General features: G+C 45.5%; 1 protein-coding gene and 1 non-coding gene across 5 annotated transcripts; both read right to left on the reverse strand.

The window, feature by feature from the left end:
• Nucleotides 1–13,647: 13,647 nt before the first annotated feature.
• Nucleotides 13,648–109,716, reverse strand: CRTC3 (CREB regulated transcription coactivator 3). 4 transcript variants are annotated; one of them, XR_009492112.1, is made up of 16 exons: nt 109,419–109,700; nt 100,054–100,152; nt 55,819–55,938; nt 46,262–46,323; nt 44,675–44,737; nt 42,499–42,599; nt 37,541–37,576; nt 35,644–35,729; nt 33,429–33,478; nt 28,376–28,593; nt 24,651–24,949; nt 19,656–19,856; nt 19,495–19,575; nt 18,291–18,358; nt 17,582–17,684; nt 17,039–17,126 (listed from the first exon to the last, which is right to left on the reverse strand). XR_009492112.1 is itself a non-coding variant. In XM_024982322.1 (15 exons), the coding sequence occupies exons 1-15, from the start codon at nt 109,548–109,550 to the stop codon at nt 16,921–16,923; spliced, it is 1,860 nt and encodes a 619-aa protein (XP_024838090.1). In that variant the 5' UTR covers nt 109,551–109,716; the 3' UTR covers nt 13,648–16,920. The 4 variants fall into 4 exon arrangements, 2 of the variants coding, with proteins under 2 accessions (XP_024838090.1, XP_024838091.1); XR_009492111.1 differs by having other exon boundaries at nt 17,042–17,129; XM_024982322.1 differs by lacking the exon at nt 18,291–18,358 and having other exon boundaries at nt 13,648–17,129; nt 109,419–109,716.
• TRNAW-CCA (transfer RNA tryptophan (anticodon CCA)) lies at nt 18,946–19,017 on the reverse strand. Its single transcript has one exon. It is a non-coding gene; the product is annotated as a tRNA-Trp (tRNA).
• Nucleotides 109,717–121,896: the final 12,180 nt, after the last annotated feature.

Genomic DNA, 121,896 nt, shown 5'->3' on the forward strand with positions numbered 1-121,896 from the left:
AACCTGAAATTGGAACAGGCAAAGGAGGAGGCTGTTAGCCATGGCCACTGAGGCTTGAAAGTCATACATTGCCACTTCCACAGTTCCCTACTAGTCACACCAGTCAGCCCTGTTCACTGTAGGAAGGGACTTCATGGACACAATTTACTAACTTAATATTTATGGGTACCTATGATGTGCTGGCTTCCAGATATTCAAGGTGACTTTAGAAAAGACAGAGGAACCAGAGATTAAATTGCCACATCTGCTGGATCATCGAAAAAACAAGAGAGTTCCAGAAAAACATCTATTTCTGCTTTATTGACTATGCCAAAGCCTTTGACTGTGTGGATCACAATAAACTGTGGAAAATTCTGTAAAAGATGGGAATACCAGACCACCTGACCTGCCTCTTGAGAGACCTATATGCAGGTCAGGAAGCAACAGTTAGAACTGGACATGGATCAACAGACTGGTTCCAAATAGGAAAAGGAGTACGTCAAGGCCAAATATTGTCACTCTGCTTATTTAACTTATATGCAGAGTACATCATGAGAAACTCTGGGCTGGAAGAAGCACAAGCTGGAATCAAGATTGCTTGGAGAAATATCAATCACCTCAGATATGCAGATGACACCACCCTTATGGCAGAAAGTGAAGAGGAACTCAAAAGCCTCTTGGTGAAAGTGAAAGAGGAGAGTGAAAAAGTTGGCTTAAAGCTCAACATTCAGAAAACGAAGATCATGGCATCTGGTCCCATCACTTCATGGGAAATAGATGGGGAAACAGTGGAAACAGTGTCAGACTTTATTTTTGGGGGCTCCAAAATCACTGCAGATGATGACTGCAGCCATGAAATTAAAAGACGTTTACTCCTTGGAAGGAAAGTTATGACCAACCTAGATAATATATTCAAAAGCAGAGACATTACTTTGCCAACAAAGGTCTGTCTAGTCAAGGCTATGGTTTTTCCAGTGGTCATGTATGGATGTGAGAGTTGGACTGTGAAGAAAGCTGAGCGCCGAAGAATTGATGCTTTTGAACTGTGGTGTTGGAGAAGAGTCTTGAGAGTCCCTTGGACTGCAAGGAGGTCCAACCTGTCCATCCTAAAGTAGATCAGTCCTGGGTGTTCATTGGAAGGACTGATGCTAAAGCTGAAACTCCAATACTTTGGCCACCTCATGTGAAGAGTTGACTCATTGGAAAAGACCCTGAGGCTGGGAGGGATTGGGGGCAGGAGGAGAAGGGGACGACAGAGGATGAGATGGCTGGATGGCATCACCAACTCTATGGACATGAGTTTGAGTAGACTCTGGGAGTTGGTGATGGACAGGGAGGCCTGGCATGCTGCAATTCATGGGGTCACAAAGAGTCAGACACAACTGAGTGACTGAACTGAACTGAACTGATGATGTGCTGGATACTGCTGTATAAGGATACAGAGATGAACAAGGCCCCAGCTCTTACAACTCTTACTAGAGGGCTGCTGTAAGCAAATAAGAAATAGGTACGTGAGTAAGATGGTCAGAAAATGGCAGAAAGTCCCACATTTTAGAGTGAAGTCATGAATTTTCTTTGCAAGTAACTATTTTCTTTTTGCGACCCAGCTCTCTCTTGGGTTCTCATTTGTAACATTACTTATGGAAGGAGGGTTGATGAGGATGTTAAGTAAGTAAGGGGTAGATGGTGCAAGATACACACCATCTTCACTTTGACATCCCTACACCATGGAACACCCTTCCTACATTTTGAGAATTCCCCACCCAGCGAACACATACCTCCCCACAGTAGAAGCCAGGTGGCTTCCCAGCCTCACGTGGAGAAGGAGCAGAGCACGTGACTTAAGACGTTACCAATCAGATGCAGTCACATGAGGCTACGTGTCATTGACAAGCAGGCGCCAAGCGAGGATGACAGTGGATCCGTCTGGCTTCTGGAGGCAGCGGCAGCAGGCACCCCAGTGGCGGCGTCCATCGTCAAGTGCAGCCCCAGAGCAGACAACCGTGTCAGTGCGATGGGGGCTGTCCACACAGATGGCCTCCATGCCTGGTTCTCTGCTTTCCTGGAGATTCTAGGAGGTACCCAATATCCTTAAACAAATTCCTTTCCTGCTGAAACCAGCTAGAGAAGGATCTGCTGCCTGTAAACAAGAACTCTAGTTGGTACATGAAGGGAGAAGAGTGGTGATCCCATAAACAAGATAATTGCAGGTGGAGATCAGTGCTAGGAAGACGTAACACCTGGGGATGTGAATTCGCATCCCCTAAGGAAATGTAGCAGTACGTTGGCAGAGACTGCAGGTGTACATACATCATACCACCAGACTGTAAAATGCAAATCACGGATCATCATTGAGGTAGTACCCACACATTTGTAGCAGTGAACAACCCCCCAAAACAAGGTGATGTGAAAGAGAGTGATAGGCTAGGGCAGGGGCTATTTTTGATAAGGTGGTCAGGGAAGCTTGTCTGAGGGGATGATGTTTGAGCTGAGAAACCTGAAAGATGAGAAGGAACCAGTCACCCAAAGATCTGGGTTAGGAGACTTCTAGGCAGAGGGAGCAGGAAACAGAAAGGATGAACTTGGGAAGTTGGGGGATAGATGGAAGCTTGGTGTGTTTAGTGGGTACAGAAGGACATGAGATTGGACAGTAGGTAGAGGCCAGTTCACACCAGGCTTCGTAAGGTCATGGCCAAGAATTTGCTTTTGATTCTAAGAGTGGTGGGAAGTCATTAGAGGGTTTTGTTTTATTGTGTTTTTAATCTTTTTTTGAATTTTATTTATTTGTTTATTGTTTGGCTGGGCCGGGCCTTAGTTGCGGCACCCAGGATTTTCGATCTTTGTTGAGGCATGTGGGGTCTTTACTTGCTGTATGTGAACTTTTAGTTGCGGTACTCGGGACCTCTTATTAAAGATTTGTGGCGTGTACAGTCTATTCCCTGACCAGGGATGGATCTGGGTCCCCCTGCATTGGAAGCACGGAGTCTTAGCCACTGGACTACCGGGGAAGTCCCTAGAGGATTTTAAACAGGGAGTGATATGGCACTGTGGTAGCCAGTGTCCAAAAGATCCCCATTGAGTCTCCCTCCTGGCATTTACATGCTTGTGTAGTTCCTCCCACACAAAATAAGTCCGATGAGTGTAACCACTAGGATACTGCAGAAATGAGCATGTGACTTCCAAGGCTAGGTCATAACAGACAGATATTATGACTTTGCCTTGCTCCCTTGAGTCACTCCCTCTGGGAAATCTAGCCGCCACGTTGTGATGATACTCAAGCAGCCCTGTGGAGGGACCCACACATGAGGCACTGAGGCCTCCCGCCCACAGCCTTGTGAGAGAGACGTCTTGGAAGAAGATCCTCCAGCCCTGGCCACGCCTTCAAAGGACTACAGCGCCAACCAACATCTTGACTATAACTTCATGAAACTCCCTGAGTCAGAGCCACACAGCTCAGCAGCTCAGAATTCTTGACCCATGAGTGTGTGTGATCATAAAAGTCTGTTGCTCTAGACCACTGAGTTTGGGGGTAACTTGCTACCTCTGTCCACTGGTTCAGCTGGTGTCTGTTCTGCCTGGCAGATGGCCATGCTCTAGTAGTAGTTATGTATCTTGACAATCAGCCCTGAATAGGAGTAATGACAAAGACAGCAGGTAGAGTCATGGGTGAGATGAGACCAAATGGCAGAGGCAGAGAGAGAAGTGGCACCTGGGGGCAGGCTGGGTCACTAGTGTTTGGAGGAGGACAAAGATCTCAGCCCAGATATGGGCGCAGGGAACTGGCCAGCTTACTCCATGCAGTTATGACCACATACTCACCGGGCATCCAGCCAGGTAAAGGAGGTGCTGTGTGAAGGGACTCCTCTTCATCTCTTCCCATCAGGAGGGGCTAGATTATATGGATTCAGATTCTGAGCTATGCTTTTCCTTATTTGTTCTGGCTGTGCCAGAGCGGTTTTGGGTGTTGATTTCAAGGTTGTTTAAATTTAGGGGTGGGAGATGCTGGAGTTTCAGCTCACTCTAAGTAATTTCCTTTTTTTAATTATTATTTATTTTTGACTGCAGTAGGTCTGCGTGGCTGTGCTCGAGCTTTCTCTAGTTGCATCAAGCAGGGGCTCCTCTCTAGTTGCAGTGCTTGGGCTTCTCACTGTGGTGGCTTCTCTTATGGAGCACGGGCTCTAGAGTGAGGCCTTCAGTAGTTGTGGCTCATGGGCTTAGTTGCTCTGTGGCATGTGGAATCTTCCCTGACCAGAGATCAAACCCATATCTTCTGCATTGGCAGGCAGATTCTCAACCACTGGGCCACGAGTGAAGTCCTAAATAACTTCTTGAAAATCAGACATTTGGCATTAATTTAAAAAATCCTAAATAGAAGTTCAAACAATACAAAAATACAGGTGAACTCCCCTTACTCTTCCCACATTCTGATTATTTAGATTATCTTTAGGTTATCTTCAGTTTTTCTCTAAAACAAAGAGTTTTATCACGTGTGTACTTCACATACCCACCTACCATTGAGCAAGTATTTCTAAAGGATAGGTTCCTAGAAGTAGACATTTTTCATGCTGATGCTTTCTCTCCATGGTCCTTCAAAAGACTGTACAGCACATAAAGCCCACTGTGTCCAGGAGCAAGCCTTTCTTCTTGCCAATGCTAGATATTATCACTTTTAAAATTTGCATTTCTCTGATCCTTAGTGAGCATAAATGTCATTTCTCAACAAGTGGCCACTTGCGTTTCTTTTGTGAATTGCCTATTCTTGTCTTTTGACCATTTATATGTTGGAAAATAAAACTTTACCCTGTGATATGAAGAGACTGCATATTTTAGGTTATTGTGTATATCGCCCCTAATGGCTGTCACCTATCTTTTGTCTTTGGTATATTCATCTTGCTTAGGAAAGTTTTCCCCACTCTAGAAATATAAAAACTTTTTTATCATATTTTCTTACAGTGCCTTCATAATTCTGCCTAGTGGTTGATGTCAAACTGTCCTCCAGAAAGGTGGTACCAATTTACATCCCATCAGCTCTATGTGAGAGCCCTATTTCCCCACACCCTCCCCAGCCCTGAGCTGTCAAGAGTGAGCATCAAGAGTGAACAATTTATATCTCCTTGTTTTAACATGTTTCTCTCATTATGCATGAGATCGAGAGTCTTTTCATGTGTGTATGAGCTATTTGTATTTCTTTCTCTGTGAATTGCCTGGTGGTGTCTTCACCCTGGGGTTTCTGTTGGCTGTCAGTCTTTATCTTACTGATAAAGGGCTCATTGTTTCTGAAGGAAATGAGCCCTGAGTCCAGCCCTTGTGGTACATAAGCCTCCCGGTTTGTCCTTATCTCTCTGCTGTCTGCTAGCATCATCCGGGGCCAGCTGCTTGGTGCAGTGGGGAGCAGCAAGACCTAACCACACCCACTGGTCACCTTGTCAGCTGCCTGGATCTCCTGCTCCTTGTGCCCACCTACCCTGCTCTTGCCTCACCCCAAAGGCCAGCCCTTCCTTTCACAGCATCCTCTTCTGAACACTTACGGCTAGACTTTCACCTTCAACTCAATCCCATCTCTTTGCCTTTCACTCTTCGGCATCCTTTACTCCTCATCATTTTTTTCTTCTTGTTATTTTATTTATTTATTTATTTTTTGGCTGTGCTGAGCAACATGTGGGATCTTAGCCCCTCCACCAGGGATCAAACCCGTGCCCCTTGCATTGGAAGCATGGAGTCTTAACCACTGGACTGCCAGGCAGGTCCCTCCTCACAATTTCTGATAAAAAGGATATCCCTTTGTAGCTTCTAGCCCTGTGATAGATTTTTTTTTAATGTATACATTTTTTTCCCACTTAGGGAAACACGTTAGGTTGCAACACGTGTTCAAGCTGCCGTATTGATTCAATCTCTTCACCATTAATTCTCACCTAATCACATAACTTTCTCTGGATTTCAATTTTATTTTCTCCAAGATTTCAAGGCAAGATTCATTTGGTAAAATGACTATTTTACCACAGGTATTTTAACAAACCTGCATTGGTGAGCCACACTCATTCACACAAACTAGATGACCACGGAGACATTTTTGAATTGGAAAAAAAAAAAAAGACTTCTAGCCATCTGTAGGTGCATTAATAGTATTCCTGGATGGTTCAGAGGCGTCTCATGGGCTTCCCTGAGCCTGGACTCACCAGGCCTTCTGTGAAACCTCCAGGAGGGACTTCCCTGCTGATCCAGTGATTGAGACTCGGCACTTCCACTGCAGGGACATGGGTTCAACCCCTAGTCAGGGAACCAAGATCCCTCATGCCTCCAGGCAAGGCCAAAACAAACAAACCCCTCGAAAACCTCTGGATGCCCTCTCCTTTCCATGTGTTCTTTTCCATTTTGCTCCATCCTTTCCCTTCTCCTTCTTTGCTCCTTTCAAAGTCCAATTCTCTCCCTATTGTCTCCATGCCTTTTCCAGTGTGTTCCAAAGAACGTCAGCCACACAAGATGGTCCCGAAGAAAAGGACTCAGGGATCAAACAAGTCTGAGCAATGCCAACCACCAGGTCAACCTCTTGGAAGTGGGTTGGCCCTTGAGAGCCCCTGAGACTGCCCTTGGTGAAGATGTCTTTCCACCATGTTCAGGCAGCCAACAGCCCAGGCCAGAGGAGCATTGCTCTGTGCATCTCCCCCAACCCTGCCACTTTTTAAAAAAATGTTAATTTATCTATTTGACTGCACCGGGTCTTAGTTGAGGCATGCAGGATCTTTAGTTGCAGCATGTGGGATCTAGTTCCCTGACCGGGGATGGAACCTGTGCCCCCAGCATTGAGAGCACAGAGTCTTAGCCACTGGACCACTAGGGAAGCCCCACCTGTGCATCCCTTTGTCAACATTCTGTGGGACTAGGGTTTGCCAGACTTTGCTGTGGGGAGCACTAGTTCTCAGGCCCCCTGGGTGAGGGCTGTCTGCAGCAGCTAGAGCTGTGTGCTGGTGTAACCGTGGACGCTCCCCAGAGCTGGCCCACAGAATTCTTTCTTCTGAAAGAACCTGGAGCCAGGAATGACACATTTCACCAGCTCCCACTGCTACCCGTGAATCTGAAAGAGAAGGCAGAGTCAGCAACAGGAGCCCAGATGGTAGACCAGCCCCCGGGTCTGGGGAAGACACAGCGTTACAAGATCCCAGGCTTCTCTTTGGGGAGTTCAGCCTCACAAACTGTGAAATGAAGCAGTTCTCTGCTCCAGAGGACAAATGAGAAAGTCAGTGGGGCAGCACCCAGCCTGGGAGAACTGCTGAATGGCCAAGCTTCCCAATGGCAGAATAATGGCCGTGCAGGGGCCTGAGGAAACTTCTTTCCAAGGCGCTGCCATTAATGTGGCTCAGTGTAGGTAACTCCTTGCTTACTCACTCCTGCTTCACTCACTGCCCCACTCAGGCTTCAAAGTCCTGGGAGGGAGCATCCGATTGGCCAAGTGGATCGAGCCAACATGCCAGGGGACCCTGTGTGTGCAGGCCCAGCTTCTGGGAGGGGAGGGCCCAGCAGCCTCCAGTCTTCATGGCTCATCTTGCAACCAATAAAGCAGTCCCTGGTAGTGTGCTGGGGTTGTTGGAGTGAAACCAAAGCCCTGCAGAAATCAGTTAAGGAAGATCTGATACTTACAAGGCCAAGTTTTGAGCAGGTGAAGAAGAAGCATCATCTGAGTTTAGTCCAGGCGGCGCAGTGGTAAAGAATCCGCCTGCCTGCTGTACGACTCAGGGAGCTCAAACCAGCACTCTGTGACAACCTAGGGGGTGGGATGGGGTGGGAGGGGACACATGTATACCTATGGTTCAATCATGTTGATGTATGGCATAAACAAACACAATATTGTAAAGCAATTATCCTTCCATTAAAAATAAATTAAAAAAAAAAAAGAATCTGCCTGTCCATGCAGGAGACACAAGAGAAGTGAGTTTGATCCCTGGGTCAGGAAAATTCCCTGGAGGAGGGCATGGCAACCCACTCCAGTATTCTTGCCTGGGAAATCCCATGGACAGAGGAGCCTGGGGGGCTACATCCATGGGGTCGCAAGGAGTCAGACATGCTGAGTGAAAGAGCACCAGCACAAGAGGTTAGTCCTGAAAATCCTTTGGAATAAAGAAAAAGCTGGTGCAACCAGGAGATGTGAATTTGGCTGCTGTTGCCCTGGTCAGACTGGTCAATGTCAGTCACACCAGCTCCTTAGACAGGAGGGTGGCGGCTCCACAGGAGCCCTCTGTGCACGGAGAAAACTATTCAGTGCTCCTTTCAGAGTACTTGGTCTTCTCAACGAATCCTTTTGTTGTGTTTCTGAGGTCTAGCAATAAAGGACCCATTTAGTGAAAACAGTTAACAGTGAAAACAATATCGAAGATTTAGGAAGTGTGTACCAGGGGCTGGCACAATCTTTCCATCCCTGTTTTATAAATAAGGAAACTGAATGACACAGAGGCCACTTGCTTGCCCTGACTTCAGAGCCAGGAAGAGTGGAGGCAGATTTGAACCCAGGTCTCTACAACTCCAGAGCCCGCACCCTTGGCCCCCAAGCAGTACTGTGTCTAGATAGTCTTGTGTGTGTGTGTGTGTGTGTGTGTGTGCGCGCCATGCCACAGAGCATTCAGAATTTTAGTTCCTGGACCAGGGATCAAACCCTGGCTCCCTGCAGTGGAACCATGGAGCCCTAACCAATGGACTGCCAGGGAAGTCCCTAGGTCTTATTCCTATGCACAAGCTGACCATACATCCCTGTTTGCCAAGCCATAATATAGATTTCACAAAGGCTTCACAGAGGAGGTGTCATTTGACCTAGGTCTTAAAGGAGAAGTTGGATTTTTCCAGGTGAATATGGGACAGGGCACTGCTGTCAAAGGGATGAAATGTGTATGTATTGTGTGTGTGTGTGTGTGTGTGAAGGGGGTTGTTAAGGTAGTGGTGATAGCCTGGAAACAGAGGCCCCCTGAACCAGAAATCTGGCATGTTCTTTCTTCAAAAAATAAGGGACTTCCCCGGTAGTTCAGTGGTTAAAACTCCGTGCTCCCAAGGTAGAGGGCATAAGTTTGATCCCTGGGCCAGGAACTTAGATGCTACGTGCTGGATGATGTGGCAAAAAAATAAAAAAAAAGAATGAAACAATACCCTCTGGGATCCCTACCCCTGTCATTTCCTCTATTTCCAAATTCTAAGAATTCAACTTGTGTGCTCAGTCGTATCTAACTCTTTTGCAACCCCCATGGACGGTAGCCCTCCAGGCTCCTCTGTCCAGGGGATTTCCCAGACAAGTGTCAGTATTCTGGTTGCCATTTCCTTCTCCAGGGGATCTTCCCAACCCAGGGATCGAACCCGAGTTTCCTGCATCACCTGCAGGAGGATTCATTACCACTGAGCCACCTGGGGACTGTGTGCCACCAAATACAAGCTGAAGACTCAGTTTTCAGCCAGGAATCATACTGGAGAGTATTAGTGCTGGTCTCTACATTGGGGATTTATGTCAGTTTCACTGGGGATAATTCAGCCAGTTTTAGAGCCCACCCACCCCTTTTCAGAACTGAGGTCTCCAACCTTTGCTCCCAGCAGCCAGCCACCCCCTTGTCTGTGACCACTGCCCAAAGCCCTTCCTAAACAGATTTCTTAGGGACAAGTCAAGTCAGACATGAGGGGAATCAAAATAAAGAACTAACGGGATTTCCCTGGCAGTCCAGGGGTTAAGACTGGGCGTCCACTGCAGGGGGCGCAGGTTCAATAGCTGGTTGGGGAACTAAGATCCCACATGCTACATGGGGTAGCTAAAATAAATAAATGAAATAAAGAACTCAGGAGGGAGGGCTGGGAAACCCACTCTGAAAGGCCTGGCAGAGAGCAGGCGACCCAGGCACACACAGAATGGGGCCAAACAATGGTGGGAAGGATGGTTACAGGACAGGATGCGAGCAGCACAAACCTTGACAATGTAAAAATAAGAACTCACAACCTTTGGGAGGGGGAGGAGAGGGGAAGTGGGTGAGCTCATTTCCTCCCGGCTCCAGCGCTGTCAAGAGATGCCATCTACAGTTGGAACAAATTTAAAGGATGAATTCAGCTTCTGGGTATTTTCCTTCTCTTTTAATTATTTGCAGCTCGGCAATTTCTTTAGTTACATTTAGGCTTCTTCTTATTCTTCTTCTTTTTCCTTTCTGTGAAAGACTTCTTCCAAAAGAAGCATGTATTCTGTGAACACTTCTCGGTGGAAATTTCCAGGCACCTGTCTGGTCTTTTTCTCTGAATACGTGCGTAAGCAGATGTCTCCATCGACATTTCTGCGGGTGCTGCTTTCCGGATCACCTGAAAATTTTCTTTTTTGTGCTCTTCAGTGTTAACCTGAATTTCTTATAATGTGCGTGTACTATTATTATAAAAGCAAAGCCTTTGATTTTAAAAATTAAAAAACACTGCTGGAAAGAGAAAATCCGGCCCTCCCTTTGGGCTCGTGCTCCTTCCCCGCGCTCCAGGACCCTCCGCTCGGGGCTGGGTCCCCCGGGCCCCCGGGTGGGTGAGGGGCGCGGTTCAGGCCCTGGGGGTCCGACGGGGTCGGGCCCCTTGCCGGGCTCCGCCCGCACGTTTGAGCTTCGGGGGTCCGCGATGCGCCGGTGGGGAAGCCCGGCTGTGCGCAGGTCTGGGCTCCCGGTGTCGCCAGGTGACTCAGCGCCATCTGGGCCACCTTCCTCACCCATAAACCCAAGAAGCCACCCTTGACCTGCTTCGGGGACGTGTGACGTGCAGGGTCTGAGCGGTCACTAGAGAGACTTACACTCTGCCGTTGCAGGATTACCTGTTAACCACACTGCCGTCTACCCGTCTAAAGGTGAAATTGGAGGAGAGGGTCAGGGGGCGCTAGGGGCTGTTTCTGGGTCCTGACAGCTACTCTTGTGTCTCGGCTCCATCTAGTGTCCACAGGCGGACACAGTCCCATATATATAACTGGCTTTTCCATACTTGGAAATAGTAAAGTGCTCATTTGGCAAACAGGACCTAAATAGGACCAACTTAAGACCGTAAGATTTGGTGTTTGAAAGCAAGCACTATACAGATTCAGTACTTCTAAAGATTTGTGAATCCCTTTTTTTTTTTTTAAAGGACAGTGTATCCATGCAACAAATAATATAATAATTGATATTTATTGAGTGTTTATTTATTGATGGCATGATTTTAAGTGCTCTCATTATGAATTCATTACACAATGAACCCCTACAATGCTATAAAACTGGGGGGGGTACTTATTGTTTAAGAACCCTGGGGCACAAAAACATTAAAGTAAAATCTGTCCCTAATTTTTTTTTTTCTTTTTAAAAAAATCTCTTTATTTTGACCACATCATGTGGCAAGTGAGATCTTAGTTCGAACCCAGGCATCCTGCACTGGGAGTTCAGAGTCCTCACTACAGGACCACCTGGGAAGTCCCTACTCTGCTAATTTCTAAGGGGAGGTAGAGGCTGCTTCCTGGGCCAGAGATGAGGAGGGAGCCAGATGAGAAGATGGGTGTCAGGCTAAGGAGAGAGAGAATGGGGGCTGAGGCAGCCCTTTCGGACTCAGGCTGGATTTGAGGGGAGGAGGAGGGCTGTGTGGTAGATAAAGGCTGTGATCTGAGAGGGCGGGCAGAAGTCAGCAGTGCGAAAATATTTGAGCACCTCCTACATGCCAGGCACCAGCGATACAGAATTCAAGTGGAAGGCAAGGTCCCTGTCCTCACAGAGCTGAGTTGTATGGGGACGGCCAGTGTCAAGTGTGGTGAGGAATGCTCGCCAGTGTACACAGAGCTATGAAGGGCTGTGCGGCAGGCACATGGGGCGGAGCGCAGGTGAGCCTGAGCTAACAGGCAGGGGGATGGGAGGCTGGATGTCGGGGCCCATCAGCTTAGAGGTATGGCCTGGGGACAGTGGTTCTGAGAAAAGAGATGGTAGTGGAGGACGTGCCCTGAGAGAACAAGAGGATTTACTGGAGCCAGACAGAGGACCTAGGGGAGGGAACAGGAGCAGCCACAGGGCTCAAATGTCAGGGGAGGGCCACAGAGGAGAGGGACTGGACTGGCCAGAGGAGTTGAGACCAGAGCTGAGCATGAGCGACTCTTCCAGAGAGAGGTCGTGGTTGGAGGAGAAGTCAGAGTTGAGACCGTTGTTTCACTGTTGGCCTTTAGAAAGGAGGAGACTGTGGCGCAGATGGTAAGGAATCTGCCTGCAATGCAGGAGACCCAGGTTCAAGCCCTGGGTTGGGAAGATCCCCTGGAGAAGGGAATGGCAACCCACTCCGGCATTCTTGCCTGGAGAATCCCATGGATGGAGGAGACTGGCGGACTACAGTTCGTGGCGTTGTCGGACACAACTGAGGAGCTAAACACACACATAGACCCTCTTTGGACTGAGGGTGAAAAGCTGCTGGAGAGGATGAGGAGGAGGCCTGGGAGAACCAGGAATCCTTGGAGGAAGCACAGATAAATCACACGTGAAAAAGAGGGGAGGGAGGTACGGATGGGTAGATTTAGGCGTTTTCCATGAGAAAGGATGGCGTGGGGGCAGCTGGGTTGCTGAGGGAGCTGCCCTCTGAAGGAAACCTGGAGTTTCCGGCTGTGAGGAGAGAAGGGCCCTGATGAGAGGAGAGATCTGGAGGCAGAAGAGGGAGGGGGTTTAGGGGCAGTGTGCGGCTACTGAGAAACGCCAGGGTCAGAGCAGGAGGAGGGCTGCTGAGGGTGTCCTGAAGGCCTCTGAGTCGGCGGGCTCGGCCAGGGAATGAAGAGGGGACAGGCAGACTGAGAGGAAGGACATGGGATAGAAGTCCCAGTGGAGTCAGGTAACAGGGTGTGTGGGGACTGGAGTAGAAATGGTGGCTCAGGAAGTCAGGGTCAGAAGGGGGATTTCTGAGTAAGGTTTCAGAAGAGTCATCTTTCTGACGAGCCTTGGGTGCGGCTGAGGAAGTGGGTCTCTGGGGGCAGCTGAGGCTGTTTGATTGGAGAGGTCAACACTCTGAACCCTGCTGGGACAGGGGGAGAAGGGTGGAGGGTAGAAAGCAGAACCCAAGTCCTTGGTGAAATGGGTTGTTGTTGTTCAATCACTCAGTTGTGTCCGACTTTTCGCAACCCCATGGACTGCAGCACGCCAGCCTTTCCTGTCCTTCACCATCTCCCGGAGCTTGCTCAAACTCTTGTCCATCGAGCTGGTGATGCCATCCAACCATCTCATCCTCTGTTACCCCTTTCTCCCCTTCCCCTCAATCTTTCCCAACATCAGGATCTTTTCCAACGAGTCGGCTTTTCGCATCAGGTGGCCAAAGTATTGGAGTTTCAGCTTCAGCATCTGTCCTTCCAGTGAATATTCAGGGTTGATTTCCTTTAGGATTGAAAGAGCTAAAGACCAGTACCTGCAGCAGAGAGGCTGGGGGAGGCACATCAGTGGCTTGAACCTCAGAAGAGGGAGTGGAATGCTGAGCCCCTACAATGATGCCTCTGTCCTGGGTACACATGTGCCCCTACTTCGCTATTTCCTTCTGGACTTCTCTCAGGACTGGGCGCCACAGCACATATTAAGAGAAGTGGGCCAGTGCAGGCTCTGCTCAGCCATGGACCAGAAATCTCTGACTTCAGGCTGCACTGAGAAGGGCTCGCCACCGGTTTATCTCACCAGAAGCCAAGGAAGACACCAGACACACATACAACCTTATTGTGCTGCTTTTAATTACGAAAGATGTAAAACGATGCATTATAAAACTTGGAAGCTACTTTATACGAATTTCCAATCTTTAAATATTGTTTGACGAGGGGCATGTGGACTAGGATACTGATGGGAAGTCTGATTAGTTTTGCTGTGATGTTTCCATCACAAAGCAGTGGAAGAAACACGCTTGGGACCAGACCGTCCGTGCGTGAATCAGAAAAGACGACGAGGGTCAGAGTAGGAAGTGTCTTCAACTATGCAAATGGACTGGGATATACATTTCAGCTCAGGTAATATACAGTAGACTTAGGAGAAATGAGACAGGATAGTGGAGAATTCATGTTGATCGAGACATAACCAAGGTTCTCCTGACACCTTCTGTCCTAAAAACCACAACCGTATAGAAGGGGGAAAAAACAGAAACACAGATAGGTTTTTAGTTCTATGCTGTTTAACTGCTAGTAAATGAGAGTAGTACAACCATCGATTTCTTGTGAAAAACTAAATATTGAAAAATAGTTTACTCTGAAGTCTGCAGCCATTTCAGATGCTGAGGGCCAAAGGCAGCGGTGAGGAGGTCAGGGTGACCCCTGTCTGTGGGTGTCCTTGACACTGGGTAAGCAAGGCAGGTTGTATAATGTCCAAAACCTTTTCACAGGAAGAGAGGGGATGGACGGACCTAAGGACAAACTGGATTCAGTGCTAAACCTAACTGTCATCGTTACCCTCCCCCCAAACAAGTCACTTTTCCCAGGAGCCTTCCATTTCCACAAGTCCTTGGTGAATGCCCAGGGGGAGCACACTTGGTCCTGCAGGTCTCGGGGTCTCTGGCTGTATGGCTGGGCTGCTGTGCAGACAGAGAGAGTTGGGACCCTGACACCAGTGATCACCATGGGTAAGGCACTGTGTAGAGAGCAGACTATCCTAGAATCTCCATTAAAAAAACAAAACAAAACAAAAAAAAACCCTCTCATGACATCAGCACTCCCCCTTGTCTGAAAGGCTAGTTCAGATCTCAGGGGGTCTCCGACACACGAGAGGCAGGCAGCATCTGGCTCTTTCAGCACGCTGGGGCGCTGTGTACAATGAAAGGCCATTTTCTTTCACAAAAAGTCACTGCAATCTAGAAGTCTAACTGGGACTAAAGCTTTGAAGGGGAAGCCCATGGCCCCTTCCTGAGCCAGAGCTCAGGCAGGGAGGGCGCTGGTCTTTCTAATTCAAGAGCTGGGGTGTTCAGAGCAAATGTGATGCGGGAAGACCAAGACCTGGGTTCCACAGTGGACATGGATCAGTGCACCACTGGGGTTACTTGAAAGACTGGAGGGAGGGGAGCCCCCTGAAGACAGAAGGAAATAGGAGACGGTCTGGAGAGGTCAATAGCCCAGGACCCTGTGACAGACCCCTCCTGCCACCAGGGACATGTGTCAGGTTCAGACCCACATGGCGCCGCCTTGCTTCTTTAGGTGGACCCTTCAGCATCGTGCCTGGTGTCCCTTGGGAAGAAGCTGTCTGTCTGGCTCTAGCATCTTTATCCCTCCTTCAGTGTGTCTGTCCACTCTATGCTGTCTTCCCAGGCCCACGTGAGGCCCCTTTGCCCAGACTCCTCCCCTGATGGCTTTTAAGCCCACCCATTGGGGTTTCTGGTCAGGGGCTGGCATAGACTGAATCAGAGGAGGCAGGTGCTGGTGGAAATACAGTAATACCATTTTGTGCTAAAGTACTGATGCCTAATGATGGTTCCGTAAATTAGGCCTTTGTTTTACTATACACTATTTCTTCAGCCTCAGAGGGTGAATCTCTTAATGCAATTGAGAACAAAACATGGGTCTGAGAGGGAAGATGTTTGTGATGGCCGGGACCCCCGAGTCCCAATATGGGGGAGGCCCCAGCTTGCTGAGCCACCCTAGGTGCACTCACAGGACAGTGTCCACCCACGTCCGTAGCCTTGAGGAGGATAGGGCATGTGGCCAAAGCGTGGACTTGGTCACCTAGTGTTAAAAGCATCTTAAAGTGTATGCTTCACTTAACCACAGGCACAAGTGTTAGAAAAGCTGAAGCTCTGAGAAGCTTTGGTGAGGAAGAGGGTCAGTGAAAGATTAGACTGCCTCCTAGCGAGGCAGATTCATTCATTCGTGCATTCATCTGCTCATTCACGCGTGTGTGCATTCAACGCACGGGTCGGCGGCACCTGTTCAGTGCCAGGCACTTGTTGGGTGCTAGGGGTTTGGTGATGGGTAAGGCACAGTCTCTGCCCTCAAGGAGCTTACGGTCTAGTAGGGTGACAGGAACATCCCCTTTCCACAGAGAACCAGCTTCCCTCTGCTGCTGCACAATTGCTGGTCCAGACCCCCGGCTGCTCCTCCTGGCCAGTCTGTAGACAGGGAGGCCTAGATGGTTTGCAGCTTGTCTAGAGGACATCGTGTACCTGTAAGATACCTACACACAGCCCCCCTCTCTGTCTTCCGCAGCCACCGAGCAGAAGCCCCGTTCTCTTCAGGCTCATCCATTACCAGGGGATTTTGATTTTTTTTTCAGTGACAGAATAAAATAAAATAGTCTTCCTTTTCCTCTCATCCAAAGGAAAAGGGGTACTGCAGCAGCAGAGAAGAGATTACAAACCAGGAGAAAACCAATTAGAATTCAGTTTGCCCAACTCAAGTCTGTTCTTGGACGTGTGGCGAAAATCCTTCTTCGTGTTCCAATGGAGCCCTCTCAGGGAGTCCTGGCCCTTCGTGCTGCCCTGGACATCCCATGGCTGCCTGGGGTGCCGAGGTGAGACAGCGGAACCACGGCAGGCCTTGTGGGGCTTGGTACCGTCGCTGGAGGAGAGTCGGCTCCCAGAGGCCCGCAGCCCCTGACCGCCCCCCCACTCTGGGTCCTTTCTTCAGTGTTGACTGAGATCAGTGGTTCTGAGCATTATACATGGCTACTGAGGCCTCTCGGCACACATTTTCTTTTACTCATCGACCGGCTAGATGGTCAGTAAAAGATGTCACGGGTGTGGTGACGACTGAGTCATCAGAAGTGCTAAAGCAGCAGGCTTGCAGCGACAGGGCCTGTGCTGCGGGCCTGAGGGGTAGTGCCCAGCTCTGTGGTTGAGAGAAGGCCATGGTGACTGAGATGGGACCTCATCTGAGAGCTGGGAGCTGAGGAATTGGGTTCCTTCCAGGTCAGAAGCCCGAGATAACTAACGCCCAGGGGTGGAGCTGGTTCTATTCCGTTCTGTTTTAGCTGTTTCAGAAATAAGTCCTCCTGTCCCATTCTGATCACCTCACAGTCGGTCAGCTCGAAATGTCTCCTCTACAGAGGGGTCAAGCAGGCCCATGCTGGAATCGCTTAACATGTTGAGTCCATCCAGGCTCAGCGGTTCGATCTGGAGCTCTTCCTCCAGTGGGAACGGAGTGTCCACGCTTAGGCTGACCTCGGGCATGCCTCCCAGTGCACTGCTGAGGTCTTTGAACAGGCTGGTGCTCGAGTCTTCTGGAAAGAGCAGCGAGAGGGGAGAACAGTGCGGATTAGAAGGCGTGGGGGTCAGGTCGCTCAGGACACGACTGGTGACAACCCCCTGCCATCTCACCCACCAGGACAGTCATCACCCATGTCCTAACCACTCCCAGGCCCACAGTCCTTCTCTGGAATCTGTGTTCTTTGCATTCAGTTCCACACGTCCCAGTTCTGCAGGTTTCCTCCCTCTGAATAGTTGTCAGTCACTGGAAACTAAGCAGGTCGGAAGAAGGCTTGGGTCACCAGGCCCTTCCCCACTGCCTCGCAGTCTCTGGGGCTGGACTCCCACACCTCAACAAGGTAAAGCTGGGCTGCAGGGCTTTCATTTTTTGGCTTTACATAATGTCATGTTGTTTAGACTGTCTTACAGCAGTATCTGGAGAAACATAGCAACATGAAAGCAGCAGCTGGGAGGTGGCCGCACTCACCTGTCAGGACAGTGTTTGGGAAATTCCCGCAGTTGGAATACAGGTTTGGTCTCAAATGAAAGGAGTCCTGTGGTTCGCGGGGGCCTTGTTGCACCGGGGGCACCTGGAGGCACCAGAGGTCACTGTGTGAGGGACGGCCTCTGCTTCCCTGGGAAGGACCGTGCTGTGCGCCCCCAAGCAAAACCAGCCCTGGGAGCTGTCATACCCCTTCTCTGCTGTGACAGCCCACACAAAACATTATGCTTGGGTAGTGGAGGGCGGGGGGTGCTGCAGTGGAGGAGGGGCCCGAGGGCCACGCTGTGGGTGATGTGTCCCTGTGCGCACACTGCCTGGCGCTCTACGCCATCCTGGATAACGCCACTGGCTGTGGTTTCTGCGGGCCCACCGGTCACAGCCACCTCCCTCCTCAGCACACTGAGGCTTCTGGAAACTACCATTGGTGGGAACCCTTCAAAGGCTCTGTCTATAACCAAGGAAGCGATGGGCTCTTTTCCTCTTTGCTTTCTAAAGAAACGAGACAGTAGCCCCCTCTCAATCTGTCACTCAGAGGGAGGAATGCAAGCAAGCCTCTCTCTGCAAAAAGCCTTGATGAGGACGGGTCAGAACTGGGGCCTATTTTAGGTGCCGTTCCTGAAGTTAATTTTTAAATCATTAAAAAATCTTTCAAAAGTAGGAGTTTCCATCACTTTTCAGAAAGACACTGACTCACCTAGACTCACATGGCTTCTCTAGAAAATCAGGCGGCAGAGACTTTTGGTTCTCACCACTTCCCATGGCCTACACAGAAAACATCTGTCTTTATTTGTTTTACTGTTTTTGTTAAGTTCTGGAAAGTGCTCTTCCTTCTCTCCGTAATATATCCTGGAGCCCAAACCATAATTAATGAATACTATAAAATCTTAAAGGAAATCAACCCTGAATATTAACTGGAAGGACTGATGCTGAAGCTGAAGCTCCGATACTTTGGCCACCTCATGCGAAGAGCCAACTCATTGGAAAAGACCCTGATGCTGGGAGAGATTGAGGCAAAAGGAGAAGGGGGTGACAGAGGATGAGATGGTTGGATGGGATCACCTACTTGATGGACATGAGTTTGAGTAAACTCCAGGAGATAGTAAAGAATAGGGAAGGCTAGCATGCTGTAGTCCATGGGGTTGCAAAGAGTTGGACATGACCTAGTGATTAAACAACAAAATAAAATCTAGGGATATAAAAGATTGTCTGTGTTATTAAGTAAGTGAAGTTGCTCAGTCGTGTCCGACTCTTTATGACCCTGTGGACTGTAGCCTACCAGGCTTCTCTGTCCATGGGATTCTTCAGGCAAGAATATTGGAGTGGGTTACCCTTTCTTTCTCCAGGGGATCTTCCCGACCCAGGGATTGAACCTGGGTCTCCTGCATTGGAGGCAGACGCTTTAACCTCTGAGCCACCAGGGAAGATATTAGGGAGTCTATGTTATTAGGGAGAAACTAAAAAGCAAAAGAAAATGGCTCCATGAAAGAACCTTCAGGAAGGACCCCTGCCTGGCTAGGATGGGCTCCCAGGAGGCCACACACAGCAACTCGGGCTGAGGCAAAGCCTTTGCCTGCTCCTTGACGCCTCATCATGATAGACCCATGGATTGCTAGGTTCCTTCCAGCATGAGCGTGTCTACAATTCTCTGGCTAGAATATCATCACAAGTCTTCCACCACGTGTTCCAAAAGGCCCTCCGCTGACACCTGACAATGAACTAAGGCAGCCAGCACCAGCAGCTAGGGCTCAGGGCAATGCCAGCTCCCCAGCCACTGAGTGCATCGAGGTCGGAGAAGTGAGGTACCGACCGAGCCTGCTGGGTGTGGGTTTCCCGCGCGGAGCAGCCTGATGGTGACAGTTCCTGCTGTGGGGACGAGGCAGGCCCAGGCGATCACTCACCTGCTGGGTAAAGGCTGGACCTGGCCTCATGGACTGCTGGTCAAAGCTTACATCTGGGAAGAAGCTGGTCAAAGATGAGCCCTTCAGGGAACAAGGAAGGAACCATTTAGCTTGGAACCATTTAGCGTCCCCTCATGCCTGGGGCTCCGGGTGGGACTCACCTGGGCTGTGAGGAGCGGGAAGTCCGACTGGGATAGCGATGAGGCCGCCTGGGGCTGCTGGGCAGGCGGCTCCTGGGCATGGGGCTGCTGCAGCAGAGGCTGGGGCAGGTCGTGGGCTGCGGGGTAAGGGGGTGGGGGGGACACTTGGGCTTGAGCTTCTGTGGGCAGGAAGGAGAGCGGGCTTCGATCCGAGGACACCATCTGAAAAACAAAGCCACTAACTACTCAGCTTCTGAGTTGCTAGTGGTCAGTCTTCCGTGGATGCTGTCGTTGTTTAGTTGTTAAGTTGTGTCAGACTCTGTGACCCCCATGGACTGTAGCCCACCAGGCTTCTCTGTCTATGGGATTTCCCAGGAATGGGTTGCCATCTCCTTCTCCAGGGGATCTTCCTGAGCCAGGGATTGAACCTGAGTCTCCTGCTTGGCAGGCAGATTCTTTAACTGCTGAGCTACCAGGGAAACCCCCCTTTACAGTTAGGAAATGTCAAAGTGAGGAAAAATCCTGATATTCTCCTCGTCTGGCAGTCTACACTGTGCTCTGAGAAACCTACTTCTGTTCCTGCAAAGTATACTTCAAATGTCACTTCCCCACAAAGCATTTTCCATTCAGTGACAATTTCTATTGTCTTCAAAAACAAACAAAGCAAAATGCAGCCAATTTAACCAGTTTTGTCTCAGTTTTCTCAGTGAAAATCATGTTTGTTTGGCTTGTTTTTTTTTTAACAGCCATAACTTCTGGTTAAAAACAGAAGACTGAAAAAAAGCACTTAGCTCTGCTGTCTCCCCAAACCCCACTGAAGCCCTAAAACAACATTAAACAACAATAAACATTAATAAACAAAACGAAAACCATCGTAAATAATGCTAAAATGAAGATAAAAAACACGAGGATGAAGATAATGAAAAGGAAGAAAATGGCAACAAAGTTTGGAAAATGAAAAGCAGATGGACACGCAGTAGCTGGCTGAGTAGACCTGAGGGAACCAAATGCAGGGCTGGCAGCAGGGAGGCGGTCTGGTTCCATTGCAGAGTCCCCGCGGGTGGGGGTTGGGGGGAGGGGAGGACAGCAGCGGGAGAAGACGAAGCTAAATCTGGAGAGGCTGGCAGGCAGCAGTGGGCTCCAGAGCCCATGCCTGCAGGGAGGCTGAGGGCGGCACTCTGGAGGGAGTATGGCCCCAGGGTCTCTGGACTGGGTGCACCAGACCCTAGAAGGTGAGGCACTGCTGAGAATGCAGGGCTTCTGAGAAAGCCAAAAAAAAAAAAGCTCACTGTGGCCCCTTGAGCTTCCGCCTCTTTCCTAGCTCAGTTCCCACAGTGCTGGGTCTAGGCACAGGCCAGGCGCAAGATGGGGAGAGCATCCTTTGGGGATCTGACCAGCCTGGGAGACAATCCAACTTACAATACCAGAAGGTCCCTAGGGCAAGAGCTGCGCTGGATCTGTCTCCAGGGAAGACTGTACTCAACAGGCCCACCCACCTACACTGAGCTTCCAGGCAGTTTGTGTGCATGAGTCTGTGTCCTGTTGCTAAATATGAGCAGGATGCCAAGGGTCACCAGATCATGAGGAATGTGTCTGGATGCAAGTCAGAGACCCAAGCAGACAAACTGAGAAAACAAACCTGGGAAAATTTATGTAGGAAGAAGCTGTCATGAAAAAGAATTATCAATATAATAGAGTGATTAAAAAATCCTTATCTTTTAGAAATACATAGTTATTTATAATATGCACCCCTATACACATTTTTTAAGAGAGGGGATATGGATAAAACAAGATTATGAAAATGTCGAGGACTTCCCTGGTGGTCCAGTGGTTAAGGCACTCCCAATGCGGGGGGCCCGGGTTCCCGCAACGAAGGCCTGGCACAGCTAAAGACAGCTACTTCTTTAAAAAAAAATGTTGATGACTGTTGAGGCTGGATGATGGGCATAGGAGGATTCATTATATCATGTTCGCTGCTTCTATGCAATTTGGAAAATATCTATTCAAAGAAAATAAAAAGAAACTGGAATAAAAATTATCACTAAAAACCTCAGAGACATCAAAGATGTTATGGCATCCATGGAATAAATATGATGCTATGAAAAGAGGAACATTCAGAGAACAAGAACAAAACATGTCTTGAAAATTTAAAAGGATGAGAGCAGAAATGAAAACCTCAAGAGAAGGGTGGAAGATAATGTTAAGAAACTCTTCCAGAAAGCAGAGGAAAAAGACAGAGAGAGAAAAGAAAGAAAAAAAATAAGGATGCTAGAGGGAAAGTACAGGATGGCTAACATTCGTACATTCAAGAGAGAACAGAGAAAACTGAAGGGAAGAAACTGTCAAAGAAATAATTCAGGAAAATTTCTCAGAAACGAAAGAGGTGAGTTTCCAGACTGAAGAAACCAACCAGATAGACTCATATCAGGCCATGTTATTTTGAAGTTTTAGAACACTAAGGGGGGAAGAAACAAGATCCTGCAAACCTCGCAAGGAAAAAACGGAGATTTAATTCAAAGTATTAAGAATCAGAGGGGGTACCCTGGTGGCTTAGATGGTAAAGAACCCGCCTGCCAATTCAGGAGACATAAGAGATGTGGGTTCAATCCCTGGGTTGGGAAGATCCCCTGGAGGAGGGTATGGCAACCCACTCCAGTATTCTTGCCTGGAGAACCCCATGGACAGAGGAGCCTGGAAGGCTATACAGTCCATGGGGTCATAAAGAGTCGGACACGGCTAACACTTTCACTTCATTCACTTCAGGAATCAGAATGGCACTGGATTTCTCAGTAGCAACTCTAGAAACTAAAAGCTGACAGATTAATACCTTCAAAACTTCAAGAGAAAATTATTTCACATTTGAATTCTACACTTAGCCAATTATTAGTTAAAAGGTGGGGAGAATGAGGACACACTGAAGTCAAGCCACGCCGCATGTACTCTTTCTAGGAAAGCTACCGGAGGGCTCGTGTTTAATATATCAGAAGGAGATCTACCCGATGCTGACAGTTTGAGATTGAATACAAATACAGAGCAAGACATACAGAGAAAACCACAGTGAGGAAAACACAAGACATTTATTAACCCCCAGGAGAAAAAGATCCTCATTTTGTTGTTTCATACTAAGCTATAGGGTTCAACTCTGATTACATACAAGCATGGAAACACTAAACACTGAGTACTGTTCTATTCAAAACTAAGTGTAATAAACCACACTGTGGAGATGGGGAGAATGAGTAGGAAAAACACGTGGGAAGGGGGAAGGGAGGGGCCTGGGAGGGTTGAAAGAGAGCTTAAACCCTAGGCTTCCACAGGAGGCTGTCGTTAGAGAACACCTGCCACTAAAAACCTAGAACACACCCAGCATGAAATAACACTGTTACACCAGAGAGCAGCTAAAGTGGCCGGGAGGAGCCACCTCCAGGTGGTGAGAAATATGGCTGGCGGGGGCGGGGAAGACAACTGTTATTTCATAACAGGCCCTTTAGGACTATTTGACCTTTTAAATTATGTGCACAAATAACATTGATTTTTTTTAAATTTTTAAATATTTAGCAGACAAAAATGAAAATATGTGAAAAAGAGTGCTGTTTATCTCTACGGTCTCCTTAAAATGTAGCTAGATGGTGTTATTTTTTACATCCTGTAAAATAAGCTTGTGGTGGTGGTTTAGTCGCTAAGTCGTGTCCGACTCTTTGCGATCCCACGGACTGTAGCCCTTCAGTCTCCTCTGTGCATGGGATTCTCTAGGCAAGAACACTGTAGTGAGTTGCTATTCTTCTCCAGGGAATCTTCCCGACCCAGGGATCGAAGTGTTGTCTCCTGCACTGCAGGCAGATTTTTTACCACTGAACCACCAGAGAGGCCTCTGTAAAATAATCTTGCAAAATAAATTAAAGGCAATCCAATAACATGAAAGAACCATTAAAAAACAATTATGAAATACTCTTACCGTCTCCCGAAAGGGATTACTCATATAATAAAGATCCCATGGCTAATAATTGGTAAAGAGTGACTAATAACTGGATCTGCTAACCTCTGTTGTGTTCTGTCAACTTCTTCTTGCTAAATCACTACTCACTTATAGTGAAGTGGTGAGTAAGGGATGTTATAATATATCTAGGGAGTGACCAACAGGTTAAAAACATGTTCACTGATGACTGTGAAAAACCACCCTGAAAACTTAGAATAGAAACAAAGTCAACAAGTCAAAAAGATGATGTTTCCACCCTAAATTTCTGTAACAGGCTTGTGACTTCAAAGTGTGCCTCTTTCTAAACAGACTCATCTGGGCCCTTTTATAGACATATGATCCTATTGTACCTAAGTATTTAATCAACAAGAGAAGGACTGTTCTTAAATCTGTCGATGTAATTAGGGAAGAGGTCTAATTCAATCTGGAAGCTTCAGGAGGGTATTTCAATGTCTTCCTTGGCTTTCTCTGTGGCTTACAGTGCTCAGATAGTCAATTAATGATTTTCCACACCAAACTTAAAACCCCAACCTGGCTTCCCTTGTATTTCAGACATAACTGAGTTTCACCCTCCACACCTGACCCTTTCCTCCAATTCCAACTTCCTGAGAGTACCCCAAACTGTTCAGTGTCTGCTTAAGAGTAATCAACACATGAGCCTCCCTGGTGGCTCAGAGGTAAAGAATCCACCTGCCAATGCAGGAGATATGGGTTTGATCGGTTGGTCGGGAAGATCCTCTGGAGTAGGAAATGGCAACCCACTGCAGTATCTTTGCCTGGAGAATCCCACGGACAGAGGAGCCTTGGGGGCTACAGTCCATGGTATCACAGAAGAGTCGGACTCGACTAAGTGACTAAACAACGACAAATCGACACAATAGCTCTGCTCTTAGAAAACCATTAGTGCATTAGGAATGATTTGATTTCGCACAGAAGTGAGAACTGACTGCATCTGAGGCCTCGTGAACCGCACTTAGAGTGAGGACCTAGTCCAGTTCCCATCTGCTTCAGTCTGTTTCACTGTTAGTTCGCTTGCTTTTTACCTGTGAGGCAGGATACGGATGCAAGGGGCTGGTTGAAGAGAGCTGCCGGCTGAAACCTTGATGTGCTTCAGGGCCGGGGGACAGCGTGAGGGGGCTGACGGGTGGCTGCCTGCGCCGGGGTGGGCCGCTCAGGCTGGTGGTTGAAAGGGATGGGTTGCTGAGCGAGAAGAGGCGGAGTGAAGGGTGGAGGGCAGAGGCGCTGGCAGCGGAGGCCTCTGGGCGGCTGTTCAGGGAGGAGGAGAGAACTGTCTTGTTGAGCGTGGCCTGGATGGAGGGGTTGCTCCGAGAACTCTGGAGACCTGGAAGACAGATCGTTTGCAATGTACACCTCATAGTTACCGACCAAATCTTCTGTTTCCCAAACAGTAAAGAAAAAACTCAATTTCCTATTTGTACTTGATGATGATTTTGTGTGAGAAGGAGCTCCGGGCAACTCTCCTGCTGGAAAAGGTACCAAGGTTGTACAGCAGAAACAAACAGAATGCTGTAAAGCACTTATAGTCCGACTAAAAAAAAATATATATATATATAGGAACCTATGAACCAGGAAGTGGGCTCTGCACAGACACATTAATCTTGGATTGCCAAACTTCTGGAACTGTGAGAAATAAATGTTTGCTGTTTAAGCCAAAGGGAAAAAAAGTGGTATCAAGGGCAAGGAGAAGAGGCACTCAGACTAAGAGGGACGACGCCATTCTGATGCGAATGGTTTCGACAAGGACCTACTGTACAGCACGGGGAACTCTGCTCAGTGTTACGTGGTGGCCTTGATGGGAGGGGAGTTTGGGGGACAGTGGATACATGAATATGTATGGCTGAGTATCTTTGCTGTTCATCTGAAACTATCACACAACATTGTTAATCGGCTCTACCCCAGTACAAAATAAAAAGCTTCTTAAAAAAGGATGAGAACAGATTTTTCTCGAGAATTAGATCATGTAAACCACCCCGGGAGAGCAAGAACTGGTGCAGGCGGCAGCAGAGGCGAATGTTCAGTCCCTCCGCTCCAGTCCAAGAACAGATCCCAAGGCCGGACAATCCATTATGTTCAGGGCCCCCAGTGCCTTGTCCCTGGCAACCAGCCAGGACCCTCGGTTGCCTTTACTGGGTGTCATGGCTCTCCATGTGGGGGGCAGGCTGCCTCGGGGGGCTCTTTAAACACCCTGAGCCCAGCACCAAGTCACAGGAAGGGACCCTCTACCAGGGCTTCCTTTCTCTTTGTTTTTCTGGCTCCTGAAAAGCGGTTCATCACTGTCTCCTCCAGTGTGGGGAAAAGGACACCCCTGTTGGTGCTTTGTTTTAAGGGGAGGGGAGTGAATTTTAGCCAGAGCAAGAGAGTTTGGGAAAGGCATTTCCATAACACACGCTGCAAGGACACAAGCTCCAGGAGCCCAGGGAGCCTGTTCTCTGCCCTGCTGGCTCTTTGGCACCTGGCCCAAGGCCTGGCAGAGTGCCTTCATTCCATGAATGAATGCTGGCCCTGCAGTGCATCTCCGTGGGCGACCCTGTGTTTCAGAGCCCAGCCCACATTCTTGTGCCCACGGCTGGGGCGAGCAGAAGTCTGTGTTGTTCCACATCGATAAAAAGTTAAGTATTAGATGAAAATTATGGAATGCATAAATGACAAAGGATTTTTAGCCAGCAAGTGATTCTGAGGACTTCCCTGGTGGCTCAGATGGTAAAGAATCTGCCTGCAATGCAGAACTCAGGTTCAATACCTGGGTTGGGAAGGTCCCCTGGAGGAGGGCATGGCAACTCACTCCAGTATTCTTGCCTGGAGAATTCCATGGAGAGAGGAGCCTAATGGGCTACAGTCCACAGGGTAGCAAAGAGTTGGACATGATTGAGCACTAACACACACACACACCCCAACACAATTGATTTTGAAAAGGTAGGAAAGATGTCTCTGACAAAACTCTAAGTGGTTGTCCCCCTACCTAACTCACCATGGAAAAGTCAGAGATGTGGCTGGCTCAAATAAGAATGAAAATTAGAGCTAAAGATATGAATTTAGACATTTTTAAAAAACTCAGTCATTCAGAAAGAAAGCACACACATCTTAAAAAATATATATGCAATCTTTCATACCATGCATTTTTAAGGAGTGCATAGAAACTCTAAAAACTTAAGCACTGGTTGTGACATATCCTCAATAATACAATGCTTGTTTGAGGAAAATAACAGCCAGCAATTAAACACAGGATTTTCAGCTGAAGCAGCGTCCAAGGCTGTTCTGGAGAACGCCAGCTTCCCCAGGACCCAAGGGGGCTAAGTGCCAAAGCTGCTGGACTCACGTGACCTCGGGTGACCTTGTTCAGAGACGTCACCAAGGTCACATAAGTAAAGCAGCAGGATAACTCAAAGACCCTAGAGACCCCAAAGACTCCCAGAGACCCCAAAATAGGGGTGGTCTCTGAAGTCAATTCTTCAAACCTAAAATTATGTATTAATAGCATAATGGCAGCATCACTATAATCAACAGAGAAACTTCCAGGGGACCATGATGAAGCGGCCCACCCTCGTTTGAGTGGTGAGTTCAGATTTGCACAGACAAGTCTTACTGAACCCAGAGCGGAAAGAGCAAGCACTTTCCCCACTGACAGACCATTGCTGGGGATCTTTCTAAAGGAGATAGGCTATGCCACCATTCTTAGGACCCTTGTGGCCAGAGGCTATACTACCTGCCCCAGACATTGACAAGAGCGTCTGTCAGGGTTCAAGCAAATGCAGTCATGTTTCAACATGTGGTCTGAGCGGCAGGGACTCAGACTCCTATGGTAACAGCCAAGTCACCTCATGAGAAGCTTTTTAGTAAAGCTAAAGCACCTTTAAGCACTTCTGAAAATCTGATCCAGTAGTTTTGAACTATGGCAGATTTATACTTAATATACATATCTATTAAGGATAGATATTTTCCTTGTACCCACAATTTTCTAAAATTCAAAATATTCTCTTTTGCAATCTATTGGGAAGTTGGAGGAATCTAGAGAGATATCTGTAATTATTAAATATCATCATATGTTGATAAAGGACCACAGCTAACACAGAAGAGAATGGACACTTATTTCTTGACTCTCAAATCTTATTCTCCAAGTCCCTGGGGCACGTGGGCTGGAGAAGACAATGAAGAATGAGGTTTTGGACCTTCCTGGTAGTCCAGTGGTTAAGACTCCATGCTCCTAATGCAGGGGGCTAAGATCCCATATGCCGTGAGGTGCGGTCAACTCTGCCCCTACCCCCACCCAAAAGAAAATAGAACAACAAAAAAGAATGAGGTTTCACTGAGCTGCCCCAGAGCTCATCAAACTCAGCAGAAAGAGAACCACCTAAGTGAAATGTCAGCAGAGTTGAGAGGTATATGAGCTAGTGGGTGGTGTGCATGCGTGCTCAGTCACTCAGTTGTGTCCGACTCTTTGTGACTCCATGGACTGTAGACCACCAGGATCCTCTATCCCCAGGCAAGAATACTGGAGTGGGTTGCCATTCCCTACTCCAGGGGATTTTCCCAACCCAGAGATTGAACTCACTTCTCTTGCATCTCCTGTTTTGGCAGGTGGATTCTTTACCACCAGGGCCACCTGGGAAGCCCAATGGGCTATTATCTCTAACTCAGACACAGTCATCCTCACTCTACGATTTACTAACATGCCACCCGGCCAGGGACCACCAATGGCTGAGCCACCAAGGGACACAGGCATGGGCCCGATGGAGCGGGGACCACTTACCAGAAGAACCTCTGATGCCGAGGTGAGTCATGGCAGCGGGAAGGTTGCCCACGCTGTTCCCCACACTCATACTCCCAAAGAGGTGGTCACCGGTGTCCAGGGAGGCTGGCAGTGGTGCCGAGTAGTGAAGGTTGGTTAGATCTGGCAATGACCCCCCAGTGTTCAGGGTTCCCAGGAAGGGGGAGAGGCCCATGTTTTGACCATTGTGTGGGAAAGTGCTGAAAAAAAGAAAGGTTAAGTATTACTTTCTAAAATGCATTTGGCTGCTGGGGAATAGGATGTGTATGATACCTTTCCTTGTTCAATAAAAGCTGTGGGTACCAAAGATCCAAGTCCTCGTGGAGACTGCCTCTTCCTCGTTCTGAGAGTGTGATCTGCTCACCTGTAATGCTAGACTAAAGATGTCATCTATGCCCGCGTTGCAGGAATCTTTTCTAAGACAAGATTAGTTGCGTGCATGTGCTTTTACTGTTTTCCTTTGTCAGCATTTTTTTTTGGGGGGAGTGCAACTGGTTTACAATGTTGCGTTACTCTCTACTGTACAAGGACGTCCAGGAGGGAGGGGATACACATATAGCTGGTTTACTTCACTGTACAGAAGGTTAGATTATTGATGCAAAAGTACTTTGAAAATTGTCAAGCACTGTGTAAGATATGAGACGCTGCTCTGCATTTATTCAATTCTTTTGGTTACATTTCTAAATTATCTTTCCTTCCCCCCCCCCCCCAAAAAAAGAATCTCCTGTATCAGCCAGATACCTTCCAAAGTATACTTTTTCCATTAACAGTTTCCATAAACTTTCAAGTGAGAAAGAGATGTGACCGTCCCTTTGTCAGGATCGGTGGCGTGGCTGCTCTGAGCCCAGGCACCAGGCCGAGTGCTGCTGGGAGGATGATGAATGAGCAGAGCGTGTGCAGTTTGAGCAGGAGTACAGTTGGGGGCCCCGCAGGCCAACTGTTTAAATCTTTTAAAGTTATAAATCAAATCAATAAATCTTTAAATGAATTATCTTCTATGTTTCCGTCTTGACAGATTGTACCTTTATAATAGCCTGGAAGGCCAGATTAAAGTTTGGAATTCTCCCACTCCTTGGAGCTCTGTGCTGGAACATGCAGAGAGGCAGCCCCAGCCCTCAGTCCACTGCTTACCTCCCCAGCCCTGTCATGCACTGCAGACCAGGCCTGTGTCTTCCCCAGCCTGGGGACCCAGGTCTGGCCGCTCCCCGCATCCTCTTAGCCCCTTGGACTCCTTACGTCATGGGAGTGGAGCCCTCTGAAGTGTGGGCCCGGGGAGGGGCCGCTGAGCCCATGGCTGGAGGGGCACTGCTCTTAGAGTTCACAGACAGGCTGGAGACAGACAGGTAAGGCAAGCGATTGCAGTATGGCAGGAAGCTCGCTGGTCCAGGACTGATACAAGTGTCACTGGGAACGCAGAAGCAGGAGTCGTGGTTGTGGGGATGGTTGGGGAGGGAGGGTCTTGCGAATCGTGTGACCCTGTGCTCATGGAACAGCTGGCAGCATGGCATGGCCAGGGCGCTGGGCAGAGTGTGGAAGTGGGGGCAGATGAGCGGGCGAGGGAGGAAACAAGGGCGTGATGAGAGGCTGTTCTGGAGAGTGTAGATCAGTGATGGCAGGAGACAGGGAGCCCAGGTGTGAAATGGAGAACCACAGTTTAGAGAGGCCCCTGTAGTTGTGGTGTGGAGGGTTCCTTACTGGGGAGAACCGGTTAGAAGGAACTGTGCGGTCCACATCTGATGTAGGAAAAGAACAGAGGGGGTGAAGAGGAGGAGAGTGGCTGGAGGAGGTGCCCTCAGCCAGGATAGGAGGAAGATGGTGAATGCAACTGAGGGCCCTTGACTCAGCACAGCACACACAGCGGAGCACCTTCCAGGTGCGGCCCACTGGCATCAGGGCCTCAGGAGACTTGGACAAAGCAGTATCTGGAGTATCAGGAAGGTCAAGTTTAGGACGGGGGGATGTGACAGGAGATGGGCCTGGAGGAGGGGGCAGAAAGTACATGAGGCTTAAACTGATGACAAGAAGCCAAGGGAAGGTGCAGAGCACGGAAAGACACACTCATCCTTAGGCCAGACTTGGGGGAGGGTGTAAGAAGCGGGGCCTGGAGGCAAAGAGGTGAGTTATGCTGCTGCTGAGCAGTCAACAAGACATAATGAGAGCGTGGAGGCGGAGAGATAGGGAGAAATTCTGGAGGTGTTTAAGGAAGTGCTCAAGGGCGACTCCTGATTTTCTGGCACAGGGATGGATGGAACCACCCCCACCAGGACGGGAACAGGGAAGCACATGAGTAGACTGGGGACAGGGTAGGTGGTGTGGGTAAGAGGAGGACTTCTGCTGTAGATGCTGAGCTTCGGTAATGTGTCATGGGATGTCTCTCGAGGAACGTTCTGTCAGAACAGTGTGGGAGGGAGCCAGGCCACCGTGGGCCGAGGAACAGACAAAGCAGTAAGGGAGCCTCGAGGGGAAAGCCTTTCAGAAAGTGTGGCTGAGAAGTCTGGAAGTGTGGCTGAGAAGGAGGGAACTAGAAGGGAACGCAAGGTCAGATAGTACTTTTCGGTGCAGAATCCTTAACTGTGATTAATGCAGAGAGAAGACCTAGTAGACAGGGAAAGGTAGAAAACACAGAAGCGGGAAGGATAAGCGGGAGAGAGTCCTCTGGAAGGGCCGAGGACATGGGTAAAGCTATCGGGCGTGAACAGATGGGTCCCTGGGACTAGAAACCAGGAAGGATGGCACGTGGGGCTGGGAGGCATGGAGTGAGGGGCGGGAGGGAAGCTGGGCGTTCATTCCTGCCGCTTCTCTTTTCTTGGTGAAGTAGGACTGGGATCACTGTGGAGGCTTGAAGAGAGAAGGGGAAGTAGGAAAGGGGTCCTTCTGGGGTGAGGAAGGAGGATGATTTAGACTGTAGAAAAGCTGAATGGGATACTTTGTCTTCCAGACAGCTGGTTGCAGTGTTAGGGCCAAGGACTAGGAAATAAACTTGAAAATGCAGAGCTGCTCGCTATGAGGGCAACGGGCTCTCTGACTGGGTGCTCAGAGGGAGGGAGGCAAGGTGAAGGCAGAAACAGCGTCTGGTAGCACAGAGCAGGGATGGAGAAGGTAGCCGTGACAAACACAACCCAGGTTGTCACTGACATTCAAAGTACCTTCCCTCTGCTTGAGAGGAATATACACTGTAACTTTGCATATACAGCTGCTAGAACCACCTCCTGGATCCTCTATTAAGGCAGATGACGTACTCCCTGGTTCAGAACTCTCCGACGAGTCCAGCCTGACTCCGGGTCAGGCTGCACCTGCCTCCATGCTCGGCAGGCACGCGCCTGCTGTTCCCTCTGCCCTTCCCTGCACTGCATCCTGGACTCTGGTCACAGTTCATCATATGAGAGAGGCTCCTGCAGACATCTGTGGTCGCCTTTCTCCTTACTCGGTTTTCTTTTTCCTCACTGGGTTTAATAATACATGACGTGTATTCATTGGCTTGATTGTTTTCGCCTACTTTGCTCCACAGGAGCCTCAGCTTGTTGAGAGCAGGGACCTGTTCTGTTTTGTTCACTGCTCTGCTTCAGTGCCTAGGAGTAGGGGGGTCAATAAACACCAGATGAACAGGAGTCACGGGACAGAATCCTACACCTAGTGTAAGAGCAGGAAAGCAAGTTTTGTCACCTAAGGAACCCTGGTTTCAAAGCTCTCGGGGGCGGGGATGAGGAGTTGAAAGTACGCAGCCCCTTCTGTAATTTAGGCCTGTGGGGCCTCGATCACCCATCTGCCTGAGGATTGAGCCAAAACGAATTCTTGAGAAGAATCTTCAGCCCTCACTGTGGGGATGACCTATACCCCTAGGTGTGCTGGTCTCACCCAGTGGGCCTCCTAGAGGGCATTCTGACTTTCTCAAGAGGTCAACCCTGATCTCAGCTCAGTGGGCTGTTCACTGCATGGGTTTATATTTAACTAGCTGAAAAGAATGCCTGAGCTGCCATTGCTCAGGAGGGTGGGCCCTGAACTCAGTGCTGTTAGACAACAGGGGAGGTGAGAAAGAAGGACGGCCTGAGGTACTACAGCATGAGTTCCTCTGCAGACCGTCAGACCATCTAGAAAGTGCACCTGCGCTCAGCTAGGTCATGCAAGAGGCCAGCTTTCAAACCACATGGTTTGGCTTTGGAAAGAGCTGCCGTTCCGAGGTTTTTGTTCCAAGCCTGGGGGGCAGCCCTGAGGGTCACTGGGCCCCCTCCCTGCCCCCCATGCTCTCAGGACCCCACCATGCACCCCAGGGCTCAGTCCTCTCTGTGAAGAACCCGAGAGAGGGCCCTCCCCATGTCACTCGGTGAGTGCACCTTCACGGGTCTGTCAGTGTGTGGGCCTCATCACCTCTGTTGTCTCCACGTTCTTCCTTGGTCCCATCTCCTCAGGAACGTTTTAATCTTTTAGTACTACACATATTTTTTTTTTGAAAGCTGTCTCTCACATTTTTCAGGGAGTGAAGTTGTATACTTCTGAATACATTAATTAGCTGTTCCACAGAAACTCCTTTTAATATCACAAGTTTTCCTATTTAATCATCTTCCATTAGTTTAAAAAAATGTGGTAAAAATAAAATGTACATAACACAAAATCTATCCCTTTGAGGTTCATGGTTTTGTGGCATTCAGTATATTTGTGCAAACTCTCTTAGGCAACTTCTGGCTCACCAAGCTGCCAGCGGCCCGCGGATTCCAAAGGCGTGAGGCTGGCGGGCTCCCTCAACGCCTGCAGGCCCTGGCTTCCTCCAGTGGGGCTGTTTGTTTACCCAGAGTCGGTGATGTCATTCTCAAACATATTTATGGCAGTTTTACTTTTGCAGTTATGTCATATAATTACTTTGAACAAATGAAATATGAGCATACCAAAAAAGAGCTGTTGTTTTTGTGAAAATTCAGTTGACTTTCAACTCATGTAATGAGTGAAATTTCTCAGTGTTCTCTGATGAAGCAGCGAGACATTCCTTTTGGTAAAACCCTCAGGACGGCCCTGAAACAAGAACTGAAAGAACCTCTCTTACCTGCCACCTCCCACATCACAGGACCGAGGGCGCCCAGACAGGGACTGGATCTGGGGAGAGACATAGGAAGCCGGGCTTACTCACTGTAAAGCCAGATTCAAGATTTTAAAAACTGTCATTGCAGGTATCCTGGGGCTCCAGTCAGTCAAGTGGAGAGCCAGCATATAGAAACAGCATCCTCACAAAGCAGCCGTTTAAGTTTTGACTAGACTTTTCCAGGCATAAGGGAGGCAAGATACTAATAAATTTTCTTAATTTGATGCTTCTAGATGATTCTCTTCTAAATGAATTATTTGCTTATAGAAGGCCAATATGCTTCCCATAGAGCTTTTAAATAGACATTCATTTTTTAACGAGCCTCGGAGGAACAGAAGAAAAAAGAGACATAAACTAGAGTGAAGAAAGAGGAAATTAACATCTGAAGAAAAGAAATATTTCAACTAAAATCTAAGTTGGGGGGATTTCTTTTTTTCTTCCTTGCCTTTTAAAATTCACTTCATCTGGCAGCGCTGGGTCTTAGTTGCGGCTCCCGGGCTCCTCAATCCTAGCCGTGGCACGGGGGACCTTCTAGTTGCGGCATGTGGGACCCAGTTCCCTGACCAGGGAGGGAAGTCAGGGGTGCCCTGCACTGGGAGCGGGGAGTCTCAGCCACTGGACCACCAGGGATGCCCCTGGAGGGTATTTTCAGTTTATTTATTGTCCCATCCCTGCACCTCAATGTCTGGCAACAGGTGCTCAATATACACTGGGTTGGCCAAAAAGCTTGTTTGGGTTTTTTTCCTAAGATGTTACAGGAAACCAAACGAACTTTTTGGTCAACCTAATACATGCTTAAGGAAAAAAAAAAAAGAATCAACCTATTGACTCGTCTCTTCTCACTGAAGTGATTTATGGAGAAGTGTAAATCTGTAACAGCTAAGGGAGATGAGGGGGATTCCCTGGCAGTCCAACACTTAGGACTCAGCGCTTTCATTGCCTTGGTCCTGAGTTCAATCCCTGGTCAGGGAACTAAGATCCTGCAAGCCATGCGGCACAGCAGAGGAAAAAAAGAACTAATAGGGATGAACACCTCTTTCTATAGAGAGTACTTCTTCCCGGTGCTCAGAGGAGACTGGCTGCCACTGACCCCTCTGTGGGGAAGACAGCTGTCCTCTGACGAAGGCCTCCAAAACCACCAGCACCTCCTGTGGAAAAGGACAGTGGGCTTCTCCTGTGTCTAAGTATGTGAATTTTTACATCTCTTTCCCCAAAAAAGACAGAATGTCAAAACATCTTGCTTTTACAAAAGACCTTTCCAGCCCACCCTGATACTAACGACAACTTTGGTAGACCTGGCAGAAGAAACTGGCCCACAGGAAGCCTGCCCAGGCGGCAGTGGTTAAGCACGAGACAACACGAACAGCCGCAGCACTGAACCACCAGGGAGTGCCCCTCATCCCACTGAGCTCTTACGGACCTGCAGTTCTCCATTGCTCGTTTCTGGGAGAAGAGTTGAGTCAATAGGTTCATTCTTTTATTATTATTATTTTTTAGTGTGTGTGTGTGTATATATATATATATATATATATATATATATTAGGTTGTCCAGAAAGTTCATTTGGTTTCCTTTTTCTCAGGGCTGGGTGGATGGGTTGTTTTCTTTCAGAGGTGGCAGATTCCGTATGGAAGAAAGCCTGACTTGGGTACCACGGGACCCCCCTCTCTTCCACAGCAGGTGGCTTAACAGAGAGGGAGCCATGGTGGAGACAGGGGCAAGTACTCAAAGGTCTTAGAAACTGTTAAACAGAAGACTTCTTTCTGACCTCCAGGTGACTCGGGTCAAATGGGTTTCACTAAAGAAAGGAGTTATCTGGTGAACCAGCCATTATGGACAGAAGCTAGTGACTGGCAGCTGGTGTTGGCTACAAAACAGAAACATCTGCCTCTGACTTGTAACTGGGTTTCAGCACTTCCTATAATATGAGAGAGACAGGAGGGACCAACCAGTCTTTCTGAAAGAGGGAATTCACATGAGAACTAGAAAGTTAAGAGATGGTTGTGCTAATCCATCGATATAATTATGCTTGTTTTATTTGAACCATCATCCCCTAGTATATTCTTCTATCTCTGTCGCCAGACTTCTGCTCTACTTTTTTCCCCCAAATCCTCTCTGGGACTTGACGCTGATCTCTGAAGGGCAAACATGCAGTGACAAGGAGCACAGCTGTCCACCCACCTCCTTGGTCTCCCACAGCTGCTTCGGGAGTGGCTTGGGGACGTTCAGCAGGTTCTCTTCCCTCAGCGGGCCGGGGAAAGACACCACTGAAGGGGAGAAGAAGCACAGTCACCGTGTTAGAAGGCCCCCCACCGCACCCCCACCTCTGGCCCAACAAATGACCTCTGTGAAAACGGCTGAGTTAACACATATTGACTGTCTACTACAGATGGTGTTTTGAGTGTTACTGTGGGGGATGCATGGGTGAGACGTGAATTCAGCCCCTGAGGATTTCATACCCTACACATGGGAAAGGGTGGCATGTGGATACCCATGTCTGGAAGGAGGATGGGGGAAGGCCCCAAAGGTCGAAGGGCTCAGTGCTGCTCTGGGCGGATCAGGAAGAGCCCAGTCTCTAGGGCTCGGCACTGAGGGCAGCCTTTTAGGGACACAGGAAACGGCCATCCCCAGAGAGAGAGCAATATGAACAAAGGCTGAGAGAGAGTGGAGGCGATGGACAGCCACTGAGTATATAAAGGAGAAGGGTGGGAAGGTCAAGGTCAGGTCAGGGAGGGCCTTGCAAACCTGGTGAGGAGACGATGGAAGAAAAGGGATGAGGGGGGACCCACAAAAACCCAGGAAAGAGGGAATGAGGAAGATAACAAAGAGAGAAGAGGAATATTCCATGGAAGACAAGGTGGCAGTGAAGATGCCTGGTCCTGGGCTGGGTGTGGGGCAGAAAGAGGAGTTGAGAACCCAGATGAGGAAATCTTCTCCAGGGGATCTTCCTGCCCCAGGGATCTAACCCAGGTCTCCTGCATTGCAGGTAGATTCTTTACCATCTGAGTCACCAGGGAAGCCCCTGAAAGATAACATCAGATGACAGGAAAAGTTGCAAGGGCTGCGTGAGATGACTTAAGGCTACTCCTCATGAGAGTCTGGTCACAAGAATATGGCTGGAATGGACTACAGCACTGTAAAGGGGATTGTTTCCTTGGAGAAGTTCATTGCTTTTTGTCACTTCATACCCAAGACTGGCTGTAATTCTTCAAAGAACTCACTGGGGGAATGCAAACAACCTTGCAGCCATCGCTTTATTTCTGTCCTAGTGGATTAGATATTTATTGCTGTTTCAACTTTTCATGATTTTACTCCTGGCCTGAAATGGCCTTCCCAGAAAGGAGTACATAAGATGACGAAAGAGATGTGCACCTCTGGCACAGGAAGCGCCCCATTTATCACAATCCCTGTAAGTCCTGACCCCTGCGGTGTATAAACCTAATTTAGTTGTTCACTTTCAGATTATGAAAATTAAATTTCAGGTTATAAAATTTTAGGGAAAAGAAAACAGTGCCTGGTACTGAACTAATAAATGAGCTGTGTCAGGCCTTCATCTGTCGATGGCTTCCAGAGTCATTTAGTAGATCCCCAACATTAATCAGCTTTATGAAACTCATTATCTTCTATAAGGTTTGCAATTTCACTTTGCAATCACTTTGCATTTTCCTCACATTATTTATATCTTTCGATTACTGGCTCACAAAACTTTCTAAACAAGCTGAGAAAGACAGCTGAGGAAGGAAGGATATTGGAACAACCAATGGCTTAAGTGTCTCATCACTATTCTCATGTGATCACAACTTTTGCTCCCCTGTACAGCCTTGTGACTATGGGACCATGGGGACCCAGATGACAAGGAGCCTTTGTAGTCTAACCACACATTTCCCTTCTCGCGGCTTTGATCAGGGCTGGCCTTAATTTTATAGAGCATCTCAGAAAAGTAAACCAGTCAGCACTTGTCAGCGTTTTTGGGAAGTCCAGAAAACTTGAGTATTAACTAGATCAGATGTTAAGAGGAGGTTATGTACACGACAGTCAGCATCCCACTCAGCACAGGTAGGTGAAATCAGATCATTACCTTCCCCATGCACGTCATTCTCACCATCACAGAAACCTAGTGGGAAAGAAAAAAACACTATTATGCGGTGCTTTCACATTTATTTATTCATGAATTCGTAAATCTTTCTGATTCAAATAGAATTTTGAAAATTCCAAGGCGATTTTGGTATAGTGATGTTCACTCAGATGGCATCAGCATTTATACTAAACTTAAAATTCATAGAACTAACTTCCAACCAGTCCATTCTAAAGGAGATCAGTCCTGGGTGTTCTTTGGAAGGAATGATGCTAAAGCTGAAACTCCAGTACTTTGGCCACCTCATGCGAAGAGTTGACTCATTGGAAAAGACTCTGATGCTGGGAGGGATTGGGGGCAGGAGGAGAAGGGGACGACAGAGGATGAGATGGCTGGATGGCATCACCAACTCGATGGACGTGAGTCTGAGTGAACTCCGGGAGTTGGTGATGGACAGGGAGGCCTGGCGTGCTGAGATTCATGGGGTCGGCAGAGAGTCAGACACTACTGAGTGACTGAACTGAACTGAATTGAAGTCTAAAGTTGGTGCCTGTCTACTTTTCTTTAAAATTATCTCCATCTTTAAAATCTTTTACTGCCTCTGTCCTGAAAGAAGAACAGTTTACAAAGTCTGAGAACCTCTAACCAAATCACGAAGAAAAGAAAGAAGTAATTTAGAGAGTGAAGTAAAAAGGCACAAAGTGTTAGCCGCTCAGTTGGGTCCGATTCTTTGTAACCCCATGGACTGTAGCCCACCAGAATCCCCTGTCCATGGGATTTCCCAGGCAAGAATGCTGGAGTGGGTTGCCATTTCCTCCTCCAGGGGAGCTTCCCAATCCAGGGATTGAACCCACGTCTCCTGCAGCTCCTGCACTGGCAGGTGGGTTCTTTACCACTGAGCCAGCTGGGAAGTCTATACACATACGTGTATCCCCTCTGTTTTGGAGAGATTGTTCTTGCAGTGGAATGTGAGGTAGATTGAAAGGAGAAAGTCTGAAGGCAGGAAGACCAAGTGAAAAACTTCCATAACAGTCCAGGCAAGAAGGAAATAAGTCGGGGTATTTATTGGTAGCGAGGACAGAAAAGAGGCAGCAGGTTTGAGATACACAGCAGGCGTGGAATGAACAAGACTTGGCTACTCAATGGGTGTGAGGGGTGTGGGAATGAGAGTAATTAAAGACAATTAACTCCTGGTTCAGAGTTTCGGTAACTAGAAGGATGATGGTGGCAATAACCGATGTGTTAGCACCAAGTTAATATATAACCAAAATATGTGAGAAATGGAATGTTTCCTACCATATCAGTAAACAAAGGCTGTCACAGTCACCAGCGATTGCAGCCACCAGGGAACCCAGGAAGGAAAAAATACCAGCCCTCAGACTACAGCCACTCCCCATGGTGAGCCCTGAGGAAATTCGGGATGTGAAAACACAGGATACTGGCCCCGGACAGCTGAGATGCATACGAAAGGAAGGATTTCAGTGAGCCCAGACTCTTGCACCTTCCCATACATAGAAAAGCGCTAGGTTCCTTAACCTGGGTTATCTGGTTTTCTTTAATTAACCACAATCTTTTGATGTTCAGACTACCTGCCCTTTGTTGCAAAACTCCTATATATCCTGGCTCCTTCTGTCGCCTCCTTAGAGCAGTCTCTCAAAGCTATCTGAAATGCCATCTCCCGGCTGCAGTCCTCATTTTGCCCAAATAAAACTTAACTCACAGCTCTCACGTTGTACGATTTTTTTCCAACATATCCAAGCCTGGATTTTTACTACTGGATGAAAAATATCAGATGATACAACTATAAATAAAGGGATAAAAATAAAAGGGAACGAGTTGTGAGTGGGTATCCAGAAGCAGAGGAAACATGGATCAGCCCTGCAGGGGACAAACAGCCACGACCAAGGCTCATGTGTGCTCCAAGAAACCTCGCGGACCAGGAGCCACGGAGGGCCGACCTCCTGAACGGAACTGAGACCGCCTTCCCTCTCCTCACCCTCATGCCTGACGAATCGAAAACACCTCCCAGCACAGCCTGGATCTGCTGAACAGAGGTGGAGGCAGGGGGCAGAGTACTTAACCAGAGTGTCTCTCTCAGGAAACCTCCCCATTCTGGGCCCTCCTGCCACCTGCGTGACACCTCTGCCCCCTCTTTAGATCTCAGATGCCTTTGCCATCCCCCTCTTCCTCCTGTCTGTGCAACCAAGGCTCACCTCTCTCTCGTTTGTTTAGTCACTCAGTTGTGTCTGACTCTTTGCGACTCATGGAATATATAGCCCACCAGGCTCCTCTGTCCATGGGATTGCCCAGGCGAGAATATACTGGAGTAGGGTGCCATTTTCTTCAACAGGCTCATTTCTTTCAGGGTTATTTGCATTTTAAGCCTTCATGGTGCTGGTCAAAGGTATAGTATTACCTGTGGTAAGATCACTGGGGTTCAAGGCAGATCTCCTTCCCTGGGAAGGAGCTCAGGGCTGTGTTTCTTAAGGCTGGTGAGACTCAGCCTCTACAGCTCTGGGTGCTAAGAAGACAACCATCATGCCTTGCTCTGCCCTTAGCTCTAGACTACTACTCGAAAGGGCAAGGACCACCCTGGCCCCTTCCTCCACTCGCTAGTGATGAGCAGAGGTGGGTTAGGTACAGTCCTAGACTACAGGGCAGTGGGCAAGTGTCACAGAGTGCCATCAGGCTTACCCATTCAGGGGGTATATGTGTGTGTGTGTGCACGCGTGCATGTGAGTGTGAAATGATAATTAAACTGCACATGCTGCCAGGGAAATGATCAACATTTTTCTTGACAAATTCTGGATAATTAAACAAGAAGAGAGAAATTATAAAAATCTTGCTTGGTTGCATAAAAATCTATTTCTCTCATTTCCATCAACTCTTCACCAGGGATGCCTGTCTCGCAAACTGAATAACCATTATGAGAATTACTAACCATGTATCAGCCTAATGACTGTGTCTTCTTGGGACACAAACTTTTGCTTGTGAATGTATCACAGCTTTCTGCTCATGTAGTTAAGCTGTCAGCAGATGCTCCCTTATGATCTGCTCAGAACCAAAAAAAATAGTGGGAACATTAATTGAGGCTACATCACTATGCTCAGGAAAGATTCCCAGGGAAAAGGCAGTTATTGCTTTCTGCTTGTGGAGTCTAATTCCCAGCTTCAATTATAATTTTTCCCATCACTTTTTAAATCTTTACTTTATTTGGTCGCTCCTATAATAAGAAATACCTTTTTGCAAAGCTAGTCGATATTTTTAAAAGTCTGAAAGGAAAGCAAATGAGAAACTTTCATGAATGACAGGGGGAGAGGGGAAAGACAAGAAACTATTTAAAATAGCTCCCACCAACAGATAGAATTCTCCAGAAATAATTCTGATCCTTGGAGACTTGAATAATATTTTAAACACACTGGCTTTCCCATGTAAACACGGCCATATTTGGACGTGTTTCTGAGTTCTGCTGCACTTCCAAGGCAACTGAAGCAGGGACATGGTTCAGACGTCCAGGCTGGAGGTCGGCCTGCCTTCCACAGCTGTCAGATACCGGGGTACAAACACAGCGGGCTCAAGCTGCTGATGTGAAAAGCAGGGACCCTGGGACTCTGCTCCAGGATTTCCTTCTTTCTTTCTGCTTTCCCTATGGCTCCGTTGTAGGATCAACGCTGACACTCTGTTGCTTTTCTTATTTGTCCTCACTCACGCCTTCTGACACTTCACACCTCTTCCCTTGCAGGCAACATCACTCTTAGGGTAAATACTTCACTTGATTAATCACTTGCTTTAGCTATTTTTCTTCCTCTCTGCATGCAGGCCTCCAAGTCTTGTTACTTAGGATTTCCTTGTTCCCTCTAAGCTTTTAGGCTTTTCTAGAGAAGCAGAGACTTTAAACAGAGGGCAACACGAATACAGGCATGGCAGAGGCAGAAAGGCAGCTCTTTCTTGGGAATTCCAGATCGAAGTCTAACCGTCTGGTTCCCTCCCAATCCAGGGAGACTAAGACCTTGCTGCACCTTTCTTAGGCTTATATATTCTCCCCCTCTCTTTTATTTTTTATTTTTTTTGACCATGCCATGTGGCAGACATGTAGCCTGCCAGGCTCCTCCATCCATGGAATTCTCCAGGCAAGAATACTGGAGTGGGTTGCCATTTCCTCCTCCAGGGGATCTTCCCGACCCAGGGGTCAAGCCCACGCCACCTGTATCTCTATATCACAAACGGATTCTTTACTGCACTGTGATTGGAATCTGATCAGATTTGGGTCATTCTGGAAGCAGATGGCATGACTCTTTCCCCTACTCCTGGTCACCCTGGGGAGGCGGGACAATGACCTGCAGCAAAGTGGGCAACAGGTGAGCTCCCACTCCTCTGGCCCCGGGGCTGGCCCTGCCTGCAGGGCTCCCGCCGTGGGGGCCACCCTGGGCCAGGGCTGCTGGCCACTCGGGGAGTCAGTGTCCCTCTGGGGTTTGGTCTGAATAGACATGGCCCCCCAGAGAGAAGCCACTTCCTCTTATCAGGAGGAAAGGTGGTATCCACCTCCCTGTGTCACTTCTGCTTTTATTTCTCAGTTTGTCCAGATCCTGGCTGGAAAAAGGGCTTTCAGAGAACCCGACATAACACTGGACTGGGAAGACAGGAGACTGCAAATAAGGAGACCAGTTAGAAAGTTGCTGTGAGTCCCTGTAAAACTGATGAGGACCTTACAATGGGAGAGTGTGGAGGACACAAAGTCTGAGGGCCGAGAGACGCCAAGGAGGACCTGCAGAGAAAGAGGTGGGAGGGAAGGCCCACTCTCACCTCATCACGAGCACACACACACCTCCCTGGCCAGGAGCTGTTCTCTGTGGAAGAAGAGCCAGGGAAAGGCACATGGTGTAAGCTTGTCTCTCCCCCTGCTCCCCGAGGACAGAACAAGACGGCGCAGTACTGGCTGGCATCCAGCCTACGTGTCTTACCCACGTACGAGGCAGGCCAGGCCGACTGGCCTCCTCCTCCATAGGGGTCCTGGGGCTTGGTACTCAGAGCGCTGGTGTGAAGAGCAGAGTCAGAATTGGTCCTAAGGGGGAGGAGGGAGAGAGAGAGTCTGGCTGAAAAATCCATTTTTTCCTTAGTGAAAATGCAATATTCTTTCCTGAAAATTACCAACGGGAGAGAAAGCAGGAATAACCGATTTACAATCATCCATAAAATGAGGGGTTTGGACCTACCTGCAGTCCCTTACAACATCAGCCTCTGAGGATGACCCACACCCAGAAGACAGCAATTTGTACTTGTGAGATTTCACACTTTGAAGCTAGTGGTGTAACGATATGGTTCAACAAGGAAGACACTGGATTCATGGCTTTCTTTAAGAAACGTTCCATCTTTCCTCACAACTCAGAAGATGGCTGTGGCCAATATATTCTCTGCAGCTGGGCTAGATCTTCTCCATCTGGGAATAACTCCTCCCCTAGGAAGGATCACCAAAGCAGTGGCTTTCCAGCCCTTCCAGGGAGAATACAAGGTCGGGGCGATTTTCAGAATAACCCTGATGTGTTCCCTGCCCTTTCACTCTTGCCCTCACGAGCACAGCGGTTTTCCAAGAGCCTTGGGACGTGCAGTGTCAGTGCAGACAGCGCACAAGCAGAGGATCGAGCTGTCTTCAAGAGACACATAAAGGGGACAACGCCTCTCTTCTCAGTGATTTACTTTGTTTCAGAAAATATAACTGTGCTTACAAAAATATGATTTATGTTGACATAAATGAGTTTATTTATGAGTAATGAGTTTATTACTGCTATTTCTAAGTGTATTAATAAGTATCTTCTATAAATCTCTCAATTTAATTTCCAATATCAATAGCTAAATACAAACAAATGTATCCACACGAACAAACACTGTTAGAGGGCCTCAGTGGTTTTTAAGATTGTGACAGAATCATAAGACAAAAATTGGGGGAACTGTTGAACTACAGCAAATTTCTGAAATTCTCCCAGACAGTTGCAGTTTACATGAAGCTTTGACTCCAAGAGACATTATTTACTTGTCTCATCAAGGGACAAACTGCCAAAAAAGAACTTGTGTGAGGCTTCAAATTAGCCTAAAATGCTTCTCTGTGGGCTGTTTCAGGTGATGCCTTCTGCAGCCACTAAGCCCCGTGGCTGGACTGTGTACCATGGCTGGGTTGGGTTTACACAAGGGACAGGCAGTTCAGAACCAGGATGAAGCAGCAGCAAAAGCAAGGATTCTGGGACCAGGGAGCCTTGGGTTCAGATTCAAAGAGACTCAAGAGAATATCAATCAAATGCAGAGAGACAACTGGGGAAATGTGAATACAGACCGGGTATTAGATAATATTAGGAATTATTGTTAATTTTGTTACGTGGCATAATGGCATTGCGTTATATTGTTGTTGTTTTTCAAAGGTTCCTATCAGCCTTATAGTGTTAGAGATATCTGCAGGTGAAATACTCTGGCTGGCTGGTGGTGGGATAAGGGTGGGAAGGGAGGAGGTAGGGGTAGACACAGAAGCTAAAAGATGGGCACACGGAATTCTTGGAATGCTTTTCCCTTTTGTGTATGTTAAAATTTTGCACTGAAAAAAAATTTTTTTTAATCCCAGTTCCATCACATATTAGCTAAGCAACCTTGGACAAGTCATTTGTAACTTCTTAGAACAGAAAGTCATACTCATTCTTGTAGAATGTGATCAGGATTGAACAAAGTGACTTAAACACTGGGGTCCAGCTTGAAGTGATGGTTTAATGTGGTTATTGAACGCTTATGCTTCCTTGTGTTTCTTATGCATCTTATTTAATCCTTGCAACCATCGCTTGATGTAGGTACTGTTATCTTCCTTTTTCCAGATGAGTAAACTGAGACACAGAGAAGCCATGCAACTTGCTCAAGGACACAGAGTAGGAGGCAAACTGTCATTCACTCAGACTTCATGTTCTCACAGCTACATTGTCCTGAGCAGACGTTCACTACACGGTGGGAGATTTAGGTTGCTTCTTTTTAACACTTCGTATAAACACAACCCATTGATATAAGAGTACTCTTGCAAACAGATGATAGATTAAAAAGCAGCAGGATCAACAGGGTGATTTGCCTTCTTTAAAGTTTATTTCTACTAGAAAACAAGCTATGTACCTGTTGAGTGCAGATGTTAGCCTGAACCCAGGGTGCTTCTCTTCCTTCCAAGGAGGCTGCTGCCTTTAAAAACCAGAATAACATAAAAAGAAAAGAAGTTCAGTCCACAAGGAGAAAGGGAAACCTCAGGCCTGGGTTTGAGAACCAGCCCTTCTATTCACTCAGCTGCACAGCTGCTCTCTCCAGGTCCTGTGATTTCTCCCTTCTATGATAAAAACTATCAGAAATTCATGCAAATAGGGCAAGCAAATGAGCCAGCTGGGCATGCAAGGAGGTTTTTGGTCTTTTTTTTAAGCAGCAAACAAGCACTTTTGAATGCCTTTCGAAATATTTCAGATCCATAACCAAATCCTCTCTGGGGATGTGAGGCCTTATTCCAGATGTGTGAAAAACTACCCCTCATCACATCCCCCGAGTATGTGCATAGGGGATGCCTGGCAAACCCTGATACAGAAATGCCGCACTCCTCTACAGAGGTCCATAAAGAGGAACGTAACTGCTACAGTAATCCAATGTTTGAAAATATTAATCTAACTAATCCTCATGCTCTAGAAAGCATAGGACATTTTTCTCTTAAATACAAATTTTTTACAATCTCAAATTGGAAAAATCTTTTTATGATTTAATTAAAGAATCTGCCTGCAATGAGGGAGACCCAGGATCGATTCCCGGGTCAGGAAGATCCCCTGGAGAAGGGAATGGCTACCCACTCCAGTATCCTTGCCTGGAGAATCCCCATGGATAGAGGAGCCTGGCGGGCCACAGTTCATGGGGTTGCAGAGAGTTGGACATGATGGACTGCCTAACGCTTTTATGACTTAAAATAAGATACTGTGTTTATTCTACAATCATGGATCCCAAGATTCTTAAGGGTTGCTGAAAACCTACTTGCAGTAGGGGCCTGCTGTTATCCATCTTCATACCTGCCTTTCCCAGGTCCTGACTACATTATCCACAGTAAGTGCTGTCAGTATCTGCCCCAAGAATAGATGGAGAATGCACTTCAATCCAGGGAGCTAAAATTTTTCAACATGTCCATTTCAAATGCCTCTTAAATCTGACCAGGTGATCTGAAAATGATATCATGCATCCACTGGATGTAACAATCTTTTCAGTTAACTCTATATTCTGTCACCTCCAGTACTATTCCAAAAAATACTCAATTTGGGGGTATATATTCTCTACATATAAAAATACTCAAAGAGACCCTAAATCAAATCCACTATGCAAATTACAGTTTTAGGAGCTTACTATGGCCTCTGTTTCTTTCAGTAGCTTACCATGACACCTTTATATATTTAAATATAATAATACCAACTCAGACTATTATGTTGGTCAATGTATTCTGAATGTGTTTCTATTTGGTCTTTAAAATGAAGACCCAGATTGATTTAAATAACTTTTAATTTTAGACTTTCATATAAGCCCATGATTATATGTGGAGAGACTTAAGTTTTATAAGAGAAAACAAGAGTCTGTGCTTTAGATTAGAAATTTCTAAAATGACCTCTGAGGCGGGTAAAATAAAGTGAGACTGTCCAAGCACAGCACACGCCCATCATATCTTTGAAAATATGACTTGCTTACCTGGGCCAACTTTCATCCAGGGGCTGTGAGGCGTAATTTGCTCCAAGCGTGCTACCATCGAAGTAGAAATTTCAATCAAGGAAAACCCAGATGAAGGGGAAGTTGAGGCAGAACTAAGAGGCTGGAGTCGCGTGGAGTTCCACTGCTGAGTTTTCAGTTTGTATCTTTATCTCTATACCCGACAGCTCTTCCTCCTACTTCGGCTTATCAACTTCCTCTGGAAAAGTCCATTCCTCTATCTCCTAACCAGCACCATCTTTGCGTGATTCACGTGGGGTGTTTCTTTTTTTTTGCGAGCCCAAGCTCTTTTACTTCCAAGGACTGCCCGCACCCCCATCCGAAACCTGGTTTGGCTGTCGCTCTGTGTGGGCCTCCCTGTCCACAGAAGGTACCCACACCCAGCACTTCCATTCAAGGTCACTTAACCCCTGTGACTAGTTCAGGGATGGACTCATGATACAAACAGGGGAAGAAAGGACTATCCCCAGCGGAGGTGGTGAGCTTGGGGACCATGTGGGCCTGGGTTTCTCTCCCTGGAAGTCAAGGTAGAGGTGGCACCCCCCCAGATACTGAGTCTCAGTGCTACTGTACGGATCCCTGGATCTAGCCCTCTGGGCTTCTAGTAACATAAGCCAATAAATTTCTTTTTTCTTCAAGTTGAGGGTTCCTGTTTCTTATAACCCAAAGAGAGCTACATTAGGTTTATTGAGAAATGTGAACTTCCTTAGATGGTCAGGTGGCCTGTTTTATGGATTCTATATTCTTCACTGGGTCTAGCCTGCCTTAGAACACATTCCAGATGAAATGGAAACAGGGAAAAACAGATGGGATGCTATACTATATGTGCTGAGTACAATAGAGCTGTTTGGTTAATTTAATTATACTCATAGAATACCTTCTCAAAACATTCTAAGTCATATTATTCTCCTGTGATCTTCGGTGATTCTGTATAAAAGAAGCCATCACCATCTAAGGCTCAGGAGGTAGTGGGGGCCTTGATGGAGAAGAACTATCATGCAGGCAGAACCTGGCATTAGTAAAATATGGACACTGATGAACTCTTAAGGAAATGTTTCCTCTGCCAGAAGCACTACGATCACAAGTTTCACTTCCTGTGTACTAGTGTGGTCATGTCTAGTTACCTTCTTTCTGAATCTGAATCTTAGTCAATGCAATAAAACAGAGGTGCTTTCAGAAGAGAGACCAGACGCTTCTTCAACATTAACTATTAGGCTATGCAGGAGACATAAGAGGCGTGGGTTGGATCCCTGGGTCCGGAAGATCCCCTGGAGGAGGGCATGGCAACCCACTCCAGTATTCTTGCCTGAAAAATCCCAAGGACAGAGGAGCCCAATGGGCTACAGTCATGGGGCTGCAAAAAGTTAGACACAACTGAAGCGACTTTGTACATATGCATGCATGCAAAGTACAGGTCGGAATGGACCACAGTAGGGGACAGAAGAGGAAAAGGTGAAGAAGAAACAAGAACGTCTCTGAGAGGAAAAACGGCGGTATCTTAGTTGGCAGAACCACTAGGGAGAAGGCACTGGACTTTTCTCTTTTCAGCAGATTTTAATGAACCTCTGTCCAGAAATACTTAATTCTGAAGCAGAAATTTACCACTTCTCTCAGGACACTGCCACCTTTAAAGTCATTAAGTCCACTTGTCTAGAACCTGTAAACAAATCAGAACACAGTGGTGTATTAGTAGTACAACGATCAAACATCGATCATTTCAATGTTGAGGAGTAGGTCGGCATGTTAGCCTTTCTGATGTATATCAACAACATGGAAACGTGGTGAATTTCTGAAATTTTAATATGACGGGGCTGAGGCATCAAAAGTTAAAAGATGTGACCTCTGAGCTCTCTCAATTCTCACCATTCATATCTCACTTAATGGGTATTCAAAACCCAACACCTTATTGGCATCAAGAGATGCCCTAATGTTAGCGATCACTTATGTCAGTTGTTCTTGCTGTTGTTCAGTCACTAAGTTGTATCCAACGCTGCGACCCCGTGGACTGTGGCCCACCAGGCTCCTCTGTGCATGGGATTTTCCAGGCAAGAATGCTAGAGTGGGATGCTATTTCCTTCTCCGGGGGATCTTCCTGGACCAGGGATTGGTACATGTCTCCTGTATTGGCAGGCAGATTCTTTACCACTAAGCCACCAGGGAAGCCTACTCATGTCAGTGTGTGTGTGTGTGTGTGTGTGTGTGTGTGTGTGTGTGTGTGACTCAGTCATGTCTGACTCTTTGTGACTCCATGGATTGTAGCCCACCAGGCTCTTCTGTGCATGGGATTCTCCAGGCATGAATACCGGAGTGGGCTGTCATTTCCTTCTCCAGGGGGTCTTCCCAACCCAGGGATGGAACCCAGGCCTCCTGCACTGAGGCGGGTGCTATACTGTCTGCTTTACTGCCCCTCATGTCAGTAGCTTACAGCTAAATTCAACAGAAGCAGCTTAGAAAACGCTTATTTGCTCTTCTGAAGATCTGAGAAAACTTTATTCAGGTGGCTTTAATCACTCCACAGTACTAACATGCCATGAAGAACATCCTAAATAGACAGAAAAAATACCCTTATTTGTAAACTAGAATTTACCATTCAATTCAATGAACATTTCTAGAACGCCTGCGAGTTGCCAGGAAACAAACAGAAGAGCAGCCTAGGTGACAGGGAAATCAAGTCAGATTAGCCCCTCATCCGTTACCACCTTGAAAGAAAGGGAAAGTGATAGTCACCCAGTTGTGTCCCACTCTTTGTGACCTCAAGGAGCTTGCCAGGCTCCTCTGTCCATGAGATTCTCCAGGCAAGAATACTGGAGTAGGTTGCCTTTTCCTTCCCCAGGGAATCTTTCTGACCAGGGATTGAAACTGGGTCTCCTGCATTACAGGCAGATTCTTTACCATCTGAGCCACCAGGAAAGCCTCCATCACCTCAGTTAAACCTAAGTCAAAAAACAATCTACATTATAATGGATCTTTTGATTTATCCCCCTGTGCGCTGCTTTTCAGCTCCTTTTCGGGCTCTTCCTCTTCTGCCTTCAACCCTAATGGTCCCAGAGTTTCTATGGCCTCACAGTCTCTCAGCCCACATCCGCCTGCATTGCTCTCAAAAGCATGTGATGGGGAGAACAGCTCGGTTTCGTGGGTACCATGTAGAGTGGGAGCAGGGTGGGAGGCTGGAGAGAGATTCCGGGTGCAGCCACTTTGGGAAGAGCACCTGAGGAGACTCTGAGAGGCAGCCCCCCTCCTCTGTCCTCCATTCTTGCCTTGCTCAGTCCCATCCATGTCTTTGGCTCCATCCATCACCCACAGTCCAGTAACTCGTGAATCCATACTTCCAGCTCGCCACAGTTCTCATGAACTCCAAGCCCACCCTTCCCACTGCCTTACTCAGCTTCTCCACCCCCAGCATCCCAAACTCTACCTCCAACCCCACTCGTCACGCTGCCTCTCCTCTCCTCATCGTGCTCCAGTCCATCGTAAGTAATGCAGGGCGCCCTCCACCCAGGCGCTCAGGTGGAGATGTTGGTCACCCTGGGCTGTTCTCTCTCCCCAGGCCCTGCGGCTCTGTGGAGGAGAATCCTTCCTCCACGTTCCCGACCCAGTCCACCCAAGGGACTCCTGTTCCTTCTCAGCTCAGATAACGTTAGAGGGGAAGGCCTCAGTCACCGAGAACGTTCTGCCCTTCTGTTGATGAGACAGGACATCTGTGGCCCATTTCCCTGCACGTGGGTGGGGTCAGTGAGCCTCAGAAACCCCACACAAGACCCACCCTGTCTCTTCCCCAGGCTCCCTAGTCATGGCTGCATGGCCCAGTTCTTCTTTTGGCTTCCTGTTCCCATGCGGGAAGGGCACCTGGGGCAGGGCTCAGGAACTGGGGCAGGGCTCAGGAGCAGCCTGGGGCGCCAGGCTCTCTCTTCCCCTCTGGAACTCCGTTTTCTACTGGGGCTGTGGGGCTGGCCTGTGGTTGTCCACGCTGCTGGCAGGGTTCCTGAACTCTAGGTCTGCTTAGTAGAACCCACATTCACTGAGACAGGTGTCAGGGCTGGATTTAGTATATAAAACCAGTCACCATTTGGTTCCTTCCTAGTTTCTTAACCATGTCTTCACCATCACTCAACTTCCTCTGGTCCTCTGGCTTCCAATGACGTCCTGCTACAACACATCTGCACGTCAAACATGAAGGGAGGCACGGGAACAAGATCTTTTTTGGTCCTTGTGTGTATGAAGATGTCTTCCTGTTTCCCTCAGCACACGAGTGACGAACGGGAGATGGGTAGAATTCTGAAGTCTGACTCTTTCCCCCTTAAAACTCTAAAAACTTGCACTCCCTTTGAGACGGAAATCTTTAATGGGTGATAGGTAAAAACTGGGTTTAGTGATCAAGTAAGATTTGGAAACTCTGGGTTAAAGTTTCTTAACTGCCGGGCTTCTCACAGCCCTAATATAAAACTGTGAAGCTTCCATAAGAGACATAGTCCAACATGTCTCAAATACAACAGGCGGTGCCCTTTGAAGAAACAGTTTTGTCCTATAAACCAATGTTCTAACATTTTCATCTCCTTGTATGAACAGAACCAAAGCAAGGCCTGCTCCAAAGAGGAAAGCCACTCCTAGCTTTAGTGGATCTCAAGGTGGTCTCATCATGACCATTCATTCTAGTTTTCCAGATGCAACACACGCTCCAACCTTGCTGGCAATATAAGTAAGAAAATGTCTAGACGTTTGTTTTTCTCTCTTCCTAAAAACACATCTCTTTGAGAGGAAGGCACTTCTATGAGTCACTAGTGTGTCGTCCTTCTCTTCTATGTACAACCCTCAGGTCTGAGATCATATGACAAATAAATATGTAAATTTATGTTAATTGTTTGGAAACTCAACAGGATGGTGTCTGGGGTACACGTTTGCCCCTTCGAGGAGTGAGAAGGGCTGCTGAGGGCACAAGCAGCTGCAGGAAGGCGGGAGGGCCTCCCTCTGAGTTCTCAAACCCAGACCCTGAGTCGGGGACCAGTTAGCGCCTTGCCTCTGTCCTGAGTGTGGCCTGGACTGGAGCTCAGCTGGGCAGCGCCCTGGTCTCTGCCTGTGGTGGCCCCATGCCCATGGCAGAGCGCAGAGCCCAGTGCACCAGCCTTCTCTGTGACCATGGCCGCCCACCAGAGGAGGAATGCCCTGGTGCCGGTGCTCTGCTGCTTGTGTCTGGCCACACTGTTAACAGTGTTCACTGTATTTGCAATCACTGTATCATGAAACCGACCCCTTCCTAAGCCAGTGTACCCGCGATCTAAAATAACACCCAAGCCAAGAAACAGCTAGAGTAAGAAAATTCTGGGTACACGTCTTCTCTTTGTTCTAACAAAGATTCAAACCACTGTTAATCCTTTCAAATGATAAAACTTCATTCAGGAGGTAATAGACTGGTGAGAAAGGCAACCATTTTAAGCAAATTATCACAAAATAAAATGAATGCAGGCCATGAAAGGAAAGATGGCACTGCAGCCCTCTTCCCCATCTTTTCTACATATTTTAATATCTTCAACATAAAATCATTCTACTTTTACATTTTACTAGGAGCTCAAAGGAGAAGGCAATGGCAACCCACTCAAGTACTATTGCCTGGAAAATCCCATGGACAGAGGAGTCTGGTAGGCTGCAATCCATGAGGTTGCTAAGAGTCGGACTCGACTGAAGTGACTTAGCAGCAGCAGCAGCAGCAGCAGGAGCTCAAAACTTTGGCCACCTGATATGAAGGTCCGACTTACTGGAAAAGACCCTGATGCTGGGAAAGACTGAGGGCATGAGGAGAAGCGGGTGACAGAGGATGAGATGGTTGGATGACTTCATCAACACAATGGACGTGAGTCTGAGGAAACTCCAGGAGACAGGGAAGGACAGGGAAGCCTGGCGTGCTGTAGTTGATGGGTTGCAGAGTCAGACCTGACTTAGGGACTGAACACAGGAGCTCAAGGTCCCTTGATTCCTCAAAGGAGACTCACTGTTTATTCATGGGCAGACTTACACTAAATAACTCTTTTAAGTCAGCAGATGTCCAGTCCTGGGACCCCCATTAGGTGCTTGAGAGAGAGATGCCTCACGGTGTGTGAATCAGATGTGTACTGTCTGATGAAAAACTCTAATTCATCTATATATTTATTTGGTTCCTGCTTCTCCTCCCCTTAGGAGGTGATCTGCTTTGCAGCTGCTCTCATGAGTTGACCTGGATACATGGTCAAGTTATATAGCCTACGACTTACTACCTGAAAGGAGACAGTAGCCTGCACATACAGTGAAGTCTCCCTCTCTAGCACTTTACACAAGCTATTCCCTCTGCCTGAAACATTCCCTCCAGGGGTGTCTTCCTCTCTATCACTTACAACCACCTGAAATTATTTTGCTTTGATAATTTTTTTTAACCTGTTTGCTGTCTGACATCGCCCACTCAGGAAGGCAGAGACACCGCTGTCTCTCTCACCACGGAGTCCCCAGTGCTTAGAAGATGAGTACCTGTGCAGAAAACGGGTTGTGTGAAAACACCTGTTCAATAAATAAAAACACTGTCCTCTCACATGTTACCTAGCCTTCAAGCCTCAGGTTTTCCTCCAGGATGCCTTCTCCATCCCCCAGGACTGGTTCGGGCTGTGTGGCTGAGTGTGCACAGCCTCCAGGCGGTGGTGCCTGCAGTCGCCACACTGAGCCTCTCCCGCTAGACTGAGAGCGACTAGAGGCCAGAAGTGCATGATTCTCTGCCGTGACACCCACAGAATGTAAATGGCGCCCGGCACCAACTGTTTTTAAGTGAATGACCATTTTTCTCTGTTGCCTTTCCTCAGTCTCCTCCTCTTCTAGATAGTCTTCTAGTTTTAAAAGCTATGAGAGCTTCCCTGGTGTTCTAGTGGTTAAGCATCCACCTTGTAATGCAGAGGACACTGGCTCGATCCCTGGTTTGGGAAGATCCCACATGCTGCAGGGCAACTAAGCCCACGTGCCACAACTACTGGCTCCCGTGTGCCTAGAGCCTCTGCTTTGCAACAAGAAAAGCCACTGCAAGGAGAAGGCTGCGTACTGCAACTAGGGAGGAGCACCTACTTGCTGCAACTAAAGAAAGCCCTCTCAACAACCAAGACCGAGCACAGCCGGAAAAAAAAGCTATGAGACAGCTGTATTTAAAATGAATAACCAAGGACCTACTGTACAACCCAGGGAACTCCGCTCAGTGTTATGTGGCAGCCTGGATGGAAGTGGGGGTTGGGGGTAGAACGGATACATGTATATGTATGGCTGAGTCCCTGCACTATCCACCTGAAGCTATCACAACATTGTTGGCTCTCTGGCTATAGCCAATACAAAATAAAAAGTAAAAAAAACACAATAGCTGTGAGGAGGACTTTCCTGGTATTCCAGGTTAAGATTGCATACTTCCAGTGCAGGGGGAGCAGGTTCAATCCCTGGTGGGGGAATTTAAGATCTTGCAAGCAGCAAGGTGCAGCCAAAATAAAATAAAAATTTTTTGAATTAAAAAGCTGTGAGTATATGCATATATTTAGACTATACTTGTTGTAAAAAAAGATCTGAGGTAGCCATAAATATATCTATATGTATTAAAATATTTAGAGAGAACATCTCTGAGAGAAAGAGGGAACTGAGAAATTAGGAAAAGACAAAATGTTAGTCACATCAAGCAAAGAAATACACTAAGTCTTTTACTAGAAAATTCCAAGCAATTTAGACAATGGTTTGATGGACAACCACCTACCTGAGTGTGAATTTGCTGAAGAACTGCCTCCATTCTCATTTCCCTTTTGCATTTCTATCTAAAAGTTATGATACATTCCAGAAAGGAATTTGAGGGATGTGTTGGTGGTTAAATGGTAGAATTCCCGCCTCCCAGAAAGGAAAGGGAAAGAATCAGTCATCATTCTTGCCTGCTCTGATAATGGCCGCATGATGTCAGGAGTCAAGGCATCTTGGTAGACTTGGGTGGGGAGCCCCTGGGTGGGAAGAGGGGAGAAGCAAACATCCTTTGGGGTCCTTATCCTCACTTCAGATTGACAAAAAACTGTGAGAAGCCTGAGGGCTAGACAAGCAGTGGGAGTTCCTCTGTGTCCCCACACCTCCTCCACGGGGGTCTCTCTTGAGTGTGGTCCTGGGGGCGACTGAGCGCTGGAGCAAGAAGGGGGCCCATGCTGGGGGGGTCGGACAGCTTGACTTGAGGGTGAATCTGGGCCCTTCCAGCCTCAGCTGTGGAATTTGGGGCAAGTCACTTTGACACTCAAGTTTCCTCACTGGGAAATGGGGGTTAAAAAAGCAAACTGCCCAGTAAATTTTGAGTTCATCTAAATGATTATGAATTGCCTAGCACAGTGCCTGGCATGAGTAGGTGCTTGGTAAACACGAGAGCCCTCCCCCCACTTCCTGCTTTCTAGGCTGCTGAAGCCAACCCTACCGTCACTGCCAGGAACCCAGCTCTGCAGCAAGACTCACCCCGCCTCTCCTGCCTCCCTCTGGCCCTGCGGGTGAGAAGAACGAGGGCAGAGTGCAGACTCTCCTGAAATACCTACCTGTCTCCTCTCCCGCAAATCCCAGCTCAGGCCTGTTTCCCAAAGCCCTGTGCACACTGCTGGACCCCCAGACCACGTCCTGCTCTGGCCTGATAAGTAAAATTGTCCGATGAGTTCATAGCCTCCTTTTCTGTCTTCCTACTTTACAGCATAGGATTTGGTGTGAATAAATATCACTATGCAAAATTCTCCTAAATACCAGCTTTGTATTTTAGTTGTCATTGATTGAGTCTGAAATTCCCTGCTGCTGCTGCCGCTGCTGCTAAGTCGCTTCAGTCGTGTCCGACTCTGTGCGACCCCATAGACAGCAGCTCACCAGGCTCCCCCGTCCCTGGGATTCTCCAGGCAAGAACACTGGAGTGGGTTGCCATTTCCTTCTCCAAGGCATGAAAGTGAAAAGTGAAAGTGAAGTCCCTCAGTCATGTCTGACTCTTCATGACCCCATGGACTGCAGCCTACCAGGCTCCTCTGCCCATGGGGTTTTCCAGGCAAGAGTACTGGAGTGGGGTGCCATTGCCTTCTCCCCTGAAATTCCCTAAATAGAAAATTATATAAAAATTTCTTCCATAAGTTCTAGCAGCAGGTCAGTGCATGAACAGAAATAAACATAAATCAGCTATCTGTATGTCTGTTTTAGTGTGACCGACTAAATCTAACCTGGTTTAAAGTCAGGGTTAATTCTGATTTTTGTCAATGTCTGAAGAAAACGCTGAGCAGGCCTTGCAATGGGGCTGAATGACAGGCTGTTTATGTGTAGTTACTTCATTAGATGGAACTTTATTGACACTTTCATAAAGTAAACACCTACAGGGATCCTTCCAGTTTTCAGTCGCAGAAATGTTTCTAGTTTCCAAGTCACTTAGGTTTATTGCCTCCATTCGTCAGATGAAATGAAGATTTGGAGGCCAAAAGGAAATTACTGGGAAAATAAATTCTGAAAAGTTTTCAAACATTTCAAAACTTATCCTCTCCTCAGACAATGAAAAAGGATATCTGTCGTCCTGGCTTGTCCCCGGATCGTCGGTGAAGGGGGTGGAAGCGAGTCCGGGACGGCCTCTCCACCAGCCCGTGGTGGCGGGTCCCTCGCACGCTGTCTGCTGGGTGGAACACCGGCTGCAGAGAGAATGAAGAAGAGTTGGTTGGCCTGTGACTGTGACATTGCCACTTGTCATCAAGAACAACAACAACTCTTAGCAACAACAGATGACAAGACCGACTTTATAGTTTTACTGGTGTCTGTGACTCTGCCTTGAGTCAAGGTGAATCAAATGCAGCATGGAGCTGTGTCTGCATAATCACAGAATAATTTGAAATAGTCTTGGGACTCCCTAGTGGTCCAGTGGTTAAGACTGAGTTCCCAATGCATGGGGCTGGGGTTTGATCCCTGCTCAAGGAACTAGATCCCACATGCCGCAGCTAAGACCCAGCACAGCCAAATAAAAAAATAAATTAAATATTTAAAAAAATAAATGAGTCTTTAGTGTGTGAAGATGGAAGTTGAAAGAATGACTTTTTAAACACTATCACAATTTGGAGACTATGAATTTTTATACAGAATCCCAGTGACAAGGAGGTATGCATGAAATGAAAAAGAGGTATGCTTAAGACAGAAACGAAGTGGGTACCTATGGCATCCGGCATGCAGAAACACAGACACAGCATCCAGAGATAAAATGGGGTATTTATGGACTGGGGACTACTGGCTTACACAGTCTTTTTTAAACTCACTGTCTTTTTTAAACTCAACAATGTTTAAAAACTTTTGGGGCTTCTAGTGAAAAGTCTGAACGTTTTAGCCACACTGGTCCCAACTTCCCACACGGCAATGGGGATTGAAATTGAGAGTAGCTGTTCTCTGCAAGTGGGACACCACACCACTTTGATGACTTCTTACGTTAGATGTCTGAGTTTGTGACCCCGAGTTAAGGAGGAAAAAGAGAATAGTACCTGAATACTAGTGGGAAACACGCAACTCGCCATACCCCAAATGGTACAAATGAAAATATAAACAGATTCAAGATAAAGTCATGGTCAATAAATCCAAAGTCCTTTGTTAAGGCAGGCTTGGAGTACACTCTTCACATTTTTGAGTCTGGCATCATAAAAGGCAAAGCTTTTTGATTGGCAAAATCCAAATCCTAGGGTGCACCATTATATTGTACATAATGGGGCAATGTGTATACAAAATTATGTCAGAGGTGTTTGTGATATACATGAAAACAGATTTTCTTTCATGTAAATTGAATCATAGGTCAAAGAGCTAACTTATTATGAAAAGAACCCTATGATGGAGTATGTCTTTCTAGGGGAGTTCCTTTTAGTTAAGAACTAGCCACTCATTTTGCTGTTAAACATACGGATTTTCATATCTTGGATTTGGGAATGACTCCTATTTCTCCCAAGGGGGCTAATGAAACGTTGGGGCTGGTTTAGTTGAACAATTCTTTTACAATCCAAATCTATCAACACCTAAAATAAAAAGATCTTCCTGAGGAACACCTGTGGTACTGGAAGAAAAATATCCATTGCGATAGGCAAGATGGATGTTGAGCTCAGAAGAGAGAGTACGCTACTGTAGGAATAATAAACTGAAACACCTTTGTTCATCAAGAGGCTGAATACCCACCGTGCACTTTATCAGAACTTGTTCACACAACAGACATAATTTTAAGAGATGGATGACTTTGTTCCAGGACTAAAGAAAACAGAGGTCTCTCTGGTGATAAAAAAGAAAAAAATCACACAAATGGGAAATGTACTTGAAAACAACATTTTCATTTAGAAGTCTTGGAGCACAACTACGGCCAGACTGGACTCCCAGAGGCCAGCGAATAGAGGGGGCATGGAGGGTCTTTAGAAAGGGGTCCAAGGGGATTTCTCTGACAGTCCAGTGGTTAAGACTTTGCACTTCCACTGCAGGGGGTGCAGGTTTGATCCCTGATTGGGGAACTAGGCGGCCAGAACACTAAATTTAAAAGAAGAAGAAGACGATCCAAAACACAGAAAGCTCTTGGAATGTCTTCCAGGTTTCCTATTACACATATATTTTCTATTTACACTTGTCTCTTTTGACTTAACCCCTGTTGGCCCAGATCTGGTATTACTTGGATGCAGTGTGTGTTTGGTGGGATACTCCGCCTACATTTGATAATTTCTTCTCTTCTTCCCTGTGGCACAAGTTCAAGTCTCTGCCTGGGCCAGCACAGGTTTCCCCACAGGCCCCCAAGCACTAGAAAACAGATGGGAATGGACCCTGATGGCAGCAGTGTCCTTGCTGGCAGCTGAGGGAACTGAACTCAGGGGTGCCAGCATCAACAGCCTGACAGTGAAGTTTAGCACTAGGAGGCTCAGCAGGAACCCTAATAGCCAAACAGTGGCCAGAGAATTCTGTTTTGCATTGTGACTGAACTGCCAAGGGCTGCGCACGGAGAGGAATGACCGAGTGGTAACCCAAGGCAGGGCAAAGGTAGCTTCTGGGCTTATGTCCCCAAACCTGAGAGAGGGTAGATGGGTGGAGTGCAGCCTGAACACCAAGGTTCCAGAAACCTTAATAGTAGAGGGCAATGAAGCTGGGGTGAGAGGGTCAGGGTGGTTCCTGAGTTGGCAAGCAGGAAGCCGCAGGTGATCCTTACTTAGTTGCTGTGGTTGGACTTTAGGCGTGCGTGCCTGCTCAGTTGTGTCCGACTCTTTTGCAACCCTATGGACTGTGGCCCTGGACTGTGGCCCGCCATGGGATCCTCTGTCCATGGGATTTTGTAGGCAAGGACACTGGAATGGGTTGCCATTCCCTCCTCCAGGGGATCTTTCAGACTCAGGGATTGAATCAGTGTCGCCTGCATTGCAGGCAGATTCTTTACCTGCTGAGCCATTGGGGAAGCCCTTGAACTCTGTGAGGAGGAAACAAATTTAAAGGGGCTCAAAGTACTACCGGGAGTTGAGTGTCCACGTGCAGAGTCCTGGTCTCAGATCCTCCCCACTCTGTAGGACTGCATGCTCCTGACGTCTCTGAAAACATCTCTATGTGGCCAGCAAACTGGTTCAGGTTTGCAGGCATTAGGGTGGTTGATGGGGTGGGGGTGGCAGGGCTAATGCTGACATCAGAGCTCTTTCTGGGATGAAACAGGACATGTGGATTTGCCAAAAGCAGCAGCCCTGTGGACTTGCAGGCCAATGTTAGACAGCACCGTGTTCTCCCCACCAGGACCGAGACCTCAGGCAGGCACCACCTGCTGCCAGCCACCTCACATCACCTCAGCCTGGGGTGAATGGCTGGGCCTGGCAATCTTTTCCTAGGAGAGGAGATCACTTCCTCTAGTTAGGCACTGCTGATCTATCAATGTGACCTACATTTGCATTGGTTCTTTCAGCAGATGCACAACACCGCCAGCGTATCATTAAGTTTGCGGTTAATTGGAAACCCCAGATCTTTCTCACGTGACTAAGAAACTGCAAGCAGATTCCTACGAAGCCCATGTTTAGTCCTGAAGTGAGCTGAAGTCTGAGAACTGGAGAGCTGGTTATTGCCAACTCAAGGAGATGATCATTATTAAAGGTATATATGCTATAGTATATTATATGTATGTCAATGACCAAGACATTTTTCCTTGCAACAGAGTCAATTCTAGCTTACAGCTATATTTCTATACAGTGTTCTTAAAAGCAGGAGAAATGTAATTTGCAAATTTTCTTGAGTGAAATACAGATTTCTAAATGCTAGTAGGATGACCAAGTACCTTCTTGCATTGTCAGAAGTTCTGAGTTTTTTTTTTTAATAGATTTAAAACATTTTAGGGGTACTTCCCTAGTAGTCCAGTGGCTATGGCTCCACACTGTCAATACAGGGGCCCTGGGTCTGATCCGTGGTCAAGGAACTAGATCCCACATGCCGCAACTAAGACCCAGTGCAGACAAATAAATATTTTTTAAAAAACCGCTAAGAACATTTTAGAAGACTGAGATTAAGCAGACAAATGGTTCCTTTGAAAAGTCCTGATCCAGAATACATAACCTCAGTATCCTTGCAAGGGGATGCCCAATCAGTGTTCTCAAACAGGAATAAGTCTACATAGGACAATTCTCAACAGTTTCATTTGTAGATGTTATGACTACAGAGTAAGACAAAAAATAATAAAATTCCTGTAAGAGCAAGAAATGTTTTTCTGGAATACCACTGTCAATACTGGAAATACATACTGGCAGGATGCAGTGCCATTGTTGTTTTACGGTATAAGGACCACGTGTGAACTTGGAGCAGGGGTCATTTATGTGACCATCTCACCCCTCTCGCCAGTGAACCAGGAAGCAGAGAGAGGCTCTCAGCAACAAAACAGAGCCCCCTGGGAGAGCACTCTGGAGGGAGCCCCTCAGGGTCTCCACTGCACCTCACCTGAGCCTCATGAACCAGCCACCTGGCTTCTCAGTGCAGAGCAGGTGAAGACAAGGTGGGGATGAGCGCCACGGGCACAGGGGCTGCTGGCTTACCCGAGTGCTGAGCAAAGGCCCGCTGACCGCCATGGAGCCCAGCTCTCTGCTCTCCTACAGCTGGGCAGCCACCCGAGCGCTGAGCAAAGGCCCGCTGACCGCCATGGAGCCCAGCTCTCTGCTCTCCTACAGCTGGGCAGCCAGGATCCAAGGAGACAAAGTGACGTTCTCACAGCCATATAGCCTAGCAGTCTGAACTTGGGGTTCTGAGACTCCTTCAGGGCTCTCATCACCCTGTCATTTTGCCTCCTTTGCTCAGTTGCCCATATATAAGTGGATTGTAAGTGGATTTTTGCTGATATATACAGAAAACAATATGTATTTTCTAGAAATGTCCCAAATAAACTTTTATTACATTCTCATAAATCTATTGAACACCCAAGATCTAACTGCAGAGTAACAGCCTAGCTGAGATATCTGGCTACCTTGTAGTATAAACAGCATGCCTACATCTTTACACTAGATCCAACAATTTCATTTGGAGGAGGGGTCTGACTTAATATTTCATAAAAGATAAGCTATGAGTTCCAAGAATATGTATTGACCAGCCCATGCTCCCTCCTATAGAATTAAAATGCTACCTCAATCATCCCAAATTCCTCTATGTATCTGACTCCCGTCTGTTTCATCTGTCCTGGTAGACCTACAAGTGGGGCAGGAGACTGGGTGGCAGTTTAATAGATCAAAAAGGTTCTACTGGACATGGTGTGTTACTGCTTGGCCCTGAGGTCACACTCGCTAATCTGCTTAGCAGGCACTCTAGCCTTTTCACAATGCTGGCAGCTCGTCTTTATTTCTTGGTAAGTGCATGAAAGACTGGCCCCTGGTACTGAATAACTTTCTCTAGGGGGAAGAGTGGAGATTTTACAAGGGTAGGGAGTAAGGCAGGTTCCTTGAGCTTGCAGGGCCTCTTATTTACATGCAGGTTAAGTTAGTGGAAGATGTTATAGGTTCCCTCTTTTTAAAAGGGCCAGTCTAACCAAGGGACAACTGTCGTCTCTTGGGAATCCAGCTGGAGCTTATTCCAGCCACAGCCAGTGCCTCCTTTGGTTCTCATGATGAAGGGAGGGAAGGAGGAAGACCAACCCACAGCAAAGCAGCAGCTTTGAATCCACTGCCTCGGGGCTAAATGGAGCAGTTTACTTCTAGCTTAAAATATGAGCAGAATAAAAAGGATTTCATAGCTTGCTTAGAGACTCTATTATATTACCATTAAAAAAAAAAAAAAAAACCTTAAAGAAAAATTCAAAATACTTTACAAATCTCCAGGATCAGACCCACCAGTGCCCTGGCAGCCCCCACTGACCAGTTTCCCAGCCTCTTCCTCTGCCTCTGCAGTGTCAGAATTGGGCAGGAGCTGGTGCTCAGCCACGCCAGAAGGAGAGATTTTGATTTACAAAACTGTAAGGCTCCTAGGTTTGGGCAATAACGTCGGGCTTTTCTCCCAGAGGTTGGCCAAGGCTACACTATCTTCAGGCTGGCCTTAGTCCAGTCTTACAGGGTACTCTCAGAGCCCCTGAATCACCTGAGTGAGTAGTTTTTATTTTATTAGATGTTAACTAGGCTTATTGCAGTAACCATTTTGCAATATGTACACATAGTAAATCATTATGCTGTATACCTTAAACTAATACAACATTACCTGCCAATTACACCTCAGTAAAACTGGAAAACACTAAGACTGGTGATGAGTATAAAGGGGCTCATTATTCTACTCTCTACTTTGGGGTATACCTTAAATTTTCAAATAAAAAGCTTAATTTTTTTAATTAAGTTTTTTAAATTTTTAATAATTAAATTTTGACACTATAATAAATTAAGGGTACCTTTATTAGCTGTAGCCCAATAACTTCTATGTGCGCTAAGTGGCTTCAGTCATGTCTGACTCTTTGGAACCCCATGGACTCTATAGCCTGCCAGGCTCCTCTGTCCATGGGGATTCTCCAGGCAAGAATATTGGAGTGGGTTGCCATGCCCTTCTCCAGGGACCTTCTATAACTTCTACAGACATGCAAAAAAAGGGATAAAAGCTCAGTGTTTTACCACATGGCCTGCCAAAATTAGTACTAAAGTACTTTTTTTCACATGACTTTAAAGGACAAAGTAAGTGTATAATAAAGGAACTAAAAAGGTATCCTAAAAGAAAATGTTTCTAGAGGGAATAAAATAATCTGAAATATTTAGTTAGAACAGCACGTGGCAATTCTAAATAAAGCATGTTGAGTTAAAAAAAAAAATGTACATCCTGTTTTTGATTTAAAAGAGCCTTGGGTACTTTTCCTCATCTGACCACTTGCTCATGAAGAGGCACATATAACGTCCTGCTCCTCCTGGTCTCAACACCCTTACAGGTCATTAATCCCACTAAGCAGCACCCTGGCCATGGGCATCCAGCCCCTGCTGAGAGGGGACCGACGACCTTCCCAGGCAGGCCACTCCCTTTTCATACAGCCCTGCTTCTGCTACATCTTCCCTTAGGCTGAACTGTAAACTATCCTTGGGGGAATCTGCCCACTGAGAGGTTTCTAAAAATTCACCATTATAAGGTCACTCTTCTCCATGAGGAACCAAACTAGCAAAAGTGGAGGGGCTGAGGTGTGGGACCAGGTTCTCCATTTAATTTGAGCTAAACCTGCAAATACGTCAGGTTTGCTCATTTGGAGACCCCGGGTTACGTTGGTTTGGCGTTTCTTTCCTCACTCATATAAACACTGGCAGGACTCACCAGGAGGAAACCATTTCATCTCACCTACAAGGGCCCCGCTCTGTCTACAGACAGGAGAGAGAGAACCGACCACTCAGATGTGAGCTGAGGAGGGCTGCCGTCCTGAGCGGGGCCCCTCCCTTGGTGGGGTACCGTGTACTGACAGCTTGTTGGTTCCCAAGAGTAGGGCAGAGTCTCCCCTCACTTGCGAGGAAGGTGGGCTTTTCCCTAGCTCTGTGACTAGGGAGGTCAGCATGGTCAGCCCTGCCTATGCCGGGTCAAGCAACCTCACTTCCAGGAGGAGGGAAGAAGGTGGAGGGAAGTCCCATTTGGATCCCAGTGTATGGGTGCCTACTCAGTTGTGTCCGACTCTTTTGCAACCCCGTGGAGTGTTGCCCGACAGGCTTCTCTGTCCATAGGATTCTCTAGGCAAGCAGACTGGAGTGGGTTGCCATGCCTTCCTCCAGGGGATCTTCTCAACCCAGGGATCAAAACTGCAGATTCTTTATGGAAATGGAGAGACTGAAAAGTCACAGGATTACTGTCAGGGGGTGTGCCTCAGCTGGGAAGCAGACAACCAGGGGGCGACTTTGCCCCTGTCAGGATTATGACTGCCCCCTTTCTTCTTTCTCTTCCTATAAGCCAGCTTTGCATCTCATTTCTGGCACACAGCTCCTAGAGCCTTTGGAATTTCCTAAGGGCTGACAGCAGCACAGGTGTCTTTTGCTGTTAATCGGGTGACTTTTGGAGCATACCTAAGGGTAGGCGCTGGCTGTCAAGAGAACCCACTCTGTGACCAGGGGGTTGGAACTTTCAGTGTCCCCACCCCACCACCAGGAAGGGGAAAGGGACTGGGAACTGAATCAATCACTAACAGTCAGGGATGTCATCAGTCAGTCTTCTGCAATGAAGTCTCCATAGAAACCCAAGAGGATGGGGTTTGGAGAACTTCCCGGTTGGTGAGCACTGGAGATTTGAAGAGAGCGGTATGCTCTGAAGAGGGCCCGGAAGCTCTGTGCCCTTTCCCACCTTCCTTGCCCTACGCCTTTCTTACATCTGGATGTTCATCTGTATCCTTTATCATATTATTTTATAATAAACTGGTAAGTGTAAGTAAATGTTTTCCTAAGTTCTATGAGATGCTTTATCAGATTCATTGAATCCAAAGGAGGGGGAGGTCATGGAAACCTCTGATTTGCAGCCAAGTTGGACAGAAGTTGTAGGTAACTCCAAGACTGAGACTTGCAACTGGTGTCTAAAGTGTAGACGGCAGCAGTCTTATAAGACTGCTGAGTCCTTTATCTCTGGGAAGATGGTGTCATAACCGGGTTGAATAGTAGGAGATGAGCCTGTGGATGCCAGGAACCCCCTGCTGTCCATGGTGGAATTGGGTGCAGAACCCTTAATAGCCCACTCAGTCAAACTGTGGATTGTACGGCCAGGACACGCCAGTCCAGGGCACAGTCCTTTTCCCTGAACCATAATATAGGACTGTCCAATTCCCCAGGACTGCTGGTCTCCAGTGGGGAAGAGCAGAGAAAAAGCAAACACCCACAGCTCACAGGCATAAAGCTTGCTTCTTGGAGGTTCTCAGACATGGCAGGACAGAGAGATCACACTTAGAGCCATAAATAACTAAGAAAGCTCAGGCTCTGGCAGAACCATTACTTTTTAGAACAACCAACCAGCTTAGATCATATCATTTGGATAAATAATACATTTAAATTCTTAAAAGCTTGACAGTGAAGAGACAACCTCCAACTCTTGCTCACCTGTTTCCATCTCCCACCTCCCAGTGGGTAACCAGATTTATTAGTTTCTGTAACTTTGTCCAAATACTGATTATATATATACAGTAAATATAAATATATATTATTTCTACTACATTGTTTACACAAATGTAGCATACTAATACACTATTCTATACTTTGCTTTTTAACTTAATCGTCAATTAAATTTCTAAACCTGATTCCAATTTTTAGAAGTTCTTTCTCTAAATTCTCAAGACATAAAAATAGCCACACTGGGACTTCCCTGGTGGTCCAGTAGCTTAGAATTTGCCTACCAATGCAAGAGACATGGGTTCAATCCCTGGTCCGGGAAGATCCCACATGCCTCGGAGCAACTAAGCCCGTGTGCCACAACTACTAAGCCAGTGCTCTAGAGCCCGGGCTCCATAAGAGACGTCACGACAGTGAGAAGCCCGTCACCACGACTAGAGAGGAGCCCCTGCTCTCCACAACTCGAGAAAGCCCACGTGCAGCAACAAAGAAGGACCCAGTGCACCATAAATAGATAGAGTTTTAAAAAACCAGCCAAACAAAAGTATCAGAAAATTCAACAACAACAACAAAACATGAGAGAACATATACCAACACTGTAACTGGATTACTCTCTTCTAGACAGTTCACGCTGGCCAGTTTCTCTAAGTCCTTCTATCCATCTCAGGATTACTGGTCCTCCAAGCCTACAGTCACTACCCTCTTACCTTAACTGCCTCCCTCTCACCTGCATTTCATCACAGCCAAGCCTCTCCCATGGGGGGGGGGTGGGTAGGGCTTGAAGCAGAACTTGCTACTCTATTCTCCTCACATCTCTGTCTCTTCCCTTCTTCACAGCCAAGCTTCTTGATGGAGTTGCCTCGACCACCACCACAACTCCGACTCCCCCACCTCAGCCCCTGACCCCCTACCTCAGCCCCCAACCCCTCCCCACTGAACCTTCTCTCCCCAAGATAACCATAGACTTTCTTTGTTACTAAATCCAGTTGGACTTTTGTAGCTGTTAAGTTACTTGACCTCTTAGAGGCATCTGAGATGACTGACAATTCACTCTCTTTTGAAGACGTTCTTCCCTGGTATCTACGACTTTATGCTCTGTTTTCCTCCTACCACTGGGGGGGCTTCTTTCCATTCTTCTATGCTGACTCCCCTGATGCTGGGAAAGACTAAGGGCAGGAGGAGAAGGGGGTGGCAGAGGATGAGATGGTTGGATGGCATCACCGACTCAACGGACAGGAGTTTGAGAAAATTTAGGGAAACAGTGAAGGATAGGGAAATCTAACAAGCTGCAGTCCACGGGCTTGCCAAGAGTCGGACACAACTTAGCGACCAAACATTAACACGCCAGCTCCTGAACTCCCTGATCATCCTGTAAGTGCTGGCCTTCCTCAGGGCTCTGTCATATAACCCTCTATCTCCAACACAGACTTCTCACCAAAGCTTCAGACTTGTAGTCTGACAGCTCACTGGACAACTCTTCTAGGACTACCTGGCTGGCGTGCGCGGAGGCAAATCTGTCCTTTTCCTCCCATAATGACTCTATCTCGTGTGTTTCACATGTCTGGGGATGGCACTGCCCCAGGGCTGAGTCCTGGAAGTCTGGGGTCCTCTTTGAAGACTTCCTCCCAGCCTCTCCCCATCCCAGGCATCACCAAGTCTGGTCACCCTGACCTTGCAGACACTTCCCAAACCTACTCCTCACTTTCTCACCCACCCACTCCCCAGAGTCACTGCAACAGCTTGTCACTGTTTTTTTTTTGTCTCTGATCTTGTTTCCTCTAACCTAGTTTCCACAATGCAGCCAGAGTAATTTTTCTAAAACACAAATCTGATCACATCATTCAACTACATAAGACCCATTAACCACAGGATTTTTAAAAATAGGTACTAATGAGTCGATTTTAAAGTTCACCTGGAAAAATACCCATGCAAGGACAGCCTGGAAAAATCCCTGAAAAGAAGCATGAGAGTGAATTAACCCAACTAGAATTTTACAATGTAATATAAAGCTACGGTGATCAGTTAGTGTGATTCTGGTGTATGAATAGACACACAAATCAATAAAAGAGAACAGGAAGTCTCAAAATATCATCAGACACTTGTGGGAATTTAGTATCTGATAAAAGCGGTATTTTAAATCAGTGAAGAAAAGATGATTTTTCAATAAACAGTGTTGGGACAACTGGCTAGGAAACTGAAAAAAATTAAGTCAGATCCGGACTGCACACCATACATTAGCATAAGCTCCTAATGGATCAAAGATTTTACAGCTAAAGAGGAAGGAACAAAGTACTACAAGAAACGAAGAGAAAAAGACTTTACAAAAACCCTAGAAGTCACTGAAAAACATTAAATTTTGATACATAAAAAATGTAAATGTCTGCATGGTAAAAAAAAAAAAAAATCACAGAAAAAGTCAAAAGACAAATAGACTGGGAAAATGTCTACTTTCTTTTTTAATATATAAAGATCTCCTTAAAAAGCAATAAGAAAAAGATCAACCACCCTAAAGAATTAAGAGCAAAAGATATGAACAGTTTGTTCACAGTAAAGATAATACATAATTCATAAACATAGGAGAAAATGTACTGCGCTCATAATAAGAGAAATATAACTTAAAGGTACACAGAGACACGACTGTTCATCTATAAGACTGACAATGACAAAGATCAGTTTGATAAAACACTGAGCTGGGGAGGATGTGGGCAAACAGGCACTTTCATATGCAGCAGGTAGGGATGTAAACTGGTGCGGTTTCTATGGAGGGTGAACTGATCCTACCCATCAAAGCTATAAATGCATATACTCCTTGTCCCAGCAATTCCACTCCTATAGAATTTTTCTTGCAGCTGTTATTTGCAGGTGTGCAAAATTATATGTGTATAAGGTTATTTGTTGCAACTTAGTCTGTATATTTTCAAAAAGTCTGTAAATAACTTAAATGTTCATCCATGGAGAATTAGTTGAAGACATACTGTGCACTCAAACAAAACAAAATAAGAGTAAGGATGCTCCTGGTGAGGTGTGATGGAAAGATCTCCAATATATTAGTGAAAAATGTAAGGCACATAAATGTCTATAGTTAGCTACCTTGGGGTGAAGTGGATTCAATACTAAATAAAATACCTCTGGAAGAATATCAAGTTACAGAAATGTGTATGGTTATTGCCTGTAGGGAGTGAACTGAGTGATTAGGACAGAGATGGAAGGGGTATTTTAATTGCATACTCTTTTGATTATCTTTAATTTTAAACCACATGAATATTAAGCACAGGGTTGGCCAAAAAGCTCCTTTGGGTTTTGCTACTAGGTCACATGAAAAAACCCAAGTGAACTTTTTGGCCAACCCAATACATATATATTAAAAAACAAACAATTAAAATTAAAAACAAAGAGTATATTATAAATTTAGCTACAGTAACTACACTGATATGGAAATGGACAGAGGAAATGGGCAGCCACATCAATGTAACAAAACAGAAAGAATCATATAAAAAATAAATTATTCAAGAACTGAGACAACAGGTTGCACATAGAAGGAAAAGGCTCTCTCAAGGCTCAAGTCAAAATAAATCCCAAAGTAACAACAGTATTAGAATATGGTATGGGTTTTAAAAAAATTGGGTGAATGCTTGAGAAATCTTGACATGATAAAGGTCATTCTAAACATACAAATTATAATATAGAAGTGACAAAAATCAATACATTTGTCTCATAAAAATTAGAGCAGAAAACTACCAAACAAATAAAAGTTACTAAATGAAGAAACTATTTGGAATATATATGGCAGATCGTGGTGCACAGACTCTGTGGTGTCTCCTTATGATCACCACAGCCTGGTTCATGCCTTTGTGAAATTCCCTGCCCTGAAATGTGGGCAGAACCTGTGACTTTTTTTTAACCACCAGGACATGGCAATGGAGTGATTCTGTTTTGATATTTGAAAGACTCTGTCTTGCAAGCAGAAGTGCTGGAGAGACTCTTCACTGGCCTGAAGAAATAAACTGCTGTGAAGCTATTGGCCAAACTGGAGAAGCCCACGTGGCAAGGAAGTGTGGGCAGCCTGTAGGAGCCAAGGGGACTCCCCGGCAAGAAACTGATGCCTCAGTCCAGCAACCACAAGAAAATAAACTGCCAACAGCCCATGGGAGCTGGGAAGTGCCTTCTCAGCTCAGCTTCTAATGAGCCCACAGCCTCCGCCACTGTCTGGACTGCAGCCTGGTGAGACCCTGAAGCAGGGAACCCAGGTAAGCTGTAACCAGACGTCTGACCCACAGACACGGTTAGATAATAAAATCCCTGTTGTTTTAAGCCACCAAGCTTGTGGTAATTGGTTACACAGCAATAGAAATCTAATACACAAAAAGTCAATTTCCTTAATATGTAATAAGTAAGTCTCAAAAACCAATAAAAAGATAGAGTACTCAATAGAAAAACAGGCAAAAGACTTAAAAACAAAGCATGCAGAACAGGAAATACAAATGGTCAAAGAAGCATAAAGAGACGTTCAACCTGCCTTTTGTGTTATGTCCTTAACAGTTTAGCACAGTGCCAGACAACTAGAGGCTGCTCAATATTTATTTGCTGAAGGAATGAATAAATTTCACTCCTAATTAAAGGAATGCCAGTTGAAACAACAAGATGCATTTTTACCCATTAGATTGGCAAAGAGTAAAAAAATGGATATTATCTGAATAGACTTTCCTCCAGAGATGATATACAAGTGGCCAATAAGCACATGAAAAGATGCTCAGCATCAGTTTTCCTTAGAGAAATGCAAATCAACTACAATGAGATATCCTCTCACACATATTAGAATGGCTACTATCAAAACCACAGAAAATAACCAATGTTGGAGAGGATATGGAGAAACAAGAACTCTGTACACTGCTGGTGGGAATGTAACATGGTATAGACAGTATGGAAAACAGTATGGCTATTCCCTCAAATATAAAGCAGAATTACCATAGGATCCAGAAGTCTCACTTTTAAGAGTGTATCAGAAAGAAATGAAAGTAGGATTTCGAAGCGATAATTTGCATACCCATGATTATAGCAGCATTATTCACAACAGCCAAGATGTAGAAGCAACCCAAAGGTCCTTCCTCGGATGAATGGGTAAACAGAACATAGAATATACACACGATGGAAAACTAGTCAGCCTGTAAAAAGAAGGAAACCTTGGCATGTGATACAACACGGATGAACGTGGAAGACATTGTGCTAAATGAAATAAACCAATTACAAAAGAACAAACCCTGCAAGGTTTCACTAATATAAGGTACACAGAGTGGTCAAAATCATAGAGAGAGAAAGTAGAATGGTGGTTACCAGGGGCAGGGGGAGGGGCAAACAGGGAGTTGTCATTTAATGGAAATAGTTTCTATTTCGCAAGATGAAAAAGTTTTGGCAACTGATTGCACAACAGTGCATATTCGACATTACTGAACTGTATGGCTAAAAATGGTAAAGGTGGTGAAGTATATACTATTATTTTTTTAACCACAATTTTTTAAAGCATATATAGCCTATGGTGCAGACAATACAAACAAACAGACATTCAGATAATGCTGGTGGGAACAGAAAGTATAACTGTCTCTACAGGGACTAAATCAGTAATATCTTCCTTAATTATAAATGTATACATCCTCTTACCCAGCTATTGTACATGGGTATACAGGTATATATGGGGGATATATTGTACACGTATAGGAACATAACCTATAGGTATCAACCTTACATAAATACCCAAAGATACACATAACAAGACTGTCCACTGCAGTTTGCTTTGTGATAGTGAAAAACTTATTTTCTTGGGCTCCAAAATCACTTCAGATGATGACTGCAGCTATCAAATTAAAAGATGCTTGTTCTCTGGAAGAAAAGCTATGACAAACCTAGACTACATATTAAAAAGCAGAGACATTACTTTGCCAACAAAAGTCTATATAGTCAAAGCTATGGTTCTTCCAGGAGTCATGTACAGATGTGAGAGTTGGACCATAAAGAAGTCTGAGTGCCAAAGAATTGATGCTTTTCAATTGTGGTGCTGGAGAAGACTCTTGAGAGTCCCTGGAACAGGAAGGAGTTCAAACCAGTCATTCCTAAAGGAAATCAACCCTGAATATTCACTGGAAGGACTGATGTGAAGCTAAAGCTCCAATATTCTGGCAACCCGATGCGAAAAGCCAACTCATTGGAAAAGACCCTGATGTTGGGAAAGAATGAGAGCAGGAGGAGAAGGGGGTGATAGAGGATGAGATGGTTGGATGGCTTCCTCAACACAATGGACATGCATCTGAGCAAACTCCAGGAGATAGTGAGAGACAGGGAAGCCTGGTGTGCTGCAGTTCATGGGGTCGTAAAGAATCGAACATGACTTAGCGACTAAACAACAACACAGTCTTAAGTGCTAGACCTCAGTAAGAAACTGGTTAAGTATTATAAATGATGAGACAGCTATGTAACAGTTTACAATGCAGTCTTTGAAAAGAATACGTATCTTTATATTCTGATATAGAAAGATGTCCAAGATGTTCAAGTTTTGTTTTTAAGGTGGAAGATATTTAGAATGGCATGGTTCCATTTGTGTAAAGAGAAAGTATACAAACATACAATACATACTTGCATATACAGAGAAAACTCCTGGAAGGGTGCAAAAGAAACCCTTGGCAATAAGTACCTCCGGGGATTAGACTGGGGAGTGTGTCAAGAAAAGAAAGGGAGGGACTTCCCTGGTGGTCCAGAGTGCAGGTTAAGGCTCTGCGCTCCTAATGCAGGGGACCTGGGTTCGATCCCTGGTCAGGGAACTGGATCCCGCATGCATGCCGCAACTAGGCACCGAAGGAGTCTGCATGCCACAACTAAGAACCAGGGCAGCCTAAATAAATAAATAAATAAATACGTTTATTTAAAAGAAAAGGAGAGAAAGGGAGCTTACTTTTCCTTTTCTATACTTCTGTATTGAGTCTTTGCAACAAACATGTATTACTTTTACATAAGCACTAATCTGGGAGAATACATAACTGAGTGAGCAGGCAAGCAAATAAAGAAGTATTTCCCCAAAAGCTTTACATTGCCCTTAGGACGAAATTTAAATCCCTTAAAAAGAAAGAACAATCCTCTGTGATCTTGTTCCTGTTCCACCCTCTAGTCTCAGCTCTCACCACCCCCATCTCACGCTCAATCTATGTTCCAGTCTCACCAAACCTCCAGTTCCTCAAACAGGACACGCTTTCTCTTGCCTCCAAGCTTTGCCAAATGCTGTTTCTTCTGCTTGGAACACTCCCCATGCCAACCTTTAGTCCTATAGTCCTAGAGCCCTCAGGTCCCAGCTCAGACATCTCTCCCCCCAGGAAAATCTTCCCTGGTGCCCCCCGCCCCCCGCCCCCTGGTCTGGGGTAGGCACCGCTCAGATGAGTCCCAGCCACTTTCTGAACCCCTCCACCCTGGGTTTATCATATTGTTTCACAATGACTTGTATTATAAAATCATTCGCCTTTTCCACTGGACTGAAGTTCCTCCAGATGGTGACTGTGCTTGTCTGGGTCACTGTCTGATCTCGGGCACCAAGCACAATACGTGGCACATAGACAGTGTGTTCAACACACATCTGCCAAATCGCACTTTCATTACAAAGAAACTTTGACCACATTATAGGTAGATTGGACTTCTTTGGTGGTTCAGGTGGTAAAGAATCTGCCGGCAACACAGGAGACCAGGGTTTAATCTCTGGGTCAGGAAGATCCCCTGGAGAAGGGAATGGCTACCCACTCCACTATTCTTGCCTGGAGAATCTCATGGACAAAGAGCCTGGTGGGCTACAGTCCATGGGGTCGCAAAGAGTCGGACATGACTGAGTGATGTAACACTTTTACAGACAAATTTGGGACACAGGTGGTTATTATAATTAACCTATATATTTACATATTAATATATTGACTAATATATTAATATATAATCATATATATAATATTGATTAATATATTAATATATAATTGCATTTATATATAATATATTGATATATTAATGTATAATTATATTTATAATATATTGATTAATATATTATATAATTATATATTATTAATAATGTATTATATAATGTATATAATTAACCTATGTATATTATAATTATAATCCTACCACACAAAAAGGAGCACTGTTTTCACTCAGTGGTTTTGTTCCCTGTATGTGTTTTTTCCTAGCTGTATTCCCAAGCTGGACATTTTGACAAGACCCTTCTGACACAGGCATTTTGCTTGGGGAACATATTTCACTGAACCCTGTCAAAACATGAAACTTTTATCAGCCAAAGTAAAGACTGCTGTTTTTATAATCAAGTCATGTGTGCAAGAGACCACAGACATCCCAGGCTCTTTCTTATCATGAACTTACCTCTCATTACTGGGGATTTTGTATCCCACTAATTCCTGGATTGTCTGAAGTCTTATGAGGATGAATTACTATTAAAATTTCTATAAAGAGCAATGGTTAATTTACAACCTACTTGGTTAACTTCTAAAACTTATCACTCTTTCTCCCAAATAATCACTAGGATGAAGAGTTGAAGCCTCAGTAGGATGGATGTGTGGCTGAAGAGACTGTTAGAAATTTCACTGAGTAGGTCCCCAGCAGTGGCAAGGTCAACAGTGAGAAACCACACGGATGCCCACATCCGCCTCTCCCCACCCCGGGTCTACAAAGAGAAGTTCGAGAAATTGAGAGGAAACCCACATAAGACACGAGTGACTTCTCAGAGCATCTCGGAGCCCCTGCTTCACCCCTTACTACCCTTCACCCTTTACCCTCGGCCTGAGACTAGAGGCTGGCAACGGACAGTGAGACTCAGGCATGAGTTAGGTCCTATGTTTCGTTCATTACTTGACTTTTTTTCCCCCATATTTAAAAACAAACTAACTAACTAGTGTCACAGTGGGAGTGTCAAAAAGTCCCGGGGGGTAAAGCAGCTGTGTCCTGGCAGCTGTGCGGAAATTTCACATTCTCCTCTAATCACTGGTGCCTACAATGCTGTGCCTCCTTTTCAACTGTTTCCTTAATATAGTATTAACAGTACAAACTTTTTCCATCTAGCTGCAGAGTCTTCACACTTGTCATTTTTAACTGTATTGAGTAGATGTACCCTCTTTTACTCGAGTCAGTTAATAATACTGCAGCATTATCACACCTGAAATTTTCTTTTCCTACCTTGGATTACTTTCTTAGGCTGGAGCCCCAAAAGGAGATTTCATCACAGAAAAGGAGTATCTTAATACTTCATACATATTCTTGAACTGCTCTCAAAAAGATGTGCACTGCTTTACACTGTCTATAGTAACATAGACAAAACAAATCTTATTAGCCCCTCACCAACACTGAGTATGAACTCAAATTTTTTCCTTATTTGATGGGCAAACAGGCTAAATGACTAACCTTTATTGGCACTGACAACACTCCAGGCACATATGCTTCCTACACATCATCTGGTTTAACTTTACAACAAACTTGTGAGATGTTACTAATATCTCCATCTTCCAGATGAAGAAACTGAAGCTTAGAAAGCTTATGGTCTTCAGCACAAAGTTCAGCAAGGGTGGAGGCAGGCTTTGAACCATGCTGTCTAAAGTCTGAGTCCATCTACCAATCACTCCTGCTCATGGCATCTCACTGTCATTTTACTCTACGTATCATTGCTTCTAGAGAACAACAAACACACTCCCAGAGATCTCTCTGCCAGTGAATTTCATATTTCCTGATTTTTCTATCTGTGGCAAATACAAACAAGTCCAAAGGATCAGAGGTAGCTGAAAAGTCAGAGTTTCAGAGCCAAGGTTTTGACAATGGACAAGACAGCAGTCTGCAGTAAAAGTCAATCAGAATCTAGAGAAGAACGTCTACAGTAACTGCACGGACTAGACCTGGGCCTCTGCCGTCTGCCTCCCCTTGATGGCTGGCTGGGATAGGAAGACTTCAAGGGCTGGACTTCAAGGGCAAAAGAATCAAAGAGGCGGGGTGTCGAGCTTCTGACCCTCCCAGCAGCCCCAGAAGTCCCTGAAGAACTATCGCAGAACTCCATCCTGGTGTGTGAAGGCAGGGGGCGGCTAGTAACAGCCCTAAAGATGTCACCGGGTGAACAGATGAAGAAATCAGGAAATGGTTTCTTTTTTCTTCAAGAAATACTCTGGTTGAATTTCCTCAACAGGTTTCAACTTCTGCATTTGGAGAAAATGGTTCTGTTTTAGTCATCTGACAAAAGAACAAAGAAAAAAAAAACTGCCAGGACTGCTTGGCGTTATAAGCACGATCTCCATAATCGAAGAGCCAGGACTTGAGATCTGGTGCTACCACATACGGCTGTGAGACCTGGGGAGGCTGCTTAGTCCTAATCCTGCTTAGTCTCCACTGTCCCCCGTTTAAATCGAGACAGGGGCTACTGGGAAAAGTAAACAGTATATGCAGAGTATTGAGCAATAGTGCCCCACGTCTGGTACAAATTCACGACGTTTTCACCATGCAAGGCAGTGGCACAAGTGGTAGCACTAAAATGAGGGACCTGCCTGGTGATCCAGTGGTTAAAGCTTCACCTACCAAGGCAGTGGGTGTGGGTTCAATCCCCCGTCAGAGAGCTAAGATCCCACAGGCTTCGTGTCCAGAAAACCAAAACATAAGACAGAGGCAATACTGTAACAAATTCAATAAAGACTTTAAAAATGGTCCACATCAAAAAAAAAAAAAGAATCTTAAAAAACAAAAACTAATGGTATTAACCCTATTTAGAAGGAAGGAAGGGAGCGAGGGAAGGAGGGAGCGAGGAGGGAGGGGTAAATTTCCTTTTCCACTGCATTCGGAGACAAAAGGCAAACGTGCTGGTCAAATGGTACACAGTGGCTGGAAAACTCTATGGACACAGGAAGTAGAATTTGATCCTGGGATCAGCTCCTTACTAGATGAGAGACACTAAGCTAATCACCTACTTTTTCCTGCTTTCCATTTTCTCACCCGTAACTGTAAGCGTGTTGCAACAAAGATTTCCAGGGTCTGTTCTGGTTCTAAAAGCTCAGCGTTGTCTCGGCCAGAGCCAGCAGTCAATACAGAAAGACCTCTGTTCCAAGCGAGAGTTTATCGGCAGAAGCCCAGCCAAGGCTGTGCTTTGCTTCCCATAAATGTTTCCCTTTGAGTGTCCTTCTCTTGGTTTCATTTCGAGTTACACTTTAATTTATAAGCTGCTTCAAACCTTTTGAGTGATGGTCCTACATTAGTTAATTCTAAATTAGGCCTGTAAATTACTTAGAGACCAACAGGCACAGACTAGTAGAAGGGATGTCTTGAGCAATTTCGTGAATGACAAGATGGTGGTGAGAGATACTGAGGAGAGATAAGCATGCCTCTGATTCAACAGCGAGTCCCTGAGCTCTTCAGGTCCCAGGCACCCAGCAGGCTGGGCAGGCATGGGGCCTGGAGAGAGTCACGACCTGTGGGGCCATGTCTGCTCGAATTGACCACTGCCCACCCCCCACCATCCTGACTGGCTCCTTGACCTTTTGGACCCTGTATGCATTTGGTCTTGCTCCTGCCTTCGCTATCTGAGCCCCATCTTCAGTTCGAGAGACTGTAGGTTCCATCTCTGGGTCAGGAAGATCCCTTGGAGAAGGAAATGGCAACCCACTCCAGTATTCTTGCCTAGAGAATCCCATGGACAGAGGAGCCTGGCAGGTTACAGCCCATGGGGTCACAAAGAATTGGACACGACCGAGTGACTTAACACTAGCCACCCAGTTCTAGCTTTTCCCGACCAAGTTCCAGTAGGAAGATCTCATTTCAGGGGCAGCTTAAGACTAACCCCCAAACAGGGTTCCTAGAGAGTCAAGGAAAGTACTGAAAGCAGGATTCAACCAGCAAAAAGACTTTGCAGGGGGCAGACAAGTGAACAGACAGAATCTCAGAGAAGGAACCCAAGCACAATCACCCTGAACTGGGCAACTGATGGCCCCAGGGGATGAGAAAAAGACATCTACCTACTCAAACTGAGAAAAAGAAAATAAAAACACTTTTCTAACTGAAAAATGAATTGATTTTGTGTGTCCATACTTGTTTGATTTGCAAAATAAAAGCAAAAGCCTGGGCAAGAGAAACACGGATTTGAAGCCAGACTCCAGCACTTAACACTCGGGTGGCCCTGGGCACGTTACTTCTTAAGCCCCAGTAAAATGGCGATAATGCTTATCTCAGAGGGCTGATGCACGGATTAAAGGATATGGGGTACACAGAGTACAGGCAGGCACTCAGGCACAGTGTGCACTCTTCTCCTTGCCACTGTTAAACTTCTACCTAATTAATGTCTGTGGGGAAATGTTTTCTCTTGCACTCAAGCAAACTAACATAAAAGGAGATGGTTTCCAAGGCGACTGCCTCTGCTGAGGTTACAGGAGAAAATTAGGGGAGAGCTTTCTGAAGTCATGTCCCCAAGAGGGTGGGGGTAAAGATAGAGGAGGGCTAAGATGTTAGTTAGTGAGCTGTCTCCAAGGCAGCCAATTTCTGTACCTGGGGAGTTCCTTGAAGCACTGACTCTTGCTTTGGAATTGGGAAAACTGCTCTGGTACCCGGTATCAAGGTCAGTGTAGAATCTTCTGCAGATGCTATCCTGACTCTTGGAAAACATCAAAAGTAGTCATACACAACTAAAGATTCATTTTTAAAGTCTAAAGTATAAAAAATGGCAGTTTCATAACACAGGGACCAATTCTGACTCCTGACTCTTGTGAAACTTTGCAGGGAATCAGAACAAAACTTTGGCTGTTTCTACTGCCAAAAAGTGTGAGAACTGAAAAGTTTAGTTGGAGACAATCACTGCTTTAAAGGTAGTTCTCTTTCTCTCTCTCTTCATGATTCAGTAGTCACAAGCTGGGCTCAGGAGCAAAGTATTCGTATCAATACGAGATGAACTTAACGTGAAATTGAAATGCAAGGAAATCCAGAGGCTTGGGCTCTGTCCTGGGCTGTGCACCACTCAGGCCCATCTTCTTTGTCTGGGTATTTATTCCCTCTACCTTTCCTGGAAGCTGTGCTGGGTCAGGGGATCAACACACAGCCTTGCTGACCCCATGAGAGGCTGACGAAGACTTTCCACAAAAGTATTTTCAGCTAGTCACTGAAGACTGAGTAGGAAGTAACTAGCCTGTCTGGAATTTGAGCAGCTTTATATAAACAGCCAAAGCTTAACTCTCTAGCCCTAGAAAGAGTACTTGCAATGAAAGACAGAAAAATGATACCGACAATTTACTGAAATCAAATTGGAAGGCTGGTACACTTAGCTTCTAGAATTTCACTCAACAGGAGAGTATGTACCAGGAACTTCACAGCATTTCTCAGGCAATAGCTACGTGTTCTTGCTATTGTTCAGTTGGTAAGTCGTATCCGACTCTTTGTGACCCCACGGACTGCACCGTGCCAGGCTTCCCTGTCCCTCACTATCTCCCAGAATTTGCTCAAACCACGTTCATTGAGTCAGTGATGCCATCCAACCATCTCAACCTCCGTCCCTCCCTTCTCCTCCTGCCCTCAACTTTCCCAACATCAGGGTCTTTCCCAATGAGTCAGCTCTTCGCATCAGGTGACCAAAGTACTGGAGCTTCAGTTTCAGCATCAGTGCTTCCAACGAATATTCAGGGCTGATTTCCTTTAGGATTGACTGGTTTGATCTCCTTGCTCTCCAAGGGACTCTCAAGTCTTCTCCAGCACCGCAGTTCAAAGCATCAATTCTTTGGCACTCAGCCTTCTTTATGGGCCAACTCTCACGTCCGTACGTGACTATTGGAAAAAACGTTTCTTTGACTATACAGACCTCTGTGGGCAAAGTGATGTCGCTGCTTTGTAATACGTTGCCTAGGTTTGTCATAGCTTTTCTTTCAAGGAACAAGCATCCTTGTACCTAAGTGTCGGGCACTGTTCTAAAGACACATGTTGTAATTAAATTCTCACCACAATGTTGTATTAGGTACTCTTAGTAGCACACCTCAGACAAGTGAGCTGAGACACAGAGAGTTTAGAGAGCTTGTCTACAGTCCCAGTGCTAGCTGGTGGGGAAGCTGGTTATCAGATCCCCAGTCTGCCTCCGAGGACTGCATACCTGACCAGGTGCTAAGATATGAAAGCAGAGCATGAACACTGTTTATTTTGCTGTACTGGCTGGCAGGCTGTAGAGTCTTACGGGAGAAATTTGCTGAAGATGCTTCTTTCAAAACAAGGACTTTTGTGTTATTAAAGGTTTTGAGAGACCCATTTTGTTTGACCCCCAAGAGGCTTGCAAGACAATTCCTGTGTGAGACGTCTGAGGATCGGTGACTCATTCCCAGGACATTTACTTTCCAGGGGCACGGACCTGCAGCTTGGGCTCGGGCGGGGGACACTTGGATGCTGCTCTTGGTCCACACTGCTGCACCCACCCTGACCTTCAAGCACCCACGGAGCTGGCGACCTGGTAATACATCACATGATTTCTGAAGAGCCTCCCAGGCTGGGAGGAGGAACTATGCATCCAGTAGCTGCCTTTGGAGCTCACCGCACTGGGCAAGTCTGAAGGCCTCGTTCTCTGCTCTGTCCATGCCGCAGAGCTGCCAAGGAAAGGAGAGGACGATGCAGGCCTGATCTCTTGGAGCTACGCCCACAAATTCCAAGCCTCTGGAAATTTCTGGTTATGTGGCCAAAGTCTGGGAGATGTCGGGTCTACTTGACTCTGAGAAAACACGTTCTTTTTCAAGAATCTGCTACAATCAAAGCAGACAGCCGCCGTTGGTGACGCAAACTCAAAGTCAGAGACACAGCACTGCCCTGACTGAGCGACCATCCTGTGAGGTCTTAACACTCAAGCAGTACTGCTGAATGAGTAAATCTGTATTCTCCTGGGTCTGAGCGGCCACTAACGCTCGATCGCTAACTACAGGCATATAATGCTTTCAATGTGCCTTGCAGATACTGCGTTTTGTTTTGTTTTTTATAAATTGAAGGTTTGTGTTAACCCTGTATCAAGCAAGTCTATTGGTACCATTTTTCCAACAGCATTTGCTTACTTTGTGCGTTTGTGTCACATTTGGTAATTCTTGCAATTTCAAACGTTCTCATTATCATTGTATTCGTTGCAGTGATATGTGATCGGTGATCTTTGATGTCATTATTTTGGGGCACCCCGGACCTGGGTCCAGATAAGACAGTAAACTTAAGCAGTAAATATGCACATTCTAACTTCTCCACCTACCGGCCGTCCTCCATCCCTCTTCCATTCCCTGAGACACAACAGTATTGAAATTAGGCCAATTAATACCCCACAGTGGCCTCTAAGTGTTCACAGTGAAAGGAGGGGCTGCACATCTCTTACTTTAAATCAAAAGCTAGAAATGATTGAGCTGAAGTGAGGAGGGCATGTCCAAAGCCAGAAAAGGCAGAAACTAGGCTTCTTGCACCAGTTAACCAAGCTGTGAAGGCAAAAGGGAAGTTTTTGAAAGAAAGTAAAGGTGCTACTCCTGTGTACACATGAATGATAAGAACGGGAAACAGTCTTATTGCTGATACGGAGAAAGTTTCAGTGGTCTAGAGAGACGGTCAAACTAGCCACAAGATTCCCGTAAAGCCAGAGTCTAGTCCACAGCAAGGCCTGACTCTCTTCAATTCTGTGAAGGCTGAGAGAGGTGAGGAGGCGGCAGAAGAAACTTCTGAAGCCAGTAGAGGTCATTTATGAGGTTTAAGGAAAGAAGCCACCTCCATGGCATAAAAGTACAAGGTGAAGCAACACATGCTGATGTAGAAGCTGCAGCAAGTTATCCAGAAGACCTGGCGAAGATGATTCATGAAGGTGGCTACACTACACAGCAGATCTTCAGCGGACCAGGGTCCCCCACCTCCAGGATCTACGCCTGCTGATCTGAGATGGAGCTGATGTAATCACAATAGGAATAAAGCACACAATAAAAGCAATGCACTTGAATCATCCTGAAACCACCCTCCCCCCCAGCCTCGGTCCAGGAAAACTGTCTTCCACAAAACCTGTCCCTGGTGCCAAAAAGGCTGGGGACTGCTGGTGTAGACGAACAGCCTGCTATTGGGAGAAGAAGCCATCAAGGACTTTGATAGCTAGAGAGAAGTCAGTGCCTGGCTGCAAAGCTTCAAAGTGGGCAGACTGACTCTCCTGTAGGGACTAACGCTGCTGGTAACTGGAGGTTGAAGCTCATGCTTATTTACTGTTCTGGAAATCCTACGGTCCTTAAGAATTATGCTAAATTTACCCTGCCTGTGGTCTATAAATGGAACAACAAAGCCTAGATGATATCACGTCTGTTGGCAACATATTCACTGAATATTTTAAGCCCATGCTTGAGACCTACTGCTCAGGAAAAAAAAAAGAAAAAAACAGATTCCATTCAAAATATTACTGCTTGATGACAAGGTACACGGTTACCCAAGAACTCTGATGGAGACATGCAAGGAGATTAATGTTGTGTTAGCAGGTGTGAACCATCCATTCTGCAGCCCATAGATCAAGGAGTAATTTCAAGTCTTATTATTTAAGAAATACACTTCAGGACTTCCGGGTTGGCCCACTGGTTAAGACTTGGTGCTTCCACTGCAGGGGGCATTGGTTTGATCCTTAGGGAACTAGGATCCCTCATGCCATGCACGGTGTGGCCAAAAGAAAAAAGAATATACTTCATTAGGCTCTAGCTGCCATAGATAGTGGTTCCTCTAATGAGTCTGTACAAAAGTCAATTGAAAACCTTCTGGAAAAGATTCAATAGGCCATTAAGAACATGCATGGCTCACAGGAAAAGGTCAAAATATCAACATTAAAGAAGTGGGTTCCAACCCTCACGCGTGACTTTGAGAGATTCAAGGCTTCAAGGGAGGAAGGCACTGCAGATGTGGTGGAAACAGTGAGAGAATCAGAATTAGAAATGGAGCCTGAAGATGTGACTGAATTGCTGCAACCTTATGATAAAACTTAAACATAAATTGCTTCTTATGGATGAGCAAGGAAAGTAATTTCTTGAGATGGAATCTACTCCTGGAAAAGATGCTGTTAAGATTGTTGAAATGACAACAAAGTATTTAGAATATTACTTAAATTTAGTTGATAAAACAGCAGCAGAGTTTGAGAGGATGGACTCCAATTTTGAAAGTTCTGCTGTGGGTAAAATGTCATGAAACAGAATTGACTACTGCAGAGAAACTGTTTGTGGAAGGAACAGTCAATCAATGCAGCAGACTTTAGTTGTGTTATTTTAAGCCCCCTCAGCCTACAGTAACCACCACCCTGATCAGCAGCCATCAACACAGAGGTAAGACCCTCCACCAGTAAAAAATATTACCACTTGCTAAAGAATTTTTTTAGCAATTTAGTATTTTTAATGAAGGGATGTATGTTGTTTTTTTAGACATAATGCTATTATACTTAATAGACTACAATATGGTATAAACACAACTTGTATATGCACTGGAAACAAAAAAAAAACTCCTATGTCTTGCTTGATTGTGGTATTTCCTTTATTGCAGTGGTCTGGAACTGAACTTGCAGTGTCTCTGAGGTCTGCCCATACATGAGTAAAAGAAGATTCCAAAAACATTACCGAAAGACAAACGACAGTGGGAGGAAAACTATTTGTAACACATAGGACACTGTATATATCTGATGTTAAAGAGCTCTTGCAACTTGATAAGGAAAAAAGAAAGGAAAAGAAAGCAAGGTAAAGGCTACAAACAGGAAATTCCCAGAGGAAATCTGAATGGCCAATATATTTATGAAAAAATGTCAACCTTACCAGTCATCAGGAAAAAATACACGAAAATCACATACCCATGATCTCATGCAGTCCTGCTACCTGAGAGGTAGAATCATTGTCCATATTTTGTATCTGAGAAAACTGACACTCAACAGAGGTTTTAACTCAACCAATAACCGACAGAGCTGGACTTGAATGCAGATTCATTTAGTAAAAAGAAGCATTCATTCTAACACACTGTCCTAACCAATGTTTTGTGTGTGGTCAGATCCTCTTGGTCAAGTCACTTAACCTCTCTCATTAGACTCAGTTTTCTCATCGGCAAAATGGGATTCACAAAAGTACCATCACATAGGTAATCATGAGAATTAAATGAGATAATGTTCATATAAAATGCTTGGAACAGTGCTGACACATGGCAAACATTCAACTACCTGATTCATTCTTTCAACAGATAATTTAATGAATTCATACCCTGACCAGACACTGTTTCAGACTTTGGACATATAGCAGTGAACCAAAGTGCCCTTGATTTCATGGAGCTTACATTCCAATGGAGGAAACAGAAAAAAAAAAAAAAAAAAAGATGAATAAACAGAAATACATAGCATGTGGGATAGTGATTAGAAGAAAAATAATGAAACAAGAGAGTAGGGTGGGGTTATGATTTTAAGGAGGGAAGGCCTCACCGAAGAGAGATATCTGAATAAAGAGCTAAGACCAGGGGGAAGGAAGCCATTTGGGTATCTGAGAGAGGAAGGGCACACTTTCCTAATGGTCAGTGGTTAAGAATTCACCTTCCACTTGAGTCAGTTCCAATGAGGTAGATGAACCTAGAGCCTACTATACAGAGTGAAGTAAGTCAGAAAGAGAAAGACAAATACCATATAGCATACACACGGAATCTAGAAAGATGGTACTGACGCACCTATCTGCAGGGCAGCGATGGAGACGCAGCCAGAGAGAGCAGACTTGTGGACACAGCTGGGGAAGGAGTGGGGGAAAGAATTGAGAGAGTAACAGTGAAACGCAGACATTACCATATGTAACATACACAGACAGTGGGAGTTTGCCGTATGATGTAGGGAGCTCAAACTCTGTGCTCTGTGACAATCAAAAAAGGGGTGGGTTTGGGGGGGAAGGTTCAAGAGGGAGGGAATGTATGTACACTTATGGCTGATTGTTGTTGTTGTATGGCAGAAACCAACCCAATATTGTAAAGTGATTATCCTTCAATATTAAAGATAAATAAATTTTTAAAAAATCTGCCTTCCAATGCAGGGGATGCAAGTTCGATCCCTGGTAGGAGAACTAAGATCTCACGTGCCTCGGAGCAACTAAGCCCACACACTGCAACTAGAGAAGCCCAAGTGCTACAACAGAGACCCAGCACGGCCAAAAAAAAAAGATATCTGGGGGAAGAGCATTCCTGGCAGTGAGGTCCAAGGGAGGGTTTGGGGAGCAGAGAAAAGAGCCAGAGTGGAGAGAGTGGTGAGAAGGGTGCTGGACAGACATGTAGCAGGTGAGAGCAGAGAGGGGAAGGGCCTTACGGTGCAGGGACTGTGCTTCACACTGGTTTTACGCTGTGAGACGGAAAGCCACAGAGGACTCCAAAAACAGAAGTGACAGAACCTGGCTCATTTTTTCACAGGGTCACTCAAATGGCAGAGCTGAGAGTAACTGAAAAGCGATAAGGCAGAAGCCGGGATACCAGTCGGGAGGTTCTTTGTAAGAATCCAGGGCAGGAATGATACAGGTGCAGATCAGAGGAGGCAGAGGCAGGATACATGTTTCATGTAGGACCAAGAATTTGCTGAAGGCTCAGACGTGAGATGAGAGAGAACGGGAGGAGTTCAGGATGAGCCCAAGGTTTTGGCCTGAGTAACTGGGACGGCAGAGTTGCCATTGCTGAGATAAGAGTCCAGAACAGAGGCTTCCTGACTGCAGGCCCTTTGGAACAATGAGAAATCTAGGGCACGGGGATCCAGTGAGAGGGGTGGCTGACATCAGCCAAGAGCCACGGTCACCGTCTCAGGGCAGGACTTCAGTCTGCGGGAGGGAGGCCCAGGGATACGAAGCAGGTTACCATGGGATCCTGGCAATCGAACCAGACAGGAGTCCAGTTATCAGAGCTGAGGCAGGAGGCCAACGATGGTGACTTGCAGCCAAATTACAGGGTGAGAGGCAGCCCCAGTCCATCTGCTTCTCTCTCTGGGCCTCAGGGATGGTGAGAAGGCTGGCTGATCAGGCGTCACGTGGCCTCCGGAGCCTGGGGAAGGAGCCCACACCGGGAACCAGAAACCAGATAGACCTGACTCCATATCTGTGCTCAGCTGCATCATCAGGGTGATGCTGGCCCATCACAGACTGACTCCAGGCCTTTAACACACTGGGCAGGGCCATGGAGCCAGGTCACTATGTGAAAGGTCCGGGCGTGCAGAAACATGAGTCTCTCCTTTCATACGTGTCTGAGACCTTGCAGAAGGGAGCGAAGAAAAGGCAGCTCCTGGGATGGGAAGAGCTGGGGGTGACAGTTTGCCAAGGGACTGGGAAATCAGAGCAAGAAACACGCTGGGGGCGAGATAGGAACTAACTGCCACCCCCTCGTCACCAAGAGGACAGAAAGCAACTTGAAGGGGAACAGTTCAGACAAAGGGAGCAGGGGAAGCTGCTCTAGATGATGATGCTGGAGCCTGGCAGGTGGGTGGCTCCACTCAGAGGTATTAGGTTAAGCAGAGCTTAACCTGTGATTGGTCTAAGCAGTGTCTCTTTTGCTAAGAGTGCTCTCTGACTCCTTCCTAGACACTGATTAAATTGTTTTCCACATATTGTCTCTCCTAGCTAGAGTATAAGACATTCCCACCAAAATACAAAGAACTTTTAGAATTAATGCAAGGGGGATAATGTCTGTTGAGCTGTTGCAGCTTACTGTCTGATGATTTCATGAATGTATTTTCTTATTTTGTCATAAAGATACATATAACCATTTCACGACTTATTATAAAGAGAAAAATTTCTTCAGTAGGCACTAAACAAGAAATCATATTTGTTTTCTATGACTGACAGATTAATAAACACTGGTAAACAATTGGAAAGAAAATCTTCATTTTTCTAATATGGAAATAATTGTACAAACTTGTTTTTTTCTTGAGTCACATTTCTCTGATGATCATAGATTTTCTTTGCATACTTGTATACTATAAATTAATGGCTTTTTCAGTTTTCACAGAAGTTCTCTACACTTAAAAAAAATTAATTTTTAAAGCAACATACCAGAGGTGTTGCAGAAAGAACCATGAAGCCCCAGTGAAACATGTGCTAAGCAGCCTTGGTCACTCACTAGGCAAGGGGCTCAACTCATGGCCCCTCAAGGTCCATGTGATTAAGTTTTGTGCTTCAGTAGATATGCAGACTTCTTATGTCATGAACTCTGGAGTCATTCCTTTTTTTTTTTTAGTTTTTTTAAATTGAAATACAGCGGATTTACGATGTTGTATTAGTTTCTGGTGTATAGCAGTGATTCAGATATATATATATATATATACACACACACATATATATACACGTATATATGTATCTATATAGTTTTATTTCCCCCCTTTGAAGTCATTCTTGAACAGTCAATACTTGGAACGTAAGATCTGCAAAGGCTAAGGACCTAAGGTAATGAATATTTTGGCTAAGGCAATAAATATTCAAATCAGAGTCAAAATTTTTGTTAGGTTAAATATCTTTGATATTTACAAAACAGCAACAAAGCCACATGTATTAATAACCTTACAAATATTTCTACTCCTTGAATATTCTTCCTATGGGAATCTATGTTTCAGAAACACAGATGACTCATACACAAAGATGTTTATTACTGTATGATGTGTAATAAAGAAAACTCAGAATCAATCAAAATATCCAAAATATACGGAAAGTGCTTATAAATTATGTCATTTGTGATGAAATATTATTTAGCTATTAAAATTATAAAGTATCTTAATAACTTAGGGAAATAATGATTACATAATGGTTGAAATTTTCTTAAAAGGTTATAAATACAGAGAATGATACCACCTATAAAAGATGCATGAAAAATAACTAAAATAAAACATTCAAAAGGAGACTTCTAGTTGATGAGATACAGATAACTTTTTCTGTTCCTTTTTCATTTTTTACATATTTTCTATATTTTATACATTTAGTATATATCACTTTTCAAGGAACCACAAAGAATTAGGGAACAAGCTATAAAAAAAACGCAATGTGTTACTTTTTTTTAATATAAAAGTTTAAAATGGAAGCTAAAAAAGAAAAAGAAACTAGAGTCAATGCTTTTCTGCTCAAGTTCTTGTGTACACAACCTGTCTCTCAAACTTGATTATAAGCTTCCTAAGTGGACAGTTATCTTTGACTCTTAACAGGCACTCAGTCAATATTTATTAATGGGTAAAGTCACACCAAGTCATAGTAGCTGTTTAATGTACATGGAAAGTGATTTTCAGAGTCCAAACAAGTATTTCCTCAGTATCTACATGTTTGGCTGGAGAAGAAACTGGCTACCCACTCCAGTATTCTTGCTGGGATAATCCCACGGACAGAGGAGCCAGGTGGGCTACAGTCCATAGGGTCACAAAGAGTCAGATACTACTCAGCGGCTGAGCACACACGTATGTTTGGACAGAATAACAATGGTGACCCATTCTAGTATTCTTGCTGGAATAACACCACGGTGAGAAGGAGACCAGTGGGCTACAGTCCATGGGGGTCACAGAGTCAGACACGACAGAGCGACTTTGCACACCCACACATGTCTGGACAGGATAAAAATGGCTGGATTTGGGGAGGACGGCACTTTGGTCTGACAAGCAGCAGGAACAGGGATTTGCCCTGTGGAGGAGCATGAATGTGCAAGACTGTGGACAGGACTCTCTGTGACAGAAGGGCCAGCACCCCAGACCCATGGCTCTCGCACCTGCTTTTTGCTTCACACAAAGCTCTCAACTTTCAAATGCAGGACCCATAGTCCAGCAGGTGTACCCCGGGTGTCCCCACCCTCCAAGCACCTGCCCATTTCTCAATATGCAAGCAAACAGCAATGCTACATGAGGATAACCTGACTTAGTTCCAATTACTTTTTAAAAATAATTTTCGAGCTGCTGCTGCTGCTGCTAACTCACTTCAGTCGTGTCAATTCTCAAGCACTGGCAGCTTATTAACAAGAACAAAGTACTTGGAACTCACCACAGAGCCCAGCACTCTGTGGGTGACACCTTGGCTTCAAGCTGTCGCAGTAAAATAAGACAGCAACAAGCCCTACCTGCATGACACCCTGAGGTCATCTTTACCAGGCCCCTGGGAAGGACACTCATAACACCCCTATGTTGCAAATGCAGACATGGAGGCTTTTGGACTTAAACAGTGGCAGAGCTAGAACTCAAGCCAGGCAGATGCCAAAGCCCTAGAGGCAGTAGTGCCCACAGAGGTGGCCACAGACGAGGTGGTAGAAGTAATTACAGTGGTAGGAACAGCAGGGTGGGAGTAGAGGGTAGGAACAAAGCCAACAACAAGAGGAAAGACCTCCAAAGGCTCACCTCGTGCCAGGCACTGCTCTGACAGTGTCCTATGTATTAACTCATCCATTCCTCACGACAAAACTCTGACATGGGCCCTGCCACCACCCTCACTTTACAGATGATGAAGCTGAGGCTGAGATGTTAGTAATCTGTCCCATGTCACCTGGCTGGAAAGCGGCAGAGGCAGGATTTGAACTCATGACCTTTTGGCCATCATGCTAGGCAGCCTGTGTGTGGCACTAAAGCTTTTATTCTAAAGCAAAATGCTTCTGAACTGTGGTGCTGGAGAAGACTCTTGAGAGTCCTTTGCAAGGAGATCAAAGCAGTCAATCCTAAAGGAAATCAACCCTGAATATTCATTGCAAAGACTGATGCTAAAGCTGAAGCTCTAATACTTTGGCCACCTGATGTGAAGGGCTGACTCACTGGAAAAGACCCTGATGCTGGGAAAGACTGAAGGCAGGAGGAGAAGGGGACGACAGAGGATGAGACGGTTGGGTGGCATCATCGACTCGATGGACATGGATCTGAGCAAACTCTAGGAGATAGTGAGGGACAGGGAAGCCTGGTGTGCTGCAGTTCATGGGGTCGCAAAGAGTCAGACACAACTTAGCATCTGAAAAACAGTAACAACAAAATGTCAGGCACTCTGGTCCTCAGAATTTCTTTTGAAGCAGACCCCTGATTTTATCTAACAGGTGGACTTCTCAGGAGAAGTTCCCATCTCTTCCAGTATTATCTGGCATAAAAAATTTTAAACTAATGGAACACAGCTCAGGCTCGGAAGCACTGTCTGGGGTATCCACGCTCTTCCTTACCCTCCACTACAGGAACAGCTGGGAGCACGTGAAGGGCAGAATGAATGTGGCTGTACTCCAGGTTTCTCGTTCAAGTTCTCACGGAGGCAGATGCTCCCGATTCAGGGTGTGGGGCCAGTGTTGCCTTGCCCCTAGCATAATATCACAGACCTCTACTCTGAGTGCCTAGAGATTCATGAGTTGCCTACTTTTCTCCCTCATTCTGTAAGTTTTCTACTCAACATGTATGGTTAGACAAAAAGGGGGGAAAGCACTACATGACTCTGTATTAAAAATATGACAACCATATTCTTGGTCACAGTTCCTATTTTGGGACAGAGGCACATTCCAAAGCTATTAAGTAAGCCCCTAGCTTTCTGGGCTTCTCACTATTTCCTTGGGCAGAAGAGAAGAACTTCTCATTGAAGTCAAAAGCAAAGGCAAAACAGGCAGCTAATCAAGCACAGAGATAGACAGCGGGGAAAAAATTACAGTTGCAAAGTGCATGTAGTTTGGGGGGTACAGACTCCTAAACAAAGTTTAGTGACAAATTCAGAAAACTATCGTTTGCTGGAAAAGAAACTAAGACATAAGACAGATACTAGCAATCGGTGAAAATCTTTCTTGGAAATAACGCATGATAAAATAATCTATAAATGTGGTCTTCTAAATCTCACGCAGAAGACCAAGGTCACTGCCCTCTCTATTATTAACTAATAGTATTTGTATAAAAGGGTATTGTTTCAGGGCTGGAAGAGAGCATGCTGTGCCCAAGTGCAGCACTAGCTAAGGTTTATGACCTTGGGAACAAAATTCCCTCTCACTTTTAAGTTCTGAGAGATGACTGCCACAGAAGCCACAAACTATGACGAACGAGCATACATAAACAGAATTTAGTTAGCGGCTTGGGAAGGAATCAGTTATCTTTACACCCTAGTTCCCTTAACTCAGTCCAGCTCCCAAATCCCTCAGTCCATGCTTCCATGCCTCCCACGATCTCAGATTACCTTATGGATAATTATGATTATACTTTACATACCAAAAAAAAAAAAAGCTTAGAGAGGCTGAGGGAAAGCCACGGATCACAGATCAAAAGAGCAGTGGAGCCAGAGCTTGGACACCCAAGCCACACTCTTCGGCACACCACAGCCTACTCCTGCCCAGGACCTAACGGAGGCAGAGGCTCAGGGCAAGTTCACCTTGCAAGCTGCTGCCATGACTTCAGGAGAAGGGAGAATGAGGTGGGAGAGGGTCAGCAGATACCATCAGCTCTCAGAGGGAGCTGAAGGTAGAGATAGATAGAATTTCTGAAGACCATCTGAAGGCACAAGAGAGGCTGTTCTGAGGTCTCTGTGGAGACTCTCATCCATGACTCAAGCCCTAACTATTTTGGGATCGTCTCTGAGAGTCCACGATCATGGAACGAAGGCATAGCAGCCGTCCTTCAGTGAGGGGCAGTGGCCGCGTGCAGGCTGCCCAGACCTCAGGGCCAAAGCTGAGCGGGTTCACCCATCACCAACTGGGCTACAGTCTTCTGCAGAGAGGCCAGCTCACCCATTTCCACGCTTCCTAAGCTTCATACAGAAATACGTTTCTGCCACCACAGTGGTTGCAAGAAATTTATGAATGTATTTATTGATTATCTATCAATTAGTGAGAAGAGAAAAAGAAGAGTAGTTAATCCTCTCTTAGAGGAGGGAAGGAGCAGGAGAACACAAAGGCCTCACACGTCAGTTTGTTCGTTCAGACGCCCACCAGCGTGTGTGTGTGTGTGTGTGTGTGTGTGTGTGTGTGTGTGTGTGCACTCCATAATTTAAGGATAAGCCCTTCTGCACAGCCTTTCAGATTAACCACCACCATTTATTGTGTGGAATTCTGCCAACTGGAGATGCGTGATTTTTTCAGGTACCCTCTTCCAAAATGCATGTGCCTCAGAGTAGTGAAGTGGAAGTTAACATTTTTTATTTTTTAAATTGAAATACAGTTGATTTACAATGTTGTGTTAAGTTTCTGGTGGGCAGTAAAATGATTCAGTTATACATATGCGCATTTTTCTCATATCCTTCTCCTTTATGGTTTACTAGGGGATACTGAATAAAAGTTCCCTGTGCTACACAGTAGGACTTTGTTGTTCATCTATTTTATATACAGTAGTTTGTATCTGTTAATCCCACACTCCTAATTTATCTCTCCCCAACTCCTTCTCCCCACTGGTAACCATAAGTTTGTTTTCTAAGTCTGGGAGTCTATTTCTGTTTTGTAAATAAGTTCATTTGTATCATATTTTAGATTCCACATATAAGTGATATCATATGGTATTTTTCTTTGTCTGACTTATTGCTACTTAGTATAATAATATCTAGGTCCATTCAAAAATTTTTATATAAATTTAATCAGAATATATCTATATATTTATTTATTTATTTGGCCACACTACTGGCTTGCAGGATCTTAGTTCCCCAACCAGGAATGGAATTATGCCCTCGGGAGTGAAAGCGTGAGGTCCTAACCACTGAGAACTGCCCCAGAACACTTTTCTTATAATCCAAACAAGCACTTTAGCCAAGACACAGTGACCTGACTGGCTGCTGAAGGAAAGGAGGGAGCACAGACCATCTGAAAGCACTGGGTGCTCAGGGCACGCGCAGCCTTAACCTAGGAGTGCCGACCGCAGGAGCGGCCACCCCCACGTGCGCCTACTGAGACTGGAAGGATGGCTTGTGTGACTGAGAAAGTGAATCTTCCGCTGTGCTTTATTTTATTTCACCTTAATTAAAGATTTAAATATGGCTAGTGACTACCATGGGCCTCCCTGGTAGCTCAGCTGGTAAAGAATCTGCCTGCAATGTAGGAGTCCCCTGTTCAATTCCTGGGTCAGGAAGACCCCCTGGAGAAGGGATAGACTACCCATTCCAGTATTCTTAGGCTTCCCTGGTGGCTCAGATGGTAAAGAATCCGCCTGCAATGCAGGAGACGTGGGCTTGATCCCTGGGTTGGGAAGATCCCCTGGAGAAGGACATGGTAACCCACTTCAGTATTCTTGCCTGGAGAATCCCCATTGACAGAGAAGCCTGGTGGGTTATAGTCCATGGGATAGCAAAGAGTTGGACATGACTGAGCGACTAAGCACAGCACAGCAGTGACTACCATATTGGACAGCACAGGTCTTGGCAGGGTGGGGAGAATGGGAAGAGCACAGGGGGGAAAAAAGGAAGTCAAAAGTGATAAATATAAACTTTCTGTCTCAGAACTATAATTTGTTGCTATGTTATTTTATCACATAGGACTCAAAGAATGCTTTGACAACTACCAAAAACATATACCAACTCCAATTGGTTTTTGTGAAAAGAAATAATCTTTGTAGTGGGCTTAATGCAGTGTCTGGCACACAGCCCACACTCAACAAATGCTGGCTATTATTAGTAGCATTTTAAGGTTCATGTTGCTACTTAAGTCTTCCATTTGTTTCAATTCAACCAATAAATCTTCTGTCAATCATTTTTGAAAGAATCTTATAAAAATTTTAAAGGAAATGCAGCAATGGAAAGCCATTAACATGGAACCAGGATTTGTAATTTCGGTTTCTCCTATATACTTGCTACAGGAACTCTGGGCCTCACTACACCCCTGTGTATTGGGAGTGGGTCTCAGAAAAATCAGGTTCCACATCTGGCCCACATCTTGCTGCCTGCAACAGGGTTTTCTCCCATCAGACTGTTTCCTAAATTAGTTAGATCTTATAAACTCTCAGTTACAAATAAGATGACCCAACTTTTTTTAAAGAAGTCAGAAATGTCAAACATGTGATTAGTTTTTAGTGACACAGTTTGAAAGAACTAGATGAGTTATGTGAAGGTTAGGAAAGGACAGTTGCACCCAGAGAGTGCTATACAAATAGATGTCCTCTGTGTCTCTCTGTAGCTGCCTGACAATCAGGCTGCACAGTCAACAGAGGCCCTGGCTGTCATGCGGACTGAAACACGCCAGAGACCAGCTGGCCCTCCCCTGACCCTCAGAGAGAGGACAACACTCAGTTCCTCTCTCTGCCTTCCATGTACACAAGCCAGGCCCTGCCCAGAAACGGGAGGGCTGTGACCCTACCCATTCCTGACTGATGACCTGCCTCTTGCTAAGGGCTATCAGAACATAGCCTGAAAAGCTTACTTTGGTTTACTCATCAGGTAACTCTGTGTTCTCCAAACAAGAGCCCAATGGATTAGATGAAGAGTATACTTTCAGATCCTCCATTAGAATAGAAAATTAGTCTTTAACCAATATTAACACAGTACTATGCTTACCAACTGGAGAAGGCAATGGCAACCCACTCCAGTACTCTTGACTGGAAAATCCCATGGGCGGAGGAGCCTGGTAGGCTACAGTCCATGGTGTCGCTAAGAGTCGGACACAACTGAGTGACTTCACTTTTCATTTTCATGCATTGGAGAAGGAAATGGCAACCCACTCCAGTGTTCTTGCCTGGAGAATCCCAGGGACAGGGGAGCCTGGTGGGCTGCTGTCTATGGGGTCACACAGAGTCGGACACAACTGAAGTGACTTAGCAGCAGCAGCAGCATGCTTACCAACTAATGTATGCAAGATCAAGTAGAACAGTAGAAGTGAAAACATTCTGTAAACTCCAAAAGGATCTATAAACAAAAAGGAAGTGGAATGTGTTTAAATAATACTTGACTCAAGAACCTCTGCTTCTGTACCATGTTCATGGATTAGAAGACTCAGTATTAAAACATCAGTTTTAGATTCACCATCATTATAGATTCAATGAAATCCCAATTAAAATCCAAGCAGGCCTTTCTGTAGAAGTCAATAAGCTGAGTCTAAAATTCTATGGATAAGCAAAGGAACTAAAATAAGCAAAAAAATTTTGAAAAAGACCAAAGCTAAAGGACTCCTGTTACCTGTTTTCAAGTCTTCCTGTAAAGGTACAGCAATCAAAACAGTGTGATATTAGCGAAATGATGGAACAGAAGTGGAACAGAAGACAGAGTCCAAAAACAGACCCACACATATATGGTCAATTGATTTTCAACAAAGGAGCCAAAGTGGGACTTCCAGTGGCTCAGACTCTGCACTCCCAATGCAGGGCCCCAAGTCTGATCCCTGGTCAGGGAACTAGATCCCACATGCCAAAACTAAGAGTTCACATGACCCAACTAAAGATCCTGCATGTAGCAAGGAAGAAGGAAGATCTCGATGCTGCAACTAAGATCCAGTGCAGTCAAATAAAGAAGTAAATAAAAATATTAAAAGGTGCCAAGGCAGATTCAGTAGGGAAAGGAAAGTCTTCTCAACAAATGATGCTCAACAACTCGACATCCATATGCAAAAAGAGCCCTCCAACCCACTCTTTGCATCACATTAAAAAAATTAACTTGAAATTACTGAAGTATAAAACCTAAAACTATAAAACTTCTGAAGAACACATTGGAAAAAAAAGTCTTTCTGACTCTGAATTAAACAAAGAAGTCTTAGATAAAATATAAAAGATAAATCATAAAAGAACAAATTTTGATAAACTGGACCTCATCAAAATGTAAAACTTATGCTCTTCAAAACTTTAAGAAAATTAAAATAACCCACATAAAATAACCAAATAAAATAAAATTAAGATAACCCACAGATCAGGACAAACTGTCAAATACATATCTATTGAAGAAAAGGTATCCAAAATAAATAAAGAACTCTAACTATTTAATAATAATAAGAAGAAAACTCCTTTTTAAAACTGGGCAAAAAATTTAAACAGACACTTCTTCAAAGAAGAGATAAGAATGGCAATAAGCATACAAAAAGATGCTCAATATCGTAAGTCATCTCGTACTGTGCATGCTAAGTCACTTCAGTCGTGTCTGACTCTTTGCAATCCCATGGACTATAGCCTGCCAGGCTTCTCTGTCTATGGGATTTCCCAGGCAAGAATATTGGAGTAGGTTGCCATGCCCTCTTAAGTCATTAGAAAAATGCAAATTAAAACTTCAGTGAAATACCACTACACATGTACTAGAATGATCAACTTTTTAAAACTGATACACTACCACCTCACACCCACTAGGATGCTGCTGCTGGGGCTGTTATCAAAAAAAAAAAAAAAATTCAAATAAAACCAGCAAATAGTAACAACAATGTGGAGAAACTGGAACCTTTGTACACTGTTGGCAGGAATGCAAAATGCTGTAGCCACTGTAGAAAACAGTATGGGGGTCCCTCAAACCATTAAAAATGGGATTAGCATGTGATTCAGCAATCCCACTTCTGGGTATGCATCAGAAAGAATTCAAAGCAGGATCTCACAGAGGTGTTTGCATACCCATGTTCATAGTAGCATTATTCATAACAGCCAAGATGTAGAAGCAACCCAAGTGTCCATCAGTAGATGAATGGGTAAACAAAATGTGGCATATATATACAATGAAGTGTTATTCAACCTTGAACAGGAAGGAAATCCTGTCACATGCTGCAATATGAATGAGCCTCAAGGGCATTATGCTAAATGAGCCAGTCACAAAAAGACAAGTATTATATGACTTCACTTATATAATGTACCTAGAGTGGTCAGAGTCATAGAGACAGAAGTAGAACAGTGGTTGCCAGAGGCTGGAGAATGAAGGAATAGAGTTGCTGTTTAACGGGTATGGAGTTCCAGTTTTATAAGATGAAAATGTTCAGGAGATTGGCTGCACCACAACGTGTATATGTTCAACACTACTCAACTGCACACTTAAAAATGGTGACGATGATAAGCTTTGTGTTGTGCTTTTTAAATCATAATTAAAAAGATAAATAAACTGAAATACCAAGGGCTGGAGAAAGTGCAGAGTCTCTGGAACCTTGCTGGCAGGAATGTGAAATGGTACAGCCACTGTGTACAGTAGTTTGGCAGTCTTTCACAAAGGTAAACACACACTTACGTTTGATCCAAAAGTTCTGCCACGAGGTGTTCACACAAAAGCTGGATGTGAGTATTTTCACTCACAACTTCCCCAAGGTGGAAACCATCCAAGTGCTCACCAAGTGATGAATGGATAAACAAGTTATAGTCTCTCCCTCCAGTGGAATACTACTCAGCCACAGACAGAACCAAGTATTGATAACTGGGCTCCCCTGGTGGCTCAGTGGTAAAGAATCCACCTGCCAACGCAGGGTACTCGGGTTCCATCCCTGAGTTGGGACCATCCCCTGGAAAAGGAAATGGCAATCCACTCCAGTATTCTTGCCTGAGAAATCCCATGGACAGAGGAGCCTGGTGGGCTACAGTCCGTGGGGTCACAAAAGACACACGGACACAACTCCGCGACTAAACAACAACTGATAACTGCAGTGTAGTGGGCTGAATCATGTTCCTCCAAGAAGATCTGTTCAAGTCATAACCCCAAATACCTGTGAATGTGATTTATTTGGGAAGAGAATCTTTGCAGATGCAAACACATTGCTGCTGCTGCTAAGTTGCTTCAGTCGTGTCCGACTCTACGCTACCCCAGAGACAGCAGCTCACCAGGCTCCCCCGTCCCTGGGATTCTCCAGGCAAGAACACTGGAGTGGGTTGCCATTTCCTTCTCCAATGCATGAAAGTGAAAAGTTAAAGTGAAGTCGCTCAGTCGTGTCCGACTCTTCACGACCCCATGGACTGCAGCCCACCAGGCTCCTCCGTCCATGGGATTTTCCAGGCGAGAGTACTGGAGTGGGTTGCCATTGAGGTTATACTGGATTAGGGTGGTGTCTTTATAAGAGAAGGAAGGGAGTATTCGAACACAGGCAAACAGGAAAGGCCATATGGAATAGAGGCCAAGAGTGCAGTGACAGCACCCAAGCCAAGGGACACCAAGGACTGGCGGCAGCCAAGAGACGCTCGGAGGAGACGAGGAGATAGAGTCTTCCCTGGAGTCCCCAGAGAGTATAGCCTTATGGACTTGACTTCAGACTTTCAGCCTCAGAACTGTGACAGAATCAATTTCTGTTGTTTAAAATGTAAGCCACCTAGTTGGTGGTATTTTGCTATGGCAGCTCTAAGAAACACATACATGCTACAATAGGGGTGAGTGAGTCTCAAATGCAATTTCTATGTCAACAAATTCTGCTTCTGATTCCATGTGGAGGACACTCTGGAAGAGGCAAAACTGCAGATAAGTGGTTCCAGAGGCAGGAGGTGGGGATGGAAACAGATTACAAAGGGATGTTAAGGGAACTTTTGCAGGATGATGAAACTGTTCTTAACTTGGATTGTGGTGGTAATTATACAATGTAAAACTGTGAATCATAGAGAGGTCAGGGCTTCCCTGGTGACTCAGTGGTAAAGAATCTGCCTGCCAACACGGGAGACACGGGTTCAATTCCTGATCTGAGAAGATCCCATGTGCCTCAGAGCAACTAAGCCCATATGCCACAACCACTGAGCCCGTGCTCTAGAGCCAGAGAGCCGGAGAGCCGAAACTACTGAGCCCACACATAGCATAAGCCCATGAGCTCTAGACACCATACGCCACGAGAGAAAGCACCGCAACGAGAAGCCCACGCACTGCAACTAGAGGCTAGTCCCCCCTTGCTACTTGTACTGTATACAAATTAAACCCTAAAACTGTTGGCTTAAAAATAATTTATGCTTCTGGGATTCCCTTTTTTTCTCAGTTTGACAAGTCTCTTGGGAAGGGGCTCCTATCAGCCTAATCAGGGAAAATGTGAGGACCAAAATACCAGTAATAGTTAGAGATTACAACCCATCGGATAATATAAGAAATCACTAAACCATATAAATATGTAGAAATAAATAAATGTATAAATTGAAAGTGTGATGAGAATCCAGATAAATTACCTCCTCACAAAATACATATTAATTACAAAGAAGAGTAACTTTAGAGTGGAGAAGACTGACAAACACCACCTGAATTAAGTGATAAAAGTGAACATCATGCAAATGAAAAATCCCCCACTTCACTGGATACAAAATTAAAATCAATTTTGGCTATTCCTGCCAAAGACGCATAATCTAAATCTAATCTTGAAGAAACATCAGACAAACCCCAATCGAGGGATATTCTGCAAAAGAACTGGCTTGCGACCTTCAGAAGTGGCAAGGTCACACAATTCAAAAATGATTTTTTTAATGTCATAAATAAAAGACGGAAAAATTGTCCAGAAGGGGCTAAAGACAATGTATGTGCTCTGAACTCTATCCTTTTGCTGTCAAGGACAGTAAAGGGACATCTAGGGGAAACCTGAATGGGGTCTCAGGATCAAATATCAATAATGTGTCCACAGCCATACCACCCTGAAGGTGCCCAAGCTTGTCAAATGGTAGTAACACATCACTGTTAATTTCCTGATTTCACGGCTCTATTCAGCTCATGTAGAACAATAGCCTTGCTGGTGGGAAATATACATGGTCGAGTATTTGGGGCTGACAGGGCATGAGATCAGCAACTTATTCTCAAGGGGGAAAACAGAGCTATTTTTACTGTACTCCCAACTTTTCTATAAGTTTGCAATTGCTTCAAAGTTTAGAAATTACTCAGAGAAAGAATCCTGGGGAGCCCAGGGCCTGTCACTTTATCTCATCCAATATACCAGGGGAGGGACACTACAGTTCGTTCTGTATTCCTCCAAGGCTGACAGGAGTACCACAAAATTGGAATCTCAAACCCAGTACCCCTTAGCGATGGCCTATTTTCTGAAGCACGAACTCCAGCATAAAGTAGAGATCTAATTTATTTGGATACTGAATGACCCAATAGGCCAAGATGTAAGATAGCTTGACTGCTAGAAGTGGCTTTCTAACGCAGGCCTTATTATGGTGAGATTCCAAAGTCATTATACTCAAGACAAGATTCCAGTGTACTAAGGCACAAACCGGTTCACAGAGTACTTTTTCCACCTTATACTTAAGAGTTTCTATCAGCACTCTCAAACGGAAGCCTCCGTTTAAATAATATTACTTCTGCTTTACGGGACATCATCAAACAAGTGAACCAGATTTCACCACAGAGAAAGAAGACAGTACTTTTAAAATAGAGAGGCATCTAAATGAATACAGTTATACTTCATTTTAAAGTTTATATCTCAGATTTAACACTTAATCTTAAATTGTGTTAACGAAAATGTCAGGCTCCTAATTTTTCAGAGACTGCTGCTGCTAAGTCGCTTCAGTCATGTCCAACTCTGTGCGACCCCATAGACGGCAGCTCACCAGGCTCCCCCGTCCCTGGGATTCTCCAGGCAAGAACACTGGAGTGGGTTGCCATTTCCTTCTCCAATGCATGAAAGTGAAAAGTTAAAGTGAAGTCGCTCAGTCATGTCCAACTCTTAGCGACCCCATGGACTGTAGCCTACCAGGCTCCTCCATCCATGGGATTCTCCAGGCAAGAGTACTGGCGTGGGTTGCCATTACCTTCTCGATACCTAAATCTAATTCAGATTTCAACAACAATATCATATACCATTGTCTAAATCACTGATTCCACATTGTTTTGAATAAGGCTTTCAATAACATGAGTGATTAAAGCACTCTGTGACGCTACTCCTCTAAACAAAATATTGACCACTTATCTGTGCCATAGATTTGTCCTGTCTGATACAGTGGAAGCCAGTCACATAAAGGTGGTGAAACATAACTGGTACAAATTAAGATATGCTTTAAGTGCAAAATACACATGAGATTTCAAAGACTTCATTTAAAAAAAGAAGATGATGAAATATCTCATTAATTTTTTAATACTGATTATATGTTGAAATAATATTATTCTGGATAGACTGGGTCAAATAATTATTGAAATTATTTAAGCAATATTAAAATTAATTACACTGATTTCTTTCTCTTTAACACGGTTTAAATGAAGGAATGTTTAACTGATGTATGTAGCTCACAGTGTATTTCCACTGCTACATTAGACCATTTGCGAAACGGATTTCCCAGAACACTACTGAACTTTATCCTTTCATATCTAATCTTTTCAAGGAAAATTTTTGCCTCTTTTACACTCCACTCAGTTCAAAGAAAGTATAGTAAGTATTGGGAATTCCCTGGTGGCCCAGTAGTTAGGACTCTGCTTTCACTGCTGAGGGCCTGGGTTCGATCCCTGGCCAGGGAGCTGAGATTTCACGAGGTGTGAAGGAAGCAAGCATCTCGGGTACCTGGAACTCGGGGGCACTGCTCCGCAGCTGGCTCACGTTGGGCAAGGATCCTCCGTGGTACTGTGTAAGGCGCAGCTGCTGAAGCTTCTGAAACTGAACCTGGGGACAGAGAGAGTTCAAAGCTGTTGAGACACGACAGCAAAGAGCTGAAAGAAGCATCGAAGTACAGTGTTATGCAGCGACATGGTTCAAGAGTGAAAGTCTTGGTTTCAATTTCTTCTCTACTTAAAACCTTCCAGTTTCCGGGGCTTTCTGGGTTTTGATTCGTCTATTTTAGGGAAAGAATTTATCCATGTTCTAAATGTCCCAGGCATGACTCAAAGACCTTCTTGCACAGTCTTTGAGTGCATATGTGTGTGGGGGGCAGGGGGCGGAGGGGGGAGGCGGCGCATGCAAGCACAATCTTTAACAGCAATAAAAGAAATTTCTTAAAAAAAAAAATAAGCCACTGCCCATGATTCTAACATACTATCTTCCCTTCTCCATGCTCTTTTCCAGTCTCCATTTACTTTTAAGTGTAATAACTGCACTGGGACTTCCCTGGTGGTCCAGTGGTTAAGGATCCTCCTTCCAGTGCAGGGGACGTGGGTTCGATCTCTGGTTGGGAAACTAAGATCCCACATACTGCAGGGCAACTGAGCCCACGCTATAACTAGAAAAAGCCTGCATGCCCCAACAAAGACCCAGCACAGCCAAAATTTAAAAAAAAAACAACTGCACAGTGGTGATCACAATATAGGCACAAGTCTGCAAGCTTACATCACAACTCTTTTTTCTATGATATTATATAAGCATTTTAAATGGCTACATAACATTTCTTCTTCAGCATTACTGACTTAGAATACATTTCAAAGAGTGATTGCTAAGTCTTGGGTTTGGGCTTTTAGATGGCTCTCAATACACACTGCCAAAATGTTTTCCCAGAGGGTATACCAATGTATATGTGAGGAAACTGTTGGGCCAAAAACTCACTAACACGGGATATTATCCTTAATTAGGGGAAAGAAGGAGACCAATTCAACAGGTATAACATGGTGTCCCACTGTTTTAATATGCTTTTCTTCTGTAAGTTCTTTCTTGCTTCATTTTTCAAAAGGCAGTAAACTGGTTACGGTCCTTGTAAATCCCAGAGTGGTCCAGTTTGATCTTTGAGAGTTCTGTTTCTAAAACAATAAATTACCTCTGTGGTTATATAACCCTTGGCACTTGTAATTCATGTAGGGAAGAAGGGGGTAGCTGGGAACCCTGAGGCAGAGTTGTGCCCTTTCGTTACTCTGTCTTTGCCTAATAATCATAAAAAGTGCCAGCTATGAGCCCCGAAGATGAGCCAGATGCTGTCCTCAGATGCTATGCCCACTTTATCCCTCACCCTCTCAACAACCACCAAGGGAGACCAAGTGCTCCTGCTTTTACAGCCCTGGAAACCCAGACTTAGGGAAGGTCAGAGACCTGCCCAAGGTCGCACCGTGGAGGGGCCTGAGCTATGGCAAACTCAAAACCCACATTCTTCTTTCTGCCGTGTTCCTCTCCTTTGATCCATTTCTTCCTCAGTGATCACACTATTCACAAGCTCAGGGAAAAGCAACCAAAAGCTCCGCTGAGCCTATGGTGTGCTCTGGTTTTTTGTTTTTACATTTATTATGAAAACTTTCAAATACATACAAAATAGAGATGAGTATAATGAAACCCCATCTCTTCATCTTCCAGTTCCAACAATGATCAGCTTACATCCAACCTTGATTCATCTTTATCTCCATCTTCACCCATTACACTCCACTGAAAGCCAGACAGCCTAGCATTCCATATTTCAATAGGTATCTCCAAAGATAAGGGCTTGTATCTGTCTGGAGGTTATAAAGGCATATCATATAAAACCCTTTGGCAGCTTTAGCTTCCTTATACCCACAGTGCTTGATTTTTCATAAACATGGCACAGGGAAACGGTAATAATCTATTAATCAAAACTCAGATCTGAGAGTTAAATACTAGTGGGAGGCCATGGTAAGCTTTTCCCATCTATCAGCTAAGTTATCAGTATAAAGTCTCAGCTTTTGATTTTAACATTCTCAACCGGAAACATTTGACTCTCTGTCCTTGAGATTCTCTAGACAAAATTCTCAGCCCCCTTGATCTAAAGCTTTTGATTCCTTCTTCCATCAACCCATCCACTTACTCACTTACATAAAAATGGTAAACTGTGTGTTGGGTACAGTGCCAGGCACCAGCTTACTAAGATGAACATGTGCCAAAGTCTCTGCCTTCAGGGAGTTCTCATAAAGGTTTAAACTCTTACCCAAAAGCTTTGACACTTCAACCAAGCTGAGTTCTGGATCTAGCTAGAGATCTGCCTTCAGCTGAACTGGAGGCCCTCCCCACATCTCCTGTATCTGCTGGCTCTACCAAAATGCCCATTTCTAGAGTTTTCAGAGAGGGCTGGTTGTACCACAGTAAAAAAGAGCGCTGGATTTGGAATGGGAAGACCTGACTTCGTAACCTGGCATTCCCATGTGGTTGCACAAATCACTTTACTGCCTACTTCACAAAGATGATGGAAGGATTAAAGTCAGAGAACAGATGTGACAGTGGTGTGTAAGGGTCTGGGACAACTGCTCAAAACACCATTAGTGCTGATATCTTCAGCTATCTCCTAAACTACTGAGTAATTCTGATGCCCTCCTCTTTTGAAATTGAGAACGAGCGAGCTAGAAAGAACCTCAGCGATGGTCTCCAATACCATCATGCTTACTGACAAGGAAAATGAGGACCAAAGAATGAGTGGCCTGAGACAGAGGTCTTGGACCATCAGGCTATAGGCCATGGTTAGCCTACAGAATTCTGTTCGACCCACATGGTACTGACCCACTTGTTTTAAATTTTAAAACATTGCAAGAAGGCACAAAAATCTGGATTTCCATCTTCTCTTGATTGAAAGATCTGACAAACACTGAACCCATATTCTTGCATGGCAACAAGGCATGGAGCTGTGAGATGTGGCATGAAGTTTAGACAGGGCTTGGGTTCTCTGGTTTCCCCAAGTCCTCACTGTACCCTGTTATCCTCCCTATGGCCTGAGATCAGTGACCATTTACCACCTCCTTCCTGATCCCTCCATTCATTTTTTTACCTCACCTGGTACCTTGAGTTAGCAACTTTTAGCCTATAGGCATAACACTTTTTTTTTCAATTTTTTAAAAAGTCTAAAAAATTTTTATTTTATATTGGACTATAGTTGATTTACAATGTTGTGCTTGATTCAGATGTACAGCAATGTGATTGATTTATAAATATATATATATTCTTTTTCAAATTCTCTTCCCATTTAGGATATTACAGAATATTGAACAGAGTTCCTGTGCTGTACAGTTGAGGTTGGTTATCTTTTTTTTTTTTTTTGTCTCATACTTTAGTGGAATTTCCTCTAATGTCTATAAAAATGAGATCTAAGTCTCACCAATTCCTTTTTGAAAAAGTCTTATCAAGAGTCAACACAATTCCCCTCAAAAATCCCAGCAGGCCTCTTCACAGAAACTGACATGACAATTCTAAAATTTATGGATAAGTGAATGAGCTAGAGTAGCCAAAGCAATTTTTAAGAACAGTAAAGACACAAGCCTTAAGTTACCTCATTTTGAGAGTGATTATAAAGCTATCATAATCCAGACAGTGTGCTACTGTTCAAAAGAAAGATGAACAGATCAACAGAAACAGGAGAGAGTCCAAAAACAGACCCACACATATATGGCCAATTGACTTTTGACCAGTGTCACAGCAGTTCAGTGGAGAACTGTTTTCAGCAAATGCCGCTAGTACCCCTGGATATCTCAGTGGGGGAGAAAAGCAGTTGAGCATATAGATATTCAGTGTGACAACCATAATCAAACCCTAGAACTGGCCATGCAAGCTTCCACAAAATGAGGAACACTGTAGACCCACAGTCCATAGGGTTACTGTGAGAACTACATGAGACAATGAATGGAAAGTGATCAGCACAATGCCTGGCAAAGCGATAACACTCCATAGTCAAACCACATCTAATCTTTATCCTCCCCTCTCTCTGTTCCTCTCCCAGAGGCCTCACTATACCCTATCTATTGCCTGTTTTAATACAAAAGTGATGTGCATGCATGCCCAGTCATGTCTGACTTTCTGCGACCCCAAGGACTGCAGCCCACCAGTCTCCTCTGACCATGGAAGTTTCCAGGCAAGAATACTAAAGCAGGTTGCCACTTCCTACTCCAGGGGATCTTCCTGAGCCAGGGCCTAAGCCCACATCACTTGCATCTCCTGCACTGGCAGGCAGACTCTTTACCATGCACCACTTGGGAAGCCCAAGAAAGTGATAGTTCCTCCCAAATAGTCAAGCAAAATTAACATTCCAGGTTGATGTGGCATTTATCCTGTGGCTTCTCAACACTACCAGTTGTCCTTCAAAGCCAGACTTCTTAAACAGGTTCCCAACCCTTTCCCTGCTTCCTTGATTCAAGCCCTCAATGCCTCGCAAGCTCCCTTCTACCCAGTATGCTGTGGATGTGGTGGCTCTCAGCAAGGTCACCAACAACCTCCAAATGACTAGACCAGAGGCTGGGTCTTTATCACATCAGACTAGCCAGCAGCACCGGGCTCGGCTGGTCCACCTTCCCTTCTCTGAACCGTAATCCTCCTGGCTTTTTTCCTACCTCTCTGTCTACTCTTCAGTCATCTTTGTGGGCTCATCCTTCTCGGCTGTCGTTCAGTCTTGTCCGACTTTGTGACCCCATGGACTACAGCGTGCCAGGCTTTCCTGTCTTTCACCATGTCCCAGAGTTTACTCACACTCGTGTCCATTGAGTCAATGATGCCATCCAACCATCTCATCCTCTGTCGCCCCTTCTCCTCCCTTCCTCCTTTACCTCTCCTTTAAATGGTGCAGCTCCTTGGACATCTCCTAGGCCCTTTGCATGTTTCATTCTGCAGCAGAGGTTACAAACTCAAGAGCATAGGGGTGTCAAGTATGGAAGGCAAATAAGCGAAGCAGGCTAGAATCACTTGTGAGGAAACCACAGGGAATGAGGAGGTCTGTGGCAGAATGAAGGACATGTCCATGCCTTGTCTAAGGGGGGCAGCTGCCATTCAGCAGTCATACAGAAATGGACAGTAAGTGTTGTTAGATAATCTCATTTTTCAAAAGAAGCCAGAGTCCAGATTTTAATGTAAAAATCTCAATATTCACTGTTGGCCCTAATTAAAAAAAACCAAAACATTTGGGGCCTCCCACCAAAGAAATTGAAAAAAAAAAAAATCACACAGCCAAATTACAATTCAGGCCACCAATCTGTAAGATCTGTTCTAGAAATTCTTCCTAGGCAGCAGAATCTATTCCTGCTGCTACCAACCAAAGAGACCCCCCCAGTTAAGACTTCCTTCTTGAGCTCCAGAAGTGCATGGACAACCGTCTGCTGAACCATCTCTACTTAAGTGCCTCATGCGCACCTCAAACTCAGCCATCTCCTGACACCGAGTCTGCTCCCAACTTGCTCCTGCCAGCACTCCCTCTCTTAACAGAAGTGAAGTGAAAGTGCTAGTTGCTCAGTTGGTCCGACTCTTTGTGACTTCAAAGACTGTAGCCTGCCAGGCTCCTCAGTCCATGGAATTCTCCAGGCAAGGATAATGGAGTGGGTAGATATTCCCTTCTCCAGGGGGATCTTCCTGACCCAGGGATCGAACCCAGGTCTCCTGCATTGCATGCAAACTCTTTACCACCTTAGCCACCAGGGAAGCCCCTCTCAACAGAGGACACCCTGAAATGGCTCAGCTCTGAAAGCTGGAGATCATTCTTGAGTCCTCCCTCCCCCTTGGCTCCCTGGTCCATTCACCATTCTGGTCCTTTCTGCCTCCTAAGTATCAACCTGTTCACCTCTCTGCATCCTTTTCACTGCCACCATCACAACTCCTAGACTCTAAACCATTTCCCTGTGACCTCCTCCTCTGATCTATCCTACATTCGGGAGTTACAGTCATTCTTTTAAAACGTAAATCTCTCCTGGTTCAACCCCTTCAATGCCTTTCCATTGTCCTTGGGATCAAGTCCCAAATCCCCGAGAATGCTTCATCTCAAATCACCCTCTTCATTCCTTTGCTGCACCTCTGTCCCTATGCCTAAAACATTCTGCTTCCTTCAACATGCAAGTACCCTTGCCCACTCCCATTAATTCTTTATGACACTGGAAGAGGTGAGGACTCTCTACCATACCCTCCCAGCTGTTCCCCTTTCGTAATATTCATCAAAATGTGCCCTTACTTATCAAATGAATGTCTTCTCCATTAATCTTTGTCTTCCTTAGCATCCCTACAATCTATTAAGAGACACTACCGTACTATTGTCTGGAGAAGGAAATGGCAACCCACTCCAGTATTCTTGCCTGGAGAATTCCACGGACAGAGGAGCCTGGAGGGCTACAGTCCACAGGGTTGCAGAGAGTCAGACATGACTGACTGAGCGACTTCACACGCACGCACTGTACTACTGTATCCCCAGGGTCCATCCTACCCTATGCCCCCTCCCCCGACCACACACACACACACACACACTCTAGAGACTCAAAAGGTGTTTGCTAAACAAATTAATAAGATCTTTGAAGTGAGGCACCACATCTTCACCTCCCCCCACCTTTCACTCCACCCCAACATCTCCCCACTGGGCACTCAAGTACCGACAAATTAATGAATGAACAAAGGAACGGCCTCTTTCCAGGCCTATCTGCCTCCGTTTTCTTCCTCCTCTTTACCATCATCACTGAACTGATCCTCCTAGCATTCTCTTCTCAAAAATTATCCATTGCTTCCTGATAAGACTGAACCCCTAAAGCTAGAGTGGAAAATTCTCCATAATCTAATCTATCCCACCAACTAAACAAACAGGATTTAGCTCCAACTCTGATTATAAGGAGAAAGACTCAAAGCCCAGCACAGATTCAGGAAGGAAAGAGTACCTAGGTTGATTAGCAATGTCTGTTCCATCCATAAGCATGACTGCCATGGGCTGGTGATGGAAAATCAGTATATGTGCCATCAGGTTATCGATAATCTACTGAACAGGATAGATTCTTTTCCATCTGAGATCTTTGGACCCTTGGAGTTTTGGACATATGCTCAGGGAATCAAAGAATTCTCTATGAAAAGTACTTCAGCGTTGTCATTTCATTATGAAAGTTATTCCTAAAAATGTAAATAAGCAAAAATTACTAGGCAAATACAGTTATCATTTGCCTTTGTGTTTATGAACACAGCGGAGCCAAGTAGCATTCATGATTTTACTTGCAATTGGTAGACAGCAGAAATGAACATAGGCAGAATTAACATGTAAATAATGTCCTGTACAAGGTGAAGGACAAAATGACATCATAATTTTATAGTACTTAGAACAGAGAAAAGTGGTGGCTGAATTGAATTATCATATAAGGCACAGTTGGTCAAGCTTGCTAAACTCCAGATAATCTGAACTATAGGGTTTAACATGAGATTCACACTGAAAGCCTCAATTCAGTTCAGCAAAACAGCATTTATCACATTAACTTAATTCCATTTGAACTCACTGCATTTGTAACTTTGAATTTATTGGTACCTACGTTTTAGCTAATGGTTATATCACAGTTAAAGCAAAGAATTTTACATACAAGTTTACGTTTGAACATTTTTAGTAACATAATCAGACTCATTTCAGTGAACACAGGACTTGTGAAAATTAACTGCCTTTGAAAAAGTCTGTACATTACTCACGGCCTCGTTTGTCTGAGACACTTTAAACAGGATTCATGAATTAGGTGAGCAAGCAGATCAACTCTAGATATACATACAGAATGCATGTATCTGTACACATAAAATTTATGTATTTAAACAACACAGGCCCCAGCATTAATTCTCAACCATCACCCTGTCATGTTCCTCAATGGGATGGGCTTGACATGCTCATCCCGGGACACAACCAAGGTCGCAAATGGACGCCAGGCAGGTCATAAATGAGTGAAGCCAGCCAGGACACAAGGGGGAAAAAAATTGTTGAAATCCTGTCTTTTTTATCTGCATATATTTCTTCTCATGATGACAGAAAAGTAAGCATAAGAAATATTTCTGTTTCTCCTTAACTTCGCTAAAAAAAAAAAAAAAAAACCACATCAAAAATATGATAAATGGCAAGTGACACCTAGGCTCAGCAGTGGGGGATCAGGAGGGGGGATCATGACAGGGTGTGGTGTGAACTGTGGCCAGCCAGAGAAGGCGTGCGCAGCCACCACCCAGCTCCAGCCAGCGGCTGTCACATGGGAATCAGGAGTGTTATCAGGTCTCCCAATTTTAAATGTAAAGAAATGTCGGTTTTACATTTAAAATCTCTTAACTTTGATTTCTACGAAAACCCTCCCAATTCTGGCAACAGATATCCAAACACTGCTGGCCAGAAACGGACGCGTCTGCAGCTCGGGGAGCCAGGGACCACCAGTCTGCGACTCAGCTCTCCTCCGGGTTGCCCCGCACCCCGGCCCCGCCCCTGCATACCCTCCCCCATCCTCCTGATGGTCCTTCAAGGTCAGCACTCAGGATCCTCAAGGCCTGTCCCCGCTCACGCTGACCCTCCTTACCCGCAGCCCTGCGCGGACACTCCTGCTGGTTCTCCATCCTCCACTGCCTCCCTCGACAGTTACCTAACCTCGCTGGGTGTTGGTCGCGCGGCCCGCGCCTTACTAGGTTCCCCTGGACCCTCCTCGGGTCACCCGCAACGCTGTGCACCTTCCCAGTTCGTATGATACACCGGGGCCGAACTCGGTAAACCTGACGGATACAGCACCTCCACTGAGAGAGAGAAGCGAAGCCCCATACTCGATAAGGAGTCACCGCTTGATACCCATACGGACCCCAAAGCAGGCCGGGACCGTCCCCGGATGCACGGGTGCGCGGAGCTCTCCCGAGGGAGCGGGTGGGAGCCCCGGGCCCGCCCCGCCGGGCAGTCCCGGAGGACTCGCGGGCGGTGGATGTTCGGAGCAGCGAGAAGCCGCACCTCCCGCCTCCAAGCTGTTTGTGATTTCCTCCCGGGGCTCCCGGTCACCCTCCCCCTTAGGCCTCCCTCACCCGGCGGCCCGCCTTCCCGGGCTCGGCCCCTTCCCATCTCCCCGCACAGCCGGCCCCCGCGACCCTCCCACCTCCGCGGCGACCGCAGACGGTCAGCGGGTGTCGGAAGGCGGGCCCGCGCCGAGGCCGCGCGGGGGGGCGCCGGCCCCGCTCCCGGACTCCTCCCGGCCAGCTCCCGGGCCCCGCGCCCGGCCCCGCCGGCGCCTCGGCCCCGCGACCTCTCCCCGTGCCGCGGCCGCCCCCGCCCGCGCGACCCGGGCCCTCACCCGCGACAGGGTGAGGTCGGTCATGAGCTGCTCGAAGGCCCGCGTCTCCTCGGCCTGCCGCTGCGTGTGCAGCGCGATCTTCTCACTGAACTTCCGCGGGTTGGCGCTGCCGGAGCCCGGCGAGGCGGCCATGGCGCGGGCCCGGCGCCGGCAGGAGGCAGGAGACGGCGGGCGCGGGCCCTGCCTCGGCCCACCCGTCCGTCCGCAGGCCAGCCCCGGCCGCCGCCCGAATCCCGTCCTCCGGCGCGACCCGGCAGAGGAGCCGCCGCGGCCCCACCGCCAGCGAGCGGCCGGGAGCGCGCCGAGGTCCGCCCCCGCGCGCCCGGCCCCGCCCTCGGCGCGGCCCGCCCGCCGCCCGGCCCCGACCCTGCCCCGCGCCCGCCGCCGGAGGGCTTTCCCCGGCGTCCCGCGCCCGGCTCGCGACCCGCCGCGCGGACCCCGCGAGGAAACCCCCGGCTCGCGCGGCAGAGTGGGCCAGACGTGAGGGAGCAGCTAGGGTACCATTTTACTGAAGCGCTCCCTGGTAGGGCTCGCCTGGCCTTCGGATTGACGTTACAGTTTTCAAAGAGTTTGAACACCTTGCTCGCCCTCCCCAGTCAGGCCGAATTCCTTCAGTGGGGCGAAAACGGGCGACCTACGCTTGAGCAATCCTCTCCCTCGGTTCCCACCCTGTGGGGCCTAACAGCTGCCCTCCGTCCTCCGCCTCCCAGCCCGCTTCCTCCCTCGAGCTGTGTCGCTGACGGTCCGCTCGGGCCCACCCAAGAAAACAGTTACTAAATCTGGATCTCAGTTTCTAAAACCATCTCCCGAGTTTGCACGAACTTGAGACACCGTGCCCCCCCCCGCCCGGGGGTCCCCCTCTTCGCTCCTCTGCCCCGGCCCCTTTTCCAGGCTCTTTATGAGCGCCCGTGGCTTCTCTCGGACTCCAGCTCCAGCCTAGTCTGTCAGCCTCATTGGTTTTCTCCCTCTGCTGCAGCCCCCGAAGTTCCTCTCCGTAGAGATGTTGATGTGTGTAAAGAGTCCTGGACGCCTCTCAGAGTGTGTCTCTGCCTTTTGTAAACTGGTATCTATGCAGCAGCAGCGGCAGCGACTATCAGGGACACGCAGAAGATTGCAGAAAATGTTAGCGCCACCCACGCCCTCCCCTATCAAAGTTAAATGTATCAAAACATTTTGCTTCATTTACTTGGTATTTATTAAAGAAATAGAAAATCAGGCAGAACTAAAACCCCACCCTTATTCTTTATCCCTCCTCCCTAGAGATGGTCACTGGGCTCAAGTTGGTTCGTGTCATTCGCATTAATGTTTTTACATTTTTATTATATACGACATATGGATCCACCAACTGCATATGGAATACCAAATTTTATTTTTTTAATTTTACAAAAAAAGCTACATCATGCTAAATAAACTTTGACAGCTTTTTTTCATTTACCATTGCTTTTGAAATTCGTTTGTGTTGATTCTTTTAATTCCTGTGTAGTATTTCACTCTACTTTTCATGTGTCTCATAGATTGTTTTTTAGAAAATTTAATGAGAATGTATCTCTATTAGCTAGAGGCTAGTTTGATTCACTCATTATAATTGGATTTATTTCTTCTGTCTTATTTTGTACTGTTTATCATGCTTTTACTTTATATTTTCTGCTTTCTTGTTACATTGTCTGGTTTCAGTTTCAAAGAACAGAATTCATCCTAGGTAAAGTACAGAAGAGTTTACTATAGGGTATAAAATGGCTTAAGGACTTGTGTGAACGGCTGAGGAAACAGACTCTGGGTTGAAAGTTCAGAAGTGACCTGGAGACACATGCTACAGACCCAGGCCAACAAAAAAGCCACAGCTTCTTCTAAAATCTGGAAGCTACCTACTGAATTGGAAGGTTGTCACTACACTGGCCACCTCCTGGATCCTGAAGCCACCATAGAAAAATACAACAGTACTCACCAATAGAGACAGCACATATAAAGGCTCAGCTTCGCTTCCATCTCACAAATCTAATAAACAAAATTGGACTGGAAGTGCCAAAACTGCATCCAGAATCCTAGCCGCAATAACATTTAGGCAATGTAGTTATAGCCTTTCAGCTTCTGAGATATAGGAAGGCGCCGTAGGACACTGGAATGGGTGTTGAGCTAAATCCTCTATTTTCACCCACCAATTCACCAATGCAGGGATCTATCATGTCTGGGTTCTGTTGCACTGAATGACTGTTGCTGTTGTTGTTTTAACTTCCGTTTTTATTTACAGTCTTTGTTGCTGTGTGCGGGCTTCTCATGGCACTGGCTTTTCTTGTTGTGGAACTTGGCCTCTAGGCGTGGGAGCCCAGTAGTTGCGGAGCAAGGGCTTAGTTGCCCCGAGGCCTGTGAAATCTTCCCAGATCAGGGATCTAACCAGTGTTCCCTGCATTGACATGTGGATTCATAACCACTGGATCACCAGGGAAACCCTGAATGACTCTTTTTTATTTCCATTTTTCCCTTATCTAATTTGGAAAATAGTCATTCTACTTCTATTCTTATTGTGGTTAATCTAATCACTTTCCATTTAATGTTTTAATCAAATAAATACATGTGAATTTTTTAACAATAGCTTTACAAGGCACACAATTTTCCCAAGTAAGTCCCAGTTCCCACGGTAAATAAGTTTTTCCTGCTGTTTTGTGATTATTTTTTCAGTTTTAGATGTTAACTATTCATTTTCTACTATGGGGAAGAATGCTTTGGCTCTTTTGTGCCCCCAACACAAATATGATTTTCCCTGCTCCCATTCTTTCAATGTAGTTATTAATATATGATAATTTTTGTTAAGTCAATATTAAGTGTTTACACAATACACAATAGTTCCATTTTTACATTATTTTTTAGTTAAAAACTTTTTATTTGCTTAGATTTCTCTTTTTACTTGCTTAGATTTCTCTCAACTCATTAGAAATCCTTTCCCAAACTCTGATTTATAGTATTTGGATTTTAGTTCTGTCTCTCCCGTCTTCTGGTCCCTCTGGTCTTCTTTCTAAAGTTCCCTGAACTGTGAAAGACATTACTGAACCTATGAATGGTCAGTTTGGGAGGGAACTTCTCTTGCAGACCATTTTGCCTACCTGCTCCATCCTGTACTCTTGCTTTCCTCACCTGCTATCTGCTGGCTCTCCTCCATCGTCCTGAGAGTTCCCTTCATCTCCCGTCTTCTGACTTCTGCCTCCTGCATCTCAAGTTGTCCTCCTGCTTCATGTACTAATTCATGTTAGCGGAGGACATTCTCCAATAGTTTCCTGGGAAAGAATACATAAAAATAAAATCCTCCAGGCTTTGTGTGTGTGCAGATGTTTTTATTTTTCCCTCAGACTTGACTGATATTTGGGCTAAGAATAGTCTTCTTCATCAGAAATCCTTCGCATTTACTTCTTTGAATGCATTGCTTCACTGTTCTCTCACTTCCAGTATTGCCATTGGGAAGTCCACTCACATTCCACTCACACTCACCTTTCCTTTGTAGGTGACCTGCTTTTTGAGGGCTATTATTGTTTGTTTATTTTCACACACACTCCCATTCTCTGAAGGCTTAGTATTCTGATATTTTATGATAATGTCCTTTGGTGGGAGGCTTTATTTTTGTTCACCACACTGGCATTAGATATGTATGTGGAAACTGAATACTCATATCCTTTAGTTCTGGGAAATTGTCTTATCTTTTTGACAATATTCTTTTTTCTTTCTTTCATGGAGATTCTACTTGATCAGTTAATGGATCGCCTACATTGCTCTTCTAATTTTCTCATCTTTTCTCTCCTATTTTCTATTTTTTTGTCTTTTGCTGTTGTTATTCTATTTCCTAATAAATTTTTTCAGCTCTTTCTTTCAATTTTGTCTTTCCTTTCTGTTGAACTTTTATTTCTATGATTGTATTTTTAATTTCTAAATGCTCTTTCCTGATTTCTGACTGCTCCTTTTTAAAATAGCATCCTATACTCATTTCAAGGGTGTGCTATTAATTAGAGGTTATTCCTCTTTTTATATTTTCTTCTACTCCTTGTATTGTCAGTCTCTGTTTTGTCTGAGTTCAATTTTTAGTTTGTTCATTTTGGTCTCCATCTAGAGGCTTCCCTCACGCCTCTGGTAATCCTTGACTCCATTCATAATTAAGACAGAAACACTAAATATGTATAGATATCTTGTTTGTGGAAATTAAAATGATTTAAATTAATATTTTTATATATTCTGTAGCAGAAATTGCTAGCTGTTCTCTCAACATTCATTCTCCCCTTCTTCCTTCATTAAAAGAAATTCTGAACTTTAACTGGATGCTTCATTGCCCAGCTAAAATCAACTTAAGACTACATTTCCCACTCGCCCTTGTGAATAGATCTGGTCATGTTTCACCCCACAGATGTTAGCAGAAGAAATACAGGCAACTTTGGGATCATGCCCTTAAATGAAAAGGAGAAAGACCTTTTCCCTCTTTGTAGACCATTAGATAAAAACTGTGTTGAGAATGACAGAACAATAGCAGCGATGGCCCCTGGGTTCCCAGCCCTGGGGAACCACGGTATCAGCTCTAAACTGCTTCTAGGCTATAAGGTGGCTGAGAGAGAAGTATTGATTTTGTCTCAAACCCACTTATTTTGGCCTTATTACAGGAATCAAGCCAGGACCTGTTACATTTAAATGGAAAAAAATTTGTAAGTATATCAAGATACGGTTAATAACATTTGTCTTTGAGGAGTAGGGACTACTGGGAAAATTATCTTCCACTTTACACATTTCTAAATTATATACAGTTTTAGAGATAAGTGTGCATTACTAGTAGAATCAGGAAAAAATAAGGGAGTACAAATATCAGTTGTTTTTAAAGAACTGACTGGAAGCTCTGTGCACCTGTGAGGTTTCCTGACTAAAGAGCTCACTGGAACAGAGACCCAGAATTTTCAATGCATGTCCTCCGAGTAACAATATCCTTAGGATTTGGGGTGTGTTTTGCTTTCTTTATTGGAATATAATTGCTTCACAATGTTGCGTTAGTTTCTGCTGTACAATGAAGTGCATCTGCCATGTGTATACATACATCCCCTCCCTCTTAGACCTCTCTCCTGCACCCCTGCATCTCACCCCCCTAGGTCATCACAGAGCACCGAGCTGAGCTCCTTATGCGTTCTCGTCAGTTCCTCCCAGCCGGCGTGTTACACAGGTCGTGTATATATGTCAATTCTAACCTCCCAGTTCGCCCCACCCTCCGTTTCCCTACCTGTGTCCACATGCTACATCTTCATCTCTGTTCCTGCCCTGGAAATAGATTCATCTGTACCACAGGAGAGACTCTAAAATTTGTTTTTTCTCTTGGGCAGGTCAATTTCTCCTGCCTAAAGAATCTTCCAGTTGACTAACCAGAAGTATAAATAAGCTGCTGGCTCTCTGAGAGTCACGTGGGGAAAAAAACTGCTAAGAGTCCCACTATTTGACGTGTTGCCTTGTGCTTAATCTCTCTGTTTTCAAAAAACACCTCACTGGAAGCTTTGTATTTGCCTCTCCCTAAGTCCAAAACATCTCTGCCTCTACTTCCCCAGTTAACCTCTCGTCTACAGCCACAGTGGAAAGGATCTGGGTGTCTAACTGCACCTTGTACACATTTTTGACCAATATTTGTATTTTTAACTCCATCCCTTCCTTCTTCAGGTGCTTCGGCCCTCTTTCTGAAGTTCTTTGATGTAAATCATCTTGCTTCTCATTAGATTTTCCCCTTTCCCCTGCTTCGCAGGTACTTTGGTTTCAGCTTTTTATGTTCTGCTGTGCTGATTACTATTGGTCCATGGGGTGGAAGTCATGACTAGGCCGCCTACCGGAAAGCCCCTAACTGGACAAAAATTAAAAGTTATATGTTGAAGTTCTGGGAGGGTTAAAAAAAAAAAGTTAAAAGTAAAGGCACAGGCAAGGAGAAATTGCATATGTTGGACACGCTAAGAATTTCAGGATGGTGAACCCAGAATGAAGACCCAGGTGACCTGACTTGCAGAATGGCAAAATTATTTTCTTATGTGCTAATGTCACCTAAGTTGTTTCCAAGAACTGATATGGCTGCTTTTGCAGGAGTAAATTTAAAACTGGGACCTTTAAAAAAATTATTTTTAAATGTATTGATGACTGCAGTGGGTCTTTGTCACTGCACAGGCTTTCTCTAGTTGCGGTTGGCAGGTGGGGGCTACTCACTAGCTGTGGTGCACAGTGTCTCATTGCAGTGGCTTCTCTTGTCGTGGAGCACAGGTTCTAGAGGGAAGGCTTCAGGAGTTGTGGCGCACAGGCTTAGTTGCCCCTAGACATGTGGGATCTTCCCAGACCAGGGATCGAACCTATGTCCCCTGCATTAGCAGGCAGATTCTTAACCACTGGACTACCAGGGAGCTTTATTTGGAAGCTCTTCAGGTCTGTTGACCATTGCTACCATCACTTGAGCATCCATCTAAGAGGAATAGAAGAGAAACTCTGGGAACCACACTCACTGAGATGTATCATTGGTCTAAGTCAGGGGTTGGTAAACTTTTTGCTGTAAAGAGTTTTGCAGGTCATCTGTTCCTGTCTCCTCATAACTACTCACCTCTGCCAGTGTATCATGAAAGCAGCCATAGACCACACATAAATAAATGGACATGACTGTATTCTAATAAAACTTTATTTACAACAGCAGACAGTGGGGCAGATTTGACCCATTGGCTATAGTTTGCTGACCTCTGGTCATATAAAACACAGATTGATGAGCACATTCTGGGGCTCAAAGAGCTCAGAAACTCTGAGTTGCTGCCTTAGTATGTCTTGGATGGTGGGGAGAATTTGCACTTTTAACAAATTCTCAGGTGATGCTGATGCTGCCTGTTCTCTGGGATCTCACTTTGAGGGCCATTACTTTTAGATGACAGGGAACAACTGGAAGACTTTGCTATATGTCTTCCAAATGTTCTAGAAAATTTTTCTAAAATCTCTTTAAATGCCGCTTCTTCATATTTGTTCTTTCCCTGTAGAAGATTAATTAGATGCGTATTAAGCATTTCCATTCTATTCTTCATGTCTTTCTACCTCCCTTTTATATTTTTCTACTCTTAATTTTTGTGCTACATCTACGTAATTTCATCAAATCTGTCTTCCAGTTTACTAACTTCTCTTTCCAGTCATGTCTAATCTGTCGTTTAACCTATCCTTTGAGTTTTTTCTTCCTTAAGAACTGTTTTCCCATCTACAAACTCCATTTAGTTCTTTTTCAAATATGCCTACTCTTTACTAAGGCTTCCCTGGTGGCTCAGGGTAAAGAATCTGCCTGCAATACAGGAGATTCAGGAGACATGGGTTCTGTCCCTGGGCTGGGAAGACCCCCCTGGAGAAGGAAATGATAACTCACTCTAGTGTTCTTACCAGTATAATCCCACAAAGAGCCTGGCAGGATACAGTCCATGGGGTTGCAAAGAGTCAGGCACAACTGAGCACGCACAACTACTCTTCACTGAGTTCTATTCTTTCCTTATCTTTTTATTCCTTCCTTTATGCCTCTAGTTACATTAATTTTATATTCTCTTTCAACAGGTAGTTCTGTTATTTCAAGTTTGGGGAGCTCTAACCTTGTTAGTTAGAAAGAGAAAAGGAAAGATATAAGCATCTGAGTGCAGAGTTCCAAAGAATAGCAAAAAGAGATAAGAAAGCCTTCCTCAGCGATCAATGCAAAGAAATAGAGGAAAACAACAGAATGGGAAAGACTAGAGATCTCTTCAAGAAAATTAGAGATACCAACGGAACATATCATGCAAAGATGGGCTCGATAAGGGACAGAAATAGTATGGACCTAACAGAAGCAGAAGATATTAAGAAGAGGTGGCAAGAATACACAGAAGAACTGTACAAAAAAGATCTTCACGACCCAGATAATCACAACGGTGTGATCACTCACCTAGAGCCAGACATCCTGGAATGTGAAGTCAAGTGGGCCTGAGGAAGCATCACTACAAAGCTAGTGGAGGTGATGGAATTCCAGTTGAGCTATTCCAAATCCTGAAAGATGATGCTGTGAAAGTGCTGCACTCAAACGCCAGCAAATTGGGAAAACTCAGCAGTGGCCACAGGACTGGAAAAGGTCAGTTTTCATTCCAATCCCAAAGAAAGGCAATGCCAAAGAATACTCAAACTACCGCAGAATTGCACTCATCTCACACGCTAGTAAAGTAATGCTCAAAGTTCTCCAAGCCAGGCTTCAGCAATACGTGAACCGTGAACTTCCTGATGTTCAAGCTGGTTTTAGAAAAGGTAGAGGAACCAGAGATCAAATTGCCAACATCCGCTAGATCATGGAAAAAGCAAGAGAGTTCCAGAAAAACATCTATTTCGGCTTTATTGACTATGTCAAAGCCTTTGACTGTGTGGATCACAAGAAACTCTGGAAAATGCTGAAAGAGATGCGAATACCAGACTACCTGACCTGCCTCTTGAGAAATCTGTATACAGGTCAGGAAGCAACAGTTAGAACTGAACATGGAACAACAGACTGGTTCCAAATAGGAAAAGGAGTACGTCAAGGCTGTATATTGTCACCCTGCTTATTTAACTTATATGCAGAGTACATCATGAGAAACGCTGGGCTGGAAGAAGCACAAGCTGGAATCAAGATTGCTGGGAGAAATATCAAGAACCTCAGATATGCAGATGACACCACCCTTATGGCAGAAAGTAAAGAGGAACTAAAAAGCCTCTTGATGAAAGTGAAAGTGGAGAGTGAAAAAGTTGGCTTAAAGCTCAACATTCAGGAAACGAAGATCATGGCATCTGGTCCCATCACTTCATAGGAAATAGATGGGGTAACAGTGGAAACAGTGTCAGACTTTATTTTTGGGGGCTCCAAAATCACTGCAGATGGTGACTGCAGCCATGAAATTAAAAGATGCTTACTCCTTGGAAGGAAAGTTATGACCAACCTAGATAGCATATTGAAAAGCAGAGACATTACTCTGCCAACAAAGGTCGGTTTAGTCAAGGCTATGGTTTTTCCCGTGGTCATGTATGGATGCGAGAGTTGGACTGTGAAGAAGGCTGAGCGCCGAAGAATTGATGCTTTTGAACTGTGGTGTTGGAGAAGACTCTTGAGAGTCCCTTGGACTGCAAGGAGGTCCAACCAGTCCATTCTGAAGATCAGCCCTGGGATTTATTTGGAAGGAATGATGCTAAAGCTGAAACTCCAGTAGTTTGGCCACCTCATGCGAAGAGTTGACTCATTGGAAAAGACTCTGATGCTGGGAGGGATTGAGGGCAGGAGGAGAAGGGGACGACAGAGGATGAGATGGCTGGATGGCATCACGACTTGATGGACGTGAGTCTGAGTGAACTCCGGGAGTTGGTGATGGACAGGGAGGCCTGGCGTGCTGTGATTCATGGGGTTGCAAATAGTCGGACACGACTGAGCGACTGAACTGAACTGAACTGAACTGAACCCTGTTTGTTCTATCTGCAGGCTCTTGTTTATGATGAATTATTTCCTAATGTTTTTAACTATGCTTTCAACTTTAGGAGGGCTCGATTTATACCCCATGGGAATCCTGGGTAGTGGGAATATGACTCGAATGTTGCTGTTGTTTTTTTTTGTTGAGGTGCATGGGAATCAATTACTAGACATGAGAATTTTATTACATAGAAACCATACATTCAGACCCTAAACCCGTGTATGGGCCAAGTTTTTGGCTTCTCAAGGGGCTTCCCCACTCCTGTCAAAACCCAGGCAGAGAGAGTCAAACTTCCTTGTCAGCTTTGCCTGTAGTAGAGTTTACTCTTTCAGGCTGGGATTTTACCCTGCTTACAGACATGTACATCAACCTGTTACTACTGCATGGCTGCTGGCAGGAGGCATGAGATTCCCAGGTCAGAGACAGCAAGCCTCGTGAGCATCATTTATGTGTCAGTTTACCTTGCCCATCGGGTCCCACAGGGATGATGCAGAAAAGCCCAGATGGGGCTTCCCTAGTGGCTCAGTGGTGAAGAATCACCTGCCAATGCAGGAGACATGGGTCCCATCTCTAGTCCAGGAAGCTTTCACCTGCTGTGAAACTATTGACCCCAAGCCTTAGAGCCCGTGCTCTGCAACAAGAGAAGCCACTGCGATGAGAAGCCCGCGTGCCGCAACTAGAGCGCAGCCCCTGCTCACCCCAACTACAGAAGAGCCCAGGCAGCAACAAAGACCCAGGGCAGCCAAAAATAAATAAATATGTTTAAAAATTAAAAACAATAAGGGCCCAGATGGATGCCCAGACATGCATGGGTTCTGTTACAGGAGAGGAATCAATTTGCTCTTTGACTCAGAAGAAGACACTGCTTCATCCCTTCGAGTTGCTCGCTATAAACACAACTCTGAGGAACAGCCCAGCAAGGAATGACCAGAGCTTTGTATATGTGGCATAACTGGCCAGAATGTTGAAGAATGTTCAGGGCCCATAGATCAAAATTATAGAAGGCGATCTTGATGTAGGTCATTTATGGGTCAAACCTTAAGAAATGCTGCCATTAAGAATGAAATCACAGGGACTTCACTGGTGGTCCAGTGGCTAAGACTCCGTGCTCCTGGTGCAGGGGAGCCTGGGTTGGATCCCTAGTGTGGGAGCTAGATCCCACATGCTGCAACTGAAAGTTCACATGCTTCAGCTAAGAGTTTGCATGCAGTAACAAAGGCCGGGAACAACCAAGTAAATGAATATATATATTTTTAAAGGTTGAAATAAATAAATATAAAAAAGGATGAACCTAAAAATTAATATGGGCTATATTTTTCAAATGGAAAGCAATCACTCCTTAGCAAAACTCTCTCCACTCTTCTTTTGCAGAGCCCAGATAGGCAGATGCCACTTCCCAGGCTGTCTCACAGATGGGCCTGGCCACATGACCAGTTTGGTTATTGAGACCTAAGGGAAAGCCAAACAGGAAGCTTTTTGAAAATCTTTGGTTTTCAGATCAAAGGAACATATTCAACTGCAGCCAGCCCCTATCCCCTTTGTACTTGGAATACAGACGTGATGCCTGGAGCTATGGAAGCCATCTTGCAGTCACAAAAAGAGAAAACATTAAAAAATTCCAAATTCAGAAAGACAGAAAACAGCCTGATCAGGGCCAGCATTGTGAGCAGCTAAACCAACACTAGCAAGTTTTTTCTTCCAGACGTCTGTGAAACAAAGGTAGATCTCAATGTTTAAATCACGGGGAGTCTGTTTTCCATTTCTTGCAGCCAAAATCATTCCTGATGCACTTCAGTAAACATCTTCATTTCTTTTTTTTCCTTTAACTTTTAATGTTTTCAGAATTTCAGATTAACAGAAAAGTTGCCATTTTGTAAAGAATTCCCATATACTCTTTACCCAGGTTCCCAAATACTAAGAATTTATTGCACTTGCATTATTATTTCTTTCTCTGTATATATGTTCATTTTTTTCTAAACCATTTGAGAGTAAGTTGATATGATGCCAATCTATCCATAAAAACTTTGGTGTTTATTTCATAAAAACAAGAGTAGTCTCTTATGTAACCATAATAAAATTATCAAAATCAGGAAATTAACTTTGATATAGTATATTATATAATCTGCAGATATTATTTAAACATTTTGAAAACTATCCCAATACATTTGTATGCCAAAAGAAAATCTAGGATTGCTTTCAATATTTGATTGACATGTCTCTGTAGTATCCCTTTTTTTCTTAGAGCTTTTTTTTTTAATCTTATTATTCTTTCTTAAAATATGTTTATTTTTATTTTTATTTACTTATTTGACTGCACCAGGTCTTAGTTTCAGCATGCAAGATCTTCAATCTTCACTGGGAATGTGGAATCTTTAGTTGGTGTATGTGGGATATGGTTCCCCTAACACTACATTGGGAATGTAGAATCTTAGGCACTGGACCACCAGGGAAGTCCTCTTTAGTATCCTTTCATTGGGAACAGTTGTTCAGTTTTTGTCTTTGACTTTGAAAATTTTTGAAGTGTATCCGACTCTTTGCACCCCATGGACTATAGAGTCCATGGAATTCTCCAGGCCAGAATACTGGAGTGGGGAGCCGTTGCCTTCTCCAGGGGATCTTCCCAACCCAGGGATCGAACCCAGGTCTCCCCCATTGCAGGTATATTCTTTACCAGCTGAGCCACCAGGGAAGCCCTTTGAAGTGACAGGCCAGTTATTTTATGGACTGTCCCTTCATTAGGGTTTGTGTAGTGTGTCCTGATGATTAATTTCAGATTATGCATTTGGGGTAGGAGTAACAAAGGTCTGTCTAGTCAAGGCTATGGTTTTTTCTGTGGTCACGTATAGATGTGAGAGTTGTACTGTGAAGAAAGCTGAGCACCGAAGAATTGATGTTTTTGAACTGTGGTGTTGGAGAAGACTCTTGAGAGTCCCTTGGACTGCAAGGAGATCCAACCAGTCCATTCTAAAGGAGATCAGTCCTGGGTGTTCTTTGGAAGGAATGACGCTAAAGCTGAA

Source organism: Bos taurus, chromosome 21 (genome assembly GCF_002263795.3).
Source record: "Bos taurus isolate L1 Dominette 01449 registration number 42190680 breed Hereford chromosome 21, ARS-UCD2.0, whole genome shotgun sequence".
Lineage (NCBI taxonomy): Eukaryota > Metazoa > Chordata > Mammalia > Artiodactyla > Bovidae > Bos > Bos taurus.

Bases quoted from the DNA above. Each gene is read 5' to 3' on its own strand.
- CRTC3 (XM_024982322.1), bottom strand. From the start codon at position 109,550: ATGGCCGCCTCGCCGGGCTCCGGCAGCGCCAACCCGCGGAAGTTCAGT. The intron at 37,577-42,498 runs GTAAGACACGTA...CTTTCCCACTAG, and splicing joins CTGGCCTGCCTCGTACGTGG to GTTTCTGTGATGGTGAGAAT. The intron at 35,730-37,540 runs GTAATGATCTGA...TCTCCCCTTCAG, and splicing joins GAATGACGTGCATGGGGAAG to TGGTGTCTTTCCCCGGCCCG.